The following is a 143,845-nucleotide window of genomic DNA, read 5'->3' as shown; positions in this document are numbered from 1 at the left end:
CTCTCTTTCCCATGCCCTGGCTTGGCACCTGCCCCTCCGCCAGGGCTGCCCTAGCTGGGCCGACAGAGGCCAGGCCTCTCAGCTGGGAAATGTCCATGTGGTTGCTACTTAAAAACTGATTTATGAGGCCGTGGCGGCTGCGAAGGCTTGGCCTGCGGTCCTGGTAGTAATCAAGGGCATATGCCCATCTCGCCTGGCACTGCCCAGCTTGTGAGCCCAGCCCTGGCCTCTGCTCTCCTGCTGGGAAGAGAGAGGCATAAAAGGTACCAAGTTCCTTTCTCTTGAAGCTATCTCTCCTCCTCCACTCTCTTCCTCTTCCTTCTCCTTCTCTTCGTCCCTTTCCTCTCTCCCTCTTCCCTCCATTCCTCCTCCTTCCCTCCCTCCCTTTCTCTTCCTTCTCTCCCAAGTGGCACGGACCAGCCTGTGTGCCGGGCTGGCGCTCACAGCTGCAGCCCATCTGCTATGATTGAATGGTGACAGTGATGAGACAGGAGCTGGGGGGAATGGGAGGACATGGGGGCTGCCCTGCCACCCCTCACCCCTCCTTGTGCCAGTCCCCACATGCTTCCTTGACCTCCAGAATGAGACCATCTATTTTGCCTGTGCAGGGTGGGGAAATCCCACCCCTCTAAGTAGTAAGGGAATTTCTTTCCTCCTACCTAGATTCCTTAGAAGAAAAGAGCAGAAAGGTAGGTAAAAAAGAGCGAAGGGATTGGGATTGGGAAAGCAGTCTGGAAGAAATGACCCATATGTTCACACCTATACAGGCTTGAGTGGGGCGGGGGCACTAACACTAAATAGGGTGGAGTGCTGAGCCTCTAGTCTGGACAGGGAGGCACTGATGTAGGTCCAGGATCCAGCTTTTTCAGGAATCCAGGAAAACATCCTTGATGGTCCTTGGTGTGAACCCTGTTCCTTAGAACCTGTCACTCTCCTTACCATGGGGGTCACCCTCTGTACCCCAGAAAATCTGCTGGCTCTCTTTGTCTTCAGGAGTAAATTTGAAGAGCTGGGAAATCACAGTTCTCTATGGTGCCCAAAGGAAGACCCACAGGTTTGATCCGAGTTTGTAGCAGGAAGGTCTAGTTAAATGTGAAGAAAATGTCCCTGCTGATTCCAGTGCAAGACCAAGATCTAACAACAATAACAATGGAAACTAACATATATGTGGAGTTTATCATATATCCATAACTAACTTAAATTAAGCATTATACACAAGCTAATAATTATCTCAACCACCTTATGAGGTTGGGACTGTCATCATACCTATACTACAGAAAAGGACACTGGGGCACATATGTTCAACTTGTCCTAGGCCTGACTTCTCTCTTGGTAGGAATAAAAGAATAATTAGGAGGTCCAAAATTTCTAAGAAACATTATCCTTTCTTTTTCACTCACTCCTTTCCTTCTGCCTCTCTTCTCCCTCTGCCTGCTCCTTACCTTCAATCAACCCATTACCCTCTCTCCTGTGAAAACCCATACATGTGGGTCTCTCTTCCTGCCACTGCTCACATGCAAATAGGTGGAAACACCCCCAAGAAGGCACTCACTGTCCCCATCCCGCACATGAGGAAACCCACACACAGACTTGACTGCATTTGATCCCACCTTCTGTGTTAGGGCAGTTGCTCCTCACATCTGTAGTCCTGGCCCATGGAGCCTCTCTGCCCGAAGCTCAGGGTGGAGAATGCATTGTGAACAGCTGCAGGACCAGTCTGGACTTCCAGTCTAATCTGGGCCCCCGGGGAGCAATTTGCTCCACCTGGCATATTTCCCCTGTCCTTTCCCTGGACACTGGAGTCTGTCTGGGTGACTCATGCCCTCTCTCGTTTCTGCTGTCTGCACCTCCAACCTCCCCCTTTCCTCTTCCTTCAATCTCTTTCCTCTTCCCTTTCTTCTTTCATCCATATTCACACATCCTTTCTCCCCCCTTTCCTCTTTTTTCCTTCCTCATCTTTTCCTTCATTCCCTCTTGCCTAGTTATTATATAATAAGCCCTTTGGTCTTTGAAAATCCTCCTTCCCCACCAGGAAAGTGGGCATTCCTTATATTCCATAAATGCCACAATGAAGGGGGTGCTGGTGGGAGAGCATCCCTACTAGGCAATCCGACCAGAGAGAAGATTTTATCTCAAGAGAGGGAGATAAGAACCCATAATCCAATCTTGTGGATAAACATTAAGCAGTCATTAAATCCCTACAATCCTCAGAACAAATCCAGATCAACATTTCTGTCCACTTGCCCAACACAAATTGGGGTAAGAAATCAGGTGGGAAGCTTTTTGTAGGGTTATGATAGACCTTTCTTGGTGTCTGTCTCCTTCCCCTACTATTTCAAGGTCTTCCAAGGCAAGGAGGCACCTGGAAAGGGACACCTGGAGGCCACAGAAACCACACATCCAGGGTCCCTCACCTGTCACGGTACCCTTACCAAACTCTTCCCATAATTGGCCCTGAAAGGCAAAGATGGCTAAATCCTTGAGCCTGAGTCTGCACTTAAGCAGGGATGGGGTCTGAGGTCACCTTCCATCCTCACCCGCCTCTCCCAGGCCCAGTGTTTGGACACTCCTTGGTTCCCCTGGTATCCTTTCAACTCTTTCTCTCTCTCTCTCCTTTATCTGTGAGTTTCTCCCTCTTGTCTCTTCTCCCTCCTCCATTCCCTCTGTCTTCCACCACCCATCCCGGGTCTCCTCTCATCTCTTCCCTGTCTTGTCCTTCCATCTGGAGAAATGTCTGGTTTCAGCACCACGGACAGAGACACAGGGTGCGTTTGTCTAAACCCCGAACTTCAGGCCGAGATCTTTGCAAGAGGTGAGTGCCCACGAGTTTCTTGTGGAGTGCCCACGAGTGTGTGTGAATGTGCATGTGTGAGTGTGCCCAAGGCTGTGTGAACGCCTGTGCCTCTCTGGGGCACAGGCCTGTGGGCGTCTCTGGGTGCATCTGTGTGTTTGTATCTGTCTGTGCCGTGTCCCCGCCTGCTCCCCAAGTCCCTGGCTGAGAAGGGGGACGGGATGGGGACGCTCCGTTCTGGAGGTGGGGGAGGCAGCGGGTGGCTTAGTATCCCAGCCGGGCCTGGGGGCGTCATCCTTGCCCGGACATGAGCCAGGCACCATGTGGCCTGTGTGCCAGCCGGCACAGGCTGAGGGCATTCTGCCCAGCATGAGGGGAGGTGGGGAAGAGGCAGGGAGCTAGGGACAGGCAAGAAGAGGTGGAGAGCTGAGCTCCAAACTCAACTCTGGGGCCAGGCCCTTTCTACACTGCGTGAACTCCAACCGCAGGCCCATGCATGAAAAAACGTACAAGTTATTTGCCTTTGCGAGGGCCCAGATGACCAGATAACCATCGTGTCACACACACACATATCCAGAGGGAAATGTGCAAGAGGCAGGCCTGTTCTGGTTTACACATGTGTGCACACCAATTCCTGCACAAATGTGTTAAGCTATTCTCAGAGGATGGGGGATATAAGAATCACCTCTCTGGGTCACAGAGCAGGACCCCTCATTACATGGTTGGGCACTCACCTCTTCTGATACCAGGCAATGCGTCTAAGGATGTGGTAGCTCCTATAACAACTGTTCCCTCCCCAACAAATGGGCAGATTTGCCCAGCACAGTGCATGCCTGGGGGTTGTCATCGGGGTGCTTGCCCACTGCACCCAGGGAAGGAAGTCTGAGAGAATAATGTTGCCTCTGTGCTTCATCTGGGAAAGAATGAGCGAGGGGGAGAGGAAAGGCATCCAAATAGCTCTTCCCTTTCATCATCCATGCAGTTCTCATGCCCCCAGAGAGTCTGGTGTACTGGAGACAATCCTAGATTTCTCATCCCATTCTCAATACTAACTGGCTATACGACTCTGGGCAGGTTATTTCTCAGTGAGATTTAAATATGATTCATGTAGGGGCGCCTGGCTGACTTGGTCAGAGGAGAGGAGTGTGCAACTCTTGGTCTCGAGGTCGTGAGTTCGAGCCCCACATGGGGTGTACAGATTACTTAAATAAATAAAAAACTTTTAAAAAGTTAAATATAATTCAATTTAAGGGCTTAGTTCGAGAGAGTTGTCATTAAATGGTCACTATTATTATTGTTATATTAATACTATGGAAAGAGTGGTTAGTGGGATTGAATGGAAATAACGTAGCCAACGCTTACAGCGTGGTGTCCGACCCATAGTGGGTTCTCAATGAGTACGAGTACAGTACAGTACAAAGTTAGTGGTAGAATTTCAGGAATTTAGGCAGTTAAAGGGAGCTGAGAATGACAGAATGTGCTCTCCAAAGAGAGAAGCATGCACTCCCAAGTGCAACAGGAGGAATGGAAGTTAGACATACAAAAGTTAGACAAGGTGGGGAGCAATAGAATGAGGCGGTGAGAGTGGACCCCCTTGGGGTGAAGCATCCAGACATCCATCCTTCAGGGCCAGGGAAGCCCCTAGAGGGTCTCCATTCCAAATCTGATCTCTTTTTTTTTTAATAAAGATTTTAGGGTATCTGGCTGGCTTGTGCTCTCTCTCTCTCACTCTCTCTGTCAAATAAATAAATAAATAAAAATCTAAAAAAATAGATTTTATTCATTCATTTGACAGAGAGAGAGAGGGTAAGCAGGGGGAGCAGAGGGAAAGGGAGAAGCAGTATCCCTACTGAAGAGGGAGCCTGATGCAGGGCTCCATCTCAGGACCCTGGGATCATGACCTGAACAGAAGGTAGACACTTAACAGGCTGAGCCATCCAGGCGCCCCCCAAATCTGAACCCTTTATCCACACGTCTTCCCACCTATTTCTTCTCTGAGCTTCCTCATTTCAGTAAAGGGCAGCATCCAGTTGGTTGCTCAAGCCGAAAACCTGGACTCATCCTTGAGTTCCCCCTTCCTCTCATTCTCCATATAGACTCTCAGCAAGAGCCACTGATCTTTGCTCCAATAGGCACATGAGTCCAGGCTCTTCTCTCCTACCTTACTGCTTCCCTCTAAGCCAGGTCACATCACCTCTCCTCTGGGTGTCTGCTCTGGCTTCCCACCTTGCCCCACTCTGAACCGTTCTCCCGTAGCAGCTAGGGTCATCTTTTAAAAATATAAGCTGGGCCTTTCGCTCTGGCTTAAAATTCTCCAGCAGCTTCCTCAGCTCCTAGAATGAACTCCAAACTCCTTATCAGCTGGATCTGGTCCCTCCCTCCCTCCCCACAGTCCTCCACCCCTGCCTCTCCCTCTTCCAGCCCCAGCCCCTGCCTCTCCCTCTCCATGCCCCAGCCCCTGACTTTCCCTCTCCATACCCCAGCCTCGGTGGCCTTTCTTTCCACTCTGAACACACTAAGATCACCTTCTCACCCTAGGGAACTGGACGGCTTTCTTGGCCCAACCAATCCTCTCACCTCTCTCCCACTCTTCATGGCTGGCTCCTTTTCATGTTTTGAGTCTCAGTTGGTCCACCCCCATGTCCACCAGAGAAACCTTTGCTGATGCCTTTTCTACTATTTCCTTTGCAGTACTTAACTGTTGCCTTGCCTTTTTTTTTTTTGGTCTGCCCACCCTGCTAGTCTGTAAGCTCTCTGAGGACAGGGACCATAGTGTTTGTTCTGTCCCCCTGGTAAACTCTGAGCCCAGCATGGAGTAGGTACTGAGTCAGTGTGTTGGAATGGCAGAATTGATGAATGCTTTGACATCTTGCAGGGTGGGGGTGGGGTGAGCAGGTCCTGCAGCCTGGGCTCCAACCTGCCCCATTAGGGGTCTGTCTCATCTCTCTTCCTCCCAGGAAGCCTGTCTGCTGGCAGCCTCCTAATTATATTTTACTTCACTATAAATCTTTTGGTTAAATATAATTGAAAAATACACCTTTTGAATCATCGCATTAACCTAGCATCCACTCTGAGGCGGTAATTAAAAGCTTCCTAGAATCTCTCGCCGGCTTGGGGAGAACTGACTCAGAGATCATCCTCTGCCAACCCCAAATGTGTAGGCACCGGCCTCCCAGCCCCTAAAGAGGGTGGAGGCACAGACTGCCCACCCTTCAGGCTCAGGGGGGTGAGCATGTTCCCCTTTTTCTCTCTCCATTATAGGATCCAGACAGCTGGGAGCAATGCCCAGACTCCAACCAGCACTCCCTCTGGGGCCTAAGGTCTGCAATACTCCCCCTCTTCATTCTCTCCTGCGCTCCTGGCTCAGAGCTGTCTCACGTCCACGGAAGGTCGGGAAGGAAAGGGAAAGAGAAGGAACGAATGCTCTCCCAGCACCTTAAATGAGTCGGATCTGTCCCAATCAGTCTTTGTAGATCCCAGAAGGCAAGCTGCAGCACCAAGGCTGGGAGAGGTTCTGCAATGTGGTAGGGCTCAGGGTCTGCAGATCTAACCAATCATACCGCCTCCTTTCAGAATCCCAGCGCTAACCTTGGTGACTGGTACCCTCAGGCCAGCCCCTCTCCCTTTCCTGGCCTCTAGTTCCTTAGCTCTTTCGGTTTCCTAAGCACAAAATTCTGGAGTCATCTTTGACAATGCTCTTTTACACCTCATACCTGATTCAGAAGCAAATCTGTCTGTTGTGCCTTCAAAATCAATCCAGAATCTGAGCACTTCTCATCACCCCACTGCTACCACCCTGGTCCAAGCTGCCGTCCCCTCTCTCCTGGATGACCACAGTTTCTGCCCTTGGTCCCTTCAGTCTATTTGTGGTGCAGCAGGCTGGGTGATTTTTTTTCTTTTAATAACAGCTTTGCTAAGTTATAATTCACTCATTTAAAGTGTACAATTCGGGGCACCTGGGTGGTTCAGTCGGTTAAGCGTCTGACTCTTGATTTTGACTCAGGTTGTGGTCTCTGCATTGGGCCCAGTGCCCAGCGGGGAGTCTGCTTGAGATTCTCTCTCCCTCTCCCTCTGCCCCTCTGCACCCCTCCCGCACTCACTCTCTCTCTCAAATAAATAAATTCTTTTTTTTTAAGGTTTTATTTATTTATTTGAGAGTAAACAGCAAGCGCACAAGCAGGGGGAGTGGCAGGCAGAGGGAGAGGGAGAACAAGGTTCCCCATGGAGCAGGGAGCCCGATGCAGGGCTCCATCCCAGGACCCTGGGATCATGACCTGAGCCGAAGGCAGAGGCTTAACCAGCTGAGCCACCCAGGCACCCCAAATAAATTCTTTTTTAGAAAAAAGTGTACAATTCAATGGTTTCTAAGTATATTCATGGGGTTGTGTGACCATCACCACAATTTTGAACATTTCATCCCCCTTTTAGCAGTCACTCCCCGTTCCTTTCAACCCCCACAGCCCTAGGCAACCAAAATAAAACACCACCTTCTCTAAGAAGCTTTCCCTGACTACCCCATCAAAAACTGCACCTCCTTTCCCTCTTCTTCTTTGCTTTATTTTTCTCTTTAATACATATCACCATCTAACATGCTATGTATGTTACACATTTATTATGTTCCTCCTCTAGTTTTCCCACCCCATATTCACACACAAGCTCTCTGTGGGCAGGGCCTTTTTTTTTTAATAGTAGCACTCCCAGCACATAGGACAGGACCAGGTACATAATAGGTACTCAATAAACACATGCAGTATGAATGAACTCAATAATAAAGATATTGAGATTAAGGATCTCAAAAGTTGCATTCCTGGGGACCAGCTCTTGGGTGCCTGAATTTCTCTCTCTCTTTCTTTTTTCTCTTTCGGTCTTCTTTTCTTTCCCGCCCCAGACACAATATTTCACTCACCTCCACCCCCTGGGCAATCCATAACACCAACTCTCTTGGTGTTGTTCAAGGGACTCTTTCCTCCTCCTTCTCTCCTTCTGCCCTGACCAGCCTGACTCTTCCCTGCTCTTCATTTTCTTTTTTTTTTTTTTTTCCCTGCTCTTCATTTTCAGACTTAACCCTGGAGAACATCAAATGGATGGCCTCTGGCAGGCTATTGCAAGAATAATCAGTCTCACTGCCTGAGTCCTCCAAGAATGATAGCATTCACTTACTGTGCTTACGACCTGGGTCAGGCCCTAAGTTGAGTGCTTTAAAGAGCGCAGTCAGATAGAACTCCCTGCAATGATAGAAATGTCCTATTTCTGTTCTGTTCAATATGGTAGTCACTAGCCAATATGAGGTTATTAACTGTTTGAAATATGGCTGTGGCTGAGGAAATGAATTTTAAATTCTATTTAATTTTAATTAATTTAAATTTAAACAGCTACACGTGGCTAGTAGCTTTCAGTTAGGCAATGCAGGTTGGCACACGTTATTTTATTTATTTATTTTTTTTTTTTTTTTAAAGATTTTATTTATTTATTTGACAGAGAAAGACACAGCGAGAGAGGGAACACAAACGGGGAGTGGGAGAGGGAGAAGCAGACTCCCCGCGGAGCAGGGAGCCCGATGCGGGACTCGATCCCGGGACTCCAGGATCACGACCTGAGCCGAAGGCAGTGGCTTAACCAACTGAGCCACCCAGGCGCCCACGTTATTTTATTTAATCTTTACAATTATCTTGGGGAGTAGATAATATTATCCCCATTTTACAGATGAAGAAGAGTGGCTAATTGGGATGAGAATCCATGTTTGTTGGGGCGCCTGGGTGGCTCAGTCGTTAGGCATCTGCCTTCTGCTCAGGTCATGATCCCAGGGTCCTAGGGTTGAGCCCCGCATCAGGATCTCTGCTCGGCAGGAGGCCTGCTTCTCCCTCTCCCACTCCCCCTGCTTGTGTTCCCTCTCTCACTGCCAAATAAATAAATAAAATATTAAAAAAAAAAAAGAATCCATGTTTGTTGGTTTTTAGAACCTTCCAAGGAGCTGTTTCAGGGCTTGGGATAGGAGTTATGTAAGTGAGGAGGGCATGGAAAGATAATCATTCATTTTTTCACTCAGTGAGACTTCGTTGAATTGCATCTGCTAAAGGCTGGAGACATACCCACAAAACTTTTATTGCACACATTCTGGGACACATTTTTATTCCCATTTGACAAATGAGAACATTGAGACTCAGCTAGATTCAGCAACTACCGGATCTCCCTGCTCCCTGCTTCTTCTCTCACCTCTCCCCTACTTCCCTCCCCCAGCCCCAGTCTATTCTCTCTATAGGAGCAACAGTGATCCTTTGAAACATTTGTCTGATCATGTTTTCCCTCACTGGAAATTTGGCCAGGTTCCCCATTTTATTTCCAGAGAAAACCAAAACCTATATAAAGGTCTACGGGGCCCCATGCAGTCTGTGCCTTTCCCCATTCCCGCTCAGGCCTCACCTGCTTCTGCTCTCCCTGGGACCCTCCAGTCCATTGACCCCTCCTTGGGCCCTCAGACTCTGGCTTGCCTGTTTGCTGGCTGCTCTCTGATACCTACCCTGTCAATTTCTTCACCCCTGCAGGTCTTAGTTCAAATTCTCCTCTTCCAAATGAGGTCTAACCTGACCCTCTACTTAAAATGGCAACCTCCACACCCCCCCAATCTAGATCACCTTTTCATGAACTTTCCCCCCATAACACTTACTACCTTCTAACATAAATATAATTTACTGATGTATTATGCCCATCTCCCAGCTAGGATATAAGGTCCTCGAAGGCAAGGATCTTTGAAATATTGCAGAGCCTCAAACAGTGCCTGGCACAGGGTAGGCTATCAATGAACATGTGGCGAATAAATGAACAAGGCTGCCCTGGGAGCTTTGCTTTTGCAGCAGGTGGGCTCAGATTCTAACTTGAGCCCTTTTGCTTCTAAAGCCCGAATTCTTTCCCTCAAAGTCATTTTTTCTTAAGTATTCTCTCCAGTCTCCTCCCCAAGTTCTCTCCCTTAAGGGTGGCCCTGGGCTCACGTTATTTCTCGCCCAGGCAGGGATATGAATTCTTCTATATACTCTTGGCTATGATACCCAGCAATTGAAGTAATTTTACCCAAACTCAGAGATTTCCCCTGTTTTTCAGGCTGTGGCCCCAGCAGGTACTCCCCCACCCCCACCCTAGAGACTGCTAATCCTTCCCCTCTCTGCTGAGGGGGATATTTCCTTCCTTCAGTGGGATAACTTGGGAACATAGCCCCCACCTCTGGGTATGCAGTGACCTAAAGCTAAGGAGGCACAATATTCCCCCACCCCTTGACTCCTTACCCCATGAGGAAGGTGACCAGATATATCCTCATAGTGGGGTGCATGGGCAGGGGCTCTTCCTTGGAACTGACTACTGGGATTGTCTGTGGGTTCATTAGGAGGGATGGGAGTTAGATAACAGGAAGGACTTCCCAAAAGTTAGAAAATGAGGCAAAGGTATGAAGCCTCTTCTCCACTTAAGGGCTAAGATAACTGAATGCATTCATCTTCCTCTAACCATGACCTGGACATCTTCCTGAGTGGTCAGTAACAGGTAAAAATGACTGATGACTCTCCCCTCAGAGTTCCAGAGCTCATCCCTCTCCAACTTCTCTTCTCCTCCGCTCTTCCTCATCCCCTTTCCACCTCCCTTACCTCAAAGCCACTCGCTGGGGTCCAAACGCAGAGACAGCTCCATAGGTACCTCAGGGAATATTAAGCCACGTCAAGAGGGAAGAACTGGTGTCTGACGTGTAGCCCAACCACCTTCTGGAAGTGAGGTGCGAGGAAGGCCAGGGCTGTGGGCCAGTACCAACTCTGCCAGACCACAACTGTGTGTCAACCTCTCTGATTCTTGGCTTTCTGATCTGTAAAATGGGGCTAAAGGTGTCTGCCCTTCAGCATTGTATGAGTTGGAGGTGCCTGTGGGAAGCTCCAGGCACAGGGTGGACACTGAAGAATTGGTATTGTTATGATTATTACTACTTAGGCTCCAGGAGGCCCTCTCTTCCATCCCCATGGATGAGGGAGGGCTTTTCCCCCCAGCATTCTCCATTGCTCTGGTCCAGAGGAAAGTTCCAGATGGAGCCTCCAATCACACTCTGCTCCAATTGAAACTTTTCTTTTCCTGAAACTCAGTCCAACCCATCACTCCCTGCCGAAATCTCTCCCCAGTTCCCCACTGCCTACCAGGACACAGCAACCAGAGTGATTAAGAGTTTGGGTTTTGGGGTCAGACCTGGGCTGGATGGTCACTTCTCTCACTTTCTAGCCATGTCTCTGAGGCTCTGAAGTTACTTAGTATCCCTGGGCCTCAGTTTACTCATCTGAAAAACACGGTTACAGTGCTTGCTTTGTGTGGTTACTATAATGAAGAAACAAAGCAATTGATATAAAGCATTTGGCACATGGAAGATGCTAGCTCTATTATTATAACAACATGAAAAACTCATAATTCCTGAGCATGACATGCAAGGTTAGCTGTAGAAGTTAGAATCCCCATTTTTCAGAGCAGGATTGTCAGAATGAAGCACCTGGCCTGCCCATCCAACCTGTTTCCTGCCATCCTCCACATGAACCCCATGTTTTGGTTGGCACAGTGCGTCACTCACCATCCCCATGCTGAGACTTCTTTCGGTGCCTTGGCACATGCTGTTCTCACTGCCTGGAACATTCTTTCTCTCCTTGCCCACCTGGTAGACTCCTATTCATCTGTTAAGACCTAAGTCAAGCCTCTGTGAAGCCTTTCCAGTCCCAGGGTCTGGGATCACATCCTGGTCCTCCACAACCCCAGGCCTTTACTTCCGCTTAGCACTGGGTAGAGAGCCATAGGCCTTAGGACCAGGCTGCCTGAGTTGGAATTCTAGCTCTGCCACTTCCTAACACTTCACTCATTACTTCACTTATCTGTGCCTCAGTTTCCTGACCTGGAAAGTGAGATGATGATACTGATAAATGTCTAATGAGTTACTATGTAAAAAGACTTGGTTCCCACTCTCAGCACAGAATAAGTGCCCAGTAATTGGAAGCTGTCATAATTACTATATTATTATAATTATTATATTATATATAATAATATAATATATTATTATAATTATTATTCTAGCCTCTTTTGCTTTCCAGGACAGATCAGGCTGTGAGATTGGAGGGGAGGGGCTGGAGCTGATTCATGAAGCTCGTGCAGAGTGGATACTTGGCTTTCTCATTTGTCCTTCAGGATAATACTCTGCACTGGGGACCAAGGTTCCTCCCGTTTTACAGATGAGGAAATCGAGGCCCAGAGGAAATGCCTAAAGGCCCTAGTAAGCAAGCAAGTAGCAGAGCCAAGTTTTACCCTTGGACCCAGCTGACTCTAATCACCTCCCCCAGCCTCAGTTTTCCCATCTGTAGAATGGGATGGTACCTGTTCTTCTAATCTCTCAGATTGACCCTATACACTAATACACGTAAATGTAAAAGGCAGAATGGGGTTTGCGTCTCCCCTCATGAACTGGGTAATGCTTTGTCTAGGACAAAAACAAGAACTTTCCTGGGGGTGAAAGTGGGGAGTAGCTGAGACGCAAATGGTCCCAAAGCCCCAGTTCACCCTTCTCCCTAGGGTTTGTCTGCAGCCTGGGGCCAATTCAGCAACCTCCCTCCTTTCCTGGGCCTACTGCCAGCCCCCCCCCCCCCCCCCCCCCCCTTCGCCCCTGGAAGACAATGGTGGGCAGGCCCGGCCTTTGTGAGAGGGGTCAGGCCAGTTAATCTCAGGCTGGGCCAGGGAGGGGCGGGTGGGAAGGCTAGGGGAAGGGAGAGGGGGCTGCATGTGGGGACAGACGACAGAGGGCTTGTGAGGGTCGGGAGGACACTGGAGGCCAGGGGCCTGAGGAGTAAAAGCTTGAAACAGGCTTTGGGGAGCGTTTCCTCCGAATGTAGATTTGAGCTCCTATTAAACTTGCCAAAAATTTGTGTTAGCTAATGGATTCTTAATTCTGTCTAAAATGAGAGAGGGGAAATTATGCCATTCATCTTGTATTGGTTTGAAATTACATCTGACACCTAATCGATCATACTGTGGAACATTAACTCTTTGGAAGAGACCCAACTTTTCCTCTCTCTCTTGCTTTCCAGCGCTCTCGACCACCCCCACCCTCTGATTCCTTCTTTTGTATTTCATTAACTAAGCAAAGCTCTGGCTGTCTCTGGGGGTGAGGGGTGGGAGTTAGGGAAAGGGTTCATTTGAATCAAAGGAGATAACTAGGCCCCCCAATCCTTTGCCCAAGACCAGAGCCTCTGCTTCCAACCTTCAAGTGACCTCCTCTCTCTTCCTGCATTTTCCTATGTATTCTGAGATCTGGAAATGCAGAATGAAAGGCATTGGGGTGTGGGGTGACCTCAGAGCCACCTTGGGGGCACCAGAGAGAGGCCGGGAGCCAGGCAAAGCTGAGCTAGCACCTGGGGCTGGGGCAGGGGCCGTGGCGGGGGGCTCACCTGCGACTTGCTTGGCAGATGGGTGAGGAGGAGGAGGGCAGATGACAATAGATTTACCTCTGGGGATCCTGATGAGCTCTGACTGAAAACCCCAACCCCAGACCTGCTTTCCAGGAGGAGGACTTTCTGGCAGCAGAGAGAGCCCACTGGAGGCTGACAGACCTGGGCTGGGATCCTGGCTCCACTCCTGACAAGCTGTGTGACCTTGGGCAAGTTACATAACGCCTCTGAGTCTCAGTTTCCTTCTCTGTCATAGCAGGACGATAACACTGCCATAGGGCTCAAGTGAGGACTGGAGGAGATAATCCAGGGAAAGCTGGAACAGAGCCTGTCGCCTGGCACACAGTAGGTGCCCAATAAAGGTGCTGGTCAGAATCCAGATCAACACTCCTCCTCCCTACTACTTCTACTTCCTGACCTCCCTTCACAGCCCCCCTTCTTCTCTCCTATCTCCAACTGCCTGGCCCCCAAGCAGACCTGGGCTGAGAAGCCACAAGGCCAGATCTGTGAGGGCCAGTGTCTTCTCCTAAGAGGACACCAAGGGAGGCCTAGGCCCCCTGGGTCCCTGCAGGGCTCCCAGCCCTCTTCCTTCCTGGAGCTCCTCTGTCTCCTCCTAAAGTTGTGGGGGGTTGTCTCCAGCGTGGAGAGCGCTCTCCGCACCTCCCACCCTCCCTGGGTCTCTGGAGAAAGGGGAGCTCTAGGAGGTGAGGCCAGGAGTAAGGGCAATGCTGGGAGAGAGCCGCTGGCTTTTACTCAGCCGTGTCTGACCTCTGCATGTGGTTTCCAAAGGGTGCCTGTCTCCACTTTGGTCATCCCATATTTTACCAGGGAGGGGTGGATTGGGTTGGGAGTGGGGGCTTGTCCCTCAAGAGCAAGGGAGGGCAAAGAGAACCAGGGAGGTTTGAGAGAGGGGAGGGGGCAGGGACATCACCCCTATTTCTACTCCCCTGGAGGCACCACGGCTTCCCCCTCTGGTTGGCTTTGGGCACGATGGGAAGAGAAGTTTCCAGGGCCCTCCAGCACCATGTGAAGGGGGTCCTCATGGAAGGAATGGGCCATGTAGTTGGCCTGTGACACAGGACAGCACGGAGGGGCTGAGGGCCTCTTTCACGTCAATCAGGCTGCCTCTATCTTCTCCACATTCTCAATAAGCGCCTGGAAATACCTGAATGAGTGAATGTGCAGGTGCAGGGACCAGACAGTTTAAGGGACCAGTCAAGGTCACACAAGGAATCATTAACTACTCTCAGGTATCTGCTCCAAGTGCCAGAAAGAATGGCGTAGAATGCCCCAACTGTATTCTTGGGCCTTGTGGAGGAGCCCCAATGTGAAGACTAAGACTAATGGGGCAATCTCGTGCAGTCCCCTCATTTTACAGAGGAAAGTGGGACTCAGGAAGGGGTCTGATGGACCAGGACCACAGGGCGAGGCAGGGCAGCCGAGGGCGTGGGCCTCTGGCTCTCAGTCCAGTGCTCTTCCCCACCCACATCATGACTCTGAAGGGACATTTCTAGGCCTCTTGTCTGCTCCCAGCAGAGCCTACAGGGTTTCTGGGAGAGGGTGGAGTTGGGGGAAGGAGTCCGGAGAGCTCCTGGCAGAGGCTTTCCCTGAAGAGAGAAAAGCAGAGGGGGCTGGTGAGCTTTCTTAACTCCCTCTCCCGCCCCAGCACACATACAAACACACAGCGGCAGCAATTTTATTTCCAAATGTCCCTTCTCTGGGGAGCTTGCTGTTTCCCAGGAGACGCCTGGTGGAGATGCCCCTTCCTGCCAGCCCCGCTGGCAGCCACTAGGCGGCTGTGGCTCCTGTTTCTGCCTAGAGACGCCACAGCAAGGGTGCCACGTGGTCTGTATTAATAGGAAGCGGAGCCCAGGCTTATCGACGCTGAGGATGGAGCAGGCCAGCCAGGAGTGGGTGAGCAGCCAGGCCAGTGGGTAGACTGAGGCAGCCTCTCCCAGGGCCACATCGATCAAGGGCCCCGGGCAGCGGGGCATGCCTAGATACGTGTGCTGACCTGCCTCTGGTCACTAGAGGGAAAAAAAACAAACAACAATCCTCCCTGACATCTTTTCCCCCAAACTGGCAATGTTTTTGTGTTTTTTATCTTGAATATAAAAGTAATGCATGATTGTTACAAAAATAAATAATTCCAACAAAACAGAATAAACCAAAGCTCCAGACTCAAATTTCAGGATCCGTCTTTCTCCCTAGGAAAGCAATGAGCCTCCTGCTGAAGAGTCCAAGGCAAGGGTCTGCTCTGCTCAGGAAGGAGGGGGAAAGTTCTAGAATTGTGGAGGTCCTCCTGAAGCAAATACCCTTGTATTGGAGAGACTGATATGGGTGTCTGTTTTCCCCTCAGAAGATCAGCAGCTTCAGAGTGTTCTTCCCACTCACTCTGTGTTATTCCCACACTTTGACCTTCTGGGTGCACCATGCTGCCCCAGTGTGGTCACCCAGGAAATATGGGCTGGAAGAATAAATTAATGAACTTACAGATAAGGAAGCAGACCCAGAGTAGCCAGAATGGTCCAGATCATGTTCACAAATACGACTGCCACAGCTATGGAAAAAAATTGGCTTCAAATTCTCCACCAGCTCCCTCTTCACCAGGGCTAAAGGGGAGCTAAAAACTGGAGTTAGCCAAAAGGGCCAAGCCCGCAGAAGAAATTTCCCAGGTCTGGCCCTTGGACAGAACAACACTGAGGCACTAGAGGGAGACTGTCGGGTCTTGTAGGAAGAGAGGCCCCACCCAGAGAGGGATAGGGGTGGTGGAGAGCCTGATGTGAATTTAGAAATTAAATCCATGCCAAGCCAATGAAGTGGAGAGCAGTTTTGCCCTTCTACCCTGACAAGGAAGCAGATCTGATTGGGAGGTTCTGGTCATCTTCCAGTTAAGAAGAGATTTAAGCATATGGAGGAGACTTACCTCCTTCAAGGAGAGAGGAGGGATTCATCCAATACAGCAGCAGGGATGGAAGCCAGCCCCCCATTTCCCTTTCTACTCCTTGCCAGAGAACTTAGGGCCCTGCTATCAACACATTATCCCATTTAGCCATCGATAACTGTCAGGGAGGTCTTAACCCCATTTTACAGATTAATAAACCAAGGCGAAAAAAGGTAGTTACTGCCCAAGTCACAAACCAAGTGGCAGAACTAGGAAGATCCTCCAATCTCAGGCCTGGCCCCCAGATACTCTTTCCACTGAGGCCTCACCTCAACACTTGGTTTCTTAGGGGGCCACAAATTTGTGGCCAGACCACCCGCTGCTAGATTTGGGCACAGGTTCTCTAACGCACAGAGGCGCCTGGCCTTCCTTTGAGCTCAGATCCTTGCCGTGTCCTGTGCTGTTTGGGCAGACCCTGTCCCTGCTTCCCCTGAGAACTGCGTTTAAGGCGCCCAGGGAGGCATGGGATAAGACAGGAGTCACCCGGGCTTGGCCCACGTGATCAGTGCTCCTCGAAGATGTCACCTTTCCCATTTTGCCAAGGCTTATTCTCCTCAAGTTCTCAGTCCATCACTGTATTCCCTCCCCACCCCAAACCCTCCATACCCTTTTGGAGAAGGCGCAAAACCTTTGCTGAGGGCAGACCCTGAGACCCGCAGCGTTCATGGCCCAGGGCGGGCGCCTTGGGCCACTGCACCGAACCCAGCCGGACACAGCTCCGCTCCTCCTCGGGGCTCCCCGCCCCCCAGGGGGGGCAAAGGCTGGCCCGGCCCTCCCTCCTTGGCCTGGCCGCAGCAGGGCACCGAGGGGCCGGCAGCCCGAGGAGCGGCTGGAGGCGAGGGCCGGTGAAGGGGCCCGCAGATGCCGCCTCGGCTCCCCCTTCCCTGGCCGGGGCCCCCCACGGTGTCGGGGAGCAGGAGGAATCAATCAGGATAATGAAGCCGCAGCCTGCCACGCACCGCGGGGGCACTGAGGAGCCGGGGCCGATGCCAAGTCCGCCAGACGGTTCGGAGGAGCCGGGCGCGGCCCGGCGGCGGCGGCGGCGGCGGCGGCGGCGGCGGCAGCAGCGGCGTTTGCGGCAGCGGCGGCGGCGGCTGCGACGGAGGAAACCCGGGGCCGACGCGCGGAGGCCGGACGCAGCGCGGCGCAGGTCCTTGGCAACCGCGCCTTGGCAACCGGGACGCCCGAGAGGAATCTTAAAGCTGCAGCACCTCCTTTCCTCGCCGCCGCCGCCGCCGCCGCCTCCCGGACCTGGGGTGGAGTGGGGGGAGGGGGAAGGGTCGTGCCCAGAGGGTCAGTGGTGGGATCAGGCCCTGTGCCTCTCGGGACTTGGGGGTCCAACTCATACCCTCACTTCTTCATTTATCAAATGTGGATTGAGCCTACGTGCCCAAGCACGGGCTAGACACTGGGGAGGAGAACGGGCTGTGATAAAAAAATGAATAAAGTCCTGCCAAGAGGAGTTCACAGTCTAGCGCGCAAGGCAGACCAGACTGGCTGAGGTGAGCAAAACCCTGTATTACCCAGGATGAAGGGGCTTCGGCTGGAGGGCCGAGGGGCTGTTACAAAATAATCCTGCGGCACCTGCTTTAGTCTAGGCCTGGACTGTGCTATTATCCCCCCAACAGCCCTGTGAGATGGGTATTATTGCCATTACCATCATTCTCAATCCCATTTTATTTTTTAAAAGATTTTGTTTATGTATTTATTTATTTGAGAGAGGGAGGGAGGGAGAGAGAGATAGCAAGAGCACTGAGCTGGGTGGAGAGGGAGAAGCAGGCTCCCTGAGAGCAGGGAGCTCCACATGGGGGGCTCGCTCCCAGGACCCTGGGATCATGACCTGAGCCCAAGGCAGACGCTTAACTGACAGCCACCGAGGGGTCCCCTCAGTCCCGTTCTAAAGATGAAGAATCAGAGGCTCAGAGAGGTAAAGGGACTTATCCAAAATCCGATTTTATGTTTTGGACAATCTAGCTCTTCTGACTCTGGCCAGCTTTCATTACAGCATGGTATTTGGAAGGTTAGACCTGAGTGAGGACTTCCCAATACAAATCATGTAGGAAGTGAGGAGAAAGCGTAGCTGAAGGAAGAGATGGCTCCTTGTCCCTTCTGCTGCCCACTAGCCCGACCCTGTCTGCCCTGTCCTCACAGGCAGACCTATATGTGAGCAGAGACAGCTAGAAGAGGTGACCTCAGAGGCCCCTCTGGTTCTGCAATTTAATGTCTCCTGTCTGAAGTTCAGGCACTGTGCCACCCTTCTGGGCAGCGGTAGTTGGCAGGGGGCTGCACCCTGGGGGAGATTCCAGGCTTTTGAAACAAGGGGTCAGGAGTGACAGGGAGGATTAAAGGGGTGGGAAGGGGCTTTGGCAAAAGAAAGCCTAAGTCAATATCATGAGGAAGACTGGGCTTCATCTTCCCTTCTCTTGTCCAGCTTTCTCTTTCTGCACATCGATTCAGGTGAGAAATTTGTACCAGGGCCTGGGGTAGGCTCAGAGACCATTGGGAAGGCAAAAATCATGCTGGCTTTATAGCTAGACTCATCTGGTTTCAAATCCTGGCTCTGTCACTTATCAGCTATGTGAGCTTAGGCAAGTGATTCAGTCTCCCTGAGCCTCATTCAGTTTCCTCATCTGTAGAATAGAGGCATTAATACCTACATTTCAAGGCGTGGCTCAGTCGGTTAAACATCTGACTCCTGGTTTTGGCTCAGGTCCTGATCTCATGGGTTGTGAGATTGAGCCCTGCTTCAGGTTCTGTACTCAGTGGGAGTCTGCTTGGATATTCTCTCCCTCTGCCCCTTCCCCACTGGCTCGCTCTCTCTAAAATAAATAAATAAATGAATAAATGAATAAATAAGTCTTTTTAAAAAGTCGACTTTTCAGGGCTATTGCAAGATTGAGAAAAATGTATGTATGGTGTCTAGCGCATGGTAGATGTTTAACAAATGGTAATTTTAAAGATGTCTTTGTTTATCTCGATAGTCTGATAATGGCTCCCAAAGATATGTCCACCTCCTAATCCCTGGAACCTGTGAGTGTTACCTTATCTGGGAAAAAAAAAAGAAGATCTTTGCAGGTGTGATTAAGAATCTTGAGATGCAAAGATTATCCTGGATCATCTGGGTGGGCTCTAAATGCCACCACAAGTGTCCTTATTAAGAGTGAGGGCAGGGGCACCTGGGTGGCTCAGTTGGTTAAGCGACTGCCTTCGGCTCAGGTCATGATCCCAGGGTCCTGGGATCGAGTCCCACGTCGGGCTCCCTGCTCAGCGGGAAGCCTGCTTCTCCCTCTCCCACTCCCCCTGCTTGTGTTCCCGCTCTCGCTGTGTCTCTCTCTGTCAAATAAATAAAAAAAATCTTTAAAAAAAAAAAAAAGAGTGAGGGCAAGGGAGATTATACACACAGAGAAGAGTAGAAGGTGATGTGAAGATAGAGGCAGAAATTGGAGTGATGCAGTCACAAGCAAAAAAAAAAAAAAAAATGCCAACAGCCACTAGAAGCTGAAAGAACAGATTCTCCCTTAGGGCCTCCAGAGAGAGTGCAGTCCTGCTGACGCCTTGATTTTGACCCAGTGAAACTGATGTTGAACTACTGGCTTCCAGAACTGAAGAGCATAAATTTCTGTTTTTTTTAAGCAATCAAGGTTGTGGTGATTTGTTACAGCAGCCTTGGAAAACTAATACATTTACACTGGAGATTCTGTCTTGAACAAAACTCAGTACCTTCCCTCTAGGAGTTCACAGTCTAATGGGAAATGAGAGAAGTGAACAGTGCACAGGGATGCCCAGAAGGTGTCAGAGGGAGGTAGGTAAGGCTGTTAGAGTTGGAGAAGGAGTTAGCCAGGTGAGGGGCTAAAGCAGGAAGGCCATTCCAAGCAGAGGAAAGAGTGTGGGAAAAGGAGTGGGAGATAACACTGCCTTCAGGCACCTGTCCACATTTGGGATGGCAGGGGCATGGGCATGTGGGGCATGGCATGGCAAAACTGCTGAGGTAGGTGGCAGGGGCAAGAGGGCCAAATAGCTTCCACCCCAGAATGGAATCAACACCTTCAACTCATGAGGCACTGAGCCCCAAATCAGAGAACCCAAGACTGTCAGTACTGGTCAGAGGCCTTAGGACCATCCAGTCCAGTCCTCCCATTTCACACATGGGGAAATTGAGGCCCATAGAGAATGAGTCCATCCAGGGAATAAGGTACAACAAGATGGCTGTGCTCTGGCCTCTCTCTTGAGCCTGGGTGTCCCATGTCTGAGGGTCTCAGAGATGCTGCCTGGTGGTCCCTCTGTAGCCCACATCCAAAAACCCAGTGATCTCTAAACAAAGAGGGGGTGGTTTGCATATAATTTGCATGTTGCTAATTAGATGAGAGAGGCAGATTCACTTGTCTCCTCCCTTCATGTCCCCCTGTCCTGTCACTCTCATTGAGTTCTTCTTCCTCATCCATCTCTCTCTCTCTCTTAAGTAGGTTTCATGCCTAGCATGGAGCCCAGTGGGGAGCTTGAACTCACGACCCTGAGATCAAGACCTGAGCTGAGATCAAGAGTCAGATGCTCAACTGACTGAGCCACCCAGATGCCCCAGGCCTTCCTCATCCATCTCCTGACCACAGCAATTTCTCCCATAATTCCAGCCCAAGCCTCACCCCTCAAGGCCTCTTACCCAGCCCCCGCACAACTCCTACTGTATTAAGTGTTTGATCCTGCCTTGAAAAAGAACCTGGTGGGTCTCTGGTATATCTAGTCTGGGTAGAGGATCTTGGAGCAGGTTATAGTGGAAAGGGAGGTGGGTGGGTGTTCCAGCTTGAGGTTTTCTCTGGGAGTGGGGAACGGTGAGTCCTGTCTCCCTGTAGCCCAAGGGCCATCTGAATGGGGCTATGAAGTGGGGGAGGAGGGTCCTCCTTGGGGATCTGGTGGGCAGGTGCCAGCTGCATGCCCCAGGCCTGCCCCCAAGCCTCTTGGCTAGCAGCCACACCGGTCTGTGAAGGAGCTGGCTTCTTTGAGGGAGGGGGATTCCTGGGGAAGGTCAGGAAGCATCCCTTGGCCTGGCAGTCTAACGTGGATAAGGCTGAGGTTACCGTGAGAGTTACTGTGGACCCTCCAATGGGGATAGCACATCCAGATTCTTGTGGCTGTCATCAACCCAGCTCAGAAAATTGTGGTTAAACTAAACAGCGTCTCCTTGAAGGTAGGCACCCAACAAATGTTTTCTGATATTAAGGGGCTGCCTGTCTCCTGGAAACAGGTAAGGAGGAAAGTGGGTCACAGAGAGGCACAGATTCTGCCTCTCTCACCTCCCATTAGCCTCCTCTTCCCTCTAAAATCAAGTCTATGCCCAGCACCTCTCCCAAGTGTGATGTCTGAGCCTGTCATCTGATGGCCAGCAGAGAAGGCACCACTCTGTAGCCAGGACAGGTGCATAGGATGAGCACAGGTATCCCCAACCCCTCTCCTGGCAGAGTGGCTGTGGGGCTCTGTCATCACCATGGCTGACTCAAGGTAGCTGCCAGGAGCTGGGGAACATTGGTGCATTAGGATTCATGGAAAAAGCTGGGGCACAGCTCAGGCTAACAACTTGCAGAAACCAACCTGGTTAGGACAGAGGTCTGGATGTGGGAGGACTGCCCTGCATATGTGAATCATTCTTCTCCATGCCTGGGTGATAAGTGAGGCGTGTGTGCACGTGCTCCAGGGGGCCTCAGCAAGCACCCCGACCTGCATGCACAGCTGTGTGCACATATCCTGGCGTGTGCAAGTGTATACTGCGTGTGAGGGTCTTTATGGAATCCCACCTTCCCTCTTCCCTGCTCTGGGTCTTCTCTTCTTGTTTCCTGGCAAAATGGGAAGTGGGGTAGGAATGCCAGTTTCAATATCCCCAGCCCTGCTCCCTTGTGTTGAAGGTCCCTGCCTCCATTTGCCCATGAGAGCAACTGGTGGATTCCTTCTTGGTCCTGAGTTGAGGGATCCCAGCTCCTTATTGGCTTAGATGGCCATCTTGCATCAATTCCTCTGCCTTGGTAACTCCCTCATCCCTTAGTGTGTCCCGTGCCTCTCCCTCATCTAGTGTCCAAGTCAAGGGGAGAGGCGAGTGGAAGTAGGGTGATGCTACAGGAGTGGGAGTAGGAAGGGTGGATCAGACACTGCTCGATTTTGCCTGGGTCCCTCTGGAGCACTGCTGCTCATTTAAAATTCCGATTTAAAGCTGAGCGGCTCTTTAAATTTCCACATTAGCATGCCGCCCTGATGCCAGGCCAAGATGTTGGGATGGATTTGGCAGGAACGCCTCCAACAGCGGCAAGCAGCAGCATTTGCCAGCAATAAAACAACGCATGAATAAAAGAAGGCCGCTTGGCAGCAGCAGCAGCCCAGGTAGCCGGGTGAGCCCAGGAGGGGCCCTCATATTTGGGGGCTCAGAGGCATGAAGACTTGTGCGGGGGCATGCATGAGGGTAGGCCTCTGTGGCTGTCTTGCCCCCCTCACCCTCAATCTGTGCCTGCAGTGGAATCTGGGGTGAGGGCCCAGGCAGGACTGGGATTTCTCCCCTGTGCCTGTCTCACCTCCCTCCCTCCAGGCTTATCTTCTTCGAGGAGACAGATGTTGCCTTTGATGAGGACATAGGGACTTGGCCCAGAGCCTGAGTTGTCCTACTTCATTAGGGGCCCAAAGAACAGGTGGGGTCAGAGAGAGCAACACTGCCTAGAGTAGCTTCCAGATCCATGACCCCAAGTACCTGGATGCTCAGGGGCACTGTCAGGACAAGGGGACTGGGTAAGAAGACACTGTGAGGACCAGGTACTGATGCCGAGCTGGGCGGGAGAGATGCTCTGGGATGGGCAGTTGGCTAGAATGGGAAATGGCCAGGGAGAGCAAGGGGCTGGCACCCCTGGCCTAACATTAACTTCCTACAGATTTGGGTATTTTGTTTGAGGTCAGCAAGGAGGTCAGATAAAGCCCCTGGGCTGAACACTGGGCACCCCCCAGAGGTCATTTTGTCCACTCCCTGCTCCCCAGGGTCTAGAGAGTACAGAACCAAAGCACTTGAGGCCGCTGGCTCCAGCGGTCATCGGCTCCAATCACCTGGCTGAGGCTCATCAACATTGCCCCAGACGCTTCAAGGAACAAGCGGATTGTGCTCTCACCATCTATCCCTCCCACTTGGTCGAACGATCTCCTTCCCTGAAGTCCAGGGGAAGAGGACAGAAGCAAACAGAGGAGTGGCAACAGATGGTCTCGGCAGTCTCAGCTAAGGCAGCTAAGGCAGAAAAGAGGGGTTTTCTGCAGAGCAGTCTTTTCCGATGGAACTCCTCTCCTCCAGCTCACGAGTGATTTCAGGCCCCAAATGGAGAGAAGTTATTGGGACTTTGAATTCTCTCCATCCCTGGAGAAGCTGGAAAGCATATAGACAGGTCCAGGCGCTGGTAAGGCAGGGGGCCCATATCCTGGAACTTGGTTTACTCCTGTCCTGATATTTTTTTTTTTCTCTCCAAGGAGAATGAGGTGGCCTGACCTCCCAGGCACCCTGTTCTCTGGTCCACATATCGGGTAGGTCCGCTCTGGGGGTGAGGAAGTGGCTAAGAAACTGAGTTTAGGCCAGAGTGATGTCCTTTTGTCATTTATTCATTCATTCAACAAATATTTACCAAACAGCTGTTTTATGCTAGGCACGGTGCTGGGCACCGGGAGCACACTGGTGAATACAGACAGACGTGGTCACTGTCCTCGTGGAACTTTCCATCTGGTGGGGGAAATAGGATTATTATTCAAATGGCTGCACAAATAAGTGTGAAATCACTGTGCTAAGTGCTCCGAAAGAAGAATATATAGTACCGTGAAAGTGTACAATCGGGGGACTTGGCTGAGTCCAAGGAGTTGAGGATGAGCTTGCAAAGGAGACAGAGAAAGGGCAGCCAGAGTGGTAGGAGAATTGGCAGTGAAATCATAGAATCAAAGGAGAAGTTGGTCAACTGTGCCGAGAGATGCTGAGAGCTCATGAGACACCTATTCACCCTGACTCCTCACCTGCTAGTTGTGAGTACAGGTATGGAAGACTCTGGCATTGTGCCTGGCTCACAGTTGGTGCTCTGTAATGTTAGCTCCCTTCCCCCCCCCTCCCCAAGCTGAGCCTCCCTCCAGGGACCCCAGATTTCTGGAACAAAGGAGCTGCCTAGTCTCAGCCTCCTCCTTCAATTTAGGCCCCAAACCCCAGCCATCCAGTCCTCAGTGAAGGACTCTGGGCGCCCCCTCCCTGCCTCTCCACACTAGTCCCTTCATGTGGAGTCCTACTGTTCCCTAACCTACTTCCTCCTTTGCATTGGTTTTCCATGAAGAGGGGCTGGGGTCTAGGTCTCAGAGAAAGATGTCATTCTGGCTCTGCTTCTGGGCTGAGTCTGAGAAGGCAAGAGCATCGGAATCCTCAGCAGCTCCCAAAGCAGCCCGGGGTGAATCTGAGTGTCTTAGGTAGGGAGCGGGAGTAGTGGGGAGATGGGAAGGGGGGCTGCCCACCCAAGGCGGCGTAGAGCCCAGAGCCTTTTCCATCGCAGACACCCCATCTGTCTCCCACAGAAGGCTCGGGTTGGAGGAGGTGCCGAAAAGGGGGGTATGGAGGGTGAAATTGTACAGTCTGTGATCTAGCATGATGACAGTGAAGGTGCTGACTGGGAGGGTCAGGGTGGGGTGTAGGCTGGGAGAACTGGAGGTCAGAATCTGGGACTGGAGATGGGGAAGATGATAGGGATGCTCTTTGCTACTTTCCCTAAAGAGCCCTCTGTTTTTGATTTTGATTTATAGCTCCCCACCTGACTGACCACAGGGCAAAGAATCACACCCCTCTGGCCAACAAACTATTGGTGTTCTTAAGCCAAGGCCTGGGCTGGATTCATGATACGCCCCCCTTCCAGCAGTCGGACCTTTTCCAGACCTTAAAATAATGTTTATTTAAATTGGCAGTTTTCAGAGTATTTCCTTTCACATATCACTTTAATTGATCCCGCTAAAGTCTAGGGAGGTAAACATTATTCTTGATCTATAGACAAAGCAACAAGGGGTTTATTTTATTTTTATCCTTTTAGAGAGAGAGTATGCGTGCGTGTGAGTGGGATGTGGGGTGGGGGGATAGAGGGAGAGGGAGAATCTTAAGCAGGCTCCATGCCCAGTGTGGAGCTCAAGGTGGGCCAATCTCATGACCCTGAGATCATGGTCTGAGCTGAAATTAGGAGTCGGATGCTTAACCAACTGAGCCACCCAGGTGCCCCACCAAGGGGTTTAAGAGATTAAGTGAATAACCTGGATCACAGGAGAGTAGGGAGAGGGGGCCCTAACCCAGGTATTCTGACATGCAGCCACTAGGCTATCCCTACGCCTTCCTTGCTGCTCATTTTTGGTGATACTGTACAGCCCCCACTGCTGGGTCAGGTTGGGGTTCTCTAGTAGATAACTCAGGAGAATTTCTTCCCTGTGACTGACAAACTTTGGGAGATACCCAGGCCTGGTGGACATACATCCATACAGCCCCCACTCTTGGAAACCAACTTCCAGACACTAGGAAACTGGACATCCCCAGAGGGATGGGCCTCTCACATGCAAAAATATGAGAGGGCTCTAGACTGGAAGTGGGCAAGAAAAGGGGGCAAGGCAGAGGGTGGGGACAGAAAAATGCCAGCCCAGTTAGTTGTTCTGTTAGCATCCACTCCAGGTCCTGAGTGGACCCTTGGGAATCCCTGCGGACATCCCCTCCCCACATTCCAAGTTCTAAATACTTTTTGTTTTTCCCTCCGTGTATATGTAAGAGAGTATGATTCCACAGCTTCCCTACTTACTCCAGTCTTTTCTCCCACTCTTCCCTGTTTGGAAGTTCTTCCTCAGATGTAACTTTATTTCTTCAGGCTGCAGCTTAATCCCTCTAAAAGCCCTCTAAAACAGGTGCCAAGGGAACCCAAGACAGGGCTTGAGTTATTAAATATAAATAGACAGGGGAGGGGAACTGAATATAGCCAGATTTTATCTCTCAGTCCCTGCAAGTTATTGGGAAGAAGGCACTAGTGGTTGCTAAGCAACAGGTCTCCATAGAGGACAAGGCACAGAGGAAAAAGCCTCTTTTGAATATTGAGGTGAGAGGGTAGGGAAGGTGGTGGTCAATGGGCTATGGACCGGCAGGCAAGGCTGCGGGAATGATTGGTTCGTCCTCCAAGAACAGCCCTATTCCCCCCAGGCCTCAGTAAACTCCGCCTTTACAGCCTTCCCGATTGGTGGAAGGAGGAAGGCCTCAGGCACTCCTCCCTTCCTGCCGGGAGGAGGAAACCTGGTTTCCATAGCAACCCAGAAACAATCCTGGCCTTGTTTTGCTCACGGCTTTTCTATAACCCCTCATGGAGCACCGACTATCATGGACTCCCTTCTCTGACCCCCAACTTCCGATTTGAGGGGGAGGGCCCATAGAAAGATTAAGGGTGGGAGTGCCACTGGTCTCACTGGGCCCTGAAGTGACCTATTAAGACTCTAAAGAGGGAGTGACTTTTAGGGGAAAGGGCTTTCAAGCGTCCTCTGACCTCTGCACCTCCTAAGGGGCTGCAAAAAGCACGGGCAAATGGTGGCATCAGATGCAAATTTTATGTCCAGGCTTGCTTTCTAAAGAGCCAGTATAGGAGAAGGTCAGGAGAGAATGAGAGGGCAGTCTTTTGTGCCCCTTGGCCACCCAGCCTCCTATCCTCCTCGACCTTAAGTCCACTGTCGTCAAGACCCGAGAATGGAGATATAGAACATTAACGTATGTCAAGTATAAGTGAGTGGCACCGAGGGGCATAATCTGTTTTTCTAATATGACCACAAGCAGAGTGTTAGGAGAATTAGGCCGACAGCTGCTGGTGCCCCCCCTTCCACCACCCCCCCCCCCCCCCCCCCCCCCCCCCCCCCCCCCGCTCTCCCTCTCCCTTCCTCCTCGGCGTTTGCACACACCAATGGCAGCCGAGCCCTGCTCGAGATTTCTCTTAATCTTCCTCCGCCATCCTGCGCTCTTTCCGCAGGCGGTGCTGCGAAGCCGGCAGAGCCCCGCGTCACACCTTACTGCTCTCCGAGATTGCTCCACAGAGAGCTCAAGGAGATGGCAATTCAGCGCTGATGCCGGCTGGCAGCAGTTGGGAGAGGGGAAGGAGGAGAGAGAGGGAGGAGGGGAGGGGGGAAAAAGTTGGCACAGATACCAAGTTTTTCCCTAGAGAGACATGGTGGGGGGGGGTGGCAAGAGAAGAAGAGAGAAAATGACACAGAGAAAAAGAAACAAGAAAAAAGAGGCAGACAGGCAGACAGGCAGAGAGAGAGAGAGAGAGAGAGAGGATTAAAGTTCTCAGACATTCACATGTGGGCATCTCTAGCCCACCTCAACTCGTGACCCTCTAAAGATCACACCCCCAGCCGGAGTTCCCAGCCACCCACCCTCCAACAAACACCAAACGCGCGTGCACACACACACACAAACACACATACACACACACTCCCAGCCAACCTGGAAGTCAAAGTGGCCCAGACATGTTGTGTGTATTCGTGCAAGAGTGTGTGTGTGTGTATGTGTGTGTGTATACGCCTGTATGTTGTCTCTGTTTTGGATCGCAGTAGAATGCAGTATGTAAATGAGATGGTTATTACCGCAATGTTCATCAAGCTGAGCCGAGAAGACATTAATAACCTGATGAATATGCATGTGAATTTGTTAATTAAGTTAATTATTCTGCTGAAAATGCATTCGTCTTCCAAGGACATTTTCCCAATGATTTTTACATGCTCTAGCCATTAGTCATGCTATATTTTATCAGGGAAATGAGTTTGCTTAAGTTGTAAAAAAAAAAAAAAAATGGAGCGAGAAGAGAAATAGAGAAAGAAAGGAAGAGGAAAAAAATGAAAGAGGAAAGAGGAAAATGTGTTGGAGTTGAGAGTGGGAAGGCATCTGAGGCCGGCCTGAAGTTTGAGGCCCAGCTGGGCTTTTGAAGCCTGCCCTCGATTTTTATGGGTATCTCACTCTACAATTTTTTGCCCTTTTTTTGATGACAAACTTTTTTTTTCCAGTGCCAAATTTCCAACACATTAATTAATTGTTGTAGCCAATTAACTGTAGTTGTGCAAATGAGTTTAGCACTAATTACCATGCAGTGCCTGTAATCACATAAAAAACTTGCTGAGAAAGAGAGAGAGAGGAGAAGAGAAAGAAGGAATGGGAAGGCAGTGGTAGCAGAAGAGAAGGGGACCTGGAGCAGAGGGGCAGCCAAGGGAAGGAAATAAGCAGGCATTCTGAGATTTCCTGGTTAGAAGCCATCTTGGCTTCGAGAAAAAGGAACTGTCTCCCAGCCACATTCAGGACCTCTGACAGTTAGGAAATCTCAGTGGGAGTAAGATTCAGTAAAGAGTGATCTCCCTTTGTCTAAGAACTTCCAGCCAAAAGACACAAGTTCAGAATGGATATCTCTGGTTGTTTCAGTGATACAGTGTAGTCCCTATACATTCTGAAGGCCTCGGTGTTTATCCTCCATGGCTGGAATTACTGGGTATGGGTGGTGGGTGTGACTGGGAGATGTGCCATTTCTGATGGGCCAGGGGAGATGGAGAAAAGTGGCATGTGCTTTCAGCCTGGTTCTAGAGCCGTAAGTACATAGGGAAAATTGTTATGAGTCTAGACCACTGGAATAGGCCAATGGAGCAACGATAACATCAGCTATAAAAGAGCCAGTTCTAGCAGGAGGTGGGAAGAGGCAGCCTTTGGCCAGACATAGCTCCCAGGAGAGGAGCCAAACCTTCTCTCCCACAAGTTGGCATCTCTACCACCCATCATGTCTGGGCCAACTCTAGGTTTCCACCTGTCAGCTTCAACCAGTGCCCACAGGCTGAGGGACAGACCAAATGATTTCTCCAACTCCTTCTGATTTCACTGTCCATGGCTTCAGCTGGAGTAAGGAACAGTTATAAAGCGAGGACTAAGTGCCGGACTGGCATTTTTGCTTCCACTCTGCTTGCCCCCTGTACCATGTCCTAGACACTGTGCCTGCCCAAAGGGTGTGTGTGTGTGCACATGCACGTGCACAATTAACCTGTAGCTCCCCCACCACCAAAAAAAGTGCGATTATTGCCCTTACCCCTCCGGAACAGGGTGCTCACTCATCATGGCCTGTTTTCTCAGACCTCTTCAGAGACGCCTTCAGCTTCACACTTCCATGGAGGACCCTAGCCACGCTCCCTCTCACAGACACCCAAAGGCTTGTTTTCTGATTCCAGGGCCCAGGTCTGTGGGCAGACTGCTAATGGGCTCTATCCACTTTAGCCTTGTTCTTTCCTGGCAAAGGGGAAACAATTTCAAAGGCACATGCCATACTGCTCCCTGCTCTGGGACATTGCTGCTCTTCTTTTTTTTTTTTAAAGATTTTATTTATTTATTTGACAGAGAGAGAGATAGTGAGAGCAGGAACACAAGCAGGGGGAGTGAGGGAGAGGGAGAAGCAGGCTTCCCGCCGAGCAGGGAGCCCAACGTGGGGCTCGATCCCAGGAGCTGGGATCATGACCTAAGCTGAAGGCAGATGCTTAACGACTGAGCCACCCAGGCGCCCCCCATTGCTGCTCTTCTAACCTATGAACCAACGTCAGCTGTGAAGACCTGAACTGACCCACACTGCTCCAATCTCTTTCTGCCTCCAACATTTCTCTTTTGGTTCTGCCCACACCCTATTCCCAGAAACGTTAGTCAAGGTCTGAGAAAGCCTCGTGCAGCAGAAAGAGCCCTATTATCTTGGGTTCCAGGCTCTTTGCCATTTAACATGTGATCATGGGAGAATTTTTTACTGGAGCCTCAATTTTCCTCATCTATGAAATGAAAATAGTAATAGTGCCATGCCTGAAGAATTAAAGAAGCTTAATAATTGTGAGTATAAAACAGTCAGCACACAAGTAAATGAGCTACTTCACTAATTGGTAGTGAGTACAAAGTGAGAGTACAAAGTATCCTTTAACAGGTGAATGGTTAAACAAACTGTGGTCCATGTGGTCATGCCATAGAATAAACAAAACGAACAAACTAGGATACATACAAAAACTTGGATGGATTTGGTGAGTGAAAAAAGCCAATCCTAAAAACTTACACAGCGTATGACTCCATTTTTGAAATGACAACATTTCAGAAGTGGAAGAGATAAGTGGTTGCTAAGGGTTAAGGAGGGTGTGAGGTAGGTGTGATTATAAAAGGGCAGCATGTGGGGCACCTGGGTGGCTCAGTCGTTAAGCATCTGCCTTTGGCTCAGGTCATGATCCCAGGGTCCTGGGATCGAGCCCCGCATCGAGCTCCCTGCTCGGTGGGAAGCCTGCTTTTCCCGCTCCCCCTGCTTGTGTTCCCTCTCTCGCTGTCTCTCTCTCTGTCAAATAAATAAATAAAAATCTCTAAATAAAAGGGCAGCATGAGGAATCCTGGTGGTGTTGGAACTGTTCAGTGCCTTGACTCCAGTGGTAGATACACGAATTTACACAGGTAATAATACTGTATACACACACACACACACACACACACACAAAATGGGGAAATCTGAGTAAGACTGGTGGACTATATCAATGTCAATATTCTGGTTGCGGTACTATAGTTTTGCAAAATATTAGCATTGGATGAAAGTAGGAAAAATGTACAAGGGATCTCTGTATTATTTCTTAAAACTGCATGTGAATCTACAATTATCTCAATAAATAAAAAAAAAGCTATGATAGATTATTAATGTCTCTCTGCTAGGCCTAGGAGAGAAAAGGGGCTGCCCTTGTGTTTCCATTGCAGAATTCCAAAGAGGAAGATTTAAAAAAACATTATTCTCATGGGTATATCAATTAAATGGCTATAGGGAACAGGGGATATTTGTATCTGTTGATCTAATAATTCTACTTTTTAGAATTTACTATAAAAATGCATGAAGAGGGAACGCCTGGGTGGCTCACTCGGTTAAGTGTCTGCCTTTAGGTCAGGTCACGGTCCCAGGATCCTGGGATCGAGTCCTGCATTGGGCTCCTTGCTCAGCAAGGAGCCTGCTTCTCCCTCTGCTTGTGCTCTCTCTGACAAATAAATAAATAAAATCTTTAAAAAAAATGCATGAAGGTTTATGTGTTAGAATGTTCATTCTGGTATTATTTATAAGAGTAAAATACCTAAATGATTAAAAATAGGGGATGAGCCTTGTAAATCAGGACATGTTTCGGTGATAATACTCCACAGACTTTAAACATACCTAAAAAAAATATATCCAGCACAACGCATGGCACATAATAGGCATTCAATAAATGGTAGATCTCTTCACTTTACTGGGATATGCTGGGTATTAAAAGAGCTAATGTAGGTAAATGTACTTGACAAACTGTAAAGTGCCTGGGGTTGCTATCCTAGTGGCTGTCTCTCATAGCCCCATCTTAGATGATGAAGCTGTACTTCCAGGCAGAACACTGCCTGGAAGTACAGCTCCTGGTTTGAGGCATGGGAATGGCACAGTCTGAGTCAAGGGATTGGGGCTATTTCCTTTCCAGGAGACTGCCACCCCCCTGCTTCACATCATGAAGACAATCATGGACATTCTTCCCAGCATACATACATTCACTTATTTGGCCTGTAATTTCAGAGGACTCATGGAGTCGTTGAAGCAATGTCAGCCCTGGTGACTCCATAAGAGTAACAGACTATTTATTGTATCAACCACTGAGCACCTATTGAGTATCAGGCAATGTCCTAGGTGCTTTACAGACATTACTTCACTAAATGCTCTCCACAACCTTAAGAGGTTGTTTATCTGAATTTTACAGACAAGGAAACTAGGGCTCAGAGAGGTTAAGTGACTTACCAAGATAGCACAGTTGGTTAATGGCAGTGCTGGTGCTAGAACCCAAGGCTTCCTGCCTCCCAAACTTGTGATCTAACCATCAGCTACTACCTTTAGAAGGACCGAGAAGGGGTGTACTCCCAGAGCTAGTGAAGAAATTGCACTGAGGCCCCCATCTGGAGAAGCCACAGAAAAGTAATCCTGTTTTTTCAATTCCCCTTGATAGGCACAGACTTAAACCTATCCCAGGCAGGAAAAAAAAAAAATCTCTGAAGTAGGCCCATTCTGAAGTTTTATATCCCATGAGTAAGTTTTTCCATACGTCTACCTTCTATCTTTTTTGCTAAAATCTGATCCCTCTTCAAACTCTTATTTCCAGTAGGGACAGTTGAATATATGACATGGTACCCTTCCATGAACGGTCCTAGGTCAGGAGAAGTTGGAGGAGCTTCTTGTTCCCCAGTTCTGTTGAGGCCATGACTAAGATGTTTCAGTCCCCTTGGTCTCTTGGATTTGATCCAAGCTATCAAACCAAAAGATAAACAGGAGAAAATGGGCCAGGAAGAAGAGCAGAACCTAACCAGACCAAGGAGACCAGCTTGGAGAATGGTCTGGGAGACTCTTGGGACCTGAGTGCTGGGTAAAGTTAGAGTGGGCAGTTTTTCCCACCTTACTCAGCAGCCAGTTTCATGTTTGACATTTACCTAGTTGAGAAGGTCTGGCTAGCATCCCTCATGCCAGAGTCTCTTAATAGTCTTGATAGGACATCTCTACAGAAAGGAGAGGGCTGGGGGTTCTGCCACTCCATATTTACTCCTGTTTCAATACTACTTCACTGTGTTTGCTCAGGGCCAGGCAGCCCAACTGGGGGAGCTTAGAGATACCCAGGAAAGAGAATCATCTTGTGAGGAGGATGCTGGGTCCAAAGTTCTTTTCTCTCAACATGAGAGCCAGGAGGGCAACCGGAGCCTGAGTCCGGACACACAGATCAGTGAGGGGCAGTGTCCTCCCTCCCTACCTTCCCCTGTACACCATTCTACCCTGCTGGGGCCCAAGCATGCCCACTGCTCTCTTTGGCTTCCCTCACCCCACTTACCCTATGGACAGGAGAGGGTTAAAGGCATGGTATGGGCAAGCTATAAATTTCCCATCAGTGTGGGGAGAGTAGGACTGTTGGCAGGGAGGGGGTTGGGCTGGGGGGGAGGGGGAGCTGGGAAAAAGCCAGGAGGTTGTCTCTAGGTAACAATAAACACTGCAAGCAAGGAGCAGCTGTTACACTTACTCTCTCTGCATCACAATGCTGAAATAACACTAATAAACCAGTGTGCCCAATGCACAGGCATACATGCATTTAGGGCCAGGCCCCACTGCATCCTTACAGCAGCCCTCTGCCTCAGGTCAGGGCCCTTGCTGTCAGCGGACATACCAGTCTTGGCCTGGCTACCTTTGGGGGAGGACGAGCACTAAAGAGCCAGTCTCAGAGTCAGAGTGGCATTCCCAGAGTCAGTGGGGGGTGGGGTGGCAGGCTGAGGATTCTGCGTTCAGATCCTGATGGCATTCATTGGTACAAAGAGTTCAAATGGGGTAACTCTTGGCTGGGACTCGGGAGTAGAGGAAGAGAGGAAGAAAAAGTGTAGGGAACAGACAACTACTTACCATATCTTCTCAGACTCAAAGGGATGAGGTGGCCAGGAGTGGAGCTAGCTGAAGGGAGGTAGAAGAAAAGGGAGGCCAAGGAGAAAGTTTGAGAAAGAGGAGGAGCATGTGGTATTGAGGAGTGATTCTAGGATCTCTCCTGGGTCTAAACTCCCCACACCTGTCTATACCCACCTGGTGCACCCAGGCTCCCCCTCACAGCACCATTTTTATACCAGAGCCAGGTGATGTGTTGGTTCAGTTCAGGACTGAGCTTTATTATGGGTATTCCAGCAGGGGACCCTGGGCTCCCAATGCTGCCAGGGAGAGCTGGGGGGAGTAGAGATGGTCTCGTCTCCCTAGAGGAAGAGTGAAGAGTGAAAAGTGGCTGGTCTATCACTTTCTCCAACCAAAACCATCTCTGGATCTCCAGAAGCAACCTGACAGAGAGCACCCCCTCCACCACCCCAAGCTGGAAAGCAGGGCTGCCAGCAATGAAATAGGCAAATGAAAATGGGCTCTGCGAGAGAACTCTCCTCCTCTTACTCAGCCCATCCTTCACCGACGTCAGAGGGAGGGTGCTATTATCTGGATATGCTAGTACCAACGATCCCTGTTTCCCTTTGCTGAAACAAAGGACTTAACCCCCCTGGGACTATGGTCAGAGGATACTACTGGCCTCTCCTATCCTTTCCTCAATGGGAAGCCTCTTTCTGGGAATGATTAAGGGAGGTTGAGCATTCCCAGCCCTTTCATAGCTGGAGCCTCTCCTTGCCCCACAATCCAGATGAAAGAACTTCATCCACATAGCTCAGAGTTGGGGAGAACTGGGGCAAAAGAGAGCTCTAACAAGCCTGGACCCCCTTCCCCTCTGATGTTTTCATGAGCTGCCCCCATTACTATGAGTCACCAGAACCCTGAGCTCAGCTGAGCTGCCAGCAGCCTTCTCCGTCCTTGCCCTCCAGCGAGGCAGATATGCACCCGAAGGGCCCCAAGCCCACCATCTTCCTACTCACAGGACCACAGCCTCCTCTTTCATCCTTAGGAATCTGCAACACAGACACGTTGAGATGAGTGAGCAAAGGAGTGTGAGAGAGCCCAGCATGTGCTCTGTGCCGGAGCAGAGAACCGGATGCCTGCACGGCAGAGCAGAATTGCCAGCCAGGAGAACTGATACACTTGGGCACACAGCCTTGTCAGCATGTGAGAGGGGGTGCCAGAGAGAATGGGATAAAGAGGGTTTTTCAAGAGCAGGCATCTCCTCCTGGCTCCCCCTCTGGTCACTGTTTCTTCTCTTTGGCCTCCCTGGGTGCTGCCACCTCTGAGATGCCTTCCTTTCCCTCCTCCATGGCTTCGGGAGCTAGAGAGGGGATATGTATAACAACCTTCGAGGTGTCAGGTGGGAGGTTCAGACATCCAGATCTCTCACCAACCCATGGGACACAGTGAGGGAGAAGGAGAAAAGGAGGAGTCCCATCAGAGTAAAAGCTAAACCATGGGCCAATACAGAGCTCCTTTTTCTCCAAAGTGCAGGTCATTCTGGGTGCTGCTACCTCTGCCTCCCACTTACTTCAAGTCTGTTCCTCTTTCCCAGCAAAGGCTCAGCAATCTTTCTGGACTCCAGGCTCCAGGAAGAGAGGAAGAAAAAGTGTAGGGAACAGACAACTACTTATCTTCTCAGACTCAAAGGGATGAGGTGGCCAGGAGTGGAGCTAGCTGAAGGGAGGTAGAAGAAAAGGGAGGCCAAGGAGAAAGTTTGAGAAAGAGGAGGAGCATGTGGTATTGAGTGATTCTAGGATCTCTCCTGGGTCTGACTCCAGGGCTGTAGATCTGGCACCTTGCCTAAACCTTGGCAGTGTGAGGCAGGGCTGGTGGGGACTTCGGGGAGGGAAGCCCTGTTCCTTAGAGAAAAATCCAGAATCTAGATTGAATGCTTTAAGGGCCTTTTGGGCCCTCCAATATGCCTCCAATGTTCGAGCAGGGGTGGACAAGGGGTGAGAAAGGGCCTACCAAAAGCCTGATACCCTTTCCCTTTCTTCTTTGCTGTTCTTCTCCACTGCTCTGTATTTCAAAGGAGAAACAGCAGCTCTGTAAACAGGAGCCTCTAATAAATCCTATGAATAATAGTCAGTACGAACGGCCTACCCTAGGTTAGGTAGCCAGGCCCACAGATGGGACTACAGGCCTCAGCTCCCAAATTTCCCCTCTCTGTCTTCTCCCCCTTTTCAGGCTCCTCCCTGACCTTCCCAGACAAGAGAATCTTCCTTTTCAATTCCCTGGCACAGTTCTCCTCCCAGTTCCCACTACTACAAGCCTTTGGAAGCAGGGAAGAGGCAGATGGATTCTTTCCAGACTGTCTTGGGGGGATGTGAGGGGTCCTTCTCACTTATTGTTTGTAGAGAAGGCAAGGAGATGATCGTGAAGGTCTAAACATAAGGCATGGTGAATGTGGGCCACTTAAAGAGGCATATCCTGGGGCGCCTGAGTGGCTCAGTCGTTAAGTGTCTGCCTTCGGCTCAGGTCATGATCCCAGGGTCCTGGGATCGAGCCCCGCATTGGGCTCCCCGCTCGGCAGGAAGCCTGCTTCTCCCTCTCCCACTCCCCCTGCTTGTGTTCCCTCTCTTGCTGTGTCTCTATCAAATAAATAAATAAAATCTTAAAAAAAAAAGAGGCACATCCTGCTCTTCCTCAGGGACTTTGGGGATATAAAATGGGATACTAAGACAGAAAACAATCCTGGGAGTGGGGGAAAGATGTGGGGGCTTGGAGAGTGTGATGAAGTTTCTATCCACACTGCTTTCCAAGCTGTGCCCATCCTTGCCCTGACTCCAGCTTAGTCTCATGAAGCACAGAACAAAGAATCTTGAATTTTTTTAAGGAAGGAAGAAGATGCCAGGAAATACCACCTTTGGCAACCTGGTGGGAAAGCCCCTTTTCTCCTTCATTCTTTCCCTCCCTAACCCTAGTGTCTGAACAGTAAAGGAAGGAGGAATGGGGATGTGGACAGCTGGAAACATGTCTTCCTCTCCATTGTGCACCAACACCACACAAAGCCAGACAGGGCTTGACTACGTGCTCTGGGGCCATGGCACCACATGATTCAGGGGCATTTCTGACTCGGCCTTTTGAGCCTTGAATTTTAACCCTGTCTCTGTTTTAGGCCTAGACATGGGACAAGAGGTATAAGACCACTCCTCCCTACATTTTGGGCATAATTTTCTCTAGCAGTTTATACTGTGACAGGGAAACTTGTAAAAAGATCTCAAAAGAGCTCAATATTTAGTCACCTTTGGGAGATTTATTTCTTGGTTGTTGGTACACTGCCTTCTCTGTGGACTTTTCAGAGTATTGTAAAATCCCATGAGAGTGGGGGACTCTCGGGGATCTGTCTGCTTGTAAGCTGGGGAACGGATGAGATGACCTCTGGAACTAGCTGTACAAGGGAAATGTTCCTCCAACAATGCACCTGCCTGACTCCGCTCACTTGCTTCTGACTTGGAGGCCAGAGATATGAGATTCCAGTAATAACTCTGCCAATCCTCTTCCCTTGACTTTCCTCCCCATGCCCTACCTACCCACCTACCTTTCCTTGGGTTCCCAGGAACTCTCCAAAGCCAGGAACACAAAGCAACTCCAGGACAGGATTCAACTGATTTTCCTCTCTGGGTCTCCATTTCCACATCTGTAAAGTGAAGAGTTTGGCAAGATGAGCTCCAAGTTCTCTCCCTTGCAGCAGTAAGCTTCTATGATTCACACCCCAAAGGCATCAGGCCTCACATGCTTTGCATGTAAACTCCAGGGCACTTCTCTTATGTCTAAACGTTCAGAAATATCTTTAAACCCTGCCCTCCTCTTTCCTCTCACACAATCTCTGGTTCTATGGTCTCTAGCTCTTGCCTTCTGTCTTCAATGACCTCAAAACTCTGTCCCCACTTTCCTTTCAGTTTTATATCACTCACTGGGACAAGCCCAACTGGACAAAATCCTAGGAGCAAGGATTAGCCTTACCTAATATCCTGGCTGCAAATTTGGGCGTCAGACCCAAGTCAACTAGTATATTCTATCCTTTTTTGGAGGTCCTGGCAGTTGGGGGGAATTTCCTGGCAACTCTCCCCAGCACCTCCCCTCCTCCTCCACCTCGCTATTCCCGATGCCAGAGCACAAAGTGGCCAGTGATTGATGGGCCTGGGTTCCCAGTAACCGCACCCAGTGGCCCAATCCTCCTCCCTAACCCAATCCCTCCCCTGTCCCTATTCAGAGATCAGATTGTCTCATGTTGGTCCCTGAGGTCCCATTAATTAAAAATACATCCAATTAAATGGCAGGTGAAAACGTGCTATTGGAGCTCTCCACCCCCCTGCCCCAGCTTGGTCTCCCCCCACCCGCTTTAAGGCTCAGCTGTGCTTTGAGCTGAGAAAAAAAAAAAAAGAGAGAGAGAGAGGAAGAAAGAGGGAGAGAGAAGAGGAAGACATAGGGGTGGGAGGATGAAGGGGGGGTGTTATTTGAACCTCTGCCAGGGTAGCATGTGCCAGCCTGGGAGGGTGGCACTGTGCCCTGGTGTCTAATTTCTGGAGGTGTGAGTAGGTTCAGTCAGCTGGGTACCCACCTCCATTTCCCTTAAAGGGGCAGAGGGAAGTCAAAGGGTATGACTAGCTGTGCTGCCCTCCTTCTGGGTTTGGTGGGTGAAGGGCAGAAGTGTAAATGGTAGAGGGCCCTTAGGATGGGGTGTGATGTTCAGAGGTTTGGAGAGTCTGAGGCCTCCATTCTTGGCATATCCCTGCTTTTCCCCAAACTGCAAAGAAGGTAATGAGAAGCCGGCTAAGACCCAGGTGGCAGGGCATGGCGATGCTCCCAAGCTAGGCTGTGCCTACCCCCACCCATAGGAAAGCTGAGAAAAATAACAGAGGGAGCGAGGAAGAACAGAGCCATAATTTGGGTGGGAGCAGATGAGTCAGATAGGATAAAATATACAAGGATGGATGTTTGTGTGGGCATCACGACACTCAGCACCTTATAGGTAAGAGGGTCTGGGTCTGGAGGACCTGTCCTGTTTGCCCTTTCTCTAGGCAAAAAGAAGCAGCAATAGGGTGAAGTCACCTCATCCTGGCTGCCTGGCACGCTGTGAACAGGGTGTCTCCCCTGACAAGCACTGATCACTCGTTCTCCTTCACACTTACGGTGTCCCCAGCATTTTGTCAGGTAATGCATCTGCTCCACCCTCTGCCCCTCAGAAAGCCCTGTGGTCCCAAGCAATGCAAAGCTAATGGGCACTGAGAGCTGCTGGGAGAGGAGCTAGGAAAGAAGGGATAACTGAGGGTGGTGCTCAGAATCCAGGCACCAGTGGGGGTGTCTGCCGACCCAGGGCCCCCGCCTGGCCTCCTTGGCAGCCTCAGTACCTCCTCACTTCACTTTAACGCTAATTGGAGATTTTAATCTGCGCTGCTGCTCTGCTCGAGGTGCTGGGGGGAGCGCCAGCTGTGCAGTAATTCCAGCAGCACCGACTGTTTAATCAAGCTGTCCTCCTGGGGAGGGGCCCTCGGGCATGGGGGTAGGAGGGAGGAGGAGAACCTCTGTCATCTCCCTTAGCCTGTTCAGCCTGGAAGGGCTTCATGGAGACGGAGGATCAATTGTGGGATACCTCACCCCCATAAGGGCCGCATGGCCACTTGGATCCTTGGCAGAGCCATTACACCATATGGGGTGAGTTTAAAGCTCAAGGGCCAAAGCATCCCTATTCCCCATCCGGCTCCCTGACACCATTTTTTTGGTGTCCTCCAGCCACTCAAGCTGCAAACATCCACTGGACCGTCTTGAGCTCTGCAGATCTGTGCTGGGGGAGGTGGGATGGGGGCACAGAAGGCTGAACTTTCCCACTCTCAGTCCTCTCCCCAATGCTTTCTCACTAACAAAGATACTTCCCTCCTAACAATTGTGAGAGATCTTTTTCTCTGAAAACCACAGGTACCCATACCCTCTAGACTAGAAAGTGACTATTTAAGAGGCAGGGAGACATTGGGGGCGGGGGGGACAGCTGAAACCTGCTACACCTTGAGGGAGAAAAGCACTGACGCAAGATGTTTGGTGCCGAGAGCTGGGGGCTTCCTGAGTTCAGATGGAAACACACTAAGATGTCAGGCAACTAGGGCTGAGTGTTCAGGGTCTCAAGCCATTTTTAAGGAAGAGCAAGTGGTACTAATTATTCTTCTGGCTTCTTGGGGCCTGGTTCTCAGGCTCTCTCAGATTGTTTCTGATCCCTGTTTTGAGGAAAGGGTGCTCTTGTCAGCCAAACTCTTGTCTGCTAAGGGGCAGGAGTTTTAATTGGTCAGCAGCACCCTCGTGTGGCAGAAACCAACACTGCAGCTGTCCAAGCGGCCCAGCAGCTTTGAGGGATCAGACCTCCAGGTTGCTATCTGGATGGGCAGAATTATAAATGTTGATGATCTCTGAGTCATCAAGGTACCCATGCATGCTTACTGCTCGACCACTTCCAGGGACATTTCCTGACTTCCTATCCTTCCATCCACTGTATCCTAACTCCAACTCAAGGTATGTGTCAACCAGGGAGGGAGCACCTTATCTAGAGCTGGCACTTACTAGGGCTGCTGCTTGTGCTGTGTGGCTTGCAGGGATAAGAGAAGAGCTGCTGAGGGCGCCTGGGTGGCTCAGTTGGTTAAGCGACTGCCTTCGGCTCAGGTCATGATCCTGGAGTCCCTGGATCGAGTCCCGCATCGGGCTCCCTGCTCGGCAGGGAGTCTGCTTCTCCCTCTGACCCTCCTCTCTCTCATGCTCTCTGTCTCTCATTCTCTCTGTCTCAAATAAATAAATAAAATCTTTAAAAAAAAAAAAAAAAAAAAGAGAAGAGCTGCTGAGAGAGGAGGCCTAAGAGCAAAAGGTAAGCTGATGTCACATCCAATGGCAGGAGAGGCTCTGGCACCCCTGCCAACTTTTTTTTTTTTTTAAAGACTTTTTATTTATTTATTTGACAGAGAGAGAGATAGCGAGAGCAGGAACACAAGCAGCACCCCTGCCAACTTTTTACAGGTGCCAGACAAGACCTGCCACCTGAACTATGCCACCTGAACTCCAGACACTATCACCTGGTGGTGGGCTTCTTTTCTTTCTTTCTTTCTTTTTTTTTTTAATGTTTTATTTATTTATTTGTCAGGGAGAGAGAGAGAGCACAAGCACAAGCAGGGGGAGTGGCAGGCAGTGGGAGAGGCAGGCTCCCCGCTGAGCGGGAGCCTGATTTGGACTCGATCCCAGGACCCTGGGATCATGACCTGAGCCAAAGGCAGATGCTTAACTGACTGAGCCACCCAGGCGTCCCTTGTGGTGGGTTTCTGCTGTACAGCAATCCTTTCTTACTCCCTGGAGAGGTCTGGGAATGAATAGAGACAGATTCTCAGAGCCTGAGATCCTTGTCCTTAGGAATAGACACCAGATAAACATAGCTTTCCCTCAAAAGATCCAGGTATTCTCCAAGGATGCCAGGCCACTGGGCAGAATGCATGTCTGGAGCTTTAGACTTCCAGCCGCAAGAGAAGTGCTGCCTGTCATTGGACCCTTACCCTAAATTGTTCTGAACTATAGGAAAGGAGTGGATATTTAACATCAGCAAAGTCCTGCTAAAGATTAAAACTGGAAGTCGCAAGGTGGAGAGCTGAGTCACTAAGGCCTTCCCCCTATTGGAAATATTTAACAACAGAGAGAAATATTTCCAGAGAGAAATATGACCCTGTTTGGGGTTGGTGGGTAGAGAGAGGAGCCACCTACCTGGCAGCAAGAAGGGTGGGGGTGAGCACTGGAAGCTCATGACCTTCCTGGTTCTGGGCAATGAGGATGGAGAGAAGCAGGCTTGTAGGTCTCTACTTCTGGTATCTTGAATAGTGTCTGGACAGGTGGGAGCTCCCATCAAATCTGGAAAGGAGGAAGAGAAGTTGATGAGAGGTAGTAAGAAGAGACAGCATGCCCAATCCCACTCAAAAAGGGAGAGAAGGGCGCCTGGGTGGCTCAGTTGGTTAAGCGGCTGCCTTCGGCTCAGGTCATGATCCTGGAGTCCCTGGATCGAGTCCCGCATCGGGCTCCCTGCTCGGCAGGGAGTCTGCTTCTCCCTCTGACCCTCCCCCCTCTCATGCTCTCTTTAGCTCATTCTCTCTCAAATAAATGAATAAAATCTTTAAAAAAAAAAAAAAAGGGAGAGAAAATAGCTTCTTGGGGAAGAAGGCAGGGCTGTGTGTGTGTGCGTGTGTGTGTGTAGTGGTGGTGGTGGTGGTAGTGATGGGTGAGTGGGACAAGTGTTGTAGAGGAGAGGCTGAGAGTAACCAACATCAGTATCCCACCAAAGAGGAATATCCATTAGCGAAGTTGGCCAAGAGGAAAGAAAAGGAATGAAATGACTGTCAATGTTAATAAAGAGGGTCACCTACTCTAACCAGGGGGAGAAACTGTTAATGAGAAGGTAGGACACTGTAATAGGGTCAAATAAAAAGCCAGGGAAACTCTTCTGAAGATCTTTGGGAATAAGAAACTTCCCTGGGAATAAGAAATTTCCCTGAGACTAGTTGTGTCAGGGGGTGGGGCTGGGGAATCCCTTACAAAAGCAGGCCTGAAACCTCTGACTGGCTTTAGGTCCCTACCTGGCTTTAGAGTGTATGAAAGACTGAACTTTTCAGGGCTCCAGATGCCAGGTGACTGATGGACTTCACCAAATTCCTCAAGGGCCATCCTTCCTGCCGCTGCTGCCACCTGTGAAGGAAAATGACAGGTTACTTTAGACATGAGACAGGGACTAGACACCAAAGAGAAATTTGGTCTTTCACCCAGGGAGTATGGCCTTAGTAGGTAACAGTGACGGTGATGGTCACCACTCTTCCAATTCCCTCAAACCCGAATTCACAAAGCCCAGAAGGATTAAGATGAACCTTAAGTATGCTCCCAGAGAGAGATATAACTGCTCTAAGAGTCCTACCTCCTGGGAACCAGCTCCCAGTCTGATAAAGTAAAAACAATGATTCTATACTTAAGAGGTAAATTAGGAATTCAACAGAACTGGAAGCTGTGAAACTCAGAATTATAAAGGGTGATGAAAGTTCAAGTTTAATGCAAAGTTAATTTAAGATGGTGACTCAAAGGAGGCCATCTAGTTTTAGATCAGATCATCGCCTTGTCCGTAACAGGTTCTTCAAGAAAGGCTAGGAGGCAAACAAACAAGAAAATCCTGTGAGACAGAAAGGAGGTTTGTGAGGGGACAGCAAACTTGATACAATTTGGACAAGTAGGTCTATCATACACACTCCCTATGTAGGGAGGAATCTGCATGGGGACCAGTTCATGTTCCCCAGTATTATCAATTGGGGTGTGATGGAGAAAATGTAAAGATTATGTACTAGGATCTGTTTGTCATCCGCACACAATATTCATTTTGCAGACCCACTGCCCCTCTGACCTAGATTCATAACTCTAAACTGTTTCTCCCTCCAAGATTCTGATCCCAGCTTAGAGACTCTTTAGCATTTACCTCTATGCATATCATTGGCTCCCAAACTTGTATGCTCAGAAAATAAGCATTGGAAGGGACTGCAGATACATCTCGGAGAGGTCCAAAGAGGGGGTAGTCTATGCACCAGAGTGAGATAACTTCAGAGCCTGCTGTGCATGTCAGTTCACTGAGCATACTACTTAGGTCTTAGGTCACTGTGGAGCACCACACCACCTTCCTTCTGCCTCATCAAAGGAGAAAATGGACAGTTCAAACTTAATAAGGGAGAGGAGTAGGGGGTCCCCCCTCCAACCCCGTTTCCCAGTGATCTCAGAGAGTATCTCATTTTAGAGTTCTATAATCCCTTCTCTCATTCAGAGACTCCTCTTAGTTTCCCATAAGGTGAGGTTTTCTCTTTCCCTCCCTTCCGATTTTGCTTTTCTATAGCTGTATGGCAATGCAAAAGAGCCTGAGTTGAGATTTAGGGTGAATTCCTCACTGGGTCTCAGAGGCCTGCTTCCCAAACCCCAGAGCTGGTGGCCAAGTGCTCCTGGAACTTGGGGGTAACTTTGGGGGCATCAAGATCTTTGGCGGTGGCTGCCACTTGCTTCCCCAATGAACCAGAGCTCCTGACTACATAAAAATTACACTTGTACAATCTGCAGGTCATGGACAGCTGAGTCTTTGAGGTAAAACACATAAAACTTCTCAATTTTTCTACTAATGTTTTCCCAATCTACCTTTCCCCCTCAAAACCTCACAGCCCTACCTTCCTTTCCTGAGGAAGTTCAGCGGTCACAGGAATTGGCAATCTTAAGGTTGGGGGCTCTATACTCAAGTAGGTTAAGATTCTGGCCTCTTGGACTCCAGTTTTGGCTGGCTGCCACCAACTCACTCACTATGAGACAGTGGGCAAGGCACTTCCCTTCCCCAAAGCTGTTTCCCACTCTGCACACTGAAAGAGTGAATTAGGTGATCTCTAGGGTCCCTTTCTAGCTCTGGCCGACTGTGATTCTATGAGGAAGGAGACACTTCCTTTTATCAGGAAGTGAGGCATTCCTGCCCTTCACACCTTCTCTCTGGGCCACTGCAGAAAGAAGCTCCCCTAGAGATGCCTGCTTTTCTCATGCTGACTTAAAGGGACAAATGAGGGAGTCCCAGTAGGAGGCCTTCCTTTCAGTGCCAAACTCCTTCTATTTTGAAGATATATTAAGAAGGTGATCTAACTCTAACCCTGAATCTTGATAAGGCAGAGAAGACACAAGGCAGATGTATGGGGCAGGAAAGAGTGTGATAAGCATGCCCCCCAACATACAACCGAGACTATCTGAGCACACACTTGGCTTTGCCCTAGGGAGGACCATGTATCAAATACAACTGTATGTGGATGGAAGAAGAAAGCAAGGACATGTGTAAACACATACAGAGCATTGACATAAATGTCCAGTCAGCGCAAATACACTCACTACTGTTCTCTCCTACTTCAGGCCTATACCCGCCTTGTAAGAAGCTATGGTGTGTGGGTGGCACCACATCCCAGTCTTGCCCCTCCCCAAAGTCAGAAAGGAAGAGATAGTGAGACAGGAGCTACTTGGCTTCCTATAAATTGTTTTGTCCTTCCTCACAGCTGCAATCAGAAGCTAAGGGCTCCCGCAGGCCTTGTTCTGATCTGCTGCAGGCGATGGAGGGTTTTTGAAACGGAGAGGACTTGGCTGCGGCCCCGTTTCAGCTGCCATTGGGGCTGGCTAATGGGCTCATTCGGGAAGACCCCCGCCTGCTGCACTAAAGAGTCCCCCGTGGACCCCCTCCCCAATCCCAACCCAATTAATAAATGGGGGCTCCCACTTTATGGCTCTGGGAGCAGAAACCAGAGATACAAATGACCCCCAGGGAGGGACAGGAAAAGGCCTTCCAAGAAACAAGCCAGAGAATTGTGCATCCACAGCCACATGCTGCCACAGGCTAGTCATATCCCATTTTCAAAGCATTAAAGGGGAAGAAACTGGCAAAAAATTATTTTCTTTCCTAGATCTGGAGAGGGATAGCATTCTTTAAATCTGTGGGAAAACCCCAGCAATAAACTCTCTTTCACCTGGATCTCCCACCTCCAAAGGGCAGAGTGCAGATGGATAGTCTGGGCACAGAGCACAAGCTTCACTATTTCCTAGGGGTGCTGCCCCCACCTAGACCCTGCAATACTGAACAAAGACACATCCCATCAACTGGTTAATGAAGTAAAAAAAAACAAAGCAGCTACCTCTTTCCAAGCTCTCATCACCATCAACAGGATTAATGTCCTGGGGTCATCTCTCCTCTTACATCCTAACTATCATCAAGCCTTGCTAATTCCTATGGACCCCCTTCCTTTCTTCTCATTCTCTTTGTCCCACTCTAGTGCAGGCCCTCAGGGCCTCACATCTGGACAAGAACAAAAATATCCTAGCAAGCTTTCCTGTTTCCTTGACCCAGTATGGCTGCGAAAGTCCTCAACATCATATTCATCCCACCATGCTCTGCTTCCTGTTAATGCTTACCAAATCAAATCCGAACTCCTCATTCAGGCCCACAAGACTGCTCCTCCGACTTTATTTCTTAAGATTTCTCTTCTTTACGACCCTGACTAGCCCATTCAAAGCCTTCTGCACAAAACACACATAAACCTTCTTCCGTAAGTTTTCTTCATCTGAACACCTCTTCTGTTCCCCTATCTTCATTACTTCAAAGAATTCTTTTCTGGTTAACTCAACTTTTCGAATTATTTCTTGGCTATGGCTACTTCTGTACTAGGTTACTATCTTATTTTATAGCCTGCATTAATGTGCTGACTTATAAATACTGATTCCTTACTTCCCAACCAAGTATAAGACTCATCTCACTAGATCCAAAAGCTTCTTTAAAAAGTGAGATAGATCCTCCCTTAATCTTCCCCAGAAGTTGTCCTGTACTCAGGACATGACTCAGCTAATGATATTACCACTCCCCACTGAAGCAGCCTCATGGTTTAACACTTGGGCTATCATATCAAACAACTATGAGGAATAAAATCTTATTCTCACTAGCAATGTTCAGGCTGCCACCTGCTCCTATCAACATTGAACCTGGCACTGAGTCTTTCCAAAATTATAAACTGTTTCATGACTTGAAAGTGTGTTACAAAACAAAAACCCCAAAACAAGCATGGTCACCAAAGGCATATGTTTATCTCCTTGATTCTTAGGATATAAACACTGTTTTCTTTGAAGACCCCTTAGGAGGAGATGCCCTATGTTGTTCCCTATTTCTAAGATTAATCTATATTCTCAGGTCATGAGCTGATTTTCTAGAATGCAAATCAATCCCAGAGCCAAGAATAATCTTGTTCTCTACCAGCTCTGCCTCTAGCCTACCTCTGACCATCACATTTTTGGAAGGTTCCCAGGAATAGAGAAGTTATTCATGAGTCTCAACTATTTAGCAAGTACTTCCTTAGATTAACCTCACTCTCAAATGCTGACTCTTCACTTCCTATAGTTTAGCCCTATGTGGTCAGACAGGAAAAAGTGATCTGCCACTCCCCTTTATCACCTACTTATTGCTCAGGATAGTAAGAGGGATTTGCCTTTTATTCCTTCCATCTTTTAGCCTCAAGGTACTTGACAATCAAGATAATACAAGCAAAGCATTCAGCACAGTGCCTGACACATAGTAGGCTCCCAACAACAATGGTTCTTATTCTCTCCCTTCTTCCCCAAACCACAGGTTCTCAACCTTTCTGGGCCTATTTGTTCACTGGCTGAAGACAGCATCGAACTAGACAAACTAATGTCCTTTTGTAATTCTAACAGTCTGTGACTCTAATTCACATATTCTGGTTTGTTTACTCTTCTATGCACTGCCTTCACTTGGATCTAAAAACAAAGGAGAGAGGAATAACACTAGTTTCCAGGTTGGCCTAAAATACACAAAACCACTTTCAGGAGTTTTAGAACTCCATAAATACAAATAACTTTTTAAAGTGATGCATCCGTATCATCCCTTCCTTATTTCTGAATTATTCTCTTGAACTATGTAGATAGCAGTGGGAAGCAAAATTTCCTTATATGTTGTCTAATATAATCAAGCTTCCCTAAGTGAAAACATCTTCAAAGCATCTCCCAACCTAAGGGTTCTAGGCCCATCCTCCAACCACAAAGGTAACACTACTGTAATCAAGGGGAACTCTTTACTCAAGGTGGTGCTTTAATGGGGCCTCCCTAAAATGAACTGTAAACCTTTAAGGCAATTATCCCTTTTTACTAGCCCAACCATAATTTTTCCTTCCACCCCATATTTCTATGTCTTCTTTAAAAGCAATTATACCCTAAGTGTCTTTCTGCAGCCCAGCTAACAGACTGCTCTAGAGTTCTTTCCCTTTTTTACATCTCCTTCTCCTATTGCTTCATATTGTATGAGACCTTTGGCTCCCTAATATAAAATGCAAATACTGGTAAAAAGGCCATACTCAGAAGTTCCTGAATTTATAAAAAGGATCAGACTCCTAAGCTTTCTCTAAGTCTTTGAATTCAGCCTCTTTTCTCCAGGGCCAAAAGCATTCAAAATTGCATTAGCCTTGGTGGGGAGGGTTGTCTGTCTACAAGCTGATCGTCACTTCACCTACAAGGTAAAAGTATTGTTGTAGTTCTGAGACACGGGAGGTAAAAGGATCCTCTCCCTCAGACAGCCATTGGAATAGGCTCCTTACAGTAAAGAAAAAAACATCCTCCAGGACCCAGGCTTTGTTTTTCACTTATCTCTGACCGCTACATTGTAGCCTTTATAGGGTTTCTCCATGCTGCCTCCCTCAAGAGATGGTTTGGCTTGGATAAAATGCCCTTCATTCCTTTGGAACTATCAACATTATCTGTTGTTTACAACCATGCCAGAGCAAAACATCTAAAAATCCATCTATTTCCAGGTCCTAGGAAACCTTTGTCTAAGTGAACTTGCTTTATGGCTATATTCTCTTATTCCAGAGAAGTATGCTGTGGCTATGGGGCTACATATTGAGTAAGTTTCACTAACAACCACCCATCTAGAGAGTATTAAAGACACACTTCATATCAGCCCCTTTCTCTCAGCCTTGGACTACTAATTTTTGAGATAGGTATGAGAGCAATCCAGTGGCCAAAGCATTCTGGCACTTTAGTGATTAATCACCAAGGCATCGAAGCAATCCTCATCTGCTTTCTCATGGATAGCAGGGCCCTCTTCTCACTCACCAAGCTTTACTTCCCACAGACACCATCTGCAACTGAGCTCAGAAATGTCATCACCAAAAGCATGTCTCAGGATATGAGGGAAGAGGATGAAGTGAAGTGTTGAGATTCCCTGCCCTTCCTAGACCAGTAAAGGAATCTCTTGTACCCCACACAATGTATATTAAAATCTCCTTAGCAGTAAGAAAGCATTGTTATTTTGCTTCCTCCCTCACCTCTTACCCAGTAAGTTGAGGATCTGGAATAGACATTTGTCTTCAGAGTTGCCTCTCATTACCCTTCAAAACTATGAAGCAGCAGTAACTCTAAATATCCTGCAGGATTAAGCAATCGATACCCCTGGTAGGCCTAATGCATGCAAGGTGGGCAGTGAGTGAAAAATAGGAAATGAAAAGTGGGTGGACAGGAGATGGAGAGATGGCTGCACATGGGAGAGGAGTGGTAGAATACCACCAGCAATTCCTCCAGGTGTCATACTTCCCCCAAAGTCTTTCAACTCTAGTTTGGAGTAAATGTTCACGTGAGAGTATTCTTAAGGTTACAGGAACATTAAAAGTATTCCCATAGATGAGAAATGCCACACCTGGACAGTAAAATTAACGAATGTGTCCAGAAATGCTCACCTTGCCTCTCAGGACAACCAAAAGACTTAGCAGTCCCACCTCTCCCTTGGAATGGTTGAACATTTACTCACTTGAACTCCCCACTTCCATTCCACCTAGCCCTTCAGGATGACTAAGTTGTGAACAGAGAAGTAACTTCATACCTGAAACACAGTCAAACTATGGGGGCAATCTTTAATAACAAAGGAAATCCCAGTACGAAGAACATTAACTCTTAACTTCCTTGAGGCATTAACTTTACCATATGGTTAAGGATACCTGTCTGGGAAAAGACAGTTCTGAAGAAATGTAGATACTGAAACAGCATGGTTTTTAATTAAAAATAGCCTTGGTTGTGACACAGAAAAAAGTCCATGTTAGTTAGGTCCTCAGCCTTTAGGCCCAGAATTAAAAAGACTGCCACTGCTATGAAGTGGAAACAATATTCTCTAGTCGATTGAAGTTCACACTCCTAGTAATGAATCTGCAATATATGGAGACCAAAAACAAATTCCTTTTCTCTGGAAGCTAACCAGGAACACAGGATTCCAGGAATTGGAACAATCTTGGGCTCTCCATTCTCCTTCTGGGTAAAGACAGGACAGCTCACAGGCATCATAAACTTTGGAGATTCAAAAACAGGCTGGCAACCCTCATCACCAGTATTTGAATTCATCTTCCTAATTTCCTTGTTCTGGTGTACCCTTTAACCTTATATGATTGCTCACCCCACCAACAGCTTCCTGATAACCTATCTCCCCTCTTCCTTTCTGTCTTCTAATAGGTTTTATCTGCTGTCTGCCTACTTAGGTCATAACTACCAGGACTGCAGCAACACAAGGGAAGTTTTAGGTCTCAGTGTCCTAAACCATGAAAGAGAAGGGAAAACAATTCCCTCCTCAGGTGGAGATAGGAAAAATTTTGAAGGTAACAGGAATTTTACCCTTATAAACAAACTTTACTCATTTCCTGGATTGGCAACACATCAGGAAATCTCAACAGACCTAGGAACACTAATCTCCATGCCTACTCTACTCATGGTAACATAAGAACTGGTGGGGGGTGGTTATATTTAAGAGACTATTCTTTGGTCTAAACAGCCTCTTACCAACTTCCATTGACAAGCTGAGCTCAAACCCACTTACCTCTCCTTTCAGGAGGAGTCGGGGTACATGAGGCTCAACTCTTTTGATGGCCTGGCACCATCATTTGTGTAACTATTTCTACTTAAAACAAAAATCACCTTACAGTTTCCCCAACTTTTTTTCTTCTCTATTTCCTAGTCTAGTGTCTTGAAGCACCTCTTCAAACCCTGAGAACTTTTTTTTTTTTTTTGGATATTTTATGAGACTACAGAGATTCTGAGACAAAGAACTCCTAAGATAAAGTGGAGGAAATTACATGCAATTAGATCTGCTCAGAGGCTACAGGTTAAGAAGTAAATGCAATGGAGCAAAAGTGGTATAGTAACAGGAAATATTTAATTTTCCAATCTCCACTTTCCATTTTTATAAACTGAAAGAAAAAAATTTAATATATTACAAAATATCTGTACATAGACAAGGTACACCCGATGTGGGGCAAAAACAAGAGAGAGAAGGAATACAGTGTCAGGAACCTAAATCAGGGAGAATGAGGTGGCAACTGACACTTTTCTGGTGCAGCATTCTCTCTCAAAACCTGCTGGTAACCATTTTAGTACTGTAACTATATATGCATATCTCACACACACACACACACACACACAGTGGCTGGGTGATGTCTATGGCATAAGCTAACAAAAAAGTCCTACTTACAAATTTGTGCTACTGCCCTGCTTTGAAAAGTATAGATCTGATGTCATTTTATCATTCCTATGGACAGTTGAGGAAAAAACTAAGGAAACTGGGTCAAACAAAATTGTTTTCAAAACCACAAAAAATGATCATGGTCAAACCAGTTTTGCCTTACATTCACGAACAGAATCAGATTTCTCATCTGTTCAAAATAATGTATTTAATGGACTTATCTCCCATGGTACAATAATTAAAACAAAACAAAAACCACTTTTGAATAAAATTGGGTTTGTAATTTTCTAACAGTCAAGTTGAAATTCTGCCAAAACTTTACTTCTATCACATTTATAGATAACATAGCTGAAAAATTAACAAATACCTTTTCTTCCTCCACACAGATTCCGGGATATTTGAGTTTCTTTTTTCCTCTGCTTTTAGAAATAGTCAAAATTACCAAACTTTTTTCATTGTAAAGGCTACACTCCCCAAATGGGGGTAGGGGGTGAGATAGGATCACACACACACAAACACACACCATACATACACTCACCCCCTTCCCTAGTAGTAGGGATGGGGGAATGGAGACTTAAGTATATTATTTAGAATATTTGGCATAATTAAAAATAAGGGGTGGGAAGGGGGAAGGAAAAACATTATTGATGACTGCTGATAACCAAAATGTAATTAAAATACAGAGAATTTTATTCATATTTGATGGGAGACCAATTATTTTCACTGAATAGATACTTTTGAAAGTATCCCAGGCTTAGGTTCTTTAATCAAAAATGGGAGTGGGGCCCAATGCCTCAAATATTCTAAAATACAAAGGCCCATGTCTGAGGACTAAGAAGTCAACAGACAAAAGGTTCAGATGAACTTTAATGGAATTTTCCAATAGCATGTCAGTGAGCCTAGCAAATCTAATTGGACACACTGGTATAAAAAGCCATCAATGCCAAAATGGCTAGAAGGTTCTTCCTCTAATCAATGTTTGCCCATGAGGGCAAGGCCAAAACCCAGAGAATAATAAAGAAATACACACACCGGATATCTACCTATTTCTGTAACAGGGGAAAATAGTCTTCATGTAAGTATCTGAAGAGGGTTCTTTTTTTTTTTTTTATTAGTGTACCTTTCTCTTACAAGTAGTTTTTATTTTTTAATATAAGAACTTGGTATTGAAACACAAAACTTCACTTGAGTTCTGAAAACTATTCTCCAAGATGCTGAAGCATGTTTGCCTTTTCTTTGTAAAAGGGCCCTAACTACGTTTCACAAAGGTCTAAGTCTGTGCAGATAACTTATATGAATGTGTATGTTTTTAAAACACATTATATGCTGGTATTCACATAGAAGTGGAAGCCAGAATGAGAAGCCTCCCAAGTTATCCCACCCTGAAGCCCTTCCCTTTTTCATTTCCTGTTTATAAGGCAAAATTCTTGCGATGAAGTCATAATTTAACCCCTTTTACCAAAAACAAAACCAAAATCAAATCTCCTAGAGCAAACTCCCTAAAAGAATTGGCAGGATATACATGCTGAGATGTGTATATGTCAATACTGTTCTTTCTCATGGTCTGTTCTTTTAAAATTATTTTTTAAAAAAGGTCTCAGATATTGATAGATCTTCAGAAAAATATGCACCCTAAACTAAGTTACATTTCCATGTATTTTCAGGATGTATTTCTTTTCTCTTTGACAATACTACAGTGCTCTCTTTCAAAGGATTTTTTGACATAAAAATATATGTGTAAACAGTATGCTAACTGCTCTTACTAGCCCTCTAGTTATGGAGGCATCATCTCTAACCCCAGTTCAACAGCAATGTCCTAGGCTGTCTGCATTTATAAATCAACTTCACCATCAGAACATGGTTTTAAAAAAACAAAAACATTTTAGAATCGAAAAGTTACAGAGAACAATATAGGAGTTTAAATTTCCTTTCCTTTATTTCAAAAAAAAGTAAAGAATTATCCCAGGTTCTTGGGCATCTCAACGATTAAATTTTTTCCAAACAAATGCCTCAAAAAGAGACACAGAGAGAGAGAGAGAACGAGAAACTATAAAGAAGGAGTAAAAAAGGGAAGAAATGGGGTAAATCTACCTACATGCCCAAGATTGCCTTTCTACAACCTGCTTCATGTGCAGGGAGAGGGGCATGTCTTTTGTCAAAGCAGAGCACACTTTAAGGATGAGTAATTTATTTGGAAAAAAGGTATGTTCAAGATGCTCAATGGGGAAAAAAAAGAGTTCACTTGAAAGCAAAATTGTGAGATGGTGGAGAGGAAGGAAACATTTATTTAAATCAGCCAGTCACTCTGTTTCTTAGCAAAAGCCTAAGAGTAGCTCAAATTTTGTGAACACTATTATCTTTAAAGGAAAACAAAACAAAAAAACAAAAAACAAAATTCAAAAGAAAGAAATCATAAAAAAAAAAAAATCCCCAAATTTTAAAAACCTAAAGAGAGCCTCTCCTGAGCCATCTCAAAATTGAAACTGTTCTCCTTTTCTTCTGCTCGAGAAGTGCAGGCAAATGAACTAATACAACATTTACTTTTCAATTTAATGACCCTCTCCACATTCTCTACTTGTATCTACTAGGTAGAGTTGAAGTAATTGTTCTGGCTGTAGCCCATCCAGGGGGAACTGGTGCCAACATCATTATTTTATAAGTCGCCTGCTAGTAGCAAGTGAGCAAGGAATACAACAGACAGCTTTGCAGTAGCCAAATGCAGATGATTACCTCGCTCTGGCAAATGATTTCATTAATGTTTCAGAGAACTGGATGGAAAGATGAATAGGGAAGGAATCTTTCAGGACACTGAAGTCTCTGGGTTAGTAAGGAACTCCTCTCCCTCTTCCCCCTCTTGGCGGGACTCTTGTCGGCCCCCGATAGAGTTTTCCATAAGCAGAAGACTGAGCTGGGCCCCCCCAGTTAAGGCCTGTTCCTGAACTGCTGGCCCCTGTGGTTCCTGGCCCCAGCTCCCCATAGTTCTGCAATTTGGTCTCTGCATGTACCACAGAGTTGCTGCTTCCCTCAGCCTTCAGGAATGGTTGCCCGACCACTGAGTGTAATGGTAAGGGGACCCTGGCAAAACGGAGGTCCTGGTCCCCTGGGAACTGCACTGACCCTGTGCCCTGGTAACTGCTGGACTCCCCAAGGTGGCTCACAGAGCCTGAGAAGGTCCTGTTCTTCACCAGGTTCTGGGTCAAGGATTCTGTCAAAGCTGGACCAGAGTTGCGTTCATCAGTGTCAGTGGCACTGAACCCTGTTTCAGGCCCATCAGTGTTTCCGTAAGTCCTGTTGGGATGGGGTCGGGTGGAGTATTCCATTGGTCTCAAGGCCTGGTGCTCATGTGGCAGGTGGCCAGGAGGCTCTGCTTCAGGCTGGGATAAAAGTTGCAGCAAGGCGGCTGTCACGGCTGGGTTCAACTCCTGGGGGGCGCTGGAAAGATCGCCTTCAACCAGAGGGGGTGGAGGTGGCGGCGGTGGAGGTCCGGGGGGCTCAGGGGGCCTCTTCTCTGGTGGAAGAATGTGAGGAGGACATGCTGTGGAAGGGTTACTTCTTTTAAACACCATCTTAAAAATCACATGTGATTATAAACACAAACATACACACACACATACACACACACATACACTGCCCGACATAAACAAATATCAATACAAGTAACCAAATATATATAAAGAATAAAATCTTGGGATCAGAAAATTGCAATTTATAAATGAAATCAAGTGATTAAAATAAAACAGTTGCATTCTGAATCTAACAGCTGGTGTAAAAAAGATCATATGTTTCAAATGATTGTCCTGATTTTTGTCTGAGATTTCCTCCATTTCCTTCCTTAAGGAACTGTTCTAATATGTAGGCTGTTGGCAGCCTCCCGCCCCTTTTTGCTGTTGGATCAAAACATTAATGAAAATAAAGTAGAAAGAAGGAAGATGAGAGGAAATAATACACATGTTGTGGTCACATTTCTAGCACATAATCTTGCTGTACAATAGGAGACCTTGTATGGACTTAGCTAACACATTTTACAGAACATTTGATGATATAAGGTTAACACCTGAAATAGAACTTAAAGAATATACAGGAGAGATGAAATAAAGTAAAAACCTTTCATTACCGTCATGTATAAATATACACTTGCTTCTCCAACCTTAGTCCCCTCTCCCCATAATCACATTCTGAAGAAAGGGATATTAACCACCATTCTGTCATTCAGCTTTCTATTTTACAGTAATTATAAAGACTAATCTATCATAATTTTCTATTTTGTTTCCCAACCTCCTGCATTTTTTTCCATGCTATGAAAAAAATCACTTATCGTAATGTCATGCAGAATGAATGGGCTGTTGATAAACATCTGTTTATCTTGGAGACGGTGACAAGAACGGAGTATTTAGAAATGTATTGAACTTAATATACTATACTCTGTCTTTCCAAAGATCTTTGTCTTTCTTGAACCACTCCCCACATTCCCACAACCCCATGCCCCAACCCCACTGCTGGCTAAATTTGCCTTAGCTTGGCAATCATTGTCTGATAACTCCTGCCAAGGTCGGAGAGTAGAGATGTATAATGTTGTGAGTTTGAGGACATACAAAACCAAATACAATCAGAACAGTGCTTTTAAAGAGTTGGGAGTCACCCTGCTGAAGAAAAGGTTTAATGTTTTGGGATATCTTCCAAATGATTGATTTTTCTGTTCCCTATGGAACCATATTTTTAAATGTCCATATAGTCAATTCTTTATTATCTGAGCTAGTGATATAAAAGTCATTACTCAGACAAGCCAAAAATAGTTTTTAGTTATAAAGTATTTTGGTAGCATATTTACCACAATTATATTTTGCAAAGACAATCAATAAAGTTAAGTATGTATTCACTTAGCATGCAGGTGAAAGTACTCTGAAAACATAATATTGTAACGTTGTGCCCTGGAAGGATAAGTTCAGGTGCTTTATGTACCATACAAGTAGGGGGGCCAACAGTCCCAAGTTGCCTGGGACTGAGCAGGTTCTCAGGTTGCTGACTTTCAGTTTTAAAACCAGGACAATACAGAGATGGGTTGGCCACCCTGTATACAGTACCCACCCAAGTTGCTTGTTGACAGATTGGCTGTTTGACTAGGTGGTAGGTAAAAATGAATTTAAGGACAAAAAATTAGCTATAGAAAACTCACAACTGAAAAGAAGACATACTGAAAAAAGGAGAGCTAACTGGCCTACAAACATCTATAGATTTCAGAGCTTTTTGCTGCCAATACTATATATCTCACTACCTAAGAATATCTCAGTACCAGTTATATTTAAAAGTAGTTTTGGACTATACATAAAATAAAACACCAGTTTTGTTTTGTTTTTTAATACCAATGGCAAACAACTTTAAAAATGCCTAACTACAAAAATGAGCAAAGTTAAACTTATTCTTCCAGCTATACTAGTTTTTATACTTAAACTTTGCCTTTTGTGTAAATACTCTGTTTCAAAAGAACTAATTCTTGAGTTCAAATTCACATGTATGGGGATGAAAACCACCTCAACGTAGAAAAGCAAATAAATTGTAAAGAACTATTAAATAAAATTTCTTAAAGGAGTTAAAAATAAAGATCACATTTTAAAAGTCATACTATTTTAAGATTTAGTGTTAACAATATTACCAATTCTTAATAGTCTGATTAATGGAGGGAGGTATTAATGAAATGTACAAATAACTTATTTATTTCAATTGACTCATTAGATTTCAATCATAACCCTTTCCCCACACAAGTAAAGAGTAGCTAAACATAGTCAAAGTGATAGATTTTCACCTTCTCTGGCTTATTCAGTCTGCCCTCTGGTGGAAGTGCTACTGAACGGTAAAATGGCCAAAAGAGAGGCAGCAGGGGAGAAACAAAAACAGGAGAGACAGAGAGAACTGGATAATCCAGGGGTGGCTAATAATGAGGAGTGGTATTTTTATTCTCCTCCGAAAAGTAAATCCAACAATTTCTGGCCATAGGCCAGGCCTTAATTTTAGTTCAATCTCACCATTTGGCTGATAACTTGTTAGCTCAATTATTGGGTGAATTTCTTTCAATCACTGTATTATTTAATTTGAACGACTTCTTCCAGGTATTTTGATTATAGCTGAATTTTTCTGCTGGGGTGGGGAGAAGGAAGGTATGGGAGAGGAGGCAAAAAGCCCCGCTTTAATTCTAGATTAGCTTTCTCTGTTATTTCATGTTCTAAAGTCTCTTAAAAGCAACTGGAATCAGTATGACAGGATAACAAGGTGAATCAAAAAACACATTAAAAAGAAACATATTAAGAAAAGTACACCAGTCCTAATTCTGCCTCTGCCAATAATACGGTTCCAGCAGTGGGACCATAGGCAGGCTTATTTAAACTCCCTGGATTTCAGTTTCCCTATCTGTAAAGTAAAGGAGTTAATTTTATTTATGTTATCTTCCAGTTTTAAAAAGCTTTACATGTGAAAAATAGCTTATATTATTTGTATACCAGTAGAAAAAAGGCATATACTTTCCGCACCATCCAATATGAAATGTGAATGTAGGACAACCTAAAGTTGAAGGTTAGTGTACTTCCTCAGCCCTTGTGCCTCTTCTCATTCCCCAATTCATGGGGTCTTCATGGACAGCGAAAATTTCCAACGAGATGAAAACACTTTCAGACAAGTAAGCATTTTGCAAATAGACTGTAAATCAGAATTAGAAAATTTAAACTTTTCTTTCCTCTAATAAAATTGTGTGCTGTGGTCATGCCAGATCAAGGTATAACATATTTCCTTTTTCAGATTTTTCTTTATGTAATGCTCACTTCCTAATTTGGGGTCGATTCAATTGTCTCGTTTAGAAAAACAGATTTTTAAAAAGCATTTTTATACACTCTAATTTTGGGGGAAAGGAAATGTATGGTGTCAGTTATCTACTTAGAAATATTTCCAAATTACTCCTCAGGAGATTAACAATGGCATTTTATTAGAGTTTTCTTGACTATATCTTTCAGGTAAGACTGGTATCCAGTATTCACTACATTAGAGTAAAATTGACTACTAGTACAATCTGATGATGGTTTATATTTGGAAGGCAGATTTTCAAGTGCTAGTACTAGTTGGCCACCTATCACACAGTGGTTCAAGATGTATCACTAGCTACGGTTGTGGTTTCCTTGGGTTGGAATACAGAGGCTTTACTTACCTACCTCCTAGGAAATGGAAAAACAATCAGTATATTAAAGGTGCTTTGAGAAGCTCTGAGACTTAAATAGAAGCCGGGAAAGAAATACATCATTGGGTGCTATGTTCTCCTGTAGACTAGGTTACAGAAAACTGAAACTGAGGCCACTGATGTGAAAAAGAAAATGTTAAAGAGATTTTTTAAGAGGATCAACAGCACCTGAGCTCAATGAGATTCATGACCGGTCTGTTTACCTGCTGCCTCCTCCTGTGGCATTGTGGGAGTTCTTCGGGGCCCCTGTGGCCCACTGTTCTTGTCACTGTTGTTTTCCTCCAGGCTGCCTGTGGGCTCCTGGGTTTTCATCAGCTGACTCAAAAGAACTGCCAACATATTCTGCATGTCAGCTGGTGTGCTTGAAGCTTCAGAGGTTGTCTGTTCTGCTGAAGGCTGGACCACTAGGGCAGGAGGTGCCTCCTTCAAAGACTCCTCTGGGGCCATGGGCTCTGAGTCCTGCTGCTGGGAAGTGGCTTCAGTTAGGGCATTGATGGATTGGTTCAGGGCCTCCAGCTGCTGCTGCATCTCTGGGTTGGAGTGGATGTTAAGCAGCTGAGCCATTTGAGGGATGCTCAGGTCGGTCTGGCTCTGTAGCAGATTCAGTAACACTGCCAATTCACTTTGATTCAACTGCTGTGTGATGTCACCGAGGCCTGTGGACAGACAGTGGAGCCAATATAAGAGGATGAGGCAGGTTAAAGACCTTTGCCTTCTTCAACTGGCAATAACTACTTACAATATTCAATGTATGAAGTTTCATTTTGAATATCTCATTTTTCATGCCTCAAATTATCAAAATAATTTGTTATTCTTTATATTTTCACTTAAAAATATAGGAACAAGCTTAAACATCTCTGTACTGTGAGTAAAAGTGATTTCATTTTACCTATATTCTTCAAGGTCAGTGACTTATAACCCTTATTGTACATCAGAATTACTAGGAGAGATTGTAAAATTCAGATGCCTCAGTTTCCATCCCCAGAGATCTGGCAATTGTTCAGGAGTGTTTACTTTTCAAGCTTCCCAGATGATTTGAATGTGCAGCCAGTGTTAAAAACCACTCTAGTAGGTGGACAGGGAAGGGAAAGTGAGCCATGGAAAGAATACCTATAGTTCAGAAAAAACTGATGGTACCAGAGGAGAACTACTTTACTATAAGAGCTCCCTATTACACAATTTTGGATATATTTAGATCAATAACCTTCTACAGAACTAACTACATTTAATAGCAATTGTAATTTAAATGATTAGATTCTAAGAAGGTCTTAACAAATCTAACATAAACAGAGCTCCAAATTACATGTTAGAGAACCATGGGTAAATGAACCTTAAATATGGCCCAATTTACTGATTTATGCTATACATCTAGTTGAGATATAGTATTCCCACTTTCTTGAAAGGAAAATAATCTATTGTAGACTTTCTAGACCACACGTACAAAACTTGGTTTAGTTCCTTCTCCTCATAATGAGGTCACTTCTTTATTAATGCTTTAGTGGCTAAAAACTAAAACACACACACCTTTGCACTTGACCATCAAAACCTGCCCTAATGTCCTTAAAGCACAAAAACTCCATCCCAGAACTGACCTATTGCATCCCCAGTTCCAGGCTCCACCTTGCCAGGAGCAGGCTGAGGTGGTGCTGGGCTGCTGTTCTTCACAGGCTCAGCACTTGTCCCTGAGGTAGTTTCTTTCCGAGAGGCTTTGGATGGAGGTGGCTCTTCTATCACAACACCACTCTGTCGCTGTCGTCGCCGTTTCTTACTCCATAATTCATGGCAATCCTGCCAGTGGGGGAGGCTGCAAAAAAAACAAAGCAAAGGGGAAATGTGTGGGGGACTGCATCAGTGAGTGAATGGATGAACAAGAGATTAAAATGTGAAGGCAAAGAGCAGAGGGAAATGGAAAGAATAACATAAAAATTACTAGAAATATTAGTTAATAGATAGTAGCAGTGTAAAAGGGATCATGGCATATGGTAGTCTGAGGAAATCAAAGTCCAGAAGCCCAAGAGATTTCTACAGTGAGAAATAAGGATCTTGCTACTATCAGAGACACGCCTACTATATAAATGCCCACATTCCAGTCAAATAGTTAAGTAAGTCTTACAACTGTTCTTGCTTTGTATAACAAGAATATAAGAGAACTTTAGTGGTCAAGTTTCAATTGGGAATAAATAGGACAGAGATGACTGGCTTGTTAGTATCTACAAAAAATCCAGGCAAGGTGGTGAACCACTGAGTATAGTATTATTAAATCACCTTTGTGTAAAAACAATTTATGTGTTATCTGTTCTGTGAGGACCAAAAAAACGGGTTCTTTTCTTCTTTCTACCCACTGAATTTCCCTGACTCGATATTTTGTGGGGTTTATTAGTATATTTTAATATATTTAATATATTTCCAGATTTCTTCATATTCGATAATACAAACAGTCCTGGCAAGTCAAATCTTATTACAATAAAGATTACCAGAGTCAAAATCTCTCTATAGTAAGAGCTTCCAAATTTCAGTAAAAAGCTTATGTATTTCAAGCCACATTCAATGTATCAAAATTCTACTGCAATAAATGAATCTGGACATTTCTTTGGAACAATTAGATTTACGGTTACTATCGACTCAGTCTTTAAATACTGTGTATTTAAGATAAGATAGTTTCTTTATGTAAAAAAAAAATACGCAAAGACTGACATGGAAGCTATAACACTGTCAATGATAAATTCAAAGATACAAGACTTTTTATCTGCCAAATGTGAAACATGAGTGTAGAATCTCAGACGATCCTACAGAATACAGAAAATACAGAAGATCCTGATGAGAGAGAGACAAAGACCCTATTTTCAACATCAAAATTCGGGATATACGACCTGACAGTGATGCAAACTATTTAAAATCAGGACTGTCCTTCCAAATGTGGGCTATACATGGTCACCACAGACATAGGAGATTCAAGCAAATGAAATGGGTAAGAGCAAAATCTAGAAGGAATACTTTCAAAGCAGTTGTAGTACAGGGCAATATATGCTGGGGATTCAGGGACAAAAAGACAGCTTGAGTCAAATTAGAACAAATATCCTATCTAAATCTATTCCTTATTTAAAAAGAAAACATAAAGCAGTAAAACAAACCTCTTATCAACCATAATACTCAAGGGCACCTCTCCATTCTGGACTTAGCCATTTGCAATTCCTTCTAAAAACCTATTATTTTGAGTTTCTCATCTCTTCAGGCTTAGTGAGAGGTTTAGGGTCACTATTTGGCCAGCAGCACTTACTCTGGAGGATCCATTTTGCTGAGCTCAACATCTTTAAGGAAGTCACTCTGTAAAGTCTGTTCAGCTGTGCAACGTTTGCTAGGATCTAGTGTCAGCATGTGGTCCAGTAAATCAAGTGCTGCTGAAGGAATGCTGTGGAAAGAACAAGTTCACAATGACCCCAGAATTCTTAAACCTGTAACCTTGTGTCAAAGGTCTCTGAATTTCCAGTTCCATGTAAAACTGTGGAAAGGGAGCTAGAAGCTGGCTAAACAAGCAAGCAGACTTGCTCCCACAATGGATTTATGCAGTGCTATAATACAGGTATAAAACATGAAGCCAGCAATTCCATTCCCTTTTTTATCGTGGGAAGACCAAAAGGACTATGAGAAAATTTATATATTGTTCACAACAAAATGATTTCCTATCATCTAAAGCCTTTAGGGGTGCCTGGCTGGCTTAGTCGGAAGAGCATCAACTCTTGATCTCGGGGTCGTGAGTACCAGCCCCACAATGGGTGTAGAGATTACTTAAATAAAAACAAACGGTGGCTCAGATGGTTAAGTGTCTGCCTTTGGCTTGGGTCCTGGGATCGAGCCCCATCTCGGGCTCCCAGCTCAGCGGGGAGTTTGCTTCTCCCTCTGCCTCTCCCCCTGCTTGTGCTCTCTCTCTCAAATGAATAAATAAAACAATTAAAAAATTAAAAAAATATAGCCTTCATAAGAGAAAATTACAACAGCACTATGATAAAATTCATATACTGTTCAAAGATAAAATGTTTTCCTGTGGTGTGCTGCCATAATAAGTTGGGACAACACTAACTCCCCAGGCCAGAAAAAAGTCAAGTCTAAATACCAGTTAAACACAGAAACAAGATGTACATTTTTGCCAAACTCACAAAGAGAATTCTTCTCGCAGACGCCTTCTATATTGCTTCTTCGGTTTCATGGTATTGAAGTAGGGCAGCTTGATAACATCAGGCCACACAGCTGGACAAGGGCTACCACAGAGTCGACTGAAAACAAAGCAAAAAAGCCAGAACAAGAAGTAAGTGAGTCACCATTGTGAATTCTGGAGATTACAGAAGCAGAAATTATTACCTCCTGAGGTATGGGGAATCTTGGCTTATTAAATTAGAGGGCATGCAGAAAGGTAAAACCTGACCTCACTGCTTTAAGGACAGAAGGAATAGGACAGAAACAACTGGTTACAAGGTAGTGAAGAGAAAATCCTGGCAAAAGAGTCCAAAATGATCCATATACTTGGTTCTGTAAAACGTGTTTTTAAAATCTCCATAAAAGTTTTCATTATCAATTTTGTTCTGTTCAGTAGTATTAAAGTGATGAGCTGGTCCTATAATGTCCCTATAAGGAAAACTGGCAGAAGAGAGCCTAAGAAATTTTGATAGAAAACTGAATTTAATGCATAACAAATAATGAGTTATATACCACCTTTAGTTATCTGTTTACATGCTGTACCACTTACTAAATTCTGAGCTCTTTGAAGGCAAGGACCTATCTTACGTATTTCTAAATCCTAAAGTTTAACAGAGAAAGGAATTTGTTATAAACAGGACTAAGGCCTGTTTGCTGAATAAATCTGATCTTAATCTAATCTAGGAATGAAATAGCCACAATGAAAATGGCATGCTTTTATATGAAGAATAAAAAAAAATTGCAAAGACCTAAAAAGTCTAAAAAGGGGGAACCTAAAAGGTAAGACCTTTAGTAAGACCTAAAAAAGGGGAATACAACTTCTTTACACCTACAGCCTGTGACAAAATAATCTGAGAAACTTACTTGGACATAAGAAGCATAAACTCATTTAGTAGAATGGACAAAAAGTATTAGAAATTAGAAGATGCGACCACCTATCACACCTGGGGACCCAGAGCACATGCACAGCTGTACCTGATCAGTTCTAGCTGAGCCAGTTCCAGATTGGCTTGAAAAATAGGCTTCTTTGTGAACAGTTCCCCAAGGATGCATCTAGAAGGAGTAAAATTGAGAGGTCAAGAGAGATATCCCTAGAACCTAACCTGTCTCAATAAACTTTTATAGTCTATCTGGCTGCATCTGATATACCATGTTGTAAATAAGCCCCAAACTGCAGTGTCTGAGTTTTGTAAAAGAAAATATTTCTCGAAGTGAGAATAGATAATATAAAGAATTTATATTTACCAGGAGATCAAACTTTTGCCACCTATTAAGTCTATAAGCAGAGAAAATGAATCAGAATCCTTTTCTATCAATTCCATTATAAATTAAGAAGTAAAGACTAAAAAACCCATACTTCAATTTTACAAGGATGCTCAGCAGTTCCTATGAAGAAATTAGCTTTTCCACTCATTTGCTCTGTAAAATGTGCAATATACTACAGCCCTCTTAGCACTGTACTTATAAAGAAACATTTACTGTCATCAGATACCAGTTTCAACAGGACTTTCAAACACATTATGCTTAAATGCCTTTTCCATTTTGAAAATGTCTTCCAAATTATACTGAAATATTTACGAAGTCCCCAAATATGTCTCCACAAATTACTTAATTACAAAAGGAAAACTAGTAACTATTTAGTGGGGAAAAAGACAAACTAGTAACTATTTAGTGGGGAAAAAGACAACACCTTAATTAAGTGTCCAAAATTAATATCACCAATAAGAGGGAAACGGTTCACATAAACACAAATGTGATAACCTGAAAGGAACACTTAAGGACTATTCCAGCCAAAACTTTATAACCTGAATCTATATAGTAGCCGGTCTGTCCTTCAAAAAATGTAAATGTCATGAAAATGTAAATGTCATGAAAGACAAAGGTTAAGGACTGTTTCAGAGTAAAGAATGAGAACTAGGGGTGCCTAGGTGGCTCAGCCAGTTGGGCATCTGCCTTCAGCTCAGGTCATGATCCCAGGGCCCTGGGATTGAGCCGAGCCCCGCATCGGGCTCTCTGCTCAGCAGGGAACCTGCTTCTCCCTCTCCCTCTGCCTGCTGCTCTGCCTACTTATGATCTCTTTCTCTGTGTCAAATAAATAATTAAAATCTTAAAAACAAACAAAAAAACAACAAAAAATGTAAATGTCATGAAAGACAAAGGCTGAGGACTGTTTCAGAGTAAAGGATGAGAACTAGGGGCACCTTGGTGGTGCAGTCAGTTAAACAGACTCTTGGTTTCAGCTCAGGTCATGATCTCGGGGTCCTAGGATAGAGCCCCGCATAGGGTTCTGTAAGCTTAGCATGGGGTCTGCTTGAGATTCGCACTCCCTCTCCCACTCATGCACTCTCTCTAAGATAAATAAATCTTAAAAAAGTTAAAAAAAAAAAAGAATGAGAACTAAATGTAATACATGATACTGGATTAAATCCTCTATCAGGTGAGGTATTGTTTCTAGGATATTATTAGGGTATTGAAAAAATAAGAACATGGAATGTAAGCTAAACAACTTAAAAGATAGTGTATCAATGTTAAATTTCCTGAATTTGATAATGGTACTGTGATTATATATGAGATATATCTTTGTTCTTAAGAAATGTATATTAAGGGCAACTAGGTGGATCAGTCGGTTGAGCATCTGCCCTCAGCTCAGGTCATGATCCCAGGGTCTTGGGATTGAGCCCCAGATCGAGCCCCACATCAAGCTCCCTGCTCAGCAGGGAGTCTGATTCTCCCTCTCCCTCTGCTCCGCCTGCTTGTGTTCTCTCTCTAATAAATAAATAAAATCTTTTTAAAAATGTACATTAAATATTAAGAAGGGACAGAGCACAATATATACAACTACTTTCAAATAGTTCTGGAAAAAAAATGTGGTGTGCATACACATCTACATGAATATAAAAGCAAATGTGGCAAGACGTTAACAATTAGTGAATCTAACATGAATAAATCTCAAAATAATTATGTGGAGTAAAAGATGCAAGAGGGAAAAAGAATATATACTGCATGATTCCATTTACATGAAAATCTAGAAATGGAAATCAATCTACAGTGACAGAAAGCAGAATAGTGGTTGCCTAGGAATGGTACAGTGTGGACAGGAGAGAGATTACAAAGGAACGTACGGAAACTTTCAGAAGTCATCATTATCTTGGTTGTGGTGATGGTTTCACTGGTGTATACAATATGTCAAAACTTAAATTGTACATTTAAACATATGCAGTTTATTATATACCTCAAAAGGTTAAAAAATTTTAGTAAATATGGATGAAGGCTATACTAAAGTTCTTTGTACTCTTCTAGGAACTTTTCTGTACATTTGAAATTATTGAAAATTAACCTACATAGTTAAGTTTTCATATAGTGTTATATTAGTTTCAGGTGTATAATATAGTAATTTAACAGTTCCATACATCACCCAGTGCTCATCACAACAAGTGTACTCCTTAATTTCCATCACCTATTTAACCTATCCCCCCATATCAACATAAATTCAAAACAAATGAAAACAAACTCCATGAATACTCTGTACTTTTTTGTATTCCTACAATACATTTTTTGAAAAGTGGGAAAAGAAAGAAAATGGACAAAAAAATCTCTTCTCTGGCCTGTGCTTTGAAATCAGATTTACAAATACAAAAGCAGTATTAATAGTTTTACCCTGAATTCTTTAGCATGACTAAATTTGAGAAGCAAAACAAATCTAGTTTTCAAAGTTATTAGCACCTTTCTATTAGCATTTGTGAACCTCAAATGACAAATTCTTACTTCATATTCACTCAAACCTTATCCAGAAATTAGAAAAGTAAAAGTAGGGACACCTGGGTCGCTCAGTCAGTTAAGCATCCAACTCTGGATTTCGGCTTGGGTCATGATGTCAGGGTTGTGGGATTGAGCCCCATGTCAGGCTCCGCACTCAGCAGAGAGTCTGCTTGAGTTTCTCTCCTTATGCCCCTCCCCTCTCTCTCTAAAATAAATAAAGCTTTAAAAATTAAAAAAAGTAAATGTAAAATTTAACTCTATTTCCGACATTAACCACTAAATCAAATTCCAAACAGTGTTGTCACAACTGGTAACATAAGGAAGAAGAAAAACAAACCTAGGTGGGTTTTCAGAATGTAGGCATAATTTGCTGTACTAGTCTTTCTAGTTTCTTCTTCACAAGACTTCCATGGATCACCAAAGTAGTAAGCTCACATCAAATGTCTAGCAAAATCTTAATTCAATGAAGTTACTGGGCTTTAATTAAAGTCTAATCTATAATTTTAATTTCTAAGTCATGTTTCGGTGTTTTATTTCAGTTTCCAGTTCTTTGGTGGGGAAGACATTATTATGTAATCAACAATTTGCTATTACACTGAGGTGGCAGGCTGCACACACTGAAATAATAGTACCAACAGAGCTATGAATTTTCCCTGTGTATCTTAATGGGGCGTTAACTTTAGAGCCTAGCTGTTAACAATTTAAATGCTAATACTGTTAAAGCAAATAGTCCAGAATACAAACACACCCAGCTTGAGTCAGTAAAATTTAACTAAACCTTCATTTGAGTTGGGTAGGCTACCACAGAAATTATGCTCTCCTTATCTATCACCCTTTTGAATTTTGAAATAAAACCCCTGCAGTGCTCCTTTTAAAGACTGATATTAATACAGGAGGGAATTAATGGGAAAAAAGGATATGCTCCACTTGCAAGTATCTATGTCAGAACCCTAAGGTATGGAGGTCAAGGACAGAGTGTATATGCATAAATCATACAGTATCAAAAACAATTAACTAACTTCTGGGGCGCCCAAGTGGCTCAGTTGGTTAAGTGTCTGCCTTTGGCTCAGGTCATGATCTCAGGTTCCTGGGAACGAGCCCCCCGTGTCAGGCTCCCTGCTCAGCGGGGGACTCTGCTTCTACCTCTCCCCTTGCTCATGCGCTTTCTCTCTCTCTCGCTCACTCTCTCTCTCAAATAAATAAATAAAATTTTAATAAAATAAAATGATCTCACAACCCTGAGATCACGACCTGAGTAGAAATCAAGAGTCAGCTGCTGGGGTGTCTGGGTGGCTCAGTCAGTTAGGCATCTGTATATTTTCCCACAGTAAAAAAAGCAACAATAATTGCTACCTCCTAGGGATGGCATTTATGTAAGTGTCAGGAAGAAGCATGGTAGATCCTTGGTCAGTGGTGGCTGAGATGGAACAGCTGGTGAGGCCATTCACGTAAGGGGGAAATGTGTGTGTGTGTGTGTGTGTGTGTGTTTTGGGGGGCTTATACACTACAGGACATATAATGAAATCGTGTGTGTGTGTGTGTGTGTGTGTGTGTTGGGGGGCTTATACACTACAGGACATATAATGAAATCACCCAAAAGGCCTGGGTTCAAATGTGAGCTCTACAATTCCACCACCAGGTGACCCAGGGCAAGCTCTCCTAAGCCTAAAGTCCAGGTTCCCTCTCTGTGTATAGAACAGGCCAAGTCTGGGCACCTGGGTGGCCTAGTCAGTTAAGCATCTGCCTTTGGCTCAGGTCATGATCCCAGGTTCCTGGGATTGAGCCCTGTGTCGAGCTCCCTGCTCGGCAGGGAACCTGCTTCTCCCTCTCCCTCTGCCACTCCCCCTGCTTGTGTGTGCTCTCTCTCTCAGATGAATAAATAAAATCTTAAAAAAAAAAAAAAAGTCTCGGGCGCCTGGGTGGCTCAGTTGGTTAAGCGACTGCCTTCAGCTCAGGTCATGATCCCAGGGTCCTGGGATCGAGTCCCACGTCGGGCTCCCGGCTCAGCGGGGAGCCTGCTTCTCCCTCTGACCCTCTCCCCTCTCATGCTGTTTCTCTCCTGTTCACTCTCTAATAAATAAATAAATAAACAATCTTTAAAAAAAAAAAAGTCTGATGCTTAACTCACTGAGCCATCCAGGCACCCCAAAAATGTCTATGTTCCTAACACAGATTGTCTCTAAATATCATTTTCCTAAAAGCAACTAAGACTCTTTAGAGAATGGCTGATTCCAGGCATGGGGCACAAAATGAACAGGATAAGCTTGGAACCAGAAAACAAGGAAGGCTATTTATCAAACACTATGGGTGTCGGAAGGACCCACTAAACTTCCACGGACCAAACACTGGAAAATGTGAATAGGAATAAGATGATAAATGTAAGATTAAAACACATTAAAAACGTTGGGGCACCTGAGTGGCTCAGTCAGTTGAGCATCTGACTCTTGATTTTGGCTCAGGTCACGGTCTTGGGGTCATGGGATTGAGCCCTACATAAGGCTCTGTACTCAGTGGAGAGTCTGCTTGGGATTCTCTCTACCTCTCCCTCTACCCCCCTCCCCCGCACTCTGTCTTAATAGAGGGATTTAAAAAAAAAAAAAAAAGTTTAAATCCAAGAGTTCATAAAGAAAATAAAACACAAAAAAAAATTAAAAAAAAAAAAAAAAAAAAAGCCTGGGGCGCCTGGGTGGCTCAGTCATTAGGTGTCTGCCTTTGGCTCGGGTCATGATCTTGGGGTCCTGGGATCAAGCTCCCTGCTCCACGGGAAGCCTGCTTCTCCCTCTCCCATTCCCCCTGCTTGTATTCCCTCTCTCGCTGTGTTTCTGTCAAATAAATAAAATCTTAAAAAAAAAAAAAAAAAGGCCCTAAACCCTCTCTTTGGTCATCTTTGAAGGATACTAGGAAACCACCTCATTATCTTTATTTTTTTTTTTAAGATTTTATTTATTTGACAGAGAGAGAGACAGCAAGAGAGGGAACATAAGCAAGGTGAGTGGGAGAGGGAGAAGCAGGCTTCCCATGGAGCAGGGAGCTCAATGCAGAGCTCGATCCCAGGATCCTGGGATCAAGTCCCACATTGGGCTCCCTGCTTGGCGGGGAGTCTGCTTCTCCCTCTGACCCTCCCCCTCTCTCATGCTCTCTCTCTCTAATAAATAAAATCTTAAAAAAAAAAAAACAAACTGGTGAATAAAATGAAAGAATTAAATCTTTATCTCTACTTTTTTCTATATGACTCGTATCTAGGGTTAGTAAAATAGATGTTTTCTTTATCCCAGGAAGGAATAATCTAATTAGAATATCACCATCACAAAACAACCACAAATGAATTAATGAAGATGGATCATTAATAGCTGATAACATTTCAAAAAGAGATAATTGTATATTACGTAAAGTGGGGTGTGTATGTATGTGTGTAAATCTGCCCTGTTAGCGAGGAATATTTTAACAAACATTGTTTAGAACTGCCTGTATAATGTGATAATAAACAGCACACTAATTTGTACTGGATTGTTTTACTGCTTTTAAATTCCCTAGAGGTAATGTATCCAGTTATTGTCTGTACTCTGGGCAGAGGCTCCCAATGCCTCCTACCCCCAACTCTGATGTATCATTGACCATAATCTATCAGAAGTACTCAAAACCACCTGTAAAATAGTTTCAGGATCAGTGGGTGATTGGAAATCAAACTTGAATTCACCTACAATTTACAGGAAATAAAAGGGATAGAGAACCATGCTAAAATAACAAAAACACAGTGAAGATGCAATCACCAAAATCCAGTTTCTTCTAAGGAAATTATAAGATGGGGAGGCTCCTCCAAGAGATGGGAGGGAGAAGCTATAATTAAAAGACTTGAGATAATCAATTGTAATCTGTGGACCTTATTTGAATGTATTTGGATCTCAATTCAAACTAAGTTAAAAAAAAAAGACATTTGGGGAAATGTTTTTTAAAAAAAAAGTATGTCTCTGATATTAGGAAATATTCAACAGATTTCTCTGAATTCTGGCTAAAAGTTTATCCTTATCCCTTCGAACTTAAAGAAAAGCTACAAAAGCCAATAGAGAGAGAAAACAGATACAAGTTCAACAACATGTAAATTACAAAAAGAGAAAAGCACAGAGAGACTTACCCACAGCTCCAAACATCAATGGCTGGTGTGTAACGCTCCTCTCCTAGCAGAAGTTCTGGAGGTCGGTACCACAGAGTGATGACTTTGTTTGTATAAGGGCGACTGAAATGTAAAAAACAACCATGACATAAATTTACAATAGCTTCTGATGAAAAAAAACTTGTACAAGTAAATGCAAATAGAAATAGCTGCCAACTGAAAATGGGATTGTCAAAACAGCTCCATAGCAATCTAATAGTTCAAAAGTAAACTGGACAGAAGTAGGAGATGAAAAAATAATTTGCATTCCAATCTGGGTTGATTTATTTCAGTCTAAGGCTGATTCAATAATTTAGACAGAATTAACACATTTAGAAAATTAAGAAACTGAAATTATTGCAACTTGCAGAATACTAGAATATCCAAGAATAAAAAGGATTTTTTCCTTTTTTCACACATGTAATTTTGATGAATGCCTCACCTCTCTTCAGAGTTATAGAGCCGCGCAAGTCCAAAATCTGCTAGTTTGATTTGCCCACTGTAAAACAAAAAAAAAATTATTTTTATAAAAGTTAACAGTAGCTGCCTCTTAATTATACCTAAACAGTAATGCATGAATTTAGGAGTTAAAGGAATTACAAAAATGAATTTTAACCTATGCTCTCTTAGTTCTGTTCTTAATGGTCACTCTCCCAGATTAAGCCTCTTTTGACTACTTTGGTTTACAAAATCTTACGGTTTTCTTTTTTGACTACTACTGTGTTTTTGGATTTGACTCCTTAAATCAATATTTATTTTATTTCTTGGCAAACAACAGTCACTAAAAACTGCTAGATTAAATGCTTATTATTGGGGGAAAAAAGTAATGAACTGTTCTAGATTATGAGAGATTTAAGAGGCCTAACAACCAAATCCAGTTTATAAACTTTAATTCTGGTTTGAACAGACTAGCTATGCAAAAGACATTTTAACATAAGTGAAAAAATGTAAAATATGAACTGAGTATTAGAAGATAATAGGTAATAATCTTCTGGAGCATTTAGGGTCAAACATAATGGTGTCTGTAATTTACTTTAAAATAACTCAAGCAGAAAAATTAAAAGGAAGCAAATATAATGTTACCTGTATATGTATTATTATATTCGTGTCTCAATTTTTTCTTATAATTTATTTTTTCATGATGAAAAGTAAACCACAGTAATACCATGGCTATAGGAGATTTTTTCAAACAGGGAACATGGCTTTGACCTGAGCACATGATTTTTATGATGTATGAGGCCCCTTTTACCAACATATTGCCATCACTTCCTATACCATAAAGATATACAACTATGAACTTAGATGGGTTCTCAAACTTTAATATGAAATAAGAATCACTTGGAAAGCTTATTAAAGGTTTCCTGGGCCTCATTCCCAGAGATGCAAGTCAGGTGGTCATGGCTCATGAACTTGCATTTTTCTTTTTTTTAAAGTAGGCTCCACACCTGGCACGGAGCCCAACATGGGGCTTGAACTCATGACTGTGAAATCAAGATCTGAGCTAATATCAAGAGTCAGACCCTTGGGGTGCCTGAGTTGCTCAGTGGGTTAAGCATCTACCTTCGGCTCAGGTCATGATCTCAGGGTCCTGGGATCGAGTCCCGCATCAGGCTCCCTGCTCAGCGGGAAGCCTGCTTTTCCTTTTCCCTCTGCTGCTCCCCCCGCCATGTGCTCTCTCTCTCCCTCTCAAATAAAAAAATAAATAAAAATCTTTAAAAAAAAAGGGAAATCTATTAAAAAAAAAGAGAGCCATTCAGGCGCCCCTGAACTTGCATTTTTTTTTTTTTTTAAGATTTTATTTATTTATTTGACAGAAAGAGACACAGCGAGAGAGGGAACACAAGCAGCGGGAGAGGGAGAAGCAGGCTTCCCGCAGAGCAGGGAGCCCGATGCGGGGCTCGATCCCAGGACCCTGGGATCATGACCTGAGCCGAAGGCAGACGCTTAACGACTGAGCCACCCAGGCGCCCCCTGAACTTGCATTTCTAACAAGCCCATAGATGATGCCAATTCTGTTGGTCCGAGAACCACATTTTTTTTTTTTTAAAGATTCTATTCATTTGACAGAGAGAGAGAGAGAGCACGCGCATACGCATGCACAAGCAGGGGGAACGGCAGGCAGCGGGACAGGGAGAAGCAGACTCCCTGTTGAGCAGGGAGCCAGATGTGGGGCCTGATCCCAGGACTCTGGGATCATGACCCAAGCTGAATGCAGACACTTAACTGACTGAGCCACCCAGGCACCCCTGAGAACCACACTTTTGAGCACCATGCCCTTAAAGGGATCACACCCATGTTTCACTCTGCTAAGCATTCTGTCCTTGACAGTGATGTCAAGTAATACTTTAATAAACTATAACACAAAATGTCAGAAAACTTTTTAAACTATTAACTATTTTGGATTAATCATATTTATCTAAATTCTTCACATTTATCACTTGTGTTACTTCCTGGGTAATGAAAAGCCAGCTCACTCTTTTTTTAAGGTACTGGGGATATCTCAGGTACCTGAAAGTGGAGATCAGACAGAAAAGTGAGACAGTAGAAAAAAAAGAGGCTATGCTAGGAGGTGCTCCTCAAAGTATGGGCAATGGGACAAAATATTAAAACAAAGTAACTTGGGGCAGCTGGTGGCTCAGTTGGTTAAGCTTCTGCCTTCGGCTCAGGTCATGATCCCAGGGTCCTGGGACTGAGCCCCGCATCAGGCTCCCGCTCAGCGGGGAGTCTGCTTCTCCCTCTCTCCCTCTGCCCCTCCCCTCCGCTCATGTTCTGTCTCTCTCTCAAATAAATAAAATCTTTAATAAATAAATAAATAAAACAAAGTAACTACTGGCAATACAGTTTTACATTAAATCAACCCTTATCATTCCTAGTAAAGATTATTGGGCACCTTATCCACTTGCCCCAACATCATGTCATTTTTATTTCAATTTACAAGCAAATTCTAAGAAAAGCAAAAAGAAAAGGACTAGCAAACTTGAGCCCTATAATGAGACATAAAGGGTTCCTCAAATTTCTCAGCATCTTCACTCTTAGAACCTGAGACGATCCAAGACTGGAAGGCACAGAGGACTGAAAGTTAAAATGGCAAGAGATAGAGTTATGGAAAATTAGGCTAGACCTAAACATCACGAAGTACCTAGCATATTTCCTAATCTACCCTCTCATCTCTCAGTAAATGACCTTCTTCATTGAAAAGAGAAATCATAGGGCACCTGGATGGCTCAGTCAGTAAAGCATCTGCCTTTGGCTCACATCATGATCCCAGGGTCCTAGGATTCGGCTCCGCATCTGGCTCCCTGCTACGCAGGGAGCCTGCTTCTCCCTCTCCTCCCCATTCATACTGTCTCTTGCTATCTTTGTCTCGCTCTCAAATAAATAAATAAAATCTTTAAAAATTTTTAAAAAAGGAAAAAAAAAAACAAACAGAAATCATCAGGTGGGAGCTACTTAACATCCTATCTTTTACCTATATAATCTTAATTGCATCTATAACCTTCCTTTCAGAGCGCCTGGGTGGCTCAGTTGGTTAAGTGTATGCCTTCGGCTTAGGTGGTGATCTCAGGGTCCTGGGATTGAGCCCTGCGTCGGGCTCTCTGCTCAGCGCGAAGTCAGCTTCTCCCTCTCACTCTCCCTCTGTGCTCTCCCTCAAATAAATAAATAAAATCTTAAAAATATATATATATATATAGCCTTCCTTTCTTCTTTCAATTACAGAAAAAGTGTGTCAATCTCTCTTGTTCAAGGATAATCAATACCTATAACTGTGGCCATTACCACCTGTGGCCTTGATTCCATCTCCTCTAGAACTCTGCTCCTTTAAATTATTTTGGTTCTTTCTTGAATCTTAGCTTCTCCCTATTTTCTTTTCCCTTACTATTTAAATATGCTCAAACCTCTGCAACCTTAAAAATAAAAATTAAAGACACACCCACCATCACCTTCCCATTAACTGTGCTACCCACCAACTTGCCACACATTGTCAATGCTGACCTTTTAATTTTCAGATTCCTTCTCAAGTCTTATAATCTGTCTGCATCACCTGACATATAGGACCATCCCCTTCTTAAATCTGCCTTTTTTTTTTTTTAAGATTTCTTTATTTATTTTAAAGAGAGAGAGTGTGAGCAGGGGAAGGGGTGGAAAGGGAGAGAATCTCACCCAGACTCTGCACTGAGTGTGGAGCCAGACACCAGGCTCAATCTCAGGACCCTGAGATCATGACCTGAGCCAAAACCAAGAGTCAGACGCTCAAACAACTGAGCCACCCAGGTGCCCCTAAACCTGTCTATTTTACATTCATGATTATTTCCTTATTTTCTCTGTATCCTTCTAACCATTCCCTTGGGTTCCATTTTCTGACACCTTTTCTCTGCTTGGTAACTCCTAAACTATACTGCTAGTTTGGAACTTCAATGTGACCATATGACTATTAGATATCACTACCCTGGATATGCAACATCCATATCCAAAAGGGATTTACTCTCCACTCACCTATCCTGCTTTCCTTCTATATTACCTATATTGACCATTATGCCACCCATCTAGTTAGTTTAAGTCAGAAATCTGTGAGTTATCTTAAAAGTCCTTTCATTCATTCTCTACCGTTAATTTACTCACCAAAGTCTATTGATCCACAGAGGTGATCCTGTCCATCTCTACTAGCAATGCCTTGGTTAGTTTAAACACTGACAATTTCTTATGGTATTCTTTTTTTTTTTAATTAAAAATTTTATTTATTTATTTATTTATTTATTTGACAGAGAGAAACACAGCGAGAGAGGGAACAGAGGCAGGGGGAGAGGGAGAAGCGGGCTTCCCGAGGAGCAGGGAGCCCGATGCGGGGCTTGATCCCAGGACCCTGGGATCATGACCTGAGCCGCTTCCCGCGGAGCAGGGAGCCCGACGTGGGGCTCAATCCCAGGACCCCTGAGCCGAAGGCAGACGCTTAACGACTGAGCCACCCAGGCGCCCCTCTTATGGTATTCTTAATAGGTCTCCCTGCCTCTAGTCTATACCCTATTAGAATGACCATTTATTGATTTTTCTAAAAGAGAAAACTAATTGTGTCTCTCCACCATCTAAAATGACTTAGTTTCATTTATACTTGTGTAATGAAGATAAAATGAACATCGGGGAGCCCAGCTCTGCTCTCCTCCCTCTCCCATCAACTGCTTTCACTTCCTTGTCCAGCTGAGGGCTCCTTACCATTTTCTCCAGGCCATCTCACCCAGAATCCTCTGTGTAAACAGAGCCAAATGGGCAAAAGCAGAGGCTGGATGGATCAGGTTAGATCATAAGACTCCTGCATCCTGCTTAGCAACCTGAAGAGGAAGTTCAGTTTAGTCTAGAACCTCATCAGCTTCCTGAATATGGGAAGTGAGGGACAGGGAGGGGCCTGACCCACTAGAAAGGTCACCAAGCAGGACTGCAGTTTATTCCCTGACCTGAGACATGCCCCCTGGAGAAGCAAAAGGAACCAAAAAAAAGTATATGCTATAGACCAGAAAGTTGCAAGGTGACAGCCATCATTAAGTTCTTGAAGCATTACTACTATGGATGTAGATTAACCAAGCCCAGCTTTAACGAAAATTGTGGGTAACAGAGATAGTGACAGGAATAATCTTTTAACATCATGTTTTGTCTCACAAAAGTATTTAAGTATGAAATATAATAATTATATACATCATACAAAATAATTTAAAATAATGCATTAGCTGTGTAATTTAAAAACAAAAATTAACCAAATTAACTGTATAATTTATTTATTTATTTTTTTGAGAGAGAGCAAGCAAGCAGGGAGAGGGGCAGAGGGAGAGAATCCCAAGCCAACTCCACACTGAGCACAGAGCCAGATGCAGGGCTCGATCTCACGACCCTGAGATCATGACCTGAGCTGAAATCAAGAGTCTGATGTCCAACTGACTGAATCACCCAGGTGCCCCTAACTGTATAATTTGAAAACAAAAAATTAGCCAAACCAGCACCGCTCAATGGCTTTCACCTATAGACAGTATAAGCTCCTTAGCAAGATATACAAGATCCTTAAATTGGCTCCTTGTAACTATCCAGCTTCGCATCATTATATGCTTCACTCTTCTTGCCCTAGTAATACTGACCCCTGTATACATTTTCCCAGATATTACATGTTAATTTTCATATTTATGTGATTTTGCCCATGTAATTTCTTTGCTTAGAAATTTAACCCTCTGTTGTCATTCTGATAAATTCCTATCCATTCATCAAAATTACATCTTCCCAGATGCTCCCAGATTCAAGGAAAAAAAAAAAAAAAAGGCGGGAATGGGTGAGGCTTAGGGGCACTTGGCTGGCTCAGTGGGTAGAGCATGAACTCTTGATTCTGGGGTTGTGAGTTCAGGCCCCATGATGGGTGTAGAGATTACTTAAAAAGCATGTGTGTGTCGGGGGGGGAGGAGTGCTTAATAAATATTTACTGAATTGAGTGATTTATTTGTTTAGCTCCCCTATTAAACTCTGAGCTTTCTAATGACCATCTATCCCCTGGGAGACTTCCACTGCTAAAACCAGAACAGGGGCACCCAGCTGGCTAAGTTGGTGGCACATATAACTCTTTATCTTGGGGTCCTGGGTTCAAGCCTCATGCTGGGTGTAGAGACTACTTAAAAATAAAAAATCTTTAGGGGCACCTGGGTAGCTTAGTCGGTTAACTGCCCGACTCTTGATTTCAGCTCAAGTCATGATTTCAGTGTGTGAGATTGAGCCCTGTATCAGGCTCAGTGCTGGGCATGGAGCCTGCTTAAGATCCTCTCTCTGCCCCTCCCCCTCCCTGCTTGCTTGCTCTCTAAAAAAACAAAAACAAAAACAAACTTAAAATAAATAAAACCAGAAGAGTCCCTGGGCAACTCAGGATAGTTGGTTACCTCACTCCACGAAGATGAGAAATAAGTCATAATCATTCTATAGCTCTCTCCAGATAATAGTATTTGTTAAATTGAACAGAAATGTATAAAATAATGGGTGAATCAGACAAAGATGGCTATAAACAGCCCAGTTACCTAAAGAACCAAACACTGGTATAACTTCAATAGTATCAGACCTGCTTTTTATTCGATAGGTAGGGCTATTTACCAAAGACTAGTATGCATAATACACCTGATATCACCAATGTAGTTTAGACAAATAGCCAGAGAGAAAGAAAGCAGATAAAAACTTCTGAAGATTTAGCACTGTTCATCACCAAATTCCTGTCTGTTTACACTATTAAAACCTGGGGAGTAAGTGCTTGGCAGAAAGGTCAACCACCACCTACATCTGTGTTTACTCTGAAATTTGGTAACAGAGAAAGTCTCAAGAGCAGCTATAAGAGCAGGCATGTTTCTCCCCACTTAAACAAGGGAGAAATTACGCTGAGAACTCAATGTGTGTTTTAATTTGCCAAGGACCACAATAACATTTACTAACTATGGCAAAAAAACTCTGAATATTCCTGTAGGATGTGATTCCCTAAATGTTTGCAATTAAAAAACCTTTACAATCCTACTTCTGTTAATTCCTTACCAACACTGAGTCTGAAGACTCTGCTCATAAGAGTACCCCATCATAAGATGTTCCTACAGTACAGTTATCATATGTATGTAAACGCAAGAAACTGCATCACTGGGTCTACCTATAACCCCAACTAACTAGCTGAAACTAATTGGGTCAGAAGGGAGAAAATGCTTAACCTCATTTGGTTACTATGTTACCTGTTGTTCAGCAAAATGTTAGAACACTTAATATCCCGATGCAGGAAATTCTTTTTGTGACAGTAATCCAATCCTTCCATTAGCTGTTTCATGAATGACTTGATATGGTCCTCAGAAAAGTGCACCAAACCAGATTCTAGCAGTCCCATTAAGTCATGGTCCATATACTCAAATACAAGGTAAAAGGCACCTATACAAAAATGAAAGAAAAAATTTTAAAAACAAGAGGAAAAGGATGCTGAAATGACAATGCCTCAAATTTTAATGTAATTTTGGAGTGGACTCTCTGAAACAACCACTTAATTTTATAGATGAAGAAACTGAAACTCAGAGTAGTTGAATAACTTGCCCTTTCTAATAATAAATAACAGAACTACTATTTTAATTAATCTTTTGACTCTTAACCCAGTGCTCTTCGGACTATTTACTTCTTGAGGAGAACAACTGCTCTGATCAAGATGTATTACTAGTCTTCTACAATCTGAGTTAGTTGGCAAATTACAAGCCTTGGGCCAAATCCAGGCTGCTGTTTGTCACTGTAAAACGAAGTTTTATTTGTTATAACCATGCCCATTTGTTACTATGCCATTATTGTCTATGGCTACTTCTGTATAAGTCTTTACCTCAGTTATATTTAATAGTACTCACATAATATGCCAGGCATAGCACAGTATATATAGTACAAATTATTGGTCAGATTCATAGTATTTAAGGATTGAAAGAAAGGTGAACCATCCAATTAAACTCCTTAAATTTAGAAGTAGATAAAAGGGTAGGTATGCTAAGAGAACTGTAAAAGATCTGAAATCCATGCTATCTTTCCACTTCAGCAGGGTGTTGATGACAAAGGCCAATATTGTTTTTTGGGGGTTTTTTTGGCAAATATTTTAACATAAGTAGTACTAGACCTAGATTAGACAATTATCTATCCAGTCTTAAAATTCTGTCTCCTACCAGCATAAGGGCTAGGATTCTTAACCTAGAGGGTAGGCTTCAAGGATTCTTTGAACTCCCTGAAATAGTATGCAATATTTTAAACACATAATATGCAACATTTTGAACTTATTTTTTTAAAGTATGGATCCGTAAGAATGTTTAAAGAGGTCCATAACCCCCCCAAAATTAAGAACCACAGCATTAAAGGAATATCTTAGATTTAGCCAAGAGCTCAAATTAGTAAGAAAAACACCAAAACTGCAAAAGGTAAGTAGACACAGGACACAAAAGGACAACTCAAAGAAGAGAAAATAAGTGAAACTGATAAACATGGAAAAGAACTCAGAAGTAACAGAAGGAATGCAATCCAAAATAATATCATACTTCACCTATCAAAATGACAATTTTTTAAAAAGATGTACTCAATCTTAGGGAGGATAAAGTGGAATGGGCACTCACAGGTGGACATAAATAATTTACATTAAAAGTAATCTAACGGGCGCCTGGGTGGTTCAGATGGTTAAGCGTCTGCCTTCGGCTCAGGTCATGATCCCAGAGTCCTGGGATTGAGTCCCACATCGGGCTCCCCGCTGAGCGGGGAGCCTGCTTCTCCCTCTGACCCTCTCCTCTCTCATGCTGTTTCTCTCTCGCTCGCTCTCTAAAAAATAAAATCTTTAAAAAAAAAAAAAAAGGAATCTAACATTAAATACAAAAATTCCTTTAACCAAGTAATTCTACTTCTAAGAAACTATATTAATAAATCAAAATGCAAAGATTTATGAACAAAAATGTTCAAAGCAGATTATATTTTTTAAACTAGTAACTAATTGGGGCACTTGGGTGGCTCAGTCGGTAGAACATGACTCTTGACCTTGGTGTCATGAGTTCATGCCCCACATTGGGTGTAGAGCTTGCTTTAAAAAATAGTAATAGGGGCGCCAGGGTGACTCAGTTAAGCGTCTGACTCTTGATTTTGGCTCAGGTCATGATCTCAGGGTCCCGAGATTGAGCCCTGAGTTGTGATCCACGCTTAGCAAGGAGTCTGCTTGAGATTCTTTCCCTCTGCCTCTCCCTCTGTCTCTCCCACTGCTCGCGCAAATGCACTCTCTCACTAAAAATAAATCTTTAAAGATTTATCTATATATAAATAATAATAAAGAAAATAAACTGGTAACTAATTGCTCAAAAGAGACTTTTGAAGTAAATTTAGATTCATCTAAGCCTTACCCAGTCATTAAAACATGTTAATGACATGGCAAATTGCTTATGACAAATTATAAAACACTAAATATACTCTGATCTCAGTTATGCTAAAATAAATATAACATACATACAACACTTAGAAATACATCAAAATGATAATAATATAGTGGTTTTCTATGGATGGCAGTAGACGGGGATGGAGTGGGAGAGAAATGGTTGCCATTTTCTTTGTCTTACCCTTCCATATTTTCAATTTTGCCACAATGGGTATGCATCACATCCATTTATTCATCCATTTATTATTTTATGATTTTTTTAAAAAAGAATTTAAACAGTACATAGTAAACTATTTAAATAGTACAGAATGGGGGGGCCGGGATGGCTCAGTCGTTAAGCGTCTGCGTTTGGCTCAGGTCATGATCCCAGGGTCCTGGGATTGAGCCCTGCATTGGGCTCCCTGCTTGGCGGGAAACCTGCTTCTCCCTCTCCCACTCCCCCTGCTTGTGTTCCTGCTCTTGCTATCTCTCTGTGTCAAATAAATAAATAAAATCTTAAAAAAAAAAAGGTAGAAAAAAAGTTAAAAAAAAATAAGTAGTACAGAATGGCAGAGGAAAAGTAAGCTCCACTCTAAAGGAAATTGTTTTCTTGTTTATCCTTAGAGAAACTACCAATACATTATACTATTCTTATAATCAGAAGAAGTTAAGAAATACCCAGAAGTATATCTAGTATTCTTAATTTTATTCTGGTCTAACTTCCATAAATGTATCTAACTACCGTTACAGAAGCAGAATTTCTTTTTATTTGCTTTATTTTATTTTACTTTAAAGATTTTATTTATTTATTTGACAGAGAGAGACACAGCGAGAGAGGGAACAGGAACAGGGGGAGTGGGAGAGGGAGAAGCAGCCTTCCGCTGAGCAGGGAGACCGATGCGGGGCTCGATCCCAGGACCCTAGGATCATGACCTGAGCCAAAGGCAGATGCTTAACAACTGAGCCACCCAGGCGCCCTCTTTTTATTTGCTTTAAAACTACTTCTACCATTTAATAAAATTAAAAACAAACAAAAACTACTTCTACTAAACTTGAGAAGCGCTACTCCCCTAGTGCTAATATCTTTAAGGGTCTATAAATAAGCCCAGCTTAACTTTATCCATTACCTTCCTAATTTTATGTACTTCAATTGTGTTCTCTCTTAACATTCCAGACTATATTCACAGATGCCATTTCTTCACAAAAGACATCTTCAGATTTGCTTTAAAAAAAGTAGGTTGAGGGGCGCCTGGGTGGCTCAGTTGGTTAAGCGACTGCCTTCGGCTCAGGTCATGATCCCGGAGTCCCTGGATCGAGTCCCCACATCGGGCTCTCTGCTCGGCAGGGAGTCTGCTTCTCCCTCTGACCCTTCCCCCTCTCATGTGCTCTCTCTCATTCTCTCACAAATAAATAAATAAAATCTTTAAAAAAAAAAAAAAAAAAGTAGGTTGAATGACATATCTGGACTACTTCAAACGTAAGTATGAATGAACAATTTTATCCCCCAAAGAGACAAAAGTTACAAACCCAGGAAAACAAACCAGTATGTGACCTGAAGATTGTTTTAGATCTATCTGCTTTGAATTCTAAACTGTGTAAGTGCAAAACTAAACTAAATATGGATGCATTATAAACAATAACCAGAAGGGACGATGTAAAAATGAGAGTAACTGTGGGCGTCTGGGTGACTCAGTTGGTTAAGTGTCTGACGCCTGATCTCAGCTCAGGTCTTGATCTCAGGGTCATGAGTTCAAGGCCCATCTTGGGCTCCATGCTGGGCATGAAGCCTACTTTAAAAAAAAAAAAAAAAAAAGAGAGTAACTGATAAATCTGGGTTTAATTTCCATTATTGTTATTATAATTTGTAAAAAAAAAAAAAAAAGGAGACTTCAAAACTAACATCTTTTTTTTTTTTTTTAAAGATTTTATTTACTTATTTGACAGAGAGAGACACAGCGAGAGGGAACACAAGCAGGGGGAGTGGGAGAGGCAGAAGCAGACTCCTCACGGAGAAGGGAGCCTGATGTGGGGCTCGATCCCAGGACCCCGGGATCATGACCTGAGCTGAAGGCAGACGCTTAACAACTGAGCCACCCAGGCATCCCCAAAACTAACATCTTAACTCTGGTATGGATTCAAGAAGTTGGTCAAACAGACAAGCTAAAAGAGGAAAATAAGATGTACCAATCTACCCTGTAGAAACATGATTCCTTGCTATTACCTTTGTCCTTCTTGAAATCCAGTGCATCTTGTTTATCTGTAACAATTTCCTTCATGTTAACAACGCTTCGGTGGATTAGCTGACGAAGGATTTTGATCTCACGAATGGCTGTGATTGGGAAGCCCTCCTTCTCATTGTCCAGTCTCACCTTTTTCAGGGCCACTAGCTCTCCTGTTACAATAAATTCAAACTGTTACATTATCAATTAGCGTATTTTGGCCACCATCATGAACCAGCCAATATATGCCCAGAGTTGCTCTGAAAGACAGATCTGGCTTACTTTACTGCTGTATGCCAGATACTTTTATACTTTAAAAAACCAAACCAAACCCATGTTCCCTTTCTTGCCTTTGATTTTTTTTTAAGACTTGCATTTCTTAATTCAGTATTCAGTTAGGCCTAAAAATTTTGAAGTATTAAAATATGCCAATAATCCAACTACTTCATTTTATCTTTAAGGACTACACCTTACCAAACAAAGAGCAACTTATAAATTTTATTTTTACTCTCTCTTAAATTCCCAGCAAGCTTATTATAAAATATTTACAATGGACAACGGATAAAGAGGAAGATTTTTAAACAGTAATAATTATACTATTCTTTTGGAAAATTTTAGTATTGCAGTAACTTTTGGAAACCAAATTAAAACTCGAAATTTACTTCTGCTAAGTCTACTTTAGTATTAGTACTGCTAAATTTTTAAACTTCTGACATCTAGAATTTTGTGGCAATATTTACCTGTGTCTTTGTCCTTGGCTTTATATACTTGGCCATAGGTTCCCTCTCCAATAATCCCAATAATGTCAAACTTGTCTACACAGCGTTTTCCCCAGTCACTTTCTGTTTGTCTTCTTTCTCCATAACGAGGACAACAAATTCTAAAAAAGGCAAAACAAAAGAGCCCCCACAAAACAAACCAAAAAAAGTTATTTTAAAAACTTAAGCCTATTCAAAGAAGAAAACAGAATTCTTTTATGATGATTCTCTGGCCCATGAATCTTCTATGAATTTCTTTATTAAAAAGGCAGGAATCAAATGATATGAAATAAATGGTCTCTCACAGTGGCTAAGATAGATTTTTTGCTTCAGGAAGGCATAAGATCAAATAATAGATTTGCTGCTTACTTTCTTTTTTTTTTTTTTTTTAAGATTTTTATTTATTTATTTGACAGAGAGAGAGGGAACACAAGCAGGGGGAGTGGGAGAGGGAGAAGCAAGCTTCCCGCAGAGCAGGGAGCCCGATGTGAGGCTCGATCCCAGGACCCTGGGATCATGACCCAAGCCGTAGGCAGACGCTTAACAACTGAGCCACCCAGGCGCCCTGCTGCTTACTTTCTAATCTCTCTTTAGTACTGGCTTCCTCACCTACTGAATCGGAAAAGAATCCCTACATCATAGGACTACTATTAAAATAAAATATAAAACATTGGCAATATGATGTACTCAATAAATGGTAACTATTTTTCTTATTAAGAGAGGAATGTTCGGGTGCCTGGCTGGCCCAGTTGGTAGAGGACGCAACTCTTAATCTCAGGGTCGTGAGTTTAAGCCCATGGTGGGCGTGGAGCCTAGTTTAAAAAAAAAGAGAGAGTGGGGCGCCTGGGTGGCTCAGTTGGTTAAGCGACTGCCTTCGGCTCAGGTCATGATCCTGGAGTCCCTGGATCGAGTCCTGCATCGGGCTCCCTGCTCGGCAGGGAGTCTGCTTCTCCCTCCCCCACTCCCCTGTTAGTGTTCCCTCTCTCGCTGTGTCTTTCTCTGTCAAATAAATAAATAAAATCTTTAAAAAAAAAAAAAAAAGAGAGAGAGAGAGAAATGCTAACAAAAAAAAAAAGAAGAGAGAAATGCTAACAATCTACTGCTAATGGTAGATCAAACCCAGATTCTACTATACATTTATCGCATGGCAATTTATGTGGCTTAAGAAAAAACATCCCACATCTATTAATTTTTCATTTATGTGTACATGGTTGATACACCCTGAATAAAAGAGCTTTTTTTCTTTTTTAATATTCTAAGTATCAAACTCAAAAGATACAATGGGATCAATGTTCATGGTATATCTGAATTTGGGAAATCATTGCTTTTCTAAAAACAGTAGGTATCTGAGGGTGCAGATGAACAGGTCTCCCAGAAAAGCCTTTATCCATTAATATAAAAGATACACATTAGGCCCGATTTTATATAATCCTACCAGTGTAGGTTGTGGAAGAAAGTGAGAGATTTAGGCCCAAAAGTAAGGAAGGAAGCTGTCCCTCCAGGGGCACCTGGATGGCTCAGTTGGTTAAGGGTCAGACTTGGTTTCAGCTCAGGTCATGATCTCAGGAGTCGTAGGATGGAGGCCCAGGTCGGGCCCCACACTCAGTGCAGAGTCTGTTGGAGGTTCTCTTCTCCCTCTCCTTCCCCCTCTACCCCCCTTCCCCCGCTCATTCTCTCTTAAATAAAATAAAATAAAATATCCCTCCAAAAACTCACTTTGGTCTCTTTTTATATGGTTGCTGAGGTGGTGTAATTGCCTTTGGTTCTGGAGAGTCTGGGGGAGATGGATCCCCACCAGGAAGTTCTGGAGGGAGAGGGAGGTCCGTGAGTAAGTGACGTGGCCTTTGTTCCTTCTCTTTCTTTACAGGTTTTGAAGGTGGAGTTTCTTTTGGACTAAATAATAGAGGAAGAGAAGAAAAAGATCATAATTACTTAAAAAATATGAAAATAAAACTTTTCAAAGCTTATAATGTCTGGCTATCAAAAGATTATAAAGATTTTTCTTTTAAGAGCTAAAACCCTATAATATAAGGAACTGAAGTTTATCACAGTCAAAGATACTTGGGATTTCACAAAAAGAAATCCATAGTATATAAAAGAAAAAATTTGTGATATTACTTGTAGATCCTATAACAAACTTTTTAACGTTTTTCCTAAGATTCTACTGTAATTTTACTGAGATGAAATAAAATACAGGAAGTAATCACCTTAAATTCCCAAAGTACCACTGCAACTCATGGAGTCACCAAAGCTATTCTATATATTTTGACCAGCATAAGGAATGAAAGTTCAACAATGTAATGCTACTATGTTATAGAAGATGTAGACAGAACTTGGAAAAGGAAATAGTATTTGAGTTTTGTAAAAAAAAAAATAGTTAAATTGGACATCAAAATTAGTGAATATACTGAGCTATTCTGTTAGTTTGGAAGCAAAAGGCCAAATGGATAAATAATTCTCAAATTAAAAATCTAAGAAGAGGGCGCCTGGGTGGCTCAGTCGGTTAAGCGACTGCCTTCAGCTCAGGTCATGATCCTGGAGTCCCGGGATCGAGTCCCGTATCGGGCTCCCTGCTCGGCGGGGAGTCTGCTCCTCCCTCTGACCCTCCCCCCTCTCATGTACTCTGTATCTCATTCTCTCTGTCTCAAATAAATAAATAAAATCTTTAAAAAAAAAAAAATAAATAAATAAATAAAAATCTAAGAAGAGAGTCCAGTAAACTATTTCAGAATCATTAAAGCAACTGGTAGCAGGCCTCTCATGATAATCAACAAAACGGTGGGGGGAAGAGGGGCAGGGAGAAAGGATGTCTTTTCTGGAATAGATTAGGAAAGTCAGTGTACAGTTCCAATTTTTTAACCATCTCCATTTATTTATAAGAAAGGATTTTGTGCTATGCATGTCCTCAAAAAAGAGAACATACTAATTCATGCCTACAAATAAAACCATGCTAGATAATAAGTCTTTTCTATTCTATCACAGTATCAGAAGCCTGAAAACAAGCTGAGAATCCTCCTAACCACAGAAGGAGCTTCCTCCACTTTTTTAAATAAGTGGTTCCAAAAACATGTATTCTTTCACGAATATTTCCAGAGAACCATAAAGATCTATCCTTTGCAATCTATCTTTTTAAAGATTGCATATAAAAACACAATCGCAAAAGTATAACTTTCTACCAATTTTCATCATTTTAATCTCTTATAAATCAGGCAGAAAAGAATCTAGATTAGTTTGTGTATATCAACCAGAACTAGGGTGGTCAATGAAAGGCAAAATGATCATCTGAAACTTTCTGTTCAATAACTGATAGAGATGCATACACAACATTATTATAATTAGAACTAAGATTTTTCTACCCTGGGAACAAAGCCCTTTACCAGAAAACTCTTCAGGCAGGACACAATATAGATTTTAAATTTCCCCAATTTTTGGGCGCCTGGGTGGCTCAGTCGTTAAGCATCTGCCTTCGGCTCAGGTCATGCATGATCCCAGACTCCTGGGATCGAGCCCCACATCGGGGGCTGTCTCTCTGTCAAATAAATAAATAAAATCTTTTTTTTTTTTAAAGATTTTATTTCACAGAGAGAGACACAGCGAGAGAGGGAACACAAGCAGGGGGAGTGAGAGAGGGAGAAGCAGGCCTCCCGCGGAGCAGGGAGCCCGATGCGGGGCTAGATCACAGGACCCTGGGACCATGACCTGAGCCGAAGGCAGACGCTTAACGACTAAGTGACCCAGGCGCCCCAATAGATAAAATCTTCAAAAAAATAAATAAATTTCCCCAATTTTTAAGACTTTCAGGGAATGAAAATTCCCAATATTTCAACTACTAATGTCAGAATACTCTTTATAAATTTTAATTCTTCATGATTCAGAAATAGATTACTTCTTGGTTATGCTTCACTTAGAAGTATGTGAATTTTCTCACCATCACTTCATATAAGTTCAGTCTATGTTTTATATTTAGGTCTTGTTTTCTCCACAGTTGGCTTTATAGGTTCATGTTCAGTTCGCTACTATGAAAATGTACATTGCTTCTGAAAAATTACATGTTTAGCATGTTTATTTCATAAAGCATGAATGTTTGCTATGTACTACCAGTTCAGGGCATACAAGTTGAATACAGGTCAAATCCTATTTCAACAAATTCCAATGTACCAAAAATCATGGAATAATGATGACTCATAAAATTGCAACGCTTAACATTATGGTCTTTAGCCTTCAGTATACAGCACTCAGTAACTAATCTATTCCTCTATACAGTGCAGAGGACATATGATACAGAGGGTCTAACACTGGAGAGCAGATATTGAACATCTAAGTCATTATTATGAAGATTCAGTACCAGGAAGTGCTGATCTTGCCAATATCAGTATTTCCTGGTTCCCCATTTATGCCTGTAGTTGGGTTCACATATGGTGAGTAGTTGCATAAATGCTCATGTATAATAATTTTCTTACAAAAAAAGTTGCCAAGCTCCATGACTGCTCAAATTTTAAAATCTGTATAGTCTCTTGGAATTTATGATGATGGGATTTAATCTATACAGTATCAATACCACTGATAAAAAGTCTTTATTGTTAATAAAGAATATAAATTTACATATCAATTATTTAAAAAGATTTCCTAATATTTTTCACAATTTAATAGCATATACTACTTTAAATATGATCATTTATCCCTTTCCCCTTTTTAAAGCAGGTTGTTTAAAAAGTGATTTACAAACTTCCAATAAAAATTTGAGCTGAATACATTAGAAATGAGAACTAAGCATTCCATTAGCAAAATTCTAAATCAAATTTGGGGCGCCTGGGTGGCTCAGTCGTTAAGCGTCTGCCTTCGGCTCAGGTCATGGTCCCGGGGTCCTGGGATCGAGCCCCGCATTGGGCTCTCTGCTCAGCGGGAGGCCTGCTTCTCCCTTTCCCACTCCCCCTGCTTGTGTTCCCTCTCTCGCTGTGTCTCTCTCTGTCAAATAAATAAATAAAATCTTTAAAAAAAAAAAATTCTAAATCAAATTTGAATGCTCACAAAGATCTTTCTTTTCTGTAAGAGCTCAGTACTTTAAAGATAAAGCCTTTAAGAATAATACAGACTTGGGCGCCTGGGTGGCTCAGATGGTTAAGTGTCTGCCTTCGGCTCAGGTCATGATCCCAGGGTCCTGGGATCGAGTCCCACATTGGGCTCCCCGCTCAGCGGGGAGCCTGCTTCTCCCTCTGACCCTCTCCCCTCTCATGCTGTTTCTCTGTTTCTCTCTCGCTCGCTCTCTAAAAAATAAAATCTTAAAAAAAAAAAAAAAAAAGAATAATACAGACTCTACTGAAGTCTGATAAAATCCAAATGAACCAGGTCACCAAAAAAACTGATCGGAAATGAAGATTTTATTATTATTTTTTTTTTTTGAAAGATTTTATCTATTTGACAAAGAGAGACAGCGAGAGAGGGAGCACAAGCAGGGGCAGTGGGAGAGAGAGAAGCAGGCCTCTGGTGGAGCAGGGAGTCCGATGTGGGGCTCGATCTCAGGACCCCGGGATCATGACCTGAGCTGAAGGCAGACGCTTAATGACTGAGCCTCCCAGGCACCCCTATTTTATTATTATTATTAAGTAAGCTCTACACCCATAGTGGGGCTTGAACTCAAAACCCTGAGATCAAGAGTTGCATGTTCTACCAACTGAGCCAGCCATGTGCCCTGGAAACAAAGATTTTAAAAACCCTATGTGGTTAACTGAAATTTTATTTATCTGAAGTAGGCTCCATGTCCAACGTGGGCGTTGAACTCACGACCCTGAAATTGAGAGTTGAGAGTTGCATCTTTACTGACTGAGCCAGCCAGGCACCCCGGTTAACTGAAATTTTAAAAAAGAGTATACAGATGATCTTCTTTTTTAAATTTTATTTATTTGACAGAGAGAGACACAGCGAGAGAGGGAACACTAACAGGGGAGTGGGGGAGGGAGAAGCAGGATTCCTGTGGAGCCCGGGAGCCCTGCGGGAGCCCGATGTGGGGCTCGATTCCAGGACCCCGGGACCACAACCCGAGCCGAAGGCAGACACCTAATGACTGAGCCACCCAGGCGCCCCATACAGATGTTCTCCTTAAGAGCAGGTGATCCCCAGGGCATCTGGGTGGCTCAGTGGGTTAAGCGTCTGACTTTGGCTCAGGTCATAATCTCAGGGGTCCTGGGGTGGAGCCTTGCTCAGTGGGGAGTCCGCTTGTCCCTCTACCTCTGCCTCTCCTCCCACTCTTGCTCCCTCAAATAAATAAATAACATCTTAAAAAAAAAAAGCAGGTGATCCCCATGAATAGCTATGTTCATGAAGAATGTACTACATCATGAAGAATGAATAGTTTAGCAGCCTTCATTTCTTGAAACAAAGAATTGCAGACCACGAATTACGCTTTTGCAATACCATTAGTTAAATTCACTCCTGCATTTGATACCTGGATTAATACACTCCTGGCCCTATATATACCTTTGAAAGAAGTTTCATTCTATTCCCAAAGGGACTTTAAAAGAAAACAAATCATTTGATACAAGCTTTACATCATCCATGTGCCAACAGAATTAACTACATTCCCAGTGTCATTTCACACAAGTCCTGATCCTGTCTCCTTCAGTAGTCTTATTCATTCAAATAAGCAATATTTATTGATCACATTCTGTGTTCTATGTTTAAAGCACTGTAGGCAAGAGGAAGATGTATAAATCACATTCTCAACAATTAAGCTGCTGCAATCTCACATGAGAAGATCAAGAATATAAATGAATTCCGTATGCAACTTTCAGATTTCTTCCTGAAAACTTTTCTTACATAAAAATTATTTTTCATGTGAAAAACAGGTGCAGCTGGTATGATACATGGATACCGTGGCACCAAAAAAAAAAAAAAAAATTAAAGACGAAAACAAAAACCATCGTGAATTTAAAATACATAGTGAAATGGGGTGCCTGGCTGGCTCAGTCATTAAGTGTCTGCCTTCAGCTCAGTCATGATCCCAGGATCCAGGGATCGAGCCCCCCGTTGGGCTCCCTGCTCTGCAGGAAGCCTGCTTCTCCCTCTCCCACTCCCTCTGCTTGTGTTCCCCCTCTCGCTATGTCTCTCTCTCTGTCAAATAAATAAATAAAATCTTAAAAAAAAAAATAGTGAAAAAATAAAATTGTGGAAGATATCTTCATTTCCATTTTTCTGCCTTTAATAATTTATTTATATTTATGTGGAAAACTAATAATAATCATACATTTAAAAATAATTACATTGGTGCTCGCTTCAGCAGCACATATACTAAAATCGGAACAAGACAGAGATGATTAGCATGGCTCCTGTGCGAGGATGACAAGCAGATCTGTGAAGCATTCCAAAATTTTGCAGATAAGGTCCTTTACCTTTGATCCTCATCCTAAGTCTCATCCACAGAGATAACCATTACTATCAGCTTAATATATATCTTTTTCGGGGTGCCTGGGTGGCTCAGTTGGTTAAGTGACTGCCTTCGGCTCAGGTCATGATCCTGGAGTCCTGGATCGAGTCCCGCATCGGGCTCCCTGCTCAGCAGGGAGTCTGCTTCTCCCTCTGACCCTCCCCCCCTCATGTGCTCTCTCTCTCATTCTCGCTCTCTCAAATAAATAAATAAAATCTTTAAAAAAACCTATAAAAAATATATATCCTTTTGGATTTTTTGGTGTGAATTCATATGGATATATATGGATATATGTATCCAAAGAAAACAGATGTTTTGTTTTGTGTATGGGTTTTTACATAATTATCACACTATTAAAATAAATTCCATTGGACTATGAAACAGTTATACTTTCACAATCCGAACTGATAAATAAAAAAATACTTCTGTTCGCTTCATTTTCTCATACACATTCTTAAAGATAGCCACACATACTCAAATAAGCACTGAATGGTCTTACTTTACCTTTCATCCCAATCTAAAAGAGAAATCCCTATGTGCCTATCAAAATTATTCCACCTCTGGAAATCTGCACTCTACATTGACACATGGTAGGTCAGTTCAATAATTATTTGGTTAGCCAAGTAAACATTTCAAAATGAAGATTCTCAGCCACACTGACATCGTTCTAGCCACTATGTAAACTAATATTTAAACAAGGTTCCTGTAGATAGATCATGGCTGAGAGTCCCACTGGATAATGCTCAATTGGTATTTCCTTTTCCAACAAAAACCATAGAAACACGTAGCTTGTATCTATGAGAAGTATACTGTGTACCTAAACAGATTTTTTTACATAAACTTCAGGTTTTATCCTTCTCCTTTGCAATTCTCAGGATATGACAGAATTGACAAATAATTATTGATATTAGAAAGAGCAGTGGAATTTTTCTTTAAAATAAGATTTACTACTATGAATAGTAATGGACTTATTCTTTAAGAAAATTTTTTAATTGCATTTGTACCTTCTTAAAAGGCTCAGAGCATAGTCTGGAAAAATATAAATGTAAAGAGCTGAAATGTATCATCATTCAAATTACTGATGTCACTTGGAAAATAATGAAGGCTTGGGAATTGGTCTGGGATTTAAGATCAGTAGTACTTACTTTTATGTTTACAATGAAAGTTTATTGCAATAAATTAAACTCATATCCTAGAGAACAAGAGGGTAGAATCTCCTTAGAAAAAACCAGTAACACAGACTACCATGGCCTATATCACCACTAAATCAATTTGTTTGATGGTATTTTGCCTAGCTAGTCCTGCCAAGATATAGAATGTATTTCCTAATGCCTTCCATGAAATCAGATTCATGTTTCATAATCATTTCACTTCTCAATATTAAGAGGACTCATCAAAATTAAAGCTCTTCCCATCATCCCATTGTGAATTTATATTCTAATTAGTAAAGATTCCACATGCTGTTCTTCTGCTTCTTATAGGGTAACTTTTTTTTTTTTTTAAAGCAGTGTCTTTCAAGATAAACCTAGTTTATTCTTTTCCTGGATTAGGAGAAAAAAAAAAAACCCAGCTATAAAAGACATTTTGGGGGACCACTAAGGATATTTGATATTGTTGTTATTGATATTACATTATTAAATCAGTAAGGGGTGCCTGGGTGGCTTAGCTGGTTAAGTGATTGCCTTCGGCTCAGGTCATGATCCTAGAGTCCCTGGATCAAGTCCTGCATCGGGCTCCCTGCTCGGCAGGGAGTCTGCTTCTCCCTCTGACCCTCCCCTCTCATGTGCTCTCTCTCTCAAATAAATAAAATCTTTAAAAAAAAAAAAAATCAATAAGAAGTTTTTTGGGTGATTAAGGTATTGTGATTTTTTAGGAAAATGTTCTTAGTGTTAGAAGAGACATGCTAGGGCGCCTGGGTGGCTCAGTTGGTTAAGCAACTGCCTTCGGCTCAGGTCATGATCCTGGAGTCCCGGGATCGAGTCCCGCATCGGGCTCCCTGCTCGGCAGGGAGTCTGCTTCTCCCTCTGACCCTCCTCCCTCTCATGCTCTCTGTCTCTCATTCTCTCTCTCTCAAATAAATAAATAAAATCTTTAAAAAAAAAAAGAAGAGACATGCTAAAGTATTCAGAAGTGGGGTGCCTGGGTGGCTCAGTTGTTAAGCATCTGCCTTCAGCTCAGGTCATGATCCCAGGGTCCTGGGATCGAGCCCCACATCGGGCTCCCTGCTAGCCAGGAAGCCTGCTTCTCCCTCTCCCTCTCCCGCTGCTTGTGTTCCTGCTCTCACTGTCTCCCTCTCTGCCAAATAAATAAAATCCTTAAAAAAAAAAAAAATAAAGTATTCAGAAGTAAAGTGTCATGATATATAAAGTAAAAGCAAATGTGGCAAAAAGTTAACTGGTAAATCTTGGTGAAGAGTATAAAGAAGTTAATTATATTATTCTTTCATTTTTCTATGGCTATTAAAATTTTCAACATGGGGTGCCTGGCTGACTCAGTTAGTGGAGCATACAACTCTTGATCTCAGGGTCATGGATTTGAGCCGCACACTGGGTGTAGGGATTACTTAAAAAAAAATCTTGGGGCGCCTGGCTGGCTTGGTCAGTTAAGTGGCTGCCTTTGGCTCAGACCATGATCCTAGGGTCCTGGGATTCAGGCCCACAGTGAACTCCCTGCTCAGCAGAGAGTCTGCTTTCCCCTCTCGCTCTGCCCCTCTGCTATTTGTGCTTTCTCTCTCTCAAATAAATAAAATCTTAAAAAAAGAAAAAGGAGAAAAAGAATTTTTCAACATAAAACTTTAGGGAGAAAAGCACCATTGATTTTTAAAAACTTGAACCAAAAGTTAGCTTTATCAAATAAACTTATGAAGAAAAAGGGTTACTAGGCCTCAATTTGTAATTTTCTCCTAAGTAATAATGTTATAAATCAGAACTTGTCACTGAAAACCAAATACCAAAAGCATTTCCTACTCATAAAAGCATTTTAAACAGCCATGTATTAGAGCAGTTTTGACAGTATGAGAAGAGAAAATGCATTACATGTACATCAAGAGGGTAAAGTTTTCCCAGTTAACTACAGGACTTACCTATCCATGTCATCGTCTCCTGGTAGTAAGGGTGGGAGGGGCAGAGGAGGCAACGTTGAAGTTTTTAGGTGTGGAATAGCAGCTATTACAGATACTTGAGTCTTCACAGAAACCTGTGCAAGGGGCTGAGAATTTGCCTGAGAGGACAAAGTAGATGTCCTTGGGTGAATAGAAGGGGGCAAAGTTGAAGTACTAGAAGCAAGAACCTGACTAAATGCTGGTTGGGGAGGAGGCAGAGGAGGTTGCTGTGGAACAGCTGGTAGTGGAGGCAAAGGTGGCAAAGGGGGTGTTTGAGGTGGAGGGGTAGTAGTTGGTAAAGGAGGTGGAGGAGAAGTAACTGTGGGGACAGGTGGAGGGGTCTCCTTTTCTGATGTCTCTGCCTCTTTTGGAGTAACAATCTCCTCTTTCAATGCTATGGGTTTAGAGTCTCTTGATCCCTGTGCTTTCAAATCTTTAATAGGATGCTTCTCAGAGTTCTCATCCAACTTTACTTTCCCTGTATCTAAAGAATTTTTGACTTCTGTATTTAGATGTGGTACATTCACCAGTTCAGTATCTGGGGCAGATTTTTCCAATTTTACACCTCTGGTTAACTTTTTAGACTCCAAGCCTGAATCCTTAGCCTCTACTAAACTGTTCTCTTTCCTAGGCAAAAATATAGGTGAACCCTTGGATTCCTTTCCATCCATTTTTGCTGCAGCAGCAGCAGCTGCTCTTTCCTTCTTTTTCCTACTGAGTTCAGCTCCCAAGCTGGAGTTCAATGGAAGCCTGACAGGTGAGATGCTGGAATGTCGACTGCGTGACCCGGATCTCTTCTTTTTACTATGAGAAGATGAGTGTCTTGAATATGCGGGACTTCGACTTCTAGACTTCATAGATTTCCTACTGGAAAAAGAAAAAGGCAGTTTAAAATGGATAGCTGACAGCAATATATAGGAAAATACATCAGTTAAGCTATGGAGCACTGTAACTTAAAGAAACTACTTTGAGTAATTTAGCAATCTTAAAAATGAATTAGGTACCATCAAACAATAATAATAATAACAACATATCAATATTGGTTAATTAACTGTAACAAATGTACCAGACCAATGTAAAATGTTAATAACGGGAAATTGGATGCAAGGACAAATAGTTCTTTGTACTATTGTCACAATTGTGTGTGTGAATCTAAAACTGGTCTAAAAAATAAAGTTTACTTAAAAAATAGATTACAAGGAACTAAATGCTATAGGACAACACATTTCATTCATATAACACTAAAATTATCCATTACTGGGGCGCCTGGGTGGCTCAGATGGTTAAGCGTCTGCCTTCGGCTCAGGTCATGATCCCAGGGTCCTGGGATCGAGTCCCGCATCGGGCTCTCTGCTCCTTGGGAGCCTGCTTCTCCCTCTGCCTCTCTCTCTCTCTGTCTCTCATGAATAAATAAATAAAAATCTTTAAAAAAAAAAAATTATCCATTACTTATCCAACTCAAGAAGATGGGTATTTTTTTCCCATGTTGGAGAGCACCCATATTCACAATGATTACTTTTTTGGAATTTTGGTTTAAATCTCTGATGAAGTGAAAACATGATAAAAAAAAAAAGTCGTACTTTATATTAAAGGTGGGTTATACCAATCAGGAAGTTAAAAGTAACTAGCATGCTTCACCAAAACCTAATTGTTTCAACTAGAGAACTATTTGACAGATCCCAGGAAGATTTTGTTCCCTGAATCCTCAGTCGATAATTAAGTTGTGCCTATACTAAACAACCCCTAAGATACAAGAGTTACTAGGATTTGCAAAATAAATAAGCTGAAAAAGTTGTCTTACCAAATAATTTATCAGAAGTTCTCAAAACTATAATGACTTCTGGTATTTTCATATATAAAATGATTTCCAATCAACTTTTTAGGAACACATAAAGCAAGGTACTGTTGCATGTTCAATTTATTTTCTTCATTAAGAATTTGGAAATCCATGAGGCAGATTATTCTTTTTTTTTTTTTAAGATTTTTTATTTATTCATCTGAGACACAGAGATAGAGAGAGCATGAGCAGGGGGAGAGGCAGAGGGAGAGGGAGAAGCAGGCTCCCCGCTGAGCCAGGAGCCTGATGTGGGGCTCCATCCCAGGACCCTGGGATCATGACCTGAGCGGAAGGCAGATGCTTAACCATCTGAGCCACCCAGGCGCCCCCAGATTATTCTTAATTGAAACCCAACCCCCATTAATTCTTTTTGCCTTTTCTTTTTTTTTTTTAAAGATTTTATTTATTCATTTGAGAGAGAGACAGAGAATGAGAGAGCATGAGCTGGGGAGAGTGGCAGAGGCAGAGGGAGCAGCAGACTTCCTGCTGAGCTGGGAGCCCGCTGTGGGGCTGGATCCCAGGACCTTGGGTTCACGACCTGAGCTGAAGGCAGACGCTTAACCATCTGAGCCACCTAGGCGCCCCTCTTTTTGCCTTTTCATAAAGCCTAATGTGCTCAGGCCTCAATGTGAGGGGAGAAAAAATAGCACTAAAAAAGTGACTGAACAAAACATCATTTGCCCAGTAGTCTAAAATAAATTGTTCCCATTCCAGATCTTCAATATCTCCCTTTATCTTTGGTCATTAGTAGTACTGACATAATTCAAAATGTTTCAAAACAAATAGTACATATGTGTAGGCGAAATAACTCACATGATAATTAGCCATGGTTTTCTTTTTTTTTTTTTTAAAGATTTTATTTATTCATTTGACAGAGAGAGACACAGTGAGAGAGGGAACACAAGCAGGGGGAGTGGGAGAGGGAGAAACAGGCTTCCTGCAGAGCAGGGAGCCCAATGCGGGGCTCGATCCCAGGACCCTGAGATCATGACTTGAGCCGAAGGCAGACGCCCAACGACTGAGCCATCCAGGCGTCCCATTAGCCATGGTTTTCTTATACCTACACTGCTTTTTGGAAGTTTTAGTTAAAATGCAAGTCATTATTGGAATAGAAGTACTCAAAACAGCAATAACAACATATATGTGAACATGAGGATACAGAATACTGAAAAGTGGTTAAGTGGATTTATGAAACATCCACTTATTCTTCAGAAAACTAATACTTCTTTTGTAAATAACTGGATGAAACCAGAGGTTTTCTCTCACTGAATTGGAGCTGGAATAAAACTACCATCTCTATTATCCCACGATAAACTTCTAAAGTCCCAAACACTAAGTAACGTCAGAACCACATGCTCTAAAAACTAGTTTCTTTAATCATTCAGCATTACTAAATCTTCCTAAGGAACTCTGCTACAAACCCTTCAATTTCTGAACAGAAGCCTACTGTTAATAGAACATTCTGATGGCCATATACTTATGGCATTTTTAGTGATACAAATGCTGTATTTGAGGTCAAGATCCACTCTTCAAGAAAAAAAGCGACAAGGAAGGGGGGTGGCAAGAGGAGACAACCAATAGGTAAATGCAGGCAACAGTAAAAACTTCTCAAAAACAAATGTATTTTCCCCCTGATGTGAGTTAGGTTCTATCCATCTGAAATGAAATTGCTACTATTAACCACTACTAATTTGGAGGATGCAAAGACATTGCATTTCTGGCAAGGTATTTTCAGTCTTTTAAAATGATGTTGCTTATTTAATTTTTACTGTCTCCCAAGGAAAAAACAGAGATATCACAGAAGGGATCTGTATGCTCTACTCTAAGAAATTTTTGTACTTACTGTCTTGAATTCCAATGAATGAGGAAAAAAATCTGTAGTGCACATATACAAACATATAATGCTCTCCAAAACCCAACTAAAAATATGCATGTGACTCTAAAATTATATTATGTTTATATATTGTATCCTATGCTATTATATTGTGTCTCCAATTCGTTCCTGATTTATTTTTTACCATTACTGCACTAGTTCCAATTAACTGAGTAGAGGAAGAGAGAACGTGAGATATGAATCCAAAAGGAATCACTGCAAAGCAAGTTCTTTCTGAAAGTCATTTTAGTGTTTTAGTCTTAAGTGCACTTCCATATTCCCAAAACTCATGACAATAAAAATTCTCAAAACAGCCTTAATGAAACTACTCCTCAAGAAAACAAGTATTCTGAGAATATTTCTTATGTTTCCTTAAACAACTAAGCTACTTTATAAATAGCACACTTAAGACATCCATTTCACTATATATAAATTTTACTCTCACCCCTTCAAAAAAAGTCAACTCTAGCTAATGCTATACACAACACGCTAAAATGCTTACAGTGAAGTATACTGATGTCTGCAACTTTGAGATGAATCAAAACAAAATATGGACTGATGGAGAGCTGGATGGGTATGATAAAATATATAGCATATATTAATTGTAGAATCTAGGTAGTACATATATGGATCCTCACTATAATTCTTTCAACTTTTCTGTGTTTGAAAAATTGTGATAAAATGGAGGGGTGGTTGGGGGGAGGGGGAGGACTAAGGAACTTTTAGACCCTGACAGGTAAGAACTCTGCAGTTTGATTAATTCAAACTAATTTATGAATAATTACAACTTTAAGTCAGCAAAAATTACTCATATTGACATATAAAAGACATGCATGGATTTTTACAAATTAGCATAATTTCTCCCCTAGCATCCAAAAATATTTCCTCGCTAAGACAGAATTTACTGACCTGCTCCAGGTAACCAGAAACTGTGCTATACACTTCATACTTACTAGCTAATTTAATCCTCACAACTACTCCAGAAGTAGGTAGTTATTATTTCCATTTTACATATGAAGAAACACGGGCAGGGAAAAACTAAATTATTTGCCAAAGTTCACAAAGCAAGATTAGGATTCCATTCAGGTATAACCCCAAAGCCCACGTCTTTTGTGGACAAAGTGAGTCCACAAAGAGGGAGGTACATCTCATCATCTAGAAATAAAAACAGTTTTCAGTAGTAATTCATTTTAATGATTAAATTTCAAACTAACATGCCTTTCTTGCTAAAATATGGTAAAGGTACTATTACCATTTTTTTAGAGAAAAATTTTGATCACAGGGTAGGTCAATGGTGATGCTGTAAAGAAAATCAAATTATCCTTGGAACCAACTTCTGCTAAGGTATGTATCAACAAAAGGAAAAAGGACTAAACAGCTGAATTTCCACTAAAACATCAGTTTAAAGACAGGAATTAAGAAATAAACTTACAGCTTTGGAGACTCAGTGGACAGCACACGCACAAATGATAGATGACCTAGGCAAATAGCTTCAAGATAATACGAATGAAAATTTATAATTTCTTACATCGCCAGTCAGGTCCAGTGAGGTCTAAAGCACGAATACCAAGGTGATTTAAGACAATGCAACAGAAATTGCTAGATAAGCTCTGGGATAAGCTCAGTTATCAACTCTGTGTACTCAATAAGCAGGAGCTTACAACTGAAGATTTCACCCCTGGAAGTACCTACCTTTAGCAGTTTTAGGCATGTGAACTCTCCACTTCTCAAATTCTGGGTTAAGAGAAGACCAGATTCACCTACTTGGGTAACTAACCAATAACTAAGTGTTCTAGTCAATAAGGAAGACTGGGGGCTTCAACCAAACGTGAACATGACTAACTGCCAGTTCCTCATGACCCAGCCTAAGTAAGAAAGGGCTGTTAGACAAATAGCTCACCTGGGGAGTGGACTCCGACTCAGAGACCGTTTGCTCATGAAAGGGCTGCTGGACCGTCTTCGACCATAGGGACTGGGTGATCTCCCACTGTAAGAGCCACTCCTTTCATAGCTGGAAGAACGTCTCCGACTATAGGGACTCACAGATCTTTGTCGTCTACCGTAGGGACTGGGTGACCGGGTGCTGGACTGGTAGGCCGAAGGCTCCTTGTAAGGCGGGCTAATTGACTGCCTTCTTGAGGTACTTCCAGGACTCTTCTTGTAGGAGTCATAATTGCTAGAGGTGTGAGATCTTGGGGGACTAAGGTCATAATCTTGGCCATAAGAAGCTCCTGAGGGGCTATCATCTTGCTTGGGGCTGTCAGACCATTTCCTATGGGGACTCCTGGATCTCCGTTTGGGGCTGTCCATTGTTTTGTAGCTTTTGGGTGTTTCCCTTTTCCGATGACTTTTACTCCGGTCTTTGTGCCCAGACTTCAACTCACGTTCTTTCCGGGTCTTCTCCTTATGGAGTTTGGATGACCTGGATTCCTTGTTGCTGCTGCTTTTGGATATCTGTGCCTTCCCATAGTCCTCATTCTCCTCATTTGAACGCTTTGAACTTCCTGATACTCGGTCCTTCATCGATCCCGATTTGCTGGAGACTTCCTGGTTTTTTTCTTTTTCTGTTTGTTTAGTTTTTAGTAAGTCCCGGGAACGTCTGTGCTGGTGGTGACGATGTTTGTGCAGGCGGTCACTCCGATCAGTTCCACGACGTTCATCATTCTCCCTCCTGTCTAGTTTGAAGGCCATGTCGTCAGAGAAGGTATCTGAATCAGAGCTGATGTCATCATACTCCACCAAAGGTTTGATAATTGTACCCAAAGGTGCTGCTTCGGGGGTCACCAACCCCATGTCTTTGGAGTGCTTGGATTTATGCCGCTTGTGCTTCGACACCAAGCGGTGACGCTCTCTGCTGTTGGAGCTGCCACCTCCCGATGACGGCTGCAAAGTTCCAGAAGCTCCTCCACTCCCGTCCTTCTTGCCCCCATGTCTCTCTGGATTGGGCATTCCCTTTCGCCTGGCCTCAAAAAGGGGAAAAAGTTCCCCAGCACTCCAAAAAGTAACCCCCACCCTCCCCCCCAACCCCACGCCTACCAAAGCGCCCCTAGAAGGGGGTGGGGAGGGAAGGGACGGTAGCCCAGGCTCCTCCTCCCTCCCGACTCCTCAGCACCCTCCTACATGAGGTGGGGGGTGAAGGAGCCAGAAAAGAAATGAGAGTTCCTCAGCAGTGGAGTTGCGAGACAACGGGTAGCTGCTCAAGTCTGTTTCCCCTCCTCCCCCCGCCGAGCCAATCCTCAGGCCCGGGCGCCGGGGAGGTCGAGGAAGTAGGAAGCCGACGGCCCCGGGCTGTGGGGCCGACTCCGGCTCTGGGGCCCTGTGAAGACTGCGCGGGCCCTTCCCCTACCCGGTAGCCCGGCTCGGGGCGGCTTCCTGTCGCTGGGGTCCCGCGGCCTAGGTGCCTCACGCCCCCTTTGTCCCTCGCTCCTGAGGGAGCCCCTCTTCTTGCCTCCGCCTCACCTCAATATCTCACACACTCGCTCCCTCACACAGACTCAGTCACACACTAGGTTAAACCGAAACGGCACTTGAGGGGGGGAGGGGGCAATTCCAGGAAATACCGCGAGAATCCTGTGGACTCTCGCGGTATTTCGTGCTTCCCTTTCACCTCTCACCACGGCTTGCTCAAACGACGCGAGACTAGATCCTGAACAAGAAACGCGTTCCGCCAGATTCTCGCGATAAGCTCCCCGCTCTCCATTTGAGCAAAGCTTTATTGAAACGGCGGTAGAATTTTTTTTATTCAAAACTTTATTGATAACACATTGAACAAATACTCCCAGGCTCCGGCACAAAACTATTTTTGCATATTTTATAACAACTCTTTCAACTACCAGGATGAAAATATTGTCAACAGGACAAAGGGCGAATGTGGGGACATTTCAACCCAAGTCCTTAAGTATTAACAATGCTTCCCACTTCCATAGAGTATACTATAAGCATTATCTCTAATTCTCATACTACTCTACAAAACACGATATTCTCTTCCCTATTTTACAGATAAGAAAACTCAGAGTCACAGAAGTTAAATAACTTACTCGAGGTAACAAAGCTAGTCCAGCAAGTGCCAAAAACGAGATTCAAATTGTCTTAACACCAAAGCACAGCTCTTGTATAGTGTAGCACTTCCTCTCTCCACTCTGTTTAAAATCTTAACCTGAAAACTCATCAACTCTTGGGATCATCTGTGGCTTTTCTGGAATCATTTAGCCTTTTATCTTCACACAGAAGATTATAATTATGAACAAGTAGAATATAGTATTCATGAGCAAGAAAATAAATAATATCTGCCCTTCATTTTTTACTTTTCAGAACTTTGCACACATTAGCTCATTCCATCTCCACAACAATCATCTGAAATAGGATTGTATATGTGAGGAAACTAAGGCACCAAGAAGTTAAATGACTTATCCAAAATTCTTCATTCTTTTCTTCATCAAATTTATATGAGAATTTAAGGCCCTCCTCTGTGAAATAGTGTCCTTTCCCATAAGGCCATCAAGCAAGATCTAGAGAAAATATTCATACCACAAGATATAAGATGATAAATGTCATAAGAATGATACAGAGCACTGCAAAGGTTCTAAAGGAGGTTGGGAGTGTTAAGGAAAAGCTTTATAAAAGTAGGGCTTTTGAGTTGGATCACGGAGACTAGGATATGTATATGCAAAGATGGGAAGATCAGGGACACCTGGGTGGCTCAGTCAGTTAAGTGTCTGCCTTAGGCTCAGGTCATGATCCCAGGCTCCTGGGATTGAGTCTTGCATCGGGCTCCTTGCTCAGCAGGGAGCCTGCTTCTCCCTCTGCCTGCCCTCCCCCCAGCTTGTGCTCTCTCTCTCTCTGATAAGTAAATAAATAAAATCTTAAAAAAAAAAAAAAAAAGATGGGAAGATCAGCCAGTAAAATAGGGGCCAGAAAACACCCTGAATGTAGGCAGAAGAATCTACTCTCAAAATCACTCCCTGAAAATGTTCTTGTTGCTTTGGGTCACATGGGTACCAAAAAGAAAATTTTTTACCTAAATGTTTGAGTCCATAAACACTGGCTAAAAATGAAAAAGGTCAACTTTTTAATTAACCATGGAAGAAAATGTAATGCCAGGCGCCTGGGTGGCTCAGTCGTTAAGCGTCTGCCTTCGGCTCAGGTCATGATCCCGGAGTTCCGGGATCGAGTCCCACATGGGGCTCCCTGCTCGGCGGGAGGCCTGCTTCTCCCTCTCCCACTCCCCCTGCTTGTGTTCCTGCTCTCGCTATCTCTCTCTGTCAAATAAATAAAATATTTAAAAAAAAAAGAAAATGTAATGCCATCAAGAAAAAAAGGATAGACTTCAGTACTGGAACTCAGGCATGCTAACTCCTCATTCACTGCTGCAAGAGAGCCTGGATATAAAAATATAAAAGTCCCCACCAGTGTCTGACATGATAGCCAGTGGCATGACTTAGTGGCAGACTGGATGAAATGACTGAGCCACCTTATCAAACACTGGCATGAGTTCAGCAAAATTACTCTGATTTTTTGTATCTTTTAAATGAGATTAAGTTTTTGATCCAGGATGCACCCACACCCATGGTAAAATGGAAAAGTGGGGACAGCAGAAGGAATTATAGTAATATGTCAAATAAATCTTGAATAAAATTCATCATCTAAATTAAACAGTAGTTGATGGGGCGCCTGGGTGGCTCAGTTGTCGGGCGTCTGCCTTCGGCTCGGGTCATAATCCCAGGGTCCTGGGATCGAGCCCAGCATCAGGCTTCCTGCTCAGCGGACAGACTGCTTCTCCCTCTCCCACTCCCCCTGCTTGTGTTTCCTCTCTCACTGTGTCTCTCTCTGTCAAATAAATAAATAAAATCTTTAAAATAAATAAACAGTAGTCGAAACTTTCTTAATTATCTAATGGTTGCCTACTGAAGACTAGAGACTCCTGATGAATGAAGATTTTACTGAATTTTTATAATATATTTCTATAGCACCGTTCAATTTTCCATAGAACTCTTTTAAGTCTGTCAATAGATATCAGTTGAACAAATAATCAGGTGAGGTGGCCAAGATGGGTATTACTACATGCATCTACTAAAAGTTGAAACCGAGACTCAGGAGTTAGAGTACGTTCCCATTAAGTGTAGGAAATGCCAGGAGCAGGGACAGCTCTTTCTTTAATCTTAGATCAGTACTCTTTCTATTGCAGTACACTTTCTCTTTTTGTTGGATACAATTGTACTCTAATGTCAATAATCTCTCAATAAAGCTGGGAAAAAATTTCTACTCTAGGAAATATATTTTGTCCAAGTGTTTAAATACAAAATCAAGTGTAAACTGCAGAAATTTGTCCAACAATCGGCAAAAATAGTGCTTTTATAAAATAAGGGTTGCTTCACTCTACAGAAAAACTTTGAACTCAGAAATTCCAGGACTGCACAATTTGCTTTATTTGCATGACCTCCCAGGGCAGGGAGTTAGGGCAACTCTATGAACCCCAAGGTAATCAGTCAGATGAAGACTATACTTCCCTGTAAATCCCTCAGAGAAAGTCAGAGAGCTTCTCTTTAGGCTGTACTCAAGAGGAAATATTTAACTAAAGTCAGTAACTCCCTCAACCCCACCCTGGATCAATTTATTAGTTTAGATTTTAGGTTTAAAGAGTCCTCTGAAATCTCCCTGAAAGCTTAGTCATTTAAAATTTGACCATTGTCCCCTTTATGCCATATACAAAGATTGCTCCTATGTGCACCTTGGATGATTTTCTTGTTTAATGACATGTCTCTCCTATCTTTACTTTTGGAGTACAAATTATTCAATAATGTCATTTTATCCACATTTTCCAATGAGAAATAACTTCTTATTCTATTCTGTAACCAAAATTTGGTAAAGTTTATTTTCAAGCTTATAAGGTTTTTTTTTAAAGGGAGGTTTCTTTTTTTTTTTTAAGATTTTATTTATTTATTTGACAGAGAGAGACACAGCGAGAGAGGGAACACAAGCAGGGGGAGCCAGAGAGGGAGAAGCAGGCTTCCTGCTGAGCAGAGAGCCTGACGCGGGGCTCGATCCTAGGACCCCTTGAGCCGAAGGCAGACGCCCAATGACTGAGCCACCCAGGTGCCCCTCAAGCTTATAAGGTTTAAAATTACCTAGCTACACTTGGTATAGACATTATTGTATACAGTCTCCATGAGGAAATGTAGCTGTATATCTAGTACTGATATTTTGGGCACAATAAAAAATTAACAAAAAATTTTGAGTCATTGATTATTATGACCAATCATATTTTCAGAACTCTAAATCAGGTGAGTTCATCAAAGTTTGGTGCTATGTTTTCCTGTTTATGTTACCAGATCCTACCTAATACACAAGTATTAGGATTCCATAGAGGCTTGTCAGCATTTTAAATATGAATTATCTTTGAGGGGCGCCTGGGTGGCTCAGTCTGTTGAGCATCTGGTTCTTGATTTCAGCTCAGGTCATGAACCCAGGGTCGTGAGATTGAGCCCTGAGGTTTCTCTCAGCGGAGAGTCTGCTTGAGGGTTCTTTCTCTCCCTCTCCCTCTGCCCCTCCCCCATTTGTGCGCTCTCACTCTCTCTCAAATAAATAAATAAATCTTTAAAAAAATAAATATGAATTATCTGAATATTCTCACTTGGATAAAATGCTCTCTGTACCTCATCAGTTTGAAAGTTGCTAGATTTACATTACATAATATTTGGAACACACTTTTTTTTTTTTAAAGATTTTGTTCATTTATTTGAGAGAGCAAGTGAGAAAGCACAAGTGGGGGGGCGCCTGGGTGGCTCAGTCGTTAAGCGGCTGCCTTCGGCTCAGGTCATGATCCCGGGGTCCTGGGATCGAGCCCCACATTGGGCTCTCTGCTCAGCAGGGAGCCTGCTTCTCCCTCTCCCACTCTGCCCGCTTGTGTTCCCTCTCTCACTGTCTCTCTCTGTCAAATAAATAAATAAAATCTTTAAAAAAAAAAAGAAGAAAGAAAGCACAAGTGGGGGGAGGGGCAGAAGCAGAGGAGAAGCAGGCTCCCCGCTAAGCAGGGAGCCTGATGTGGGGCTCCACTCCATCCCAGGACCCCAGGATCATGACCTCAGCTGAAGGCAGACGCTCAACTGACTGAGCCACCCAAGCACCCTCGAACACATTTTTATATTAAAAATATTCATTGATTATCTGAAATTCAAATTTAACTGAGTGTTCTGTATTCTATCTGGCAACTCTATCAATTTATCCCAACAATATGCATTGAGTCTCTGACATGTGTCAGGGGCTAGTCTAGGCAATGTTACTAGACAGTAGTGAAAGAAGTAGACCCGGTAAAACCTTCCTGGAGGTAGCAATCTAACAGGGAAGACAGGAATTAAACCATCATGTACTTAATACATTTCAATGGTGAAAGTGCTATTAAAGAGAAGTTTGAGCGGCACCTGGGTGGCTCAGTCAGTTAAGTGTTGGACTCTTGGTTTTGACCCAGGTCACGATCTCGGGGTTGTGAAATCCAGCCCTGCGGTGGGCTCTGCACTCAACTTGGGGTCTGCTGGAGATTCTCTCTCCCTCTCCCTCTGCCTTTCCCCCCCACCTTGCACACCCACACGCATACACTCTCTCATATAAATAAATACAATCTTTAAAAAAAAGAGAGGGCGCCTGAGTGGCTCAGTCAGTTAAGTGTCTGCCTTCGGTTCAGGTCATGATCCCTGGGTCCCGGGATCTAATCCCATGTCGGGCCCCCTGCTCAGCGGAGAGCCTGCTTCTCCCTCTCCCTCTCCCTCTGCCCCCCTCCTGCTCGTGCTCTGTCTCTCCCCCCGCCCAATAAATTAAAAAAAAGAGAGAGAGAGAAAGAAAAGTTTGAAATAATGTAACAGAGGACCTAATCCAGTCAAGGGCTAGAGAAGGCTTCTCTAGTCTAGAGGAAGACAATGACATCTGAATAAGAAGGTCTTAGTGATGTGAAAGGGTCAGGTGGAGGAAGGCCTCTCCCAGCAGTTAAAAAGGCCTATTCAAGGACGTTGGGAAAGAGTGCAGGAATTTTCTTTTCTTTTTTTTAAAGATTTTATTTATTTGACAGAAAGAGCAAGAGAGCACAGCAGGGGGAGCAGCAGAGGGAGAGGGAGAAGCAGGCTCCCCGCTGAGCAGGAAGCCCAATGTGGGGCTTGATCCCAGGACCCTGAGATCATGACCTGAGCTGAAGGCAGATGCTTAACCAAACTGAGCCACCCAGGTGCCCTGAGTGCTGCAATTTTCTGCATGAGAAAGAAGGAATTGGCAAGGGGAGAGGAGGTGGGTCTAGCATGGTTTTGTACGGCCAGTAAAACATTTGCCTACTGCGCCCAAGTACAGTGGTAGGTAGACAGTGGGGATTCAGAAATGAAGGCCAAATCCTGCCCTAAGAAACTCACTACATAGTGACTCAAAGAAATGAGGATAAAGAGGAAAAGGTAAGAAATAAAAATTGAATCCTCCTTTCAAAGAACATGGTTATAGATATCTTTGTGGTAGTAAACATGTTCCCAGACACTTCCAAAGATTTGTTATTGAATTTACACTGCTGTGCCTGCTCACCTCAACTGTAGTTATCTGCTGGAATGGTTTTGGAGGATGTTTGAATAGCATTTTTGAAATGTGGCAAGTCTGAGACTGAAAAGCCAGTAGAAATCCACTAAATATCCTTGCAGCGAATTAGGTAAAATCTAACTTTAGAGCAGTTATTTTCAAAGATGTGTTTGGAAAAAGAACATTAAAACAAAAACAAACAAACAAAAACAAAAACAAACAAAAAACAAGCCTTGACTATGTTAAGAACTTTGAAGGAATACTAGCTTTGTATTTTAGCCTGGTTCTTCAATTCCCGTGGCCACGAACTTCTCAGCATAACTCAAAATTTCTCGTGTGGATTTACTGATAGAAGAGACAGGACTACACATTCTTTGTAGGATAGAGTACAAGCTAAACTGCTTGTTTTTACTGTGATTACAAAATAGGGACACTACCAATTGTGATAATTAAAAGCATCCGGTGCTCTGAATTGCTACAAGTTTACTTTAATCCAAAGGTAACCCTAATACCAAATCCTAATACCAAATCTCCCAGATCTTAAAAAAAAAAAATTGGAATTGCGTGAGAAATATTTCTGAAATTTGAGAAAAAAATTAGGATATGGGAATGAAGTGAATTGGGCTGGCTTGGAACGTCGTGTTACAAAGAGCCAATATAATTTTAATTTTTCCATCTAGTATCTCAAGAAATAGTATTATCTTTAATAAAGTATTTCTGATACCAATATTCTTTGAAATACTAGTCTTTCAGTAAAGAGATCCCGGGATTTTAATTTACGAACTCCTTTGCCATTCCGAAGCTGAATCAAGCGCTGACAGCAAACACCATAACTAGAAGCAGTAAGTCTGGAGACAACCGAGCGCTAAGGGGAGGCGTGATTGGAAAAATCTCGCGAGAAGCACCGCATTCACTATTTTTCGCGATATTTTGGTGCCCAGCCTTTTTCCTCTCTCTCGCAGGATCACGGTTAATCTCGCGATATTTGGGAAGTTCCGTTGGGAAGATGGCGGCGGCCGGGAGCACCCTTCTCTTCTTGCCGCCGGGGACTTCAGACTGAGCCTTCCCTGGAAGAGTGGGGACGACTGGTGCCCTGCGTCCCGGGAGCCCGAACCAACTTGGTTCCTTCGTTAGTGGTGGGGAAGGGCTTATCCTCTTGTGTAGGATTCAGGACCTCCCCACCGTCGGGATGAAGGCTCAGGGGGAAACCGAGGGTGAGTGACTTGAGGGGGAAAGCAGGGGGCGGGACACAGCTTGGGGGAGCCAATCTGTGAGAGGAGGTGGGGAGCCGATGCCTCTGCCGGGGCAACGTTCCCGAGGTCGTGGAGTCCGGGAGGCGGTATAGCTTCTGACTGTGCCTTCCTTGGTGATGGAAGGCTCTGACTCTGGGATGATGTGGGCTCTCAACTTCTGTGAAGGTTTCCTGCTTAGCTAGGGACAATCAGTTGGGCCTCAGGACATTTTCAGCCTAAAGTTGATGGAAGACCAGGCGAGTGAATCTAAAACCTACTTACATCTCGTTTCAGAAGAGATGTCTGAATAATGACATTAAAAAAAATAATACAGAGCTGTGTGTCAAGTATTGAAGGATGTTTTGGCGTTAGTGAAATGATTAGGACCTTATGATTGTAACAGCCAGTAGTTTAATAGAATGTCACAATGTTCAGATTTTGTACTATTGTATATTTGTAAAATGCGTTGAATTTCATCCTTTCAGTGCTTGGACTAACTTAAACTGCTGAAAAAACAACTTTTCTGTGGAACCGTACTTAGATTCTCTAAAGTTCTACACTCTTAAATGCTTCCTTAGTATTTTGGATATAGTTCTGTTAATAAGGATCACTGTATTGATGTTTACCCATCCATCTTCTCCACTTTGAGCCCTGTTAGATCAGGGACCTTGTCTTACTCATCATTGTGTAGACCCTGGCACAAAAAGTGTTTGAGCATTCGTGTGAAGTACTTATCATCAGGCTTCTCGAGGAAAAGGGGGGTGGGGAGTGTATTTTAAAGGAGAGGAAGAAGAAAGGTTTACTCCTTGGATGCAGAGAATTGGTGAGTGTAAAATGGAAACTCGATGAGGCAGGAATTTTGTCTAGTTTGCTCATTTCTGTATCCCCAGCACATAAAGCAATGCTTGAGTGAGTGAGTCTTGAAAGTGGAATTGCCAACAATGTGTCCAGAACTGTAAGCTGGCTGAAACAGCCCCAAAACTGGTTTTCCAGAAGATGAGGACATTGGAGAAAGGAATTTGAATCTTGATTTAGAAAATGTCACTGCCTTAACTCTGATTGGTGACATTCTATTCATCTTTCAATGCCAACATCAACTGTCACCTTTTCTGTAACATCCCCAGGACTGATAATGAACTTTTCCTTTTTTGCGTTTCAATTGTAATGTGTCTCTGTTTTTAACAGCATATCTCATTTTGCTTTCTGTGATGGTTATTTCCACTTTAACTTATGCACACCCCCTCACAGATATCATCTCAGGCGTATTGTGTGTTTTTGCACTGCCAGGGTCTCTAGAACAGGTCCTCACTCATACTAAAAAGTATAAGAATTAGAGGAAGGATCAACTATATTTCAAAAGTAAAAATTTTAATAAAAATAAAAACTATAATTCAATAAGAAAACTAATAAAAATTCAAAAATAAATAAAAATCAACTAAATTTCAGTAATAAAAATTAGGAGGGCTGGAGAGCATAAGAGTTGTTCAGTCCAGGAAACTGAGGACTTTTCTATCTTTCTCTTACCTCTGCTGGAAACTCATCCTTTAGTCATTGACATATTCCCTATCCACATGGTTTTAGTTTGAATTCAAACAGGAAAAATTAAAATGGCAAATACAGCCTGTTTTCTTGATACTACTTCTACATTGATCTCTTAGAATTATGTCAAAAAATTAAGAAAGTCTGTATTTCACATTGAAAACCAACTAACTATAGTAAGGCCATGTTCAAATGTATGTTCTACATATATCATGCAAGGGATTTCATGCATATCATGAAATGATTTTGTCACCAAACATAGTCTTGATCCTGAAACATAATTAGAGGTGGTTCTTTTTTTGGTTTTCATTAAAAGACTGAATAGAAATCATTTATGTTCTGTGGTGTTCATTTTGATTAGACCCCAATTTCTGTCTTCTTGTTATTAAAAATAAAGTATTTGTATATTTTGAAGTAAATGGCGTTGAAAGATATTTTAACTGAGTTGTTACCAGGATGAAGTATGGGGGTTTCTTTTGCAAGAAAAATTGTGGAGGGTCTTGAAAGAAGAGTTTCTAATGCTGTTTTCTAATTTATATCGTAGAGTCAGAGAAGCTGAGTAAGATGAGCTCTCTCTTGGAACGGCTCCATGCAAAATTTAACCAAAATAGACCTTGGAGTGAAACCATTAAGCTTGTGCGTCAAGTCATGGTGAGGATTATGCTGGTGGATAAAGTGTTGTGCTTAGATAATTATTTAATAAGCTAAGCTCCCTCTGTAGATTTTTTTCAAACTAGTTATTATAGTGTGTCCTCAGTTTTTGTTTGTTTCTTTAAGAGAGTGTGAGAGCGTGAGCGGGCAGGGGGGTGCGAGGGCGGGAGGTTCAGAGAGAGAGGGAAAGAGAGAATCTTAAGCAGGCTCCTTGCCCAGCATGGAGCCCGATGTGGGACTCGATCTTACGACCCTGAGACCATGCATGACCTGAGCCAAAATCAAGAGTCAGACGCTTAACCGACTGAACCATCCAGGTGCCCTCAGCCACTTGATTCTAATGAGATAGTATTTTCATTGTATCTATACTACTAATAGAGTTTGCAACTGATTTTTTTTAAGATTTTATTTATTTGACACAGAGAGAGAGGGTGCGCACAAGCAGGGGGAGCAGCAGAGGGAGAGGGAGAAGCAGGCTCTCTGCTGAGCAGGGAGCCCGATGCGGGCCTGGATCCCAGGACCCTGGGATCATGACCTAAGCTGAAGGCAGACGCTTAACCAACTAAGCCACCCAGGCGCCCTGCAATGGATTTTTTAAGAAGATTTATTTATTTATTTTAGAGAGCATGTGAGCATGGGGGGAGGGGCAAAGGGAAAGGGGGAGAGAGTCTCAAGCAGGCTCTGTGCTGGGCTCCATCTCACTGAGATCATGACCTGATCCAAAACCAAGAGTTGGATGCTTAACTGACTGTACCACCCAGGCACCCCTAGAGTTTGCAATTGATTCTTTTTTTTTTTTTTTAAGATTTTATTTATTTATTTGAGAGAGAGAGAATGAGAGAGAGCACATGAGAGGGGGGAGGGTCAGAGGGAGAAGCAGACTCCCCGCAGAGCAGGGAGCCCGATGCGGGACTCGATCCAGGGACTCCAGGATCATGACCTGAGCCGAAGGCAGTCGCTTAACCAACTGAGCCACCCAGGCGCCCCTGCAATTGATTCTTAATTAGCTTCACCTGTTCATTCTGTCTACCTTTTCCTCTGTAGTACTACTTCTTGAGTCATTTACCACTATGGGGAGACCTTAAGTGAAAGTTAAGTGGAAGACAGGGGGTAGGGCCTGGCTGTTAAAATTTCATCCATATGATTCCAGTAGTAGTCAAATGATGTAGGAAAACTTTACTTCTATGATTTGACCTTCGCAATGGTTATATGGATGTGTTCACTTTGTGATAATTCATGGATCTCTTCACTTAAGATTCATATACTTTTTTGTATATATGTTATACTTCAATGAAAGTGCCCCCTTCTCCCCAACAAATCTTACTTTGGGTCCAGAGTAAGTTCAGTTTAGTAGATTTATTAGTGTTTAAAATGATCATATCAGTATAGCCCTAGCAAAAGAACTAAAGTTGCTGTCAAAAGACCTATATTTGAGGTACTTACTACCTATGTGACTTTGGACAAATTATTGACTCTCTGAGTTCCCTTATCTGGAAAATAGAGGCACACAATACCAGTTTGCTTTTCCACATAGTTTTGTTGTATGACTCAGGTGAGATAATGGATATTACAGTGTTGTGTTGCTGAAAGATTTCTGTAGGGGCGCCTGGGTGGCTCAGTGGGATGAGCGTCTGCCTTCAGCTCAGGTCATGATCCCAGGGTCCTAGGATTGAGCCCCATGTCAGGCTCCCTGCTCAGCAGGGAGCTTGCTTCTACCTCTCCCTCTGTCTGCTGCTCCCCCCTGCTTGTGCATTTCTGTGTATTTCTGTAACTGTAAATTTGACAAATGTATGTATATCTCTGCCTGAGGATTACATAGAATGTGGGTTTTTGTTTTGTGTTATTTTATTTAAGGCATTAAATAAAATGCCTTAAATAAAATAATGGCAGTTTTTCCTGTCTGGGGATTCAGAGGTTGTCATTTTTATACTACCAGGTAGCCATATTCTAGTTTGAAATATGTTCTGTAAATGATATTGTCATTAGAGAGACATCATGAGATAGAGGAATTCCAGGTGGCTACTAAGACCCTCTCATGGGGAACCAGTGTTTTGGTTTGGTTTCCATAGCCTCCACTGTCTACTTCTCACTTTGCATATTCAGAAACCTGATTGTATTGGTGTATTAAGACTTTGAAAGTTTTTCAACAACTGACATAGTAACAAAATCTTAGTAGACTAAAATGTAAATCAGACTGCCAATTTATTAATTTACCACAGAGGGTTTATCTTTCCACTTAGCAAAATATTTGTATCCACCATCCAGAGCAACCCCTTATCTATTCAAGGTACAAGAGAAGCCTGATTATTAATCAGATGTTTGTTTTATGAAGGTGGAATTAGAACAAAGAGATGGATTTAGGGCATTGAAAAGCCTGAAAAACTATCCTTTTATCATAAAACTTCTCACATTTCTAGGGATTGGAATGTTGTGCAGGAAGAAACTTCCTTGGATAGGGTTAGAAAAACTGTCAAACCTTTTGCTCTTTGGGAGTCCCTTTTTCTGGACTACACATTCTATTTCTTAGAGTCAATCTAATTTTACTCAGGTTTGGTTTTATTTCTTAGATTACATGCGAATTACCTTGTTAGATTTGGGAATTGTCAAATCTCCTGAGCCACCTCATTTAACTGACTAAACTTAGGATGTAGTTACTTCTGCAGGAGGCTTCAGGCTTCATTTATTATATTTGATTCTTCCTAATCTAAAATAAGATCTGGGCATACCTTTTTCTACCTTCATGTATATGGATATGGAAGTATCCATGTTTATGAACTTGTCCTCCTGTGGATGAATGGACAGAGTAATAGGAGTCTATAGATTATCTTGAGTATATAGAGAATATAGAGCATATAGACTACAGCATTTGGTCTGTAGATTATCCTGAAATATTACTACTAGGAGAAGTACATTTACCTGAAACACTGTTGGCTTGGTTAATTTCTACCTCAAATGTTTTCCTACTTAATACAGGAGAAGAGGGTTGTGATGAGTTCTGGAGGGCACCAACATTTGGTCAGCTGTTTGGAGACTTTGCAGAAAGCTCTCAAAGGTTTGTAAACGTGTTTGAAATATGCTTTCTTAAAACACCCAGTTTTATAGTTACAGAAGAAATGTAAACCGAGATAGATCAACTTTCTATGCTAGGTGTTGTCTTGCTTTCACTATGGAGTTGAGATGAGCTCTTACCTGAACTTTGAAACATTTATTTTTAATCTATTTTGGAGGGTGATAGAGATTCAAAAGATAATCGATGGAGAGTAACTATAAGATAGGAGGGGAAGTTCTCTTTTTTCTTCACATATTCTCTTCTAATTAACTCACAATAAGAAGATGGACATTTTAACTCTAATAAAAGATTTTTACATTGTTTATGGACAGTGTTTTCAGGAAAGCAAATAAAATTTAAATCATGAGCTTGAATATTCATGCTTATAATTGCTAGTTCTGTGTATTTTGGGGGAAAAATTAAAGTAAAAACAGATTTTACTCTGATCCATCACAAATGAACCTGATTCAGCTGAATATTGTCCCCCTCCCCTTGGGTTTTCTTTAAAATCTCAAGTCTGAGAGTGGGTTTCTACAACTCTCATCGCCCCTTCTAACATTTCCTTCTCTGATGGTTAAGAATCCTTGTTTAATTCATCAAAATGTAGAGGATCCCACTTTTGCTTCTTCCAACTCAACACAGAGTCTCAGTCTTGAAAGGTAACCCTTCCCAATCTGTGGATATAACCATAGTATGTAGAGGCAGAGACTGGTACTTTTTTTTTAATTGTGATAAAATATACATAACATAAATTTCACCATTTTAACCATTTTAAATTATAATTGAGTGGCATTAAGTACATTCACATTGTGTGTAGCCATCATCACCACTATCCATCTTTAGAACTTCTTCATCTTCCCAAGCTGAAACTCTATACTCATTAAACAATAACTTCTTCTTTCTCCCTCTTGTCAACTGTTGGTAACCATCATTCTACTTTCTGTCTGTAAGAATTTGTCTACTCTAGGGGCGCCTGGGTGGCTCAGTCGTTGGGCGTCTGCCTTCGGCTCGGGTCATGATCCCAGAGTCCTGGGATCAAGCCCCACATCGGGCTCCCTGCTCAGCGGGAAGCCTGCTTCTTCCTCTCCCACTCCCCCTGCTTGTGTTCCCTCTCTTGCTGTGTCTCTCTCTGTCAAATAAATAAATAAAATCTTAAAAAAAAAAAAAAGAGGGGCGCCTGGGTGGCTCAGTTGGTTAAGCGACTGCCTTCGGCTCAGGTCATGATCCTGGAGTCCCGGGATCGAGTCCCGCATCGGGCTCCCTGCTCGGCAGGGAGTCTGCTTCTCCCTCTGACCCTCCCCTCTCTCATGTGCTTTCTCTCATTCTCTCTCTCTCAAATAAATAAATAAAATCTTTAAAAAAAAAAAAAAAGAATTTGTCTACTCTAGATACCTCATATAAGTGGAACCAAACAGTATCTGTCCTTTTGTGACTGGCTTTTCTTTTCTTTTTTTTTTTTAAAGATTTTATTTATTTGACAGAGAGAGACACAGCGAGAGAGGGAACACAAGCAGGGGGAGTGGGAGAGGGAGAAGCAGGCTTCCCGCGGAGCAGGGAGCCCGATGCGGGGCTCGATCCCAGGACCCTGGGATCATGACCTGAGCCGAAGGCAGACGCTTAACGACTGAGCCACCCAGGCGCCCCTGTGACTGGCTTTTCACTAGCATACTGTCTTCAGTGTTCATCCATGTTGTGGCATGTATCAGAATTTCCTTTTTTTTAAAAAAGCTAAATAATACTTTGTATGTATATACCACATTTTATTTCTACGTTCATCCATGAATGGACATTTGGTTTGTTTCCATCTTTTGGCTGTAGTGAATAATGCTGCTATGAAAATTTAATTTTTTTTAAAAGATTTTATTTATCAGAGGTGGGGGAGCCCAACCAGGGGGAGCGGCAGGCAGAGGGAGAAGCAGGCTCCCCGCTGAGCCTGATGCGGGACTTGATCCTAGGACCCCAGGATCATGACCTAAGCCCAAGGCATATGCTTAACCGACTGAGCCACCCAGGCATCCCTTGAATATTTGTTTTTATGTTGGGTTTTTTTTTTTTTTTAATTTATTTATTCATGAAAGTCAGAGAGAGAGAGAGAGGCAGAGGCAGAGTGAGAGAAGCGATGCGGGACTCGATCCCAGGACCCTGGGATCATGACCTGAGCCGAAGGCAGACGCTTAACCATCTGAGCCACCCAGGTGCCCCTGTTGGTTTGTTTTTGATGTTAATCTTCCTTATTCTAGCATTAGCAGATACATTTGTCTTTTGAAGTTAAAGATAACTTATCCCAGATGAGCAACGCAAAAGGGAGAGGAGAATGGTCCAATAATTTTTTCTTTTCTTTTTTTTTTTTAAGATTTTTATTTATTTATTTGACAGAGAGAGACACAGCGAGAGAGGGAACACAAGCAGGGGGAGTGGGAGAGGGAGAAGCAGGCCTCCCGGCCGAGCAGGGAGCCCGATGCAGGGCTTGATCCTAGGACCCTGGGATCATGACCTGAGCTGAAGGCAGATGCTTAACGACTGAGCCACCCAGGCGCCTCTCAATAATTTTTTCAAATAGATCTTTTTTAAGTAAGCCCCGCCGATATGGGGCTCGAACTCACGACCCCAATACCAAGAGTCACATGCTCTACCAGCTGAGGCAGCCAGGTGCCCCTCAAATCTTTGTTTTTGATCCTTACTACTGCCTAGATCACAGCTAAGTCTTACTAATGAACTTGTACAAATCATAAGCATTTGAACTATTGAATGTAATGGCTTGGAAGGATGTATACTCCTTAGGATGTTGCGGTCTCTGAAGAATAAAATTTAAGTATTTGGATCATTTTGTGATTTCCCTTTTTTACCTTCCTAGTTACATCTTTACCAGCAATGACTGACCGCTTGGAGTCTATAGCAAGACAGAATGGGTAAGTAGTCTATCTCAGGCAGAAGTATTTAACTTAGTGTTGACTTTGGGTGGCTTTATTTATGTGTCTTCTATTAATTTTTGTTTTGATTTGTTCCTGCTAGACTGGGCTCTCATCTCAGTGCCAGTGGCACTGAATGTTACATCACGTCAGATATGTTCTATGTGGAAGTGCAGTTAGATCCTGCAGGACAGCTTTGTGATGTAAAAGTGGCTCACCATGGGGAGAATCCTGTGGTATGTGTTGTTGATATTTCACTGGAATCTGTGGGGTTTACTTAGGGACATTAAAATGAATTGTTGGGGTTTGAAATAGCTTGGGTTTAGGTTTTTTTGTGAGCCACTGTAGAGATGATGTGATCGGCTATAATATCAATAGCTCTAGAATTTAGAATAACATGGGTCCATCTCTGACATCATCCAAAGGCTTCGACAAGTGGAGACACTAGAGGAACGCTTTCCATTTCATATCAACAAACATGAGCCGCATTTGAACAATAGGTGCTGGGGATACAGAATTCCTTAAAGTTCCTATCCTCAAAGAGCTAATAATCAAGGACAGATAATCTTATACATAGCTAATGTCTCTGAAAAAGCCTGTAATAGAGATGAATGTTTAATGTGTGTAACCAGACAGTTGAATATGGACTCCAAGGATGGCATTAAAGGGAGGTCCTAATGTTTTAAGCTACTGAAAGTTGATTCCTTTATAAACTAGTTCATATGTTTTGATCTTTAATTTCCCACCCCAACCCCATGGTTTATTAAGTAGGAAGATGCTTTTTGATTATCTTAATAGAAGGATTTTCTGTAGTTTTAATGTTTTTGTTATAAAGCATGTGCTCTTAACAAAAGAGAAAAACTTTTGATGTCTTCAGAGGCCTTAAAGTAGTTTAAGGTTTTAACGTGATTTCTTTAATTTCAGAGCTGTCCAGAACTTGTACAGCAGCTAAGGTAAGCAAATGACATTTATATTCCCTGATATTGTCAGATAGTGCTGTTCTTTATAGCTAGTCTTGAGGCTGGTCAAAAGTTACTCTCCTAAGGAACATATTTATTTTCTTGGATCAGGATTTTTCAGAGTCTATATTTGTTCACTTTCAGAATTGACTTGGCTTCTTAACCTACTCCGTCTATCCCAGGGTTTCTCAACCTTGGTAGCATTGACAGTTTGGATTGGAAAATTCTTTGCTCTAGGGGGCTGCCCCATGCATTGTAGGATGTTTAACTACATCCTTGGTCTCTCCCCATTAGTTGCCATTAGTATCTCCTGACCCGTGACAATAAAAAATATCTCTTGATATTGTCACATGTTCCCTGGAGGGTGAAATCACTTCTGGTTGAAAACTACTGATCTAGCCTCAAGAATTCTACGTGCAACAAAAATAAATAGAACCTAATTACTGAATCAGAGAAGGCTTGAGAAAATTGAGTCTATACCATGGAAAGAACTTTTTTTCACTTTGAGAAAAGTTGTTTTACATTTAAGGTATATGTGTGATAAACTCCCATCATAGTAGAAGCGCTAGACATGAAGAGTTTCTTGGCAGTTGATGGCATTTCCCCCTGGATTATCCTTTCCTTTTAAATTGAGTGGAAATTTACTTTCTGGATTTTGAGAAAGCCATTACATCAATTTTATGTCTTAAATATAGCAAAGTTCTCAGATACTGCGTGGAGATGTCTTAAGATGTTAATATTGAGGAAATAAGTTTTATACTTGGCCTTTGCAGTGATCATTTTAATGTGTTCATAGCCAAGTGTGCCACATTTGAACCACCTTTTAAAAATTGCAATGCAACATAAAAACAGACTTTTTATGAGTTTATTGAATCAGTTAAATCTAGCAAAGGTGTGTTGCCAGAATAGTCCAGAAAGCCAGTATTTCTGGTTCTAATCTGGAGTAGGAAACTGCACCAGTTTATGAACTGGTGGTGTTTTAAAGTTAATTTGTAAGCATGTTTTGAAGTGGGAAGCTCAGAAATAATATTAGCCTTTACATGCTATTTTTAGTCACTTTGTATAGATGGTGATTTTAAGGTGGGGGCATTTTTACTGCTACTCTTGTTTTGTTTTACTGTCTTCATGGCATTTTGGGCAGTAAGTGTTGAATATATGCTCAGTAAATGCCTGACCAAATACCTGACATTGTTAGGGCAATTTAGCTTTAAGAGACTTTTTTTTCTTTTTTTTTAAGTTTGAAAAAGATACAGAGAATTAGAATTGTTGAGTTGTATTGGATTCCTGAGCCTGCCCACAGAACCCAATTGACTAAGAATCCAAGCCTGAATATTGGGTTCTAGGATGCGAGGGGTCTAGGTAGTAGTTCTTTTTCCTGGGGCAGGTCTAGTCATAGGAACATTGTGGAATTTGTGGTTTGCCTCCACAGTACTCACCTCCTTTTCTCTTAGTCTCCCCTCTCTCTCCCAAGTGTTCATTTTCCTCTTTGCTTTTAGGTTGCCATATACATACATGCAAGTGTTCTATCTTTCCAATTTACTTATTTCCATTTCCTCTCCAATCAAAGGTTTGTTTTCCTCACGACATCCAATCATCTCAGTTGCATATTAAGAGGAAAAGAAAGTGATTTATTTAAACCAAGTCTCATTACTTAGGATCAAATTATTGTAGTATAGGAATTATTAGGTCTTTTTGACATTTTTTATAGTGCTTACAAGCACCTTCTCTAGATAAATGGGATAGAGAAAGGAAAACATTTCATTTTCTTTTGCTACTTTTGATTAATTCTAGAAAACTTTGGGGGAAAAGAGTAAAGCAAATTATTAAAATTAGTTTTATGTAGCCATGGTTTTTGGCACTTTGCATTGAGTAGTAATTGTATGTTTTATTCTCCTCCCTCTCCCCTGAATTCCTTATAGGGAAAAAAATTTTGATGAATTTTCTAAGCACCTTAAGGGTCTTGTTAATCTTTATAACCTTCCAGGGGACAAGTAAGTATTTTTAATTTTGTTTTTGTTGGAAAAATCAGTATAGATGTAAACCGTTTTGTGCTTAGAAATTTGCCAAGTCTTCTGCCCTATCTTATTTGTGATTTCTTCTCATACTGACAACCTATAGCTTCCAACTTCATATCTTTTGAAGGTATTTGAAATAAATAATTTCTGTATTAATGGATATAATGCTAACAGAGACTATAATCCTTGAGATGTCTTCAACATAATTGATTTTTAAGCTGAAAAGAAATTAGTGGCTGTGGAACTGGCTCATCATTTTTATTTATTTATTTATTTATAAGATTTTATTTATTTGCGAGAGAGAGAATGAGAGACAGAGAGCATGAGAGGGAGGAGGGTCAGAGGGAGAAGCAGACTCCCTGCTGAGCAGGGAGCCCGATGTGGGACTCGATCCCGGGACTCCAGGATCATGACCTGAGCCGAAGGCAGTCGCTTAACCAACTGAGCCACCCAGGCGCCCCATCATTTTTTTTTTTAACCTACCTGGGATTCTGTTAACTAGCTTGGCTCTTTCAAACAGAATTGCCCTCTAAGCTATGTTAATGTTTGTATGTGTGTGTATATGTGTATTTTTCAACTATTTAACTCTTGTTCTCTTCATCTACTTTCTAGCAAACTGAAGACTAAAATGTACTTGGCTCTCCAATCCTTAGAACAGGATCTATCTAAAATGGCAGTTATGTATTGGTAAGACTGGCTAAGGTGTCAATTCTATATGACTCTCTGGATACTTTGTTCTTAAAGTTTTTCATCTAGGGGGTTATTAGGGTCCCATATTATAGACCCATATTATTATGTATTTTATCTATATCGTATATCTTGCCCATCTTTTTTTACTTCCCAGGTGATTGCATTCCATTTTCTCAGTATGTCTAAGTTGTTGGTTGATATTCCATCAGTTTTATTTGAAGTCTTGTCAAACCTGGCCTCACATCTGATACATAATAGTCTAGTTGTAATTTTTGTTCACCATATTACAAACTGTTTTACATGTGTAAATAAGCTCTTTACCTTGAAAATGAAATACAATTGCTATATGTCCAGTTATAGGACAAGTTATTAAGATTGAATTCTAAGACTTTTAACAGCTTCTCATTAGCACATTGTGCACTAATACCTTCAGGGCTTTAATACAAACATAGATCATTTGTCTCATAGGAAAGCAACCAATGCTGGTCCCTTGGATAAGATTCTTCATGGAAGTGTTGGCTATCTTACTCCAAGAAGTGGGGGTATGTGATCCTACTTTGCTTACTTTGAAAATTATTTATTTATTTAAGATTTTACTTATTTGTCAGAGAGAGAGAGTAAAAGTAGGGGGAGTGGCAGGCAGAGGGAGAAGCAGGCTCCCTGCTGAGCAAGGAGCCCGACGTGGGACTCGATTCCGGGCCCTGGGATCATGACCAGAGCCGAAGGCAGACGCTTAATGACTGAGCCACCCAGGCGTCCCTGTTTTTATTTATTTTATTTTATTTTTTAAAGACTTTATTTGTCCGAGAGAGAAAGTGAGAGCGAGAGAATGTACACAAGCAGGGTGGGGGGGGGTGGAGAGAAGCAGGCTGCCTGCTGAGTAAGGAGCCTGATGCAGAACTCGATCCCAGGACCCTGAGATCATGACCTGAGCTGAAGGCAGACGCTTTACTGACTGAGCCACCCAGGCATCCCTATTTATTTATTTTTTAAAATTAATTAATTAATTAATTTGAGAGAGACACAGAAAGAGTGGGGGAGTGCACATGCGGGGGGAGGGGCAGAGGGAGAGGTAGAGAGAATCTCCAGCAGACTCCCCACCGAGCACAGAGTGGAGATCATGACCTGAGCTGAAATCAAGAGTCGGTCGCTTAACCTACTGAGCCATCTAGGCACCCTGAAAAATGTAAAAATGTTTTATTTTAGTTAAGGGGTGATTACATTTATACCTTGGGTTTATAAGCAGAGGGAGAAAATTACCAGTCACCTGTATATTTTTAAATGGTTTCTAAGGTGTTAACACCTGCCTTCCCCCAGTTACATTTTTAAATTGTGAAGTAAATTATTAGAATCAATACTTACGCTTCCATCATATTTCATAAGTTGTTTTGGAGCGTGAGTCCTCTTATCTATGGAATTATTTTCTCATACACAGTTTTGTAAAAATGGGAATGTTTTTATTTGCAGTTTACCTGATAAAAATAGTGATAAGTTTTATTTTGCATAGGTCATTTAATGAACTTGAAGTACTATGCCTCTCCTTCTGACCTGCTGGATGACAAGACTACATCTCCCATCATTTTGCATGAGAATAATGGTAAGACTTTAACTGAAAAGCAACTGATGGTTTGGTTCAGTGTTTTAAAAATACTTAAAATAATTTGAATGCCTGAGCCTGGTTGTGTATTTCCTGATTTGCTACTTTCTAATAAGTTTGCCATCATACCAAAGTTTGCTGTTCCTATCAGATTTTGCATCTGATTCTTACACACACACATACTCTTAATATATACACATGTATGTGTACACATACATAATAATAAAAGCTTAACAGGTGCTTTTGAACAAGGTGAATGAATGAATGAAAAGGTATAAACCATTTGACTTGAAATAATCTCCTTTAATCATTACTTCAAAGGTGAAGAGATTAGCCAACTTTACTAAAGAATATAATAATGGATGTTGTTTTCTATTTGCATTTTTAAAATTTTATTTCTCATTAGAAGAATGAGAAAACCCAATGTGGGGCTTGAACTCACAACCCTGAGATCAAGACCTTAGATGAGATCAAGAGTTGGATGCTTGGGGCGCCTGGGTGGCTCAGTCATTAAGCATCTGCCTTCGGCTCAGGTCATGATCCCAGGGTCCTGGGATCCAGCCCTGTGTCGGGCTCCCTGCTCTGTGGGAAGCCTGCTTCTCCTTCTCCCACTCCTCCTGCTTGTGTTCCTCTCTCGCAGTGTCTCTCTGTCAAAAAAATAAATAAAATCTTTAAAAAAAAAAAAAAAGTCGGATGCTTTACCAACTGAGCCACCCAGGCGCCCCTCTATTTGCATTTTAATACACTAAAACAATGAGAAATGGCCTAATACCTCATTTGGTCCCCTTGTAACTTTAGTCATTGACTATCCTATAATCCTAATTCTATTTAAATGCATTCTGGAATTGGAGAAAATAATTAAGTGTTGGTAATGAACCTTTAAAAATTTTTTTTTCTTTGGACTGCATTGTGTTCTGTATTTTATTTACTGACAGAAATATTGGTTGTAAAAGGTAGTTTCTCGAATTTCTAAGTCATATAGGTATTACAGTATCTGACAAATTATGCAGAAGTTAGCCTGTTTTTTGTTCTTAAATGTTAAGATCCTTGTAATTTGTGTTACTTTGGAGAAAACCCTTTTTCTTTCCTATTCTCAGTTCCTCGATCATTGGGCATGAACGCATCAGTAACAATTGAAGGAACGTCTGCTATGTATAAACTCCCAATTGCACCATTAATTATGGGGTCACATCCAGTTGACAACAAATGGTAAGTTAAGTATAATTCTAGCAAAGTTCATTTTTTCAACTTCAAGCCCAGTACGAAACAAGTATTACTTTGACTTGCCTCTTTCCTCACTTGACTTTCTAGAGATTGGCTTTTTATTTTATCCATTTAATTTCTCTTTTCAGTATCTATTTGAATGTTCCTTTCTGAAGTCTGCTTATAGAACACATTGTCTATCCTGAGAGAGAGAAGAACTGTACTAATTCCACTGGTTTAATGACTGCTTTTTTTTCTTACGTTATCATGGGACTTCTCTTGACTGGAGTAATAACTAGAGACTCGAGATAGATGCTTGATTAAATACTTTAGGGTTAATAAATAGGATGTTTTGGAACTGGGGAAAGAAAGTTGAAAGAGTGAACTTTTTTTTTTTTTTAGATTTATTTATTTAGGGGCACCTGGGTGGCTCAGTTAGTTAAGTGACTGCCTTTGGCTCAGGTCATGATCCCGGAGTCCGAGGATTGAGTCCCACATTGGACTCCCTGCTCAGCGGGGAGTCTGCTTCTCCCTCTGACCTTCCCCCCTCTTGTGCTCTCTCTCTCTCAAATAAATAAAATCTTAAAAAAAAATATTTTATTTATCATTTATTTATTTGAGAGAGTGTGTGTGCACGCACGTGAGCAGGGGAGAGGAACAAGTAGACTCCACACTGAGTGTGGAGCCCGACGCTGGGCTCGATGTGGAGCTTGATCCCACAGCCCTGAGATCATGACCTGAGCTGAAATCAAGAGTCAGATGCTTAACCAATTGAGCCACTCAGCTGCCCCAATAGTGAACTTTTTTTTAAACATTTTAATTATTTGTTTTAAGTAATCTGTACACCCAATGTGGGGCTCAAACTCATGACTGCAAGATCAAGAGTTGCATGCCCTACGACTGAGCCAGCCAGGTGCCCCAAAAGAGTGAACTTTTGATAGACTTCTGTTAAATGATACAGACATGTCTAAGAATGGGTGTTTAGATTTTTCATTTTTATATCAAGTCAAAATCCAACCCACACCCTTTTTTTTTGAAGGACCCCCTCCTTTTCCTCCATCACCAGTGCCAACAGTGTTGATCTTCCTGCCTGTTTCTTCTTGAAATTTCCCCAGCCAATCCCAGTATCTAGAGCATTTGTTCAGAAACTTCAGAACTGCACAGGTAAGTTTTAAGTATCAAGAGCTAATTCTTGTTAAAAATGTGAAAAACAAACTTCAAATTCAGATGATCTTAGACCTGTTTCAGTCTTGTCTTCAAAAAAGTACCGATGGGTATAAATGTCATAGTGCTTTGTACTAGTAAATGCTTAGTAAGTACTTTTTTAATAAATGGATGAATGAAATAGAAGTCATCAAGGGAAAACTGAGCTGTCAGCATTTTGATGTCATTACGATCATTATGTTCTTGTTTTTCCAGGAATTCCATTGTTTGAAACTCAACCAACTTATGTACCCCTCTATGAACTGATCACTCAATTTGAGCTGTCAAAGGACCCTGACCCCGTACCTTTGAATCACAACATGCGATTTTATGCTGTAAGTAAGGCTCCATAGATTGTTGTAGGTTATATTTGAACCCAAGATCAGAATCTTCCTTTATAGGATTACTGGGTCAGAAACATTCTTTTGGACTACTGGATCATTTCCTAGTTCCTCATTCAGGCAGGAAATTACAGAAATTTCTGAAACATACTGAAGAAAAAGCATGAGCTTCCAAGTCAGGAAGTAACAATGTACATTTCATGGCCAGAATTTCAGATGAAATTCTCTTAATGGTATCCTGAACTTTTGTAAGTTTGTAAGTAGATGTTAAGAATTCCTAATGTTTGGGGTGCCTGGGTGGCTTAGTCGTTAAGCGTCTGCCTTCGGCTCAGGTCATGGTCCCGGGGTCCTGGGATTGAGCCCCACATCGGGCTCCCTGCTCGGTGGGAAGCCTGCTTCTCCTCTCCCACTCCCCCTGCTTGTGTTCCCTCTCTCGCTGTGTCTCTCTCTGTCAAATAAATAAATAAAATCTTAAAAAAAAAAAAAAGAATTCCTAATGTTTAATTCTTTCAAGTGTCATGAGCTTATAATCTGAAAAGGTCCTTCAAGTACATATAGAGAAGAAAGTGCTAGAATGAATAAATTAAGAAAGGTTCCAAAACCTCATCTGGATTTGAATTTATTTGAATGTTTGAGGATAGCCTAGACTAAAGTAGTAGTTTCCAAACTCTGTGTTACAGTTATACAAGGTGTTTTATTAAAAATATAGATTTTGCACTTATGGTTTAGGGGCCTCTTTTATACAAATTTCTGACATAATTTTTGTTAGTTAGGTTAGGAAACCACTAATACAACATTTATAGAAAAGGGGTCTTTTCAGCCAAGTTAGTAATTGGCATTTATAACATCAGCTGACCAAAGAAATCACTGTGGAGTTTTATTATTCACTGAGAAACTGCTGCTGATTTTTGAGGAATAGGGGTTTTTTATATTTTGTGGTTGGAGCACCATGGGTGAGTAAATAGTGTTCATTTCCTTTGTCCTTTTTGCCCAGGCTCTTCCAGGTCAGCAGCACTGCTATTTCCTCAACAAGGATGCTCCTCTTCCAGATGGCAGAAGTCTACAGGGAACTCTAGTTAGCAAAATCACCTTTCAGCACCCTGGCCGAGTTCCTCTTATCCTAAATCTGATCAGACATCAAGTGGCCTATAACACCCTAATAGGAAGTTGTGTCAAAAGAACTATTCTGAAAGAAGGTATTGCCTTTCCTTTTAATATACTTACTGGCAAATGGAGACTCTGTTCTTGTGGTTCTCTAATTTGGTGGCTTATATCTCCTGTGGAGCTTTCATAACTGGTTTCCATTCACAAGTGAACTGAATTAGAACCTCAGTGGGAGGAGTTGGGAATCTGGTTTAAGCTCCACATATAATTATGATGGAACTAATCCATAAATTGGCATTTGGAAACCACTGTTTTTTTGCAATGGACTTACTCTTTTTCTGCATACAGTGATATAGTTAGGTACCTACAGGCCTGAACCTTACAGTAGGTATAGAAGGTAGAACTTGGGATGCTGTGGGGAGAGATGATTTCTTTTTTTGTTTTTTTTTTTTTTTTTTTTTTTTAAGGCATCTCTACACCTAGTGTGGAGCTTTTATTCACCACCCTGAGATCAAGAGTTGCATGCTCTGCCAGGTGCCCCAGAGACGATTTCTTGAGATTTAAATTTTAGGTTGTTAGGACAGTGCTTCCCAGCTTTTAGTCCTGCCTGAGTATGTTTCCTGTCCCCATTCTTTGGGGAACTTAAGCATATAGCTTAAAAAAGGGTAAGACCCATGCCCTTTTTTCTCCCTAGATTCTGGAATGCTGATATTTTTCAAACACAGTTTGCTGTTAGAATCCCTGATGAGACTTTTGGCTGCTCTAGTTAACTGTAATTAATTTTTTACCTTAGTTGTAAAGCACTTCAGTAATAGAGATGTATTAATGCGAATGGCAGGCAAAAAGAAACAAGGAAGGCAAATCAGGAGATCTCTTTTTTGGGAATAAGAATTGCTTTAGAGGGGTGCCTGGGTGGCTCAGTCAGTTAAGCATCTGCCTTCACCTCAGGTCATGATCCTGGAGTCCTGGGATCAAGCCCCATGTCGGGCTCCCCACTCAGCGGGGAATCTGCTTCTCCATCTCCCTCTGCCCCTCCCCGCTGTGTTCTCTCTCTCTCTCTTACTCACTCTCTCAAATAAAATCTTAAAAAAAAAAAAACTGCTTTAGAAATGAGAAATTTTAGAGAGAGTAATGACACTGAGCATGTGCAAGTGTTCTTATGGCCCTTCTATTTCATGTATTTGAATCCTGGGAGAATTCTCTAAGTAGTTTCAGGGCATCTAGAAATTAGTTTTTGTAAGCCATTTATGAAGTTAGTCCTGCAAGATGCATGTGTTTTCCCAAGAAAGTATGTGATCCTTGTCTCTGGGCTTCCAGCATGTTTGGCTTAGGAACCTATGATGATAGATATTATATGTGTATTTGGCATAAGGATATCATTTTATTTATTTACTCATTTATTTATTTTACAGATTTATTTTTTTTATTTTAGAGCCCTAGCAGGGGGAAGGGCAGAGGGAGAGGGAGAGAGAATCCTTAAGCAGACTCTCTGCAGGACCCTGAGATCATGACCTGAGCCAAAATCAAGAGTCGGCCGTTTAACCAACTGAACCACCCAGGCACCCCAAGGATATGATTTTATTTTATTTTATTTAAAGATTTTATTTACTTATTTGACAGAGAGAGAGAAAGAGAGAGCACAAACAGGAGGAACAACAGGTAGAGGGAGAGGGAGAAGACGGCTTCCTGTGGAGGCAGACGTTTAACCGACAGAGCCACCCAGGTGCCACCCCAAGGATATCATTTATTTATTTTTTTAAAAAGATTTTATTTATTTATTTGACAGAGAGAGACACAAGCAGGGGGAGTGGGAGAGGGAGAAGCAGGCTTGATGCAGGGCTCGATCCCAGGACCCTGGGATCACAACCTGAGCCGAAGGCAGATGCTTAACGACTGAGCCACCCAGGCGCCCCAAGGATATCATTTTAGATTATAGCCCCTACATCCATGCTTACCAAACTATGGGCCACATAGCTAACATCTGCAAACACTGATAGAAAGCAGGGTTTATGGCAGTGGTTCTGGATGTCTTATCAAATAGAATGAAAAACTCTTGGCCACGTTTATTTTCATAATTCACTTTCAAGGCAAGGCATTTATATCTGTCAAGGTCTTTAACAATTTAGGGATTAAGTGGTCTTCATTTTAGAAAGTGGAAGTTTAGTTACTTCTTTGGAGTATTTATAACATCAGCTGACATATTTTTTGGAATCTGATTCCTTCTGTCACCTGTGAATGATATAGTAGGCTTTACGTGTAAAAAATATGTAGGATTGGGGTGCCTGGGTGGCTCAGTCGTGTGCCTTCAGCTCAGGTCATGATCCCAGGGTCCTGGAATCAAGCCCCACATCGGACTCCCTGCTCAGCAGGGAGGCTGCTTCTCCCTCTCCCTCTGCCCCTCCCCCTGCTTGTGCTCTCTCGCTAGCTCTCTCTGTCAAATAAATAAATAAAAAATCTTAAAAAAAATAAAAATAAAAGTTAACTTACCTAAAAAAAAACGTGTGGAATTTAGTTTCTAAGGAGACAGAGAATTTCATCCTGTATACTTAGGGATTATTATTTACTAGTGTCTAGTCTTATATTTGGTTGATTATTTTATGATCCTTTTCTTTGCCTTTTAGATTCTCCTGGCCTCCTCCAATTCGAAGTGTGTCCTCTCTCAGAGTCTCGTTTCAGCGTATCTTTTCAGCATCCTGTGAATGACTCCCTGGTGTGTGGTGAGTTGTGAGGGGGCTAGCACTTTTCTTAGCGCAGTAGTTTGGTCCCTTTATCTTCTTTTTGAAGTCAGAAGCTGAATTTCTCTCAACTCCTATGTATTTTGTCTTTCAGTGGTAATGGATGTGCAGGACTCAACACATGTGAGCTGTAAACTGTACAAGGGGCTGTCAGATGCACTCATCTGCACAGATGACTTCATTGCCAAAGTTGTTCAAAGGTAGCACTGGCCCTTTTCCATCAGAGTCCCATTAAGAGATGTATAAGGAACACTGTTTTCAGTATTAGAGTGAATGGGAATTTAGGAGGAAAGCATTCAGTCACTGCTTTGAATTCACATTTGTGTTTTGGGATTCAAAAGTAATGTGAGCTTTGGTTTTTTAAATATCATGAGAGTAATAGGAAATAAGGTAGGTAACTTTAGGTCCAGTATTAGGGTTCTTTTAGGAGGGAGACAGCTGAAATAAGATGTAGGTTTTGTTGTTGTTGTTGTTTTTTAATTTTGCATCACTTTTTAACATATGTAATATGTCATGTGGTGCATGTGGGAAGGTAACTTAAGCCAGTCAGCTTCCCAGAAATATTAATATGTAATTTTGAGATTTTTCTAGAATAGGTGCTTGTGGCCTGTTTTATAAATAAATTTTATTGGAACACAGCCATGTCTGTTCATTTATATATTGTCTGTGCCTTTTTTTTTTTAAAGAGTTATTTTTTTAGAGCGAGAGAGTGTGCAGAGTGGGGAGGGGCAGAGTGAGAGGGAGAGGGAGAATCTCAAGCAGACTCCCTGCTGCATGGGGAGCCTGATGTGGGGCTTGATCTCAGGATTCTGAGATCATGACCTGAGGTGAAATCAGGTCAACCAACTGAGCCACCCAGGTGTCCTTATATATTGTCTGTGGTGCCTTTTGAGCTAAGATGGCAGAATAGTTGGACAGAAACCATGGGATCTTCAAAAGCCTAAAATGTTACTGTTTGGTCTTTTAAGAAAGGTTGCTAAAATGTTCTAGAGCAAAGTGTCTTCTAAAATGTATTGTTAAATTTATCTGTAAGATAAAAAGTGCTTTGCTTTAAAGTAATCAAGATTTTATACCAATAATAGCATCTTTCACGGTATAGCTTTGGGATGATCTAAGTCATCAAGATTTAGAATTTGATGGTTCAAGAGATTATTCTAGTGGTTCATTAATTAAGATAAATAGCATATCCCATTAATCACATGTGAAGCCCGAAAAGGAAGATATTTTCTTACTGAGTTCATTACTATCAGTTTTTAGTTCAGTATGACATCTAATTTGGGCTCTTGTTTGTGGTTAGTTGGTTTTGGTAGTGCTTCAAAAGAGGTTGAGAGTGCCTACTGGTACAGATTCTTTTTAGAATGAATTTGCCCAAAGCTCTGGCATTTTACAGAACTATTTCTGCCTTTCGGGTTATTTGCCTTAACTGAAAATTGCCTACTGCAAACCTCTGAGGGCATATCTGAATCTCAGGCAGAATTAAAGCCTGTTTTCCCAAGTAAAAATTGTTTTCATTCAGCAGCTAATACACTGCTAACTTTGTTTTTTCTATCTTATTTTACAGATGTATGTCCATCCCTGTGACGATGAGGGCTATTCGGAGGAAAGCTGAAACCATTCAGGCCGACACCCCAGCACTGTCCCTCATTGCAGAGACAGTTGAAGACATGGTGAAAAAGAACCTGCCCCCGGCTAGCAGCCCAGGGTATGGCATGACCACAGGCAACAACCCAATGAGTGGTACCACTACACCAACCAACACCTTTCCGGGGGGTCCCATTACCACCTTGTTTAATATGAGCATGAGCATCAAAGATCGGCATGAGTCGGTGGGCCATGGGGAGGACTTCAGCAAGGTGTCTCAGAACCCAATTCTTACCAGTTTGTTGCAAATCACAGGGAACGGGGGGTCTACCATTGGCTCGAGTCCGACCCCTCCTCATCACACGCCGCCACCTGTCTCTTCGATGGCCGGCAACACCAAGAACCACCCGATGCTCATGAACCTTCTTAAAGATAACCCTGCCCAGGATTTCTCAACCCTTTATGGAAGCAGCCCTTTAGAAAGGCAGAACTCTTCTTCCGGCTCACCCCGGATGGAAATATGCCCGGGAAGCAACAAGACGAAGAAGAAGAAGTCATCAAGATTACCACCTGACAAACCCAAACACCAGACTGAAGATGACTTTCAGAGGGAGCTATTTTCAATGGATGTTGACTCACAGAACCCTATCTTTGATGTCAACATGACAGCAGACACACTGGATACGCCACACATCACTCCAGCTCCAAGCCAGTGTAGTACTCCCCCAACAACTTACCCACAACCAGTACCTCACCCCCAACCCAGTATTCAAAGGATGGTCCGACTATCCAGTTCAGACAGCATTGGCCCAGATGTAACTGATATCCTTTCAGACATTGCAGAAGAAGCCTCTAAGCTTCCCAGCACTAGTGATGATTGCCCACCCATTGGTACCCCTGTTCGAGATTCTTCAAGCTCTGGGCATTCTCAGAGTGCCCTCTTTGACCCTGATGTCTTTCAAACCAATAATAATGAAAATCCATACACAGATCCAGCTGACCTAATTGCAGATGCTGCTGGAAGCCCTAGTAGTGACTCTCCTACCAATCATTTTTTTCCTGATGGAGTAGATTTTAATCCTGATTTGTTGAACAGCCAGAGCCAAGGTGGTTTTGGAGAAGAATATTTTGATGAAAGCAGCCAAAGTGGAGATAATGATGACTTCAAAGGATTTGCATCTCAGGCGCTAAATACTCTGGGGGTGCCAATGCTTGGAGGTGATAATGGGGAGACTAAGTTTAAAGGCAATAGCCAAGCTGACACAGTTGATTTCAGTATTATATCAGTGGCTGGTAAGGCTTTGGGTCCTGCAGATCTTATGGAGCATCATAGTGGTAGCCAGAGTCCTTTACTGACTACTGGGGACTTAGGGAAAGAAAAGACTCAAAAGCGAGTAAAGGAGGGCAACGGCACCAGTAATAGTAGTCTGTCAGGGCCAGGATTAGATAGCAAACCAGGGAAGCGCAGTCGGACCCCTTCTAATGATGGCAAAAGCAAAGATAAACCTCCAAAGCGGAAGAAGGCGGACACTGAAGGAAAGTCTCCGTCTCACAGTTCTTCTAACCGACCTTTCACCCCACCTACCAGTACAGGTGGATCCAAATCTCCAGGCAGTTCAGGAAGATCGCAGACTCCCCCAGGTGTTGCCACACCACCTATTCCCAAAATCACTATTCAGATTCCTAAAGGCACCGTGATGGTGGGCAAGCCCTCCCACAGTCAGTATACCAGCAGTGGCTCTGTGTCTTCCTCAGGCAGTAAAAGCCACCATAGCCATTCTTCTTCCTCCTCTTCCTCCTCTTCGGCTTCCAACTCAGGCAAGATGAAAAGCAGTAAATCAGAAGGTTCCTCAAGTTCCAAGTTAAGCAGCAGTGTATATTCTAGCCAAGGGTCTTCTGGATCTAGCCAGTCCAAAAATTCATCCCAGTCTGGGGGGAAGCCAGGCTCCTCTCCCATTACCAAGCATGGACTGAGCAGTGGCTCCAGCAGCACTAAGATGAAACCTCAAGGGAAGCCATCATCACTTATGAATCCTTCTTTAAGTAAACCAAACATATCCCCTTCTCATTCAAGGCCACCTGCAGGCTCTGATAAGCTTGCCTCTCCAATGAAGGCTGTTCCTGGGACTCCCCCATCCTCTAAAGCCAAGTCCCCCATCAGTTCAGGTTCTGGTGGTTCTCATATGTCTGGAACTAGTTCAAGCACTGGCATGAAGTCATCTTCAGGGTTAGGATCTTCAGGCTCATTGTCTCAGAAAACTCCCCCATCATCTAATTCTTGTACAGCATCTTCCTCTTCCTTTTCCTCAAGTGGCTCTTCCATGTCTTCCTCTCAGAACCAGCATGGGAGTTCCAAAGGGAAATCTCCCAGCAGAAATAAGAAGCCATCCTTAACAGCTGTCATAGATAAACTGAAGCATGGGGTCGTCACCAGTGGCCCTGGAGGTGAGGACCCAATGGATGGCCAGATGGGGGTGAGCACAAATTCTTCTAGCCATCCTATGTCCTCCAAACATAACATGTCAGGAGGAGAGTTCCAGGGTAAGCGTGAGAAAAGTGATAAAGAAAAATCCAAGGTTTCCACCTCGGGGGGTTCAGTGGATTCGTCTAAGAAGACCTCAGAGTCAAAAAATGTGGGGAGCACAGGTGTGGCAAAAATTATCATCAGCAAGCATGATGGGGGTTCTCCGAGCATTAAAGCCAAAGTGACTTTGCAGAAACCTGGGGAAAGTAGTGGAGAAGGGCTCAGGCCTCAGATGGCCTCTTCCAAAAACTATGGCTCTCCACTCATCAGTGGTTCCACTCCAAAACATGAGCGTGGCTCTCCTAGCCATAGTAAGTCACCAGCATATACCCCCCAGAATCTGGACAGTGAAAGTGAATCAGGCTCCTCCATAGCAGAAAAATCTTATCAGAACAGCCCCAGCTCAGATGATGGTATCCGACCTCTTCCAGAATATAGCACAGAAAAGCATAAGAAGCACAAAAAAGAAAAGAAGAAAGTAAAAGACAAAGATCGAGACCGGGACCGGGACAAAGACCGGGACAAGAAAAAATCTCATAGCATCAAGCCAGAGAGTTGGTCTAAATCACCCATCTCTTCAGACCAGTCCTTGTCTTTGACAAGCAACACAATTTTATCTACAGACAGGCCCTCAAGGCTCAGCCCTGACTTTATGATTGGGGAGGAAGATGACGATCTTATGGATGTGGCCCTGATTGGCAATTAGGAACCTTACTTTTTAAGACAAAAGTGGCCAGAGAAAAACTAATAAGTTTATAGGCAAACCACCATAAGGGGTGAGTCAGACAGGTCTGATTTTGTGTTCAAGAATCTTAAATGGCATGGCTTTGACACCGAGCTGGGTGAATTTAGAAAGGCATAGCCAGACCCTACTAAAGAGACCATAGGGTTTGATTCTGGTTACCAAGAATCACTTTTTCCTTTGCCAGAGAAAAAAAGAGAAAAAAAAAAAAGTTAAAATACTTGCTTATGAAAGGGGGGGGGTGGGTGGGGCATAGGGAGAGGGAAGGGTGGGAAACAGTTTTGTGGGAAATATTCATATATATTTTTTTCTCCCTTTTTCCATTTTTAGGCCATGTTTTAGCTCATTTTAGTGCATGTATTTGAAGGGCTGGGCAGCAAATGAAAAAGCAATACATTCCTTGATGCATTTGCATGAAGGTTGTTCACTTTGTTTGGATAGTTGTCCATTTGAGGCATGGACAAATGAAGGACTTTGGTCATTTTGGACACTTAAGTAATGTTTGGTGTCTGTTTCTTAGGAGTGATTGGGGGAGGGAAGATAATTTTAGCTATTTATTTGTAATATTTTAACCCTTTATCTGTTTGTCTTTACACAGTGTTTCTAATTCTATAAGGTTCAGGGTTCAAAGTAATGGGAGGTGGAACAGCAAGGCTTATTTGGTGATAGGGAGCCTGTAGCTTGTGCTGGTACTGTAGCATTAAGCCCAAGCAGATTAGTCAGAGTCCACCTTTGGAGTTAAGTAGAAAAACCAAAATGGTATTTTTGTTTTAGGAGGTTTATCATAGGGTTCAGACATCATAGGAATATTAGGAGTTACCTCCCTGTGGAGGTACTGATTTATAGTCTCTTTGTCCTTTAATAAAGGCTGGGCTGGCTTTTTGGGATGTAAACATGTTTTCAGATGCAGTAAGTTTTAATGTACAGCCTCCCTGACCCAGTGGCATGAAAACCATTACAGAATTAATAGTTCTCCTATTTCCACAATGTGCCAAAAGTCCACATCCCAGCATTTTGTTTGTAGGAGAACTGATGCCATTCCTGAGAGCTGGGCTCCTTGTTTCTCTGCATCACATGGAGAAGGAGTCCAGACTTCAGTCGCTCCACTGTATGCTCCCTTAGATAAAACAGTAAAAAATTTGCAGCCATAGTTCACTTAAAACAATTTCAAGCTCACTTGAAGTAATGGGGGCCTGGAATGCTAGGTGGGCATGAAGATAAACCCTTGCTACTATGTAGCAACCCATTTGGACCTTTTTGGAGGAATAGGTCTGAGTCTGGATTCTGGGGGACATCAATAAGAAGCCCTTCTCATAAATATAGAAATCCAGGAGACCATTTGAGTGCAACACAAGTTCTCAGTATTTGGAGGGTCCTCTCAAAATTCTGCGGCCTTACTTTGATTTTGACACCTGCACTGTGCCATTCCTGATGATTCCATTCAGGATCTGTATCAGCAGGACGGGGCACAGTCCCCAGCACAACTCTTCTGGATTTAAAAAAAAAAAAAAAAAAAGCCAGGTGATTCATTTGTGTGTGTGTGTGATAAATGGAAGTGACTTCATCAGATATTGAAGAAGATTTCTATATTCAGCTCTTTCTGCAGGTTGGAGTTAGCATAGAGTTGGAAAATCAGCTTTGGCGTTCTTTCCTGACTGTCTCTGATTTCCTCTAGTGTTCTCCCTTTTCTGGTCATCAGCTCTCAACAACTCTGCCACTTTTGTGTCCCAAGGTAATAAGAAGTAGGAAACGAAACATTGCAAAGTGGAGCAAGAAAAGTTATCGGTTACCGTATCAGAGTCAAATGTCTTGGGTGACACTAAGGAGGACATGGGCAAGGTGATACCAGAGTGCTTTATCTTGTGATGCTGATACAGTAGCAGCCTCTCAGACATATAACCAGGTTGGATTTCTCACAAGTTTCTCACCTAGTTTTGAATCCTATCCCATTGGTTTCTGCAGAGAAAAAAAAAATGTTACGTGGTTTTTAAGTTTGTTCTGGGTGGGGAACATCTTATGGGGAATGTACTACATATCAGGGGCTCAGCTTCCCCAAGCAGAGCCAACAGATTCCAAAATGAGTAAACTGGGAAGCTTTTTCTCTCTTTCTGTCTTCATCCCAGATCAAAGAATCCCGAGTTAGGATCTGGATGAAGGATAAGCCCCTGAATTGTCGATGGGCACACCCCACACACTGACCCAGCATCTGAACTTGCTTAACAGGGAGCCGGGGCTAACCTGCTTCACCCTGCCTGAGAACCAGGGAGCACTGCATTTCTCCACAGGGTGGAGGAGAAGAGGCAGAATAAACCAAGCCTGGGACACCTCCCTCCTGTCTAGGTGTACTCATTCTTCTGTTTCAAAAGACTGCAAGGACATGAAGTCAACTTCTACCTGTCTTCTGCTGCTGGTGTCTTATGTATTCTTAGTTTGACCTGATTCCTCTTCTGTCTTTTGGCTTCATGTTAGGGGTTCTTGGTCAAAACCTGCTCTGATGTACATGAAGATTTCAGGTTCAAAATCCATGTGTTTTAAAACAGGTATTTTATAAACGGGGGAGAAATGAAGCAGGATATAATTGCCAAAACTGGCCTTCAGGTTAGTGACTCTCGGAAAGATTTTCCTTAAGGCCTAGGTCTGAAAATGTAGTGCAACAATAGCATGAATTCTCAGAAGCAACCCTTTCAAGGGAGCCAGTGAGTCATACAGTATCCAGTCAAGTCACTTAAAGCAGATGACAGTATAGGAAACTTTCACAATCCCTGGGCAATCTCATTTTCTCCTCCCCTCCCTTTTTTCCCCTTTCAATCCCTCTACCCCCTTATTTCTACCCATGAGTTAGTTTTTTGAGGGGCAGGAAGTACCTAACATCTTGGAAGCTAGGTTGGGAAACATGCTCAGCTGTAAAGCTGAGCTTTTATTAATTTTGTGTGTTAGAAATGTACATCAGGAGCAGTTGGGGAGGGTCTTTTCTAAAAAAATCTTTCAAATTTGATTTTCTGTGCGTATGGCCGTTCTGTAAATACTTTGGGGTTTTTCATTTTTTTGAAAGTAGACAAAATCTGGGATTTTTCCCCCCGAAACATTACAAAAGAACCTGTTTATTTACATGCAAATAAATTTCTTTGATAAAAAGTATTATGCCTTTGTGTAGTAAATTTTTAACCTTTGAGTAATTTTCACTTATTCAGCTTTTTAAAAAAAGGATTTTCTTTTTAGAGGGGGTGGGGGGAGGGGCAGAGGGAGAGGGACAAGCAGACTCCCTGCTGAGCGGGACCTGCAGGGGTGGCTCAACCCTGAGATCATGACCTGAGCCAATCAAGAATCAGCAAAATTAAGAGTCAGCAGTGCAACCGACTGGGCCACCCAGAGAACCCCTATTCAGCTTTTTAAAAGTCCACCAATCAGAAAAAATTCAATCAGGAAATAAAAGTCTTCCCTGAGTATTACTCAAAATAGGTTAACCCTAAAGGATAACTGAAACCTGGTAAAAGACCTGTGAAAGTTTGCTTCATTTGATTTATCTGCTTGAGCCAGTTTTACTATCTTTTGCAGGTCTTATCACCAAATTCATCAATAGTTGGGAGAAAACTGTTTAGATCAGATACAACTAAAAAGCTGTGTTTATAAGGCTGAAGTGAAATAACATTAGAAGTAGCAGACAGAATATAACATCTACACCTGGGTTTGTGGGCCTGAGAATGAGTTTCTGAAGCTAGGTTCCTTGCTTAAGAAGCCCTTTCTAGGACAAACACGAGAAAGTTTAAGAAAAAAAAGAGTTGGGTAATAAAGCTTCCAGCTTAAATATGCCTATTTTATTTTTATAATTTTTACTGTTTTTTTTTTTTTTTTTTTTTTTTTTTAAAGAGCAGGGGTTGGGCTGGCGGGAGGGGAGGGCCAGAGGGAGAGACTCTCAAGCAGGCTCCACGCCCAGCTTGGGAGCCCAAGCACGGGCTGGATCTCACACCTTGAGATCATGACCTGAGGGGAAAGAGTTGGATGCTTAACCAAATGAGACACCCAGGCACCCCAGAATATGCCTATTAAAAAAAAAAAATCTCCAGCACAAGTTGCTCTTAAGTAAGCTCCTCTCTCTTTTATAAATGTTTTAAGTAATCTCTACACCCAACGGGGCTTGAACCTACAACCCCGATATCAAGAGTGGTAGGCTCCACCAACTCAGCCAGCCAGGTACCCCAGTAATCTCTCTTAAATCAGATTCGTAACAAGCCAGTCACTAAAACTAATTAAAGGAGGTATGAAGACAAACATACTTACTTTGGAATACGATTAGGGGCAGTGATCCTGCCAGGACTGCTGGAATTTATGATACAGTTTCTAATATTTCATCTTGGATACACGATTCTGTAGTTTGTCGCTCTAAAAGAGGGTAAACTTATTCCTTAGTCCATGGAAATTCGATAATAAATTTCAAGACCTTGAAGGCTGGTGTTGCTAAAGTATAATAATATAATGACACAAACTAGCTTCTATGGAAGGAGCCAAGGAGTCAGATGAATGTAATTTCCACTGAGCCAGCGCCCCCGCCTACTAGTTAAGACACGCTTGTTTCTCCCGCCAAAGTGGCGTCAGGATCAGGTTTTCACCAAGCAAAGCCCTGATTGGAGGACGGGCAGGCACTAGAGCCCATTGGGCGCCAGCAGCAGTCTGGTGGCGGAGGGGCGGGGGAAGCCAAAGGCACTTCAGCCTCGCACGGCCCCCCCCCCAACCACCAAAGCGCGCCCCTCCCCCAGCTAAAAGGAATGGTCGCCCAGCTCCGGCGCTGCACCCCCTGACCCCAAGGCGCGAGGTGCAGCCTTGCTGCATATTCCTGGAGCAGAGGGTAGCGCAATTACCCCCTCCTCCCGTCCTCCTGATCCATGCACGGGGAGACCCACGCCCTGCCGCGGCCCCCCAGGCCTCCCTGCAACACCCGGTAATGCAATCCACGGGGGCGGGGGAGGCGGCGGCAGCGACAGCAACGACGGCGGCGGCGGCAGCAGCAGCACTGCCTCAATCTAGAGACAACCAGAAAGAGGAGGAAAATGGCTCCGAGCAGGGACCGCCTGCTGCACTTTGGGTTCAAGGCGACAGTGAGTGATAGGGAAAAGGAGTTGGGTGGCTGGGAAGGACATGTGTGGCTGCACAGGCTACCGGGGAAGAAGCGACAAGACTAGGGGGCTAGGAGGGCTTGACAGGAAGCTCAAGTGCTTGCTGGGTGGGTGCGTGCTGTTTGCCGGCGAAGGGGATTAGATGGGCTCTGGTACTGTGTGCAGTTGTCCTGCTTTCCTCACTCGCTAGTCCGCGAGCACGCGCGCACTCACACCCTCCCCACAGCCCCTCCCATACACAAATACACACAGACAGATAGGCACTTCCCTGCCTCTCCTCGCGGTGGGCTTGCGTGCCTCAGAGGCAAGAGCGGGCTCGCGCCGCCGCCGCCGCGCTCCGGCTGCTCCCGGGCGGACCGTCGCGGGCTGCGCCCGGGAGTGGGGGAGGGGTGGTCCCGCGCTGCCGCCGCAGCCGCCGCCGCCGCCGCCGCCGCGCGCTCCTCCTCCTCCCCTCCCCACGCCGTTCCGAGGCCCGGGCGGCTCTGCCCAATGAGGAGCGGCGTTGCTGGCAGGTGGGGAGTGTTTTTGTTTTGGGTTGAAGTTGAGGCTGAGGGGAGAGAAGAGCTAGCGACGAGCAGTCGTCGCTGCCGCCGGCTCTGCGGGAGGTGGAGGAGGCCCCGCGGGAGCCGAGAGGTTTCCCCTCCCCGCTGACGGCCCCTGCCCGCCGCTCCTCTACCTCCTCCCGGTCCCGGAACTCCGGGGCCTGCCCCGGGCCCCCAGTTTTTGCACTCCGCACGCTGCAGCGCCCGGCCCCGGCCGCACCCGCCGGCCCCATGAGGAGGGACGTGAACGGAGTGACCAAGAGCAGGTTTGAGGTGTGAGCCTGGGGGAGCTGGGGCGGCGTGAGCAAGGCGATTCCCGCTCTTATGACCCGAAAATTTCGCTCGGCACGGAGCCTCCTCCCTTGCCTGGCGCCGTCACCCACCGACCGCTGGGGCTGCCAGACTTCTTTCCCCTTTCTCGCGACCTGAAAGCCCGGTGCAGCCCAGCTTCCCTAGTCCTCAGGGCTGGTCGCCTCCAGCCTGTTCCACCAGCGGGCCCGGGCAAGGGATTACTCTGGCGCCCTAATTCCCCCCTCCCCCCAGTATCACTCAGCTTTCCATTCTTTACACAATCCTTGGCTTCTCTCCCTCCACCCGGCAGAAAAAGCATCACAGCTCCGATCAACCGGAGCTGGCTTCTTTTCTTTCTGCCACCTTCTTCGTGAAGCGAGAGGGACATTATGGGCCAGGGGGCCATTTCTCTGTGTTTGAGAGACCTTGGTTAAACTAGGGAAGTGGAGGTGGTAGACTGGGATGATAGAGACGACCACGAGTTTTCGGTGCTGTTTGGTGTGGGTATTGTTCTGATACTTCCTCTTCTTTCCCGTTTAGTCTGTACTTTTGTAGTTCATTGTTTCTGGGAACTCTTAGATGTGTACGGTCGAGACTTCAGAAAATCCACTCTTTAACAACTTTTTCTCCTCTGGCGAGAAAGGTTTATAGCTAATGGAATTGAGGAATGGATGAGGAAACAGGAAAACACCTGAAAGCGTCTTCAGTGAGTAGTCACGGTGTTAAGGAAGTGATTCCTTTGGGAAGTGAAGTATTCTAACTACAGATGAATTGCAGTAGTGTGGTAATATACCCCAAGGTTTACTGAGGGGGTAAGACAGTGAGACAAAAGTTTCAGGAAACTTGTCCACTAGGTGCCCAGGGTGAAATTGTTACCTAAGGGTCTTTCTTCAGTTTAGTCTATTTCTTGGTTTCTTTTTATGCTATGGGGAAAATACTTTAATTTATCCACAAAGATCTAGGTAGCAAGTGTTGGGGAGAAGTTTAAATTCAGAGCTCTACGGTATTACTGTTGGAGGTGAGGAATGGAGAAAATCGAGAAATTGATCTCTTCAGAGTTTTCATATTTAACTTAATCATAGGAAGAAAATATAGTAGATATGATTGGGTGTTTAACAGAACTTTAGGTTGCCTTAAAGTAGAGAGATCCAATAAGCTTAATTTAGGATGGTTTCATATTTAGTACTACTGTACTGTAAAGTCCAGACCGTCATTAAAATTAGTGGACTTTTAGCAGTTAACAGGAATCTTGAAAGAGAAACCCAAATACTTGAGATCTGAGTGGGGGATAGCCTTTTGCCGTTGAAGTCTGCTCTTTATCATTTTGCTATTTTCTTGTAGATTGAGATACTGTTGGAAGGAGTTCTTTTGTAGTATGTGTTTTAAAATTGCATTGCTACATCCTGTTTTTGTAATTATCTTATATTTTAATTTGTAGTTTACCTGTAGTAGTGTATCATAATAAAGTTTATTGCCCTGTTAAGTATATTTATTTACCTTGAACTAAACCAGTTGAAGCTTTCTAAAGGTGTCTGATAAGATAAAGAATAAGAGGGGATTAAAAAACCCTCCTTCTACAGTATTCATGATTAGCTTTTGGTTTATAAATATTTTAGTCTTTTATGATAAGAAGGGGGTTCCATGCCAGAACGCAAATGGGAAAGTTTGGAAATTATATATGTTAATGAGTTTAATTATCTGAGTATTTCTTAAAGTCATTTACCTCTTTTTTTTTTTTTTCCATTTACCTCTTTACTGACCTAATTTACAAGTAGTAAAACAATAAACTGTTAGGTCTCTTATGAAGTAGTAAACTTACTGCTAATTCATTGAAAACATTTTAAATATTTAGTTTCAATGGATAAAACATGTAGACAAAATAAAGCAGTCTTTTCATGTCAAAAATATTTACATCAAGTTATTTTTTTAATTCTTAGAATTACAGAATGGTTTTTAAAGGACTGATAATTTTATGATTGTAAGTAGATAGCCAATCCCTGAGAATTTTTGTGAGGGGAGGAAATTTTTGTTTTTTTGTTTTTGTTTTTTTTTTTAAAGATTTTATTTATTTATTTGAGAGAGAGGGAATGAGAGAGAGAGAACACATGAGAGGGGATAGGGTCAGAGGACCAAGCAGACTCCCTGCCGAGCAGGGAGCCCGATGCGGGACTCGATCCAGGGACTCCAGGATCATGACCTGAGCCGAAGGCAGTCGCTTAACCAACTGAGCCACCCAGGCGCCCAGGGGAGGAAATTTTTGTAGCAAATAATAAGTCATGTCAAATTATGGTTAATACAGAAAGTGAAATAATTGTTTTCTTTTTCTTGGTCACATTTTTTTTCTGGGTGGAAGGTAACTAAAGTTTATTTTTTTATAGTTCATTCATTATAAGGAATATTATGTGCATTATGCTTTTGGATGTTGTAACTTCAGGCCACATACTTTAAATCTCATGCTCAGATCTGGAGCTGTAGAAAAAAATTTAAAGTTAAAATAAAGGGAGTAGAGTACTTGTTAGCCAGATATGTAGCATCCTGTAGAATAGCCAAAGTAGATGATAGTTGGGTAAAAGAGTTAAAGAGATACAGAGATGGTGAAAATATTGTTCTTTGCTGTATCACTTTGACATTAACTTTCCACAAAAATAACCCTTATAAGCTAATATAATGAGTGCTGATTAATGTGTCTCTCAGTTAAAATTCTTCATCTAAGTACTTTTTATTACATTACTTACAGTATACATTGTTTTGTGGCAAATTTTGATAATTTCCTTGCAGACTTAATAATTGTTACTGAATCCTGCATGCCAGGCACTGAGCTAGATGTTTTACCTCAGTTACTTCTAATTCTCACAATTCTGTTTTACAGTGAGGAAAGCTAAGGCTTAAGAAGTGCTCAAGTTGCACAGCTAGTAAGTGGGGGAGCCAAGATTCCAACCTGCTTTTTTTTTTTTTTTTTTAACTTCACTCTGTCATTCTGCTCTGTTTTTAGCATAACATAGCATAAAAGCCCATAAAATGTGTGGGCAAGAACTTTCCTAAATTTCTTCATCCAGTATATTTTATTTTGTCTTTGCTATCAAGAATGAAGTTGTTCTTCATTTGAAGTACTATAATAGTGTGTTACCTTTTTAAAAAATTTTTAGAGGGGTAGGGGCAGAGGGAGAGAGAGAAAATCTTAAGCAGGAGCAGGCTCCATGCCCAGTGTGGAGCTTCACTCGGCCCAATCTCACAACCCTGAGATCATGATCTGAGCTAGAATGAGGAGTTGGATGCTTAATCAACTGAGCCACCCAGGTGCCTCTATGTGTGTTATCTTAACACTCGGTGAGATTAGTGACAGACATGTATAAATAATCTGAGGTAGCCCTTGAATCTTAAGTTTAGATTTTTTTTCAGTAAAGCCTCTCCATTTCATCATTCCCTTAGTAGCTCCATCATAAGATGATACTGGGGGGAAATTTCTATCTTATTTGGGTTTATTAAAAAGTCTAGCATTATCTATTGTGAAAACATTAACGGACATCACAGATAACTATTTACAGTTTAATCAGGGCCTGGGAATGTTAAGATTCACATAGGAAATGATAAGTTCCAATTTGGATACTTTGAATCCCTGTTCATTATTGTTTTCTCATTACATCTCACTGCTGCTTTGATAAATGTATAATATTACAGCCTGTAAGATTAAATTGTAATACTTATTTGCCTGCTTCATTTTATTAAGTCAGTTTGTCCAAAATAAGAAAAATCATAAAATGTGGTATGGCAGAAAGAATATACTGCATTGGGAGTTGAAAGAACTGGATGTTAGTTAATCTTGATTTTTGCCACCAATTAACTATAACTTTGGTCATTTCTTTTTATTTCTCCAGTTTGGTCATTTCCCTCCTTTGCAAAACAAAGAAATTAGAATCAATTGTTTCGGTTCCTTTTGTTCCAAAATCCTATGAATCTGTCATTTTTTTTTTGAATCTGTCATTTTTAAAATAAAAGCAGAGGACCACATTTCCTTGGCTGTTTCTTCTAAAACAGCAACTCCAATATTGTTAAAGTTTGTAGGCAGAGTTGCACAGTACTGCTAAGGCTGCAGTAATTACCTTTTTTCTCCTGTAAGGTTTTATCTTCTACATTCTCCATAGTAAATGACCATCTTTCCTAATTGGTACTCGTGGAAAATGTTATACATTTTTCCAGTGGGTGACAGCCATTTGTTTCATTCTATTTGAAAAGCCTTGCAATGGGAAAGAGAACTAGTAAAAGTAAGGGATTTTGTATTTAACACTTTAGAGATTAGTTTGAAAGCAGTTATCTAGTATTATACAAGGTCCAAATTAGAGGTTTAGGCTTTTTGGGCCCATTCAGACAATCTGTGTGTTTTTTAAATAGTGTTATTGATGTTTATTGTATAATTATGGGTCCTTTTTACCCTTTTTAAAAAAAGATTTTATTTATTTGAGAGAGAGAGGGCAGAAGCAGGGGGAGCAGCAGAGGGAGAGGGAGAAGCAGGCTCCCTGCTGAGCAAGGAGCCCGATGTGGGGCTCGATGTGGGGCTCGATCCCAAGCCCCTGGGATCATGACCTTAGCCTAAGACAGTCCCTTAACTGACTGAGCCACCCAGGTGTCCCTCCCTTTTACCTTTTGAAACATGGTATGTTGTATCATGTACTTACTGTAGTAACTCATTATTTAGAAATCAACATATGTTTCCTTCTGCAGTCTACATAAGATAAATCATTACATATTGAAAATTGTTTTCCATTGTTAAAATTTTTTAATTTGGCAAAAACTTTATGAAGTGTGTTCTTGATATTTAAGTCATGCATTCTTATTTCTTAGCTGTAATCTGTTTCTTTTTTTTAAAGATTTTATTTATTTATTTGAGACAGAATGAGAGAGAGCGAGCACATGAGAGGGGGGAGGGTCAGAGGGAGAAGCAGACTCCCTGCCGAGCAGGGAGCCCGATGCGGGACTCGATCCAGGGACTCTAGGATCATGACCTGAGCCGAAGGCAGTCGCTTAACCAACTGAGCCACCCAGGCGCCCTGTAATCTGTTTCTGCATCGAAGATTTTTATTCATTGAATCAGTATTAGAAGTGTTTAGAAGTATTTATACTTTTAAATTTTTATATTC

At 43.2% G+C, this 143,845-nt stretch overlaps 2 protein-coding genes, 1 long non-coding RNA gene and 1 other non-coding gene across 6 annotated transcripts; 2 read left to right on the top strand and 2 right to left on the bottom strand.

Annotated features, from left to right (window-relative positions):
- Positions 1 to 37,234: 37,234 nt before the first annotated feature.
- Positions 37,235 to 42,343, bottom strand: LOC110593263. Its single transcript, XR_002481145.1, has 3 exons — positions 42,258 to 42,343; positions 41,395 to 41,538; positions 37,235 to 37,303 (listed from the first exon to the last, which is right to left on the bottom strand). It is a non-coding gene; the product is annotated as an uncharacterized LOC110593263 (long non-coding RNA).
- An 8,051-nt stretch (positions 42,344 to 50,394) lies between these two features.
- Positions 50,395 to 100,723, bottom strand: CDK12 (cyclin dependent kinase 12). 3 transcript variants are annotated; one of them, XM_021704175.2, is made up of 14 exons: positions 99,050 to 100,723; positions 93,422 to 94,306; positions 84,636 to 84,812; positions 82,902 to 83,041; positions 82,164 to 82,334; positions 77,769 to 77,958; positions 70,484 to 70,540; positions 70,024 to 70,125; positions 63,108 to 63,185; positions 62,096 to 62,212; positions 61,219 to 61,350; positions 59,534 to 59,745; positions 58,145 to 58,597; positions 50,395 to 54,257 (listed from the first exon to the last, which is right to left on the bottom strand). In XM_021704175.2, exons 1-14 carry the CDS (start codon positions 100,096 to 100,098, stop codon positions 53,545 to 53,547), a joined length of 4,476 nt encoding a protein of 1,491 aa, XP_021559850.1. In that variant the 5' UTR covers positions 100,099 to 100,723; the 3' UTR covers positions 50,395 to 53,544. The 3 variants fall into 3 exon arrangements, with proteins under 3 accessions (XP_021559850.1, XP_021559851.1, XP_044777830.1); XM_021704176.2 differs by having other exon boundaries at positions 50,395 to 54,230; XM_044921895.1 differs by having other exon boundaries at positions 52,393 to 54,257; positions 93,422 to 94,303.
- Positions 90,180 to 90,286, top strand: LOC123326832. The gene has a single exon (XR_006541363.1). It is a non-coding gene; the product is annotated as a U6 spliceosomal RNA (small nuclear RNA).
- A 6,967-nt stretch (positions 100,724 to 107,690) lies between the features above and the next one.
- MED1 (mediator complex subunit 1) lies at positions 107,691 to 133,001 on the top strand. The gene is made up of 17 exons (XM_021703951.2): positions 107,691 to 107,906; positions 110,008 to 110,114; positions 113,088 to 113,166; positions 116,018 to 116,072; positions 116,176 to 116,308; positions 116,997 to 117,025; positions 118,951 to 119,022; positions 119,659 to 119,733; positions 120,205 to 120,278; positions 121,244 to 121,333; positions 122,431 to 122,542; positions 123,576 to 123,700; positions 123,956 to 124,074; positions 125,075 to 125,276; positions 127,806 to 127,901; positions 128,014 to 128,119; positions 129,481 to 133,001. The coding sequence occupies exons 1-17, from the start codon at positions 107,882 to 107,884 to the stop codon at positions 132,728 to 132,730; spliced, it is 4,749 nt and encodes a 1,582-aa protein (XP_021559626.1). The 5' UTR covers positions 107,691 to 107,881; the 3' UTR covers positions 132,731 to 133,001.
- Positions 133,002 to 143,845: the final 10,844 nt, after the last annotated feature.

This window comes from Neomonachus schauinslandi, chromosome 15 (genome assembly GCF_002201575.2).
Source record: "Neomonachus schauinslandi chromosome 15, ASM220157v2, whole genome shotgun sequence".
Lineage (NCBI taxonomy): Eukaryota > Metazoa > Chordata > Mammalia > Carnivora > Phocidae > Neomonachus > Neomonachus schauinslandi.
The sequence above is the reverse complement of the archived record's forward strand: the minus strand, read 5'-3'. Positions and strand labels throughout refer to the sequence as shown.

Bases quoted from the DNA above. Each gene is read 5' to 3' on its own strand.
- CDK12 (XM_021704175.2), bottom strand. From the start codon at position 100,098: ATGCCCAATCCAGAGAGACATGGGGGCAAGAAGGACGGGAGTGGAGGA. The intron at 61,351-62,095 runs GTGAGTTTGGCA...TTCTTTCCACAG, and splicing joins CTGCGAGAAGAATTCTCTTT to CATTCCTTCAGCAGCACTTG. The intron at 59,746-61,218 runs GTAAGTGCTGCT...TTTTTTTTGCAG, and splicing joins AGCAAAATGGATCCTCCAGA to CCTCCCCCACTGGCAGGATT.
- MED1 (XM_021703951.2), top strand. From the start codon at position 107,882: ATGAAGGCTCAGGGGGAAACCGAGG. The intron at 119,734-120,204 runs GTAAGACTGGCT...TTTGTCTCATAG, and splicing joins AAAATGGCAGTTATGTATTG to GAAAGCAACCAATGCTGGTC. The intron at 123,701-123,955 runs GTAAGTTTTAAG...TTGTTTTTCCAG, and splicing joins GAAACTTCAGAACTGCACAG to GAATTCCATTGTTTGAAACT.